Below are 144,179 nucleotides of genomic sequence, written 5' to 3' on the forward strand. Positions count from 1 at the left end.
CCCTGCTTCTCCTGCCCCCAGTGTGCTAATTTTAAAAAGGAGGAAGGCTATTGAACAACAACAGCAGGATAGAGAGACCCTTAGGCTATTTCAGTCAAAACAGTGAAGCTGTAAGGAATTCTCATTCTGTCTCAAGAAAGAAAATTACTGATAATCCTTGACTGCCAGATATTCAGGTCTTAAGACAGTCAGGAGAAGATATGGAAAAAGTATTCAGAGCAAGAAAGGCATCTGGCTTGGATAAGGAGTGAAAATTCCCCGATGAAGTAGGTTTTAGGGAGGAATTTGAAAGATGTGAGACCTTGGCAAGTAATGAGTTTTGAGGGGAGGAGAGTAGGATTTGGGACACAAAAGATAAGTGCAGAAAACACAAGTGCAAGAAAAAGAGTGGGAAAGAAAGGGAGGAATGATAGAAATACAAGGAGTGCAAGAAGGATTGAAAATAAAGAAGTAAAGCTGCAGGTCACCTTGAGATTTTGTAAGATCTCACTGTAATTCTGTAAGAGTTCATATGAAGAGCTTTAATGGATGAAGTTTTTCCTAAACTCCATCCACATGTCCCTGTCACCGTGTTTGCTGTCAGATTGTATTTGTACTGCCTGATCCTCCTGCTCTCCTTGTTATCATCCATTTCTCTTAGTGTTAAAGCTGTCTTCCATTTATCTTTCTACTGAAAACAGAGATTTAAGGAACTCCTTGTTAGGAAGGTCCCCTTAAAAATAAAGAGTCAAAGAAGAACCTCTGAAAAATTGGGAATAATAGTGTCTTGTGAACTTGGTGGGAGGCCTTAAGGACTCTTCTCAAGGCTGAATTATAACCTTTACTACACTGAGAGAAAAACAGTGCCGTGATGAATATACTTCTCTGGAAACAAAAGTTAAAGATCTGGAAGTACAACATAAACTGACTCAGACAAATAAAATGCTACATAGTCTTGTAGGAAGGACATAAATCACTTATTGCATGAAATATTGGACAGGCATAGAGATCCAATAAACAAAACTGAGTATTAGGTGGTTTGACTGTTAAAATTCAAACTTGTGAAATAGTCCTCAAAGGGCAATGACAAAGATGATTCATACACAGAATAATAAACTGGACATGCAAGAGGAAAAGACCACAGCTGCTTTTATACATTGCTAGCTGGCATTGCAGAAAGATCTGGAAGATGTGTTAACCAAAATACAAGATTATTCAAAATATAAGAATGTTGTCCTGGATGGCAGCAGAATGTAAGTAGCAAATACTTCCAAGAAAAAAAAAAAAAAAAAAAAAGAAAATTGCATAAGAGGCATTCAGAATCAAGAAAACCAGAAGAGACAGCAACAAGGAGAAGTTTTTGTTGTTGCTGTTGTTTAGTAGTTTAGCTTAGTAGTTTAGCTTAGACATATCATATTGCTTATAGTTCTATGTGGAGTGTAGGGTGATGTCTAAATAATAGCACTATTGCTTGACAGTTACAAATGTTCAATATACCCCTTGCCAAGATGGCTGAAGACACAAAGAGCAATTTGACAGCTTCTGGCAAACATTTCAAGTTTTTATATAAAACACTGCAACAGAGCACAACCCTCTCACCGTCAGTGCAGAAAAAAATCATAGCCATGAGTACTTCTTTCATGGAATATTAAGAAACTTTGATAATATAACATGATCTACACAGCTCATATCCAGCTATGGCAAACAGGATAATGTCTTTGTATCATTGTACCTTGCCAAATAAGTATAGGCTATCAAAGCTTTACTTATTAGTTCCTAGAAGGATGTTGGTGACTCTTGTAATACAGATTTTATTTTCTTTCTGAATAAAGATCCTTATGAGACATAGCAACCATGCTAAGGACCAAGTAGCACACCATGTAGTGACAGTAAGAACAAGACTGCAAAATTTGAGCAATATTAGTGGTTTATTGTCATTGAAAGAAAAGAATGTCTGATGAGAAAAGAAGTGAACCAAACAGGAATAAACAAAGCTGTCTGCAAGTAGCTCTAATCAATAACTAAGAAAGACTTCATATGAGTGTGGAGAAAGAAAAGTGTTATGTGAACGTTGTGTTTGGACTCTAAATATGTCCAGTGATACACATAGATACATGCTACAGAACACTGACTTTGGACAAGCAGCATATATTGCTGAAAACTGTGCTTATTAGAGATCTGTCTGTTACTGATCCTGCTTCTCTGACGTTGTGGTTTTAGGGATCTAAGAAAAAAATAAAAAAATAAAAAAATAAAAAAATAATAATAAAAAATTAAAAATTAAAAAAAAAAAAAAAATTCTACAAGATCAGGTTAAACAGCAGAACAACAAAGAAGCTTTTGGGTACATGCTCAGTTGGTAGGGCATGAGACTCTTAATCTCAGGGTCTTGGGTTCAAGTACTCATGTTGGTCCGCAAAGGACTGTTGTGGTTTAGTTTAACCCGACCGGCAGCGAAACACCACACAGCTGTTCGCTCACCCTCCCCCATCCATGGGGGAGAGAAACGGGAAAGTGAAGCCTATGAGCTGAAATATAGACATTTTATTAAGACAGGAAAATAATAACAATAATAATGATAATAGTACTACTAATAATTATGTGCACAAAACAAGTGATTCACAATGCAATTGCTCACCACCCGCTGACCGATACCCAGCCTAACCCCAAGCAGTCCGGTCCCCCCACACCTTGGCTAGCCACCCCTATATATTGTTTAGCATGACCCCTTATGGTCATGCTAAATGAATGAATACCCCTTTGGAATGGGGTAACCCCTTTGGCCAGTTTGGGTCATCTGTCCTGGGTCTGTTCCCTCCCAGCTCCTGCTGCACCCCCAGCCTGCCCGTTGGCAGGACAGAATGAGAAGCTGAAAAGTCCTTGGCTTAGTGTAAGCACTTAGTGTAAGCACTGCTCTGCAACAATTAAAACATCAGCATGTTATCAGGATTCTTCTCATCCTAAACCAGAACATAGCACCCTACCATGTACTAGGAAGAAAGGTAACTCTGTCCTAACTGAAACCAGGACAGGTACAAAACCTCCTCTATATGTCAACTACTGTTCTTGAATGATCACAAATCAGAGGAACAGTCCTAACAAAGGTAAGAAGGCAGAGAAGAAAAGCACTTCCAGTTCACACACCTAAATTTAATCTCATTGAAATTCACGTATAGTTTCTTTGCTAGTCTCCCCATAGGGCATCCAGCGTGCAATGGGAAAAGCAGTTAGGTTTCTCCTACTTCACCCTGCTTTTCTTGATATACATATTTCCCTGTGCAGCATGTCTATTTTCTCTGTTAACACCTCTCTAATGAAGTTGTTTACTACAAAGTTAACTTTCACAATGAATGCCATAACGAATAACTTTAATATGATTGAGGAATACAATTGTGGAATTATTTACATGGGCAATTGGTTGTGGTATTATACAAATATTCAAAACAACCAGTCCTCTCTATAGACCTATAGAAACTTCACAGTCTGATAAACATCTTGTTTTGTATCTTGTATTTTGCTGATGTTGATGGGGAGGTTGGGTTTCTTTATGTTTATCTCTCAGCAAACAATTATAAGGAAACAGCTGACGCTGTTAACACTAAGGAGAGGTTAATCTTCACAAGGAAACATCCTGGAAACCTAAATGTTATGATCTACAAAGTAAGGTGTCTTTAGGGTGTGTGTTTCATTCACAGTATGTTTCCGCATTTTGTCACTGTACCCCTGTTCAGAGAGGTCTTCATTATCCTTAACAAAAGGAAAAATGCCCATGAATTACTCCATTCCCTGATACAAGACTGATCATGTCAGACAGTATGTCGCTTTTGGAAGAATCACATACTTTTTTTTTTTTTTTTCTGTATGTGATTTACTAGCCATCACTAAACAAGGGAGATCTTTCAAAACCTTCAGCATATTATCTGTCACTTCTCTCTGCCTCCATGAACATAGAGACCAAATTGTTAACTTCCACTGGTTTATTCACTGCAAGAAACTGAACTACTTATGTATATGGATTTATATATGTCAGTTTTCTAACCTTATTTAATCAAATGATTAAAATTTTATGAGACATTTTTATTGCACATATTTAATACCTATTTTACTTTTTTTTTCCTTGTTTTTCATATAAATACTTTGCTTACACACACACACACAAAATATATGTATATTTAAGTACTAATCCTGTGTCACTGACACATTATATTGAAGTCATTGTATTATGGAGTGTATTCACTAGAATAGAACACAGCAGAATTTTATTTCATAATGGAATGTTTTAAAAATTAAAAACCTTGACCTACAGGACAGATAAGAAAAAAATTACAGGTGTCTTATGAATGTCTTCTAGGTGTGAGGACACCAAACGTACCTGTCCAAATCAATTTCATGGCAGCTTCACTGTTACCTTCTTTGTCTATTTCCCTAGCACACAATTATCTACCTGGTACAAAAGTGGGGTGAGTCAGTTTAACTTAGATTTTTGAGTGTTTTTATGTCACCACCACAGCTGGAGAAAAAAGGTTCACAGTTCATTAGCAGTTCTTTCATGACACACTGAGAGCTGTATGGGAGAAGCTATCTGTATACTAAAGTGATGAATTCCCCCTAACAGACTGAAACTTTCTATAACCACCAAATCTAATCAACTAATATTATTTTCAAAGGTTAAATTGGGCATTCTGCCCTTTCAATGCTGGCACTGACTTGTATACAACAGAGACCACCCTAAACATTCTATAACCTTTATACAAATTTCAGTGTCATCCACATAAGCAGCCTTTAAATTGAAGATTTCTGTGGTGTGATCTGTTGCTACCACTAATTTAGACAGCCCCGGATATCCATGTAACTCAGGTAAACATCTTCTGTTAGCATGGCTATGCTCTGAACAGAAGAACCAGTTATTCATTGTAGTCTGGTCCTTTAGTGCCTCAGAATTGCTTGTGTGACATTACTGTTTTGACTTCCCAAAACGTATTTTATCCGAAAGATGCATTTTAGCTCTTTAATTTTTAAACAAAACAAACGGACATCTTTAAAGCTAATCTTTCTCTTGAACGCTGCATAGAATAAATTATTTTGAAGGTGAGACTTTTAATAATGGCATTCAACCAGGGAAATGTATAACAAATGTGAGGACAGAAAGAAAAGCACACCAGTTGAGAGAATCCAGAAACAAGTTAAATATTTAAAACTAAAATTCTCATTGTATAAATAAGACATTACATGATTAAACAGAAAATATCTGTTTACTTTTTGGTCAATGTTCTCTCTGTGTGAAAACTTGCTGCTCTAAAGCACTGATGCACAAATCTGTGCGTGTATATGCCAGTATAAGTTTGCACATAGACTACAACCGCCTAGCAAAATCCATAATATCAAGGTCAAGTTTTGTTCATAATAATTAAAGGCACGAGGATTTCTTGGATGAGCAAGATGAAGAAGATTTTAAATTCCCAAAACTTTATTGGCTTAAGAAGTAAACATGGTAAAAATAAGCAGAAGTAAAGATATAAAGTAAATTAAGAATCCCTCCCAAGGAGAAACTTTATGGTAGCAGAAAAGTTATGAAAGTTAATAATGAGTTGATGTAGAAAAATACACTGAATCTTTTGCAGAGGCAGAAAGAAATGTCTCAAATGATGTAACAGGAAATAAAATCATCTATAATATTTTAGCATTTGAAAGACTGAAGTTTTCATTTCGTCATCTGAAATTGTCATTTAACTAAACATTTCATCCCATTTCTTTTCATTTCATTTCATTTCATTTCATTTCATGTTTTTTTTTTTTAAATTATATTTATTATTATTATTATTATTATTATTGTTATTGTTATTGTTATTGTTATTGTTATTGTTATTGTTATTACTATTATATTCATTGGTCATCTAATATGTCCAGCTCCTAAGCTTTTAACTCTTCCTTATATCTTTCCTTAAGGAATATATATACCAGGAGGCTAGAGATCCACATGGATATTAAAAATTTTTAATTCAGGAAAAAAAAAACGTATAGAAAAAACTCAGTATAATGGAGATTAAGAGAATTCTTAACTAGAATTAAAAAATCTAAAGGAAATGCAAGTACACATGGGAAAAAAGATATAGCGTCACACCCAAGCTTCTGTAATTTTACAGTGGTGTTCTGTACTAAGCAAAGGAGAAGAAGCCATTTGAGAACCTATGTATCCAGGTTAGAGAAATGAATTTATTGACATTTAAGTTATATCTCATCTTCTTGTATTTTCTCCTTTATTGTTGATAGTTAAGAAACAGCAGTATACAAGAGCAGAGTCATCTGCAGGTAACCTACTAATGAGTAGGAAGTCATTCAGCTTAATCTTTGCTGTAGATATTAGTGAGGATTTCAAGAAGGCATTAAACTGTGAAAAACTGTGATAAACTATGTTTATCTGTGAAATCTGGCTCTAATGCTGTGACATTTGTGACAGATGGGTCTTGTTTTATCTTCACAGTAAACATACTTTTCCTTTGCCATAGTACAAATGTAAATACTTTCTCCCTCAACATATCTATATATATGAAGAAAAACCTTCTGCAAAAAGAATACCTGCAGAAGGTTTTGGACAAAGAAAACATTCTAGCCTGAAGGAAGTGATGGCAGAACATTAATTTAACTTGCCTTAGTCAGTGAAATAGAAACACATAAATGTACAATTATATAGTTATTCTAGAACCATGAAGATTTTTATTTATTTATTTATTTATTTATTTATTAACCCAGGATTGAAATATTCTTTAATTATTTGTCGAGAAAAAAAAAAAATCATACTTTTTATACCACAATGCCACAGAAATTGTGTGTAGAGCTACAGTTAAATTAAATTAAAGCAGTAGACTTTTTTTTTTTTTAATTTATTTATTCTTCAGTGAAATTCTTCCACAAACACACTTGTGAACTTCCAAGAGACTGGCAAAATAACATGGAATTTTCCCTGCTCAAGCCTGAGATTTCTAACTCGAAGGTGCTCTGCTGCCTATGAACATTTCCAAGAGGTACCCTGAGATCTCAGAATCCAAGCCAGCCTAATAAGTACATTGAACTTAAATCTGCAACTAAAAAATAAAAAATCAATTGTGAACTAATAATCAATTATAAAATAGTAAGGAGTAACATTGCAGCTAAACATGGCACAGACTAGAGATCAGCTTCTCACATAGGCCCTATAATCAATGGGCTCTGGAGTCATTTTGGCTCACACACTGGTGTGAGGACTGCTTTGTTGCAAGTGGAACAGGATAAATGGAGAAAGAGCCATCTTCAGAGAAGGCTACTATACAAACATTTATTGAAGAGACAATGGTAAGAATCTGGTACCAGAGATTTGGAACTGGAGTTACATACAACAAAACCCATTCACTATCAGAACTCTAGAACAGAAAAAAGGGAGTACTGCCCTGACCATTCACAGTGTTAGTCATGCTCTACAATACATACACACTTACAGCTAGTGGGTTTTAAGCCTGAATCTTACTTTTTTACTAACAAGATAATTTAGGTGTTGGAACAACTGAGTGAATTGGCATTTGACACTTGTATCAATCATGTCTTAATCATGTCTGCACATGCCCTAGTAGACCCAAATGTCAGGGAAACTTACTGATAGAAAGATCTTACACAGGAACTTCAAATAAATTCAGGAAAGGCAGCAAGAAAGAGAATACTCATTCTGAAATCCTCTCTATAAGCAATGGAAGTGGAAGTTAAATGCTTGTCTTTGTTGGTGGATACACCTCCTTAGTTTGTATCTCTCAGCTAAAGTGTATCTGATACATGAAAGGTGTACTCTAAATCCTTGGCCATTCTGCAGATTGGTCTGAACTGAATCACTTTGGATGGCCATGTATTCATTTACAAACACTAGAAAAAGAAGCCAAACTTCAATGGCAGTTTAAGCAGCACAATCTCCTGCAGTCTTGCTGCAGTAAAAGCAAAGTTCACCACATGTGCAGAGACATCACCTGACATATAGAATTCTGCTATATATCTTTGGCACATCATAAAACACCACAGGGAAATAGACCCACATAAGTAATAAAATATTGCTAGGAATGAATACAGTGTAGAAAATTATCCTGGTAAAGGTCTTTTTTTGTATTTATATTTCCCTGGATTTTTTTTTCCTGCTTTTTTGCTTGCTGGATTCCCACACCATTTTAGTTTGTTTTTGATTCTTAGGAGGCAAAAAAATTCCACATTGAACAGTGGCAGCTGGAGGTAAGGTGATATTTGTCTTTTATAGAATCACAAAATTCTTCGGGTTGGAATGAAACCTTAAAGATCATCATGTCCACACACACACACCCCACCATGGGTAGGGACATTCAATATGTCAGGTTACTCAAAACCCCATCCAACCTGAACACTTTCAATGATGAGGCATGCACAACTTCTCCAGGTAACCTGTTCTAGTGCCTCGCTGCCTTCATAGTGAAGAATTTCTTCTTCTATCCATTCTAAACTTACACTATTGCAGTTCAGAACTATTGCTCCTTGCCATGTCACTACAAGCCCTAGTAAAAAGTCTTTCTCCATAATTCTTATAAGCCCTTTTTATGTATGGAAAAGACACAGTAAGGTCTCCCTGGATCTTTCTCTTCTCCAAGATGAACAACCCCAGCTCTCACAACCTTTCCTAACATGAGAGGTGTTCCAGAGGTGTTCTGTTCATTTTTTAGTGCAATGCTAGAGGTTGTCTATGGGAGAGTTATTTGTGACTGTATGTGTATTTGTTGTGGTTAAATGAAATACAGTGTAGGAATTAGATATGCCACTGCTCTGCATGACTGCATCTCTGCCATTCATTGCATTGGAAATAAGATCTCCACAGCTTCATACTCATGTTTTGTGTTAGAAGAGGAAAGAAGGGTATCAGAAAACAGAAAGATACTATTGTTCCTGTTCACCCATGATATAGGAAAAAGAAAAGGTTGGGGTGGGAGGAGGAGGGGGATTGAGATGTACCTTTAATTTCCCGCAGTGAAATTAAATTTCAATGCTTGAAGCTGTGCTTGACATATCTTCAGCTTGTGTGAGGCTGAACCATCTCTCTTCCATCTTATTCTTTTGTACTTTGTAAAATCCGAGACTCTTTTCATTAGTTTCTCTGAGTGTGAACAGTCTTTATTGTGGTATTTGGACTATTACAGATAGTTCATGAGATGGAATGCTGTTGAATTCCTTGTAATTGCTATCTTCCCTAAGGAGCTAACAGTTTGCAGTTTGACCAAATATCTTTGCTTAACAAAAACTTTTTCCAAAATATTCTGGATAAGACTTTTCTCTGAATATTACCATGTATCTATGCATTCTACCAGCGAAATGTAAAATCATTGTTCAGTTACTTTACATATAACATGTTAATAATCCATCTTCTGACACAAAAACTAAAGAGTTTGCAGATTGGCTTCTTTATGTACTCATAAATAATGTTTACAGCTGTTTTCTTGAATGAATGTTACATATTGTCATGTTTGAAATGAGGAAACAGATAGAATATTTTGGCTTGCAATATACATATACATCAGAGTATGCTCATGATCTTTCCTTCAGCAATGCCATTTATAAAAACAGAAACAAATAAACTTATTCTCGCGTGGTTAAACTAGCAGTTATTATATCTGAAATATACACAAATATTGGAAAGATATTTTTTTTTTCTACAGAATTTTCCCATGATCTGTTTCAGACAACCTATTAAATTATTTGTTTCCTTTTAAATAACCCCAGCACAACAAAACTTGTACTACTGGCACTAATCCAAAATTCAATAAATTTCTGGCATTCCCGTCAATTCCCAGTTGATCTGAACCTCTACCTCTTTCATTAACTTTTAGAGGATCAAATGGTAGTGATTTATCTTTTTCTAAAGCAGCTGTTCACAGATACAAGACAGTATGTTATGTTATGGTGACCTCTGCTGGAGAATAGATCAAGGTACATGCATTTTTTTATTATTTATTTATTAGGCAGTGAGAAAGTAAAAGAAACTTACAACATTTTTATTAGCATTTCTTCTTATGCATTTGAATACTAAATTAACTAATATCTGATGACACATATGAATGTGAAACTAATGGTTAAGTATTCACACACCTAGACATTCACTTTACTAAGATTCAAATATCCTAGTCGGATTTGCAGTAGCTCTGCAGTGGGAATCAAGCAAGCACATGAAAACGTTATACTACTCCAAAGAGTTTACAAATAGCCTAGATGGTGCAATCAGTAAGTCTGACCAGGAAAAATAGAAGAAAAGGAAGTAGATAGGCAGATGAAGCCAGTAGTAACAAAATTGCATATTTATTTATTTGTTTGTTTGCTTGTTTATTTTCCCATAGGTTAACATTAATTTCAGTTATGCGATTATTAAAGTGAGTACACAATGTTAAGCCATGATTCTGTAGTCACTGAATCTGTTTTATATATTCATGCTTAAATGCTAATTTAATATATGTAGCTATAGTGCATACTGATAAAGCAAACAGGGCAGAAGTCAAACTATGAGCAAAGTCCACTGTTAGTAAGAAGGAAAAGGAAAGAGCAAGATCTCAGGGTAGGATTGAAGGCTGAAAGAAAGACATGTAAGAATTCAAGGACACAAATTCAATAAACTCAGATACTGGCATGAAAAACATTATATATTTATCTTTCTTGAGTTAAAGCTGATAAACCTAATTCAATTAGGCTCAGACGTACCTTCTAGTTTAAAAAAAAAAAAAAAAAAAGGTAATCAAAGCATTAATGAATGCTGTTTAGTAAGCATTAGAGTCATGCAGAACACAGCATATAGTCTATAAAGGTAAATCTACCCAACCTGGGCTTGTATGAGTAAAAGAAGAAGTTGGTCCTTACTGCTTAATTAAATCTACTCTAAACCTGTGGTTTACTTTTATAATTATTATTATTTTGAATTTCTTAATATGTGAACTGTAAGACAGTGAGGTAAACTTACACCTTAAGCAAGGAAATATAATTCTAGTCTCTGACTCAATTCACTTCTGCTGTGAACTGTAATACAAAACAGCAGACAAGGAGCAAAAACAAGACTACCATAGCTTATTTCAATTGTTCATTAAAACAACTGGATTCTTCCTCCTGAGGATGAGCTGGGTACAAGTGCAGGGAAAGAAAACACTATCTGGATGTGGGGATAATAATAATAATAATAATAAATATAATGATTATATAATAATCATTAAGTTATTATATTTATAATATTATTGTTATTATTATTGTTGTTGTTTTTGTTGTTATTATTATTATATAAAGTCAGAGTTTCTTGGTCAAAAAACAGTCCTAAGAACTTCATTTGTTAAAATCATACACATTGCATTGAAAGGAAGGGAAAAAAAGAAATAACAGAAATATAAAAGCTATAAAAGAAATTATATAAACAAGACAGTAATCCCTCATATCTGATCCTCCTGTGTGAAAGTGGAGGAGATCTCACATGAGACCCAGACTGCCTGGTAGCACTCTTCTTTCACAATGTTGGTTAATCTCAGGGCACTTGCATTCCTACTTCAGCAGTGGTAACATCCCAGCATAGTTCCACTGATGTAATGTGTATAGGATTATACACAGATATTGCAAGGCTCATGTTTCAGAGAAAACATATGGGACAATGCAGGAAGAATGAAGAGGAAACATAAAGATGCCTTCCCTGTCCCAAGCACAGGGCTGAATTGTGGCATAAGGGAGCAGTAGCTGCAGGACTGGAAAAGGGGAGGGAAGCCAGGCACCCTGCCTCTGCTGGGGCTGGACCAGGGGTGTATGGCTGGACCAGGGTAATGGGACAACAGCTAGAGCTGTCTCTCAAGCTGCAGGTTTATAACAGCACCACCACAATGTTGCACAGTGAAGGAAAGCAAATTACTTCTCCTTTCTTATTAATGTTTGTCTGATCTTCCTCATGCCTGCTGTGGAAAGAAACCTTCCGCAAAGTTATCATTAAAAGCCTGGTCTAAAGCAAAACCAAACTGGACATAAAAGGTTAAAGGCACACTGACAGTGATGCACTTGTATTTCCACTGAATTGAACTGTCAGGAGATGGCCCATCAAAACCCATCAAAAGGTAAGATCCTTGTATTTTATAATTTGTCATCCTTCTTCTACAGATTATTGCACAGAAATGAGGAGACAAACTTCCTGTCTTGATGATTAATTTGATGAGGCCTCTGATTCTTGGCTTTTTATCTAATTTAAAGCAATATTTAGAAGGCAAAGATGGGATTGTCAGTGCCACTGCCATCGACTGATGGGGAGATGACTGGGATAGAGGGACTCTGTAATTCTACTTTAAATTATTAATTATTATTAAGTATTATCAATCTACCTTAAACACAGCTTATTCAGAAAACCCCCAGGAGAAAATCCAGGGTCAGGAAAGGAAATCAGGTATTAGCATTTAATGGTCTTTCTGTTCTTTGTTATAGTTGATGTCTCATTCTCTAAGTCGTCAGGGAACCCTCTAGACTGTTTATGGATAGACTGATTTATCCTCAGTGTTACCTGTTGATAACACTTTCATAATTTTATATAATCATAGAATCATAGAATATCCTGAGTTGGAAGGAACCCATAAGGATCATCAAGTCCAACTCCTGGCACCACACAGGTCTACCCTAAAGTTTAGACCATGTGACTAAGTGCACAGTCCAATCAGTTCTTAAATTCAGACAGGCTTGGTGCAGTGACTACTTCCCTGGGGAGCCTGTTCCAGTGTGTGACCACCCTCTCGGTGAAGAACCTCTTCCTGATATCTAGCCTAAACCACCCCTGCCTCAGCTTGACACCATTCCCGTGGATCCTATCACTGGTGATTAAAGAGAATAGGTTGGCGCCTGCCCCTCCATCCCCCCTCGCGAGGAAGCTGTACACTGTGATGAGGTCTCCCCTCAGCCTCCTCTTTTCCAGGCTGAACAGGCCCAGTGACCTCAGCCACTCCTTATATGTCTTCCCCTCTAATTTGGTTATAGCAGGAGTGTAAGCCTATTTAAGGTCTATCAACAACTTTAATATCTGTGTTCATCAGAAATAATGTGCATGTGTGCTGTTGTTATAAACTGGTGACAAGGATATGTCTTTAGTGTAGAATAAGAAATTGTAGAGGCTTTCTGTATTAGTTGTTTACAAGCAAAAGCAAAACTTACAAGGTATTTTGAAAATTATCCTGAAAGTTTTAAATATTATGTCTATAAATAAATGAATGTAGCACACAGACTTTCTAAAAATGTTATTTATGGAATGTATCTGAAGCTGTTCCTTTGTCTGTGGAGCATTTTTTTGAGCAATTTTATGCATTTATTTATTTATCTTAAAGAAATCAGAAAGAAATGTTTTTCACAAAAAGTAGCACAACACTGAGAAAACATTTGCTTCATCCCTCTAGAGCAAAGGAAGGGAGAAGGAAAGGAAAATGTTTTGAAATATAACATTTCAACTGCTTCTAACCCAACGTCTCGTTGGGTTAGAAAGTGGCTAGATAGCCAGCCCAAAGAGTCGTGGTGAATGGAGTCAAATTCAGTTGGAGGCAGGTCACTAGTGGCATCCCCCAGGGCTCAGTACTAGGGCCAGTCTTTAATATCTTTATCAATGATCTGGATGAGGGGATAGAGTGCACCCTCAGTAAGTTTGCAGATGACACCAAGTTAGGTGCGTGTGTTGATCTGCTCGAGGGTAGGAAGGCTCTGCAGGACGATCTGGATAGGCTGCACCAATGGGCTGAGGTCAACTGTATGAAGTTGAACAAGGCCAAGTGACAGGTCCTGCACCTGGGGCACAATAACCCCAAGCAGCAATACAGGCTAGGAGATGAGTGGTTGGAAAGCTGCCTGGCGGAGAAGGACCTGGGAGTATTGGTTGATAGTTGGCTGAATATGAGCCAGCAGTGTGCTCAGGTGGCCAAGAAGGCCAACGGCATCCTGGCTTGTATAAGAAGCAGTGTGGCCAGCAGGACTAGGGAAGTGATTGTCCCCCTGTATTCAGCTCTGGTGAGTCCGCACCTGGAGTACTGTGTTCAGTTTTGGACCCCTCGCTACAAGAAGGACATCGAGCTGCTTGAGTGGGTCCAGAGAAGGGCGACGAAGCTGGTGAGGGGTCTGGAGAACAAATTTTATGAGGAGTGGCTGAGGGAGCTGGGTTTGTTCAGCCTGGAGAAGAGGAGGCTCAGGGTCAACCTTATCGCTCTTTATAAGTACATTAAAGGAGGCTGTAGTGAGGTGGTGGTTGGTCTATTCTCCCATGTGCCTGGTGACAGGATGAGGGGGAATGGGCTAAAGTTGCGCCAGGGGAGTTTTAGGTTGGATCTTAGGAAGAACTTCTTTACTGAGAGGGTTGTTAGGCATTGGAATGGGCTGCCCAGGGAAGTGGTGGAGTCACCATCCCTGGAGGTCTTTAAAAGACGTTTAGATGTAGAGCTTAGTGATATGGTTTAGTGGGGACTGTTAGTGTTAGGTCAGAGCTTGGACTCGATGATCTTGAAATCTCTTCCAACCTAGAAATGCTGTGATTCTGTGATTTATCTTCATCTGAAAAGAATCTCACTTTAATTTTACAAAACTGTGCTTCGTATTCTCACAGTGTAGAGACTGAAATACTATTTTTTATAAAACAGATATTAGCTTGAGAGCATCCTGACTGGGGGGTTTTGGTGAAGCTGAAGCTGAAGATTTAGCTTTTGTGCTTTGAGAACCCCAGGAAGGATTTTTAGAAGTTGTTTCCTTAAAATTAATACTTTATTTTTTTTTTATTTTTTTTTTTCACATTCATTTTCCAAGTCTTGTAAATGTTTTATCTAGTGGAAAAACAGAAACTCACTCCTTATCAGAGGTGCAAAGTAATGATTTTGATATTCAGTTACATGTCTGACTCTCTTTTGATTAAATCATTGCATGAAAACGGCTTTGAGATTGTGGAGTCCATCACTTCTGATCAGCACAAGTACGTACAGTTTTGTAGTGAGAAAAATCAAAATATTATATTAACAGCCATAGTAAAGGGAATTTATATTGACTCTAAATTGTGTGGTCTAAGAAATCTGCAATTTAATTTTGTCCAATATAAATATTTTGTTTCCTGCTCCAGTGTTTTGTGATAATTGTTCATTATCACTATTGACTACAGACTACATATTGGATTATTTTTTTCTGATCTAATTCCAAGAAAGAGAGAATAATTTAAGAGAGAAAGTTCTTCCTGCAGCCTCAGAGATCTGGCAAGAACACAGAAAAAAAGTCAAAAGGTAATTGATAAACCTAATCTATTGTAAATCTCATTAGCTATTGTATAATAGAAAGGCACATATGATAAGAAAGGCCTTAAGGTTAAAAAAAAAAAAAAATCAACCATAGTGTTTTGAAAATTTTCTGTCTTGAGGACATTCCAAATTAAATAGACAATACTTTTGAAATGTAAATAACTGTGACAAGCACACAGTGTAGTATGTACAAAGACATAAAATATCTTCCAACTTCTTCCAACTGGGAAGGGAAAACAAAAACAAAAACAAAAAAAAAAAGCCTTAGACAACGTGTGCAATGCTCTTTTTTATTATTTTGTCAACACTTCTGCAAGACATGATTCGCAGCATTCTGTGACAACGCACTGCAGCTGAGATGTTGTGCCTCAAAGGAAAGAAAAAAATCCAATGTGGTGAGCTCCTTTTTCAGATCTTCATACAAAGCAGGACAAATGAATCAGAGAATGGAGCACAGGTCAGATGTTCAGATGTCCAGCTCCTTATATAAGAGCTGAGATCTTCTAACAATGTAAGTAGAAGCAAATATTAGCAAATATATAAATATTGAGAATGTTTATACCCAAATATAATACTTCTGAGCTCTTAACCTTAGCAAAATTTCTATTTGCAAGCTGCCAACAGGGTCTGTAATCTATGACACATCCTTCCCACTATGCTTAGGAAATAAGACAAACACTGTTATAAAAATGTTTTGGTTTTCTGTCTTTTGTTAATACAGATATGTGAATTTCCAGCATAACATTGTTATTTAGGGAAATGGTTACTTGTCGTGTACAATACGTGTACGGAAACTGTATTTGGCATCTGCATGTGATGGAGTGTGACCATGGGGAGAAAGCTTCTTGCTCATGGTACTGGAAGGATGAATATGAGGCCCCTGTGGAAGAAGCCTGCTGCTGAAATCACTCCTGCACTCTCTTAAGCCAATGGGCTGAGCCACAGCAAGACTGGCAGGGAGACATGATCCTTCTGTTTAGGTTTGGTGTGGCCTCACTTTGAATATTGTGTGCAGTTCTGGTCTCCACAAAATAAAAAAAGGTGTTAAGATACTTGAAAGCACCCAGGGGAAGGCAAAAAATCTGGAAAGCATGTCCTATGAGGAGAGGCTAAGAGTACTTGTGTTTTCCAGTTTGGAGAAGAGAAGGCTGAGAGGCGACCTCATTACTCCCTGCAATTTCCTGAGGAGGAGAAGTAGAGATTGAGGTGCTGGTCTCTTCTCCTTGGTAGCTGATGACATTATACACAGGAAAGACATAAACCTACACCCAGGGAGTTTCAGACTAGTTTATTAGTAAAAATTTCTTTATTGTGATTGTGGTCAAACACTGTTTTCTATTCTATTCTATTCTATTCTGTTCTGTTCTGTTCTGTTCTGTTCTGTTCTATTCTATTCTGCTATGCTACACTATACTATGCTGTGCTATGCTATGCTGTGCTATGCTACGCTATGCTATGCTAATGCTGATAGATGACAAGTTATGTGGCATGTACAGCACAAAGTTTATAGTGAATTCATAAGACCTAACTTTTTCACTAAGAGACAAACACAAAACAGATGTTACCTGCTTTTGAATTACCCTTTAGTCACAATGTGTTTAACACACAGCTTGTTTACAGAAGGCTAGAAAAACAAGAAAAGGATTATGCATAGATAAAAACTCCACCCAATTTTCCAGTGAGCATTTTGTGATTATTTTTATCAAGGTAGGGTAACAAAATGATTCCTTGTATTTAAAACTCTTTTAACTTTATATCTGTTCTAAATTTCCACAAATCTCCATTGCTTTTATTACTGTATGCATTACATATGCTACTTCCAGGTTCTGACTATCACTAATCTCGTGATGAAAAGGATATGTTATGAAAAGTCCTATCTCCCACTTTCTGTGAATTGTCTGAATTCATTCAACAGAAAAAAAAAAAAAAAAAAAAAAGGAAAAAGAAAAAAAGAAAAAAAAAAGAAGAAAAAAAAAAGACAAATAGAAGGGAGATATAGTCAATAATTATATAGTCAATAATTATATTTTACAGTAATTATAATTTGCAGTCAGTGAGAAATTACATCTTTGGCAGGGACTTCAAGATATTTTGAAAGCTGCTCTGTAATACAGTAGGAAAAATTTATTATACAGAAAATTATATGAAATGCTCAGCCAAAGTGCTGTGAAAACAGCATGTAAATTGTGCAGAGGAAGACATGGGGTGTGGGAATATGCACCAAGCCCTGACTTCACTGAAAGTAATTTGATAATAGAGCTCTGAGGTATCATTAGCACAATTTGCTGGTTGTTAGCACAATTTGCTAGTCTGACAACATAAAAGAAAGAAAATGTTATGTGTTCCAACTGAAAACAAAATATATTCTGTCTCTATGAGCAAGATCATTGTGCAGTATTTGAATCATAGTGTTATTCATGTTGTTAAGAGTATTTGTTACCTGTTCAGCACAGTACAAGACTCAGAGGACTAGAAATGTAAGAGGATGGATGTTGCATAAGGTGTTTTTAAAATAAAAATAATAATAAAAATAAAAATAAAATAATAATAATAATATGAAAATAATGTAGTTGAATTGAAAGACAATATATAGAAGGGATGCACCTTGAACACTTTGTTTAGTTTTTGGCACCTCACCACAAGTTCATTGAGGTGCTGGAATGTGTCCAAAGAAGGGCAATGAAGTTGGTGAGTGTCTTGAGAACAAGTCTTATGAAGGAGATGCAGTTGTATTGATTGGAGGAAAGAAGGCTCAGAGGGACCTTACTATACTTTACCTTGAAGGAGATTGTAGCAAGGTGGGGGTTGGGTTCTTCTCCTAAGAACCCTGGACTCATGTGCCAGGTGAGGTTTAGGTTAGATATTAGGATAAGTTTATTTACTGAAATGGTTGTGTTATATATGGAGTGGTAATTCATGTCCAGAAAAAGGTTGATATTAGTAAAGAAGGGGGAGATGTGGGAGTGTGGCCATAGGGGTCAGAAAGCCCCATGGTTGATGGTAACATCAGAATCTTAACGATGAGGCCATCAGGAATGTAAAAGAGTTTAGAGGGAACAAAGAAGGGTGATTCAGGAGATGCCATGCAGTCTCAGGTTTCTTGTTCTCCAGCCCTTAAGGCATGGAAGTTTCTGGGTGTTTGCTGTTGCTGTTATATGGAAAGTTGTTTGATCAATTAAAAGTTGTTTTGAAAAGAACTGCTGTGGGGAAAAGGGTATAAGAGGGGAGCCTGCCCTCAAGATGAACAAAGGCAACACAATGAAGTTATGTCATCAACAAGGAAGCAGAAAGAAGGAATGAAAAGGAACAGGCTAGCAGAACGTAGACCAGGACGGGAACAGGCACATTGATCACCTCATGAAGATGGGCTCGGCCAGACTCAGCAAACCGCTCAGAGAAGCTCATACAGAAAGTCGCTGGAAATAGGTGCACCAGAGCTGGGAAGAAGCTCAAGCTGAGAGAAGCGGACCCGTGCACACAGCTCCCCTCGCTGGTAAGCAGTTGCGCATTATGGGGAATCATACGTCCTTAGGAACAAAGACTGTACTGGTAACCTTACAGCTTATTCTCCTTATTAACAATCAGACAGTTTATGATCCTGAAACACGGAACCAAATTGATGTCAAGGTGTGGGACTCTGCAACTAAAAACGACAAGGTTGCAGTGGGATTGCTTGGCACCTGGCGAGCAGTCTCTGAGGCCTTAAAGAGCCATGTGGGACCACAGTCAGAAATGTGTAGTGAGGGAACTGCAGGCTCGTTTACTAATCCTTCTGCTACACCACCGCTACTGCCGTCTCAGGCCTTTGCTGTTACGCCCCCTGGTGACCTGGACGTGCCTTTTGACCTAGGTCTTACTGGCCTTGAAAAGGGGACGGATATGTTTTTCTTCGATCCAGGAAGAGTAAGATACATAAGGCCCAAAGGCCAAGTTGCTTGACAACTTAAAGCGAGACATATTGTTCCCACGACTAGCCCTGGAATTCTCTGGTGTTTGTAATCAAGAAAAGGAATGGAAAATGGAGACTGTTACAAGTCATGGAAGATATTGGAGCACTTCAACCAGGCCAACTATGCTCCCCCAGTCATGGACATTAATGGTAGTAGACTTACTTAAAGGATTGTTTGTTCTGATTGTACATGTGTATAGGCATACTCGGGTTTAGTATGTAAAAGCACTTTCATGGAAGACATTGATAGTAATAAAGTATTGTTTGTTACCTTTTCTGATTGTACGTATGTATAGGTGTACTTGGATTTAGTATGTAAAAGCAATGTTCTGTATATTTAGAAAGTTGATATTCATGTGTGCATGTAGGTAGAGCATAGATTCCCCATGCACCCAGCGCTGTTTACTTGTCTTTTATAAATATTACTAAATTCGGATTGAGTTAAGACTTCATTTATAACAACATTTGATGCTGATTACCAGACATGAGCAACATCTATCCGTGTTATTGTTATACATGTTAGAGCTATCACATGCTAATTGCTGCTTACACGGGTGCATTCCAAGAATACATTTATTGTTGAAAATCAGTACAGCATACAGGTCTAACAGAAAGTTCTCCAGAAAATTTCAACTGTTAGATTCTTGTCTGTGTTTCTTTCCCATTCATGATACAAAACAATTCTGTAGAATAAAATACCAAGCCAAATAATACTGATGAAGCCTTTAATGCCCACAGAAAATTTTAACTCCTAAAAGAACTAGGAATCCTTATTAAGGCCAGTGTATGTGGAATAAACCTCTCCTTATGTTTCATGGAACCAGACTTCATCATAATCAGTTTGCTGCTGTAATTTATTCCAACAACTTTGAAAAACTTAGTTCTATCTTTTCTCCTCTTGATGGATCACCAGGCCACAAAGTGTCTTTAAAATTAGTTTCTTCACACATTCTACAAAGCAGGATGCAATCCATGGTCTTGATTTAAGCCAGCATCTCCTTTTTTCTAAGCAATATCCAGTATTTTCTTATGAAATGTATGTTGCTGTTAACAAAGACTGTCTAAGCTAATCAGTGTCTCATTACAGACATTTCCCAGTTTGTAGGGAAATAATGTGTCTTAAACCCATGGATGAAGCAGAGTCCTAGAGCACTGGGGTGTAGTTTTACTTTGATGAAACTACTCACAATCTTATATGTTTCTAGGCTAAAAATACACTGTTTAAATGTTAGACATATCGGAAAAAAATATTTTAATATTCCACTTTAAAACTGCTTGAATTACTGTACCTTTTCAACCTATCTTATCAAACCTCATCTTCAAAAGATGAAACGATTTGCACTGCTCTTAGCTGCACTTTGTCTAATTTACATTACAATACTCACCGAACCACAGGTGCAGACAACTTAGGATCCAGTTTTAACCCATTTGTCCATTCATTTAGTAGCAATGTACTTCTGGTCTGTTTACTAAGAAAGACCTTCTCTTGTAGTTGCAATGCACTTATCTCTTGATTTGGCTAGCAGTACTTTGTATTGATATGCAGAGTAGTAGTTCTGGTACTGGCTAAAGGTCTGGCTGATCTATTATCTTATCTACAGCTGTTAGCAGATGCTTTTGGAAGCAGTACAAGAGTCCAGTCAAGTATAAAGTTAACTTTCCCTTGGTATATCCTCCTAGTATTTGGCAATTGATTTAAAGACTGCTTAAGCTGGAAATTGCATCTGGATGACTGTGTTTTATAGGGATACACAGTTTATACTGATTTAAAATAAACCTTTCTCAATAGGTCCTATAATCCGATTACTTGGACTTTTTTTTTATTTTTGTGACATCACAGACTTGCTGTATACTGAGGTAAGATTATTTTTTTTCTGCTGTTCAAAACGGACACGTATTATATAGAAGGCTACCAATGGAATTACATTTCTTTTTTATAAGACAGTCTGTTGGCTGCTTTGTTGTTATTCGTCTTGTGAGTCTTAAAATAAATATCAAGTCACAATTTCTGGACAATGAACATAAAAATAAAGATGTCTCATTGGAATTAGTAATAACAGCACATGGACTTGTATTTATTCTGTGTTTCCACTAGACCTATTGTACGAAGGATCTGTTCCATTCTGAACTCTATAGAGGTCAATTCAAAATGACACCAATAAAACCACAGAACAGATCATATAGCACTTGTTCTTGTGCAGTAATAGGTAACTCTGTTTAATAGCAAATCCTGGTGAGTGTTTAGGGAAAAATATTGCATAACATTATTACCTCTATTCCTCAAATTCATTTTTTGCATAAAAATATCTTCACCACTTTGATTATTATTTTTATTTATTTATTTGTAGTCCTTCTGAATATAGGAAAATTCATTATTGTTGTATTGACTAAAAGCAGTACTATAATAGCAGTTAAATTTTCTTCATAGTAACAAGCAAAGTACTGCTTTTCTTTTACCTTTAAAATACTTTCCCAAGGACTTTAGAAGTAATCATCCATGTTTTGAAGAAATCCCAGTTTTTCCATGCACAAAATGAACTCTTTGGGAAAGCTTATCACACCTTCAGAAGACAAGCTATACAGTTTTTAAATACAACTGACTCCAATATACTGTAAGAATTTATGTTTTCAGTGAACGCTTCTGAGGAAGATGAAAATCTGTTAGGCACACACTTTCAAGCTTTTAAGAAAATAAGCAACTAAATACAAAATAAGTTTCATTCTTCTAACAAATATCTCCCAGTAAATATCCTTAAGAATAGTAACCTAGCAATACAGATAACACATTTTTGCAATGTATTCAAACACAAGCAGAAAGATGTAGTGTTTTCTCATGGAAGCTTTTATGCATATGAAGATTTATAATTAACATAATGGAGTTCTGCACTTTAAGGAGTTTGTTTGGGGAAACACCACTCTTGCCTTCCTCAGCGTCCTTTACCATATCACAAAACACAAAGAAGAATTATGGACAGCCTCCTTATCTGAAGGGGGGCGGACCCCTGGGTATTCCTGGCTGGACCCCTGGAAAGTGTGGGTGTCCAAGTGGATAGCCTGGTGTTGCAACCCCCCGAGGTCCTGGTGGCCGTGTCACAGCAATGGGTGGGGGAAGGTTTCCTCCTCTGTTCTGCATGGGATGGTGGCCATTTGGGGCAGAGCCTGGATTCTGGAGTGTCTGAGAGGAACTTGCTTCCTGTGGCTGACCCATTTTCTTTCCTTCATTGCCACTCTGTCCTTGATTGTTATCTGAAATGTGTTAGGAGAACAGAGTTACAGAATGAAAATGCAGAACAGAAATTCTCTATGAGGGAAAGGCTGAAGCACCTTGTCCACTCCAGCATAAGATGGAAGGTCTGGGAGCTACCACACAAACAGTCTGAAATAAGGGACAATGTGACTTCATGATCTTTGCACCATATTTTCTCCCCAGTTCTTTCTGAAAGGCCACAACAAAGGGAAGCAGAAGTATTTCCCAAGCAGTTAAATTCACTGGCAAGAATATATCATCTATAAATGGTGATGAAGGTCAGCAGTTCAAAAGCAGGCATGTTTTGAGGCTGTAGACATGCCTTCCATGTGGTTCTTCTGCAGGTCGTCATCCCTAATCTGCATTTCTCTGCTAGGCTTAGTCTATATTGATTGCATGGCATGCGTGATGGGGAAAGACTAGCAATATTCAGAGGGGAGGAAACAGTCTGTAAAATCCTTATGGACCAACTGAAACCTGCCTGACCAAGTTAGGTGTTCTGATGAGGATCATTACCATACTGTCTTTTCACTACACCTTCTGCCATTGAACCTTGGCACAGAAGGCATATGCTGTTCTCAGCTGTCCAGGATGAAAGAAATATCAAGATGAAAGAAATATCAGCAGGATTTTTTTATTATTATTATTATTATTTTTAATGATTTATTGGATAAGTTGGATCTCTGACATTCAGAGAAGGTTGTGCCACATGTTTTACTAGTTTTATTACTTCGGTAAAAGGTGTTGCCTATTGTGAAGTGATGCTACAGCATTTCTGAAATTAGCCAAAGGAAGACAAATGGACTGGATATTAGGCTAATACTTGTCATTCAGTATTGTGAACATCTTTCAAGAAATTATGGCAAAGGAAGCAGATAAGGCAGTGAACAACACTGTGGTATGGAATACAAATATTTCTCATATTGAGAAATTCAAAACTGTCCTTACCTTGACTTGGAGTAGATTCATCTTGCTTGCTTCCTTTTTGCTTTGTCTGTGGTGGTTCTGTCTCAAATGGATTTTCCTCTTGTTCATTTGATTTTTGTGCCTTTTGCTTATTTCTTCTTTTATTTTCTTCTGCTTGCTAACAATGGTGAAATAGAGAAGGCATCTTTCAGTAACCTGAACGTCGTAGCTAATAATTAGTAAAGCCAAAAATCAACAATTCTTTATTCCTTACACTTTGTAGCTTCTTTTTAAGTTCCAAGTTAGCTTCCTTGTAGGATTTGGATGTAGCATTGAGATAATAAATACTCAGGCTAAATTTCAAGAAAAAGAATGCATCTTGTTAGATAATGATTTAAAGACTCTTCCTATAGCAATAACTACAGCTGTGCTAATATCAAATCTGTATTTTTCCTTGTTCAACATGCTTAAGCACTAGTAGTATTTTGACAGTGAGTAGACTGTTTCCTCAGAGTATGAAGAAGGTACTCATTTCAAGGTGTGTGTGGGGAGGAACAGAAATAAATTATTCTGTCTTTTATACTCTACATTCACTCTTATGGTAGGTAAGGAAGATGCTCAATTAAGGTATGCGTGCATTGCTATGACGGGTGTTTCATTTAATAGTTTATAAATGTTAATTAAGTTGTATGACACACTTTAAAAATTAGTAAACTATATTTATAAAATCTTTTGAAGTAATACAAAATTCACAGACAGAGACATAGGTCAAAACAGAGATGTTGAATGCTTTCTTTTTCTCCAGCTTCAGCACTGATGACGGGCTTTGGGACCCAGGGTGCCCTAAGCTGGAGATCATGATGGTGGGAATGATAAACTCCCAACCAACCCTGAATGTGTATGGGATTTGCTGCTCCACCAGGATCCATACAAGTCCATGGGTCCGGATGGGATTCATCCCAGGGTATTTAAAGAGCTGGCTGATGTCTTCACGGGACCTCTCTCAATTATTTTTCAACAGTCTTGGGAATCTAGAGAGGTCCCAGTAGACTGGAAGCTGGCAAATGTTGTACCAATTTTCAAGAAGGGAAGGAAAGAAGACCCCAGCAGTTACAGGGTTATCAGTCTCATGTCAGTGCCTGGTAAAATTATAAAGAAAATAATCCTTGAAGTTATCGAAGTGCACCTGCGGGACAATGCAATTGTTGTTCCCAGCCAATATGGGTTAATGAGGGGTAGGTCCTGCATTTCCTTTTATGATAAAATCACCCATCTAGTTGATCAAGGGAAACAGAAACCAGCTGATAGGATCTTTTTGGACATCAGCAAAGTTTTGACACAGTTTCCCATAGGATCCTACTGGACAAAATGTCCAGCATACATCTAGACAAAAACATCATCCAATGAGTGGCCAATTGGCTGATGGAAAGGGCTCAAAGGGTTTTGGTAAATGGGGCCATACCAGGCTGGCAGATGGTCACTAGTGGGGTCCCCAAAAGCTCCATTTTAGGGCCAGTCCTCTTCAATGTTTTCATAAATGATTTGAATGTAGGACTAGAATGTGTTTTGAGCAAATTTGCTGACGACACCAAACTTGGAGGAGTTGTGGACTCTGTTGAGGGTGGAAAGGTCTTGCAGAGAGATCTAGACAGACTGGCGAGCTGGGCAATCACCAACTGCATAAATTTTAATAAAAGCAAGTACTGGATCCTGCACCTGGGACAGGGCAACCTGGCTATACATACAGACTGGGCAATGCTCTCTGCAGGACTGAGCAGCCCTGCAGAGAGGGATCTGGTGGTTGTGGTTGACAGCAAGTTGAATGTGAGCCAGCAGTGTGCCCTGACAGCCAGGAGGGCCAACCGTATCACTAGTCAGTGGAGGGAAGTGATTGTCCCGCTCTACTCTGCACCAGTGCAGCCTCACCTCAAGTACTGTGTGCAGTTCTGGGCACCACAGTACAAAAAGGACATTAAACTGTTGGAGAGTGTCCGGAGGAGAGCAATGAAGATGGTGATGGGCCTAGAGGGGAAGACATATAAGGAGTGGCTGAAGTCATTTGGCCTGTTCAGCCTGGAAAAGAGGAGGCTGAGGGGAGACCTTATTGCAGTCTTCCTCATGACGGGGAGTGGAGGGGCAGGCGCCAACCTATTCTCTTTAATCACCAGTGATAGGATCCACGGGAATGGTGTCAAGCTGAGGCAGGGGTGGTTTAGGCTAGATATCAGGAAGAGGTTCTTCACCGAGAGGGTGGTCACACACTGGAACAGGCTCCCCAGGGAAGTAGTCACTGCACCAAGCCTGTCTGAATTTAAGAACTGATTGGACTGTGCACTTAGTCACATGGTCTAAACTTTAGGGTAGACCTGTGTGGTGCCAGGAGTTGGACTTGATGATCCTTATGGGTTCCTTCCAACTCAGGATATTCTATGATTCTATGATTCTATGAATAGGTAAAGCCAAATACTTGTAGGAAAATAGCCAAAATGATAAGTTTTATTTTTTGTTCTAAATTTGGTTACACTTTTCAATATATTGCATTATTTTTGTGATAACTCTATGAAATTAGTATTTTTTACTCTCATGATTTAATTAGAGAAATGCTCATATGAAACCCTTTATTAAAGTAATCAGTAAGTAATTAATATTCATTTGCTGTTCACTCTGCTTTGCCAGATTTTGCCTTGCATTTTCCTTTTTTTTTTTTTTTTGCTTTCTCATTTATATTTTGGTGTCTTTGTCTTGGATCCTTGCAGAATAGGAATCCTGCTCAGAAAAAAAAATAAGTAGAAGGTAACGACATATTTCAGAGGACATTCTTGTCTTTTTGTTTTTCTAGCCAACAGTTAAATGGAACAAATTGTTAAGTGAATCTTGGTAAAACTTAATCTCAGAATTTCATTTTGCTCACATAAAGTACTTTGCAATTTCCATTATATTCTGTAATCTTCTCTATATTTTTTGGCAATTCTACAATGCAGGGTTAAATCCCAGCTCATCTATATATAGAATTTGCTTTTAGTTCAGCATTATGCAAAAATTGTGATATATTTGAACAGTAGTTTAAAATGTCTTTATGAAGAAGGACTCAATATAGTTTTTGAGAAAGACTATTCAGGGGTCATTATTCTTTAACTGACTTATGAAAAATCCCTACTAGCCCTGTTCTATAAGAAGGAACAGGACTCGAGATGATTTAAGGCAGTTGAGACTGGAACATCTCCATGGTACATTTCTAGCACCCTTTCTCCCTCTAGTCCCGACAACATAAGGTACATCAAGGAAAGGCACAGGTACTCAAGATCAGACTCTCATTAACTAAAGTTAATGAGAAATAGCTCTGCTTCATGGCAGTCACTGTTCTAGTTTCCTATTGAACCTGCTAAGGATTTATGCTGTTCTGTCTACTGAACAAGCTGATCAAGGTCACAACAACATCAGATCCCATAGACTTTTCAATTTTAATAGTTTCGTCATTATGGTAGCAAGAACAAAAAATTGTAAAAAAAAAAAAAAAAGGAAATAAAAAAAAAAAAGCTGAAAACAGTTGAACAAAAGAGAGATCACCTTTTGTGCAGAGACACATTAATTATGTTCAACTAAAAGACCTAAATTCTTAAAGTCCCTCATCATGGGGGAATCAATACCATATTTAATTAGATATTCAGGCAATAAAGATTCAGAGGGAAAGAAACTTATCAGGCCTTTCAGTAAGGATTAACGTTTCAGTTAGTATTCTATACGTACACCATCAGTAATATAAAAGGTAGGATAAGTCCAGGGTTAGAGGCATAGCCAAATACCTTCCCAAACCAAGAAGGGAAGTCATGCTCCAGAGTTTCTGATATGACTTCAAACATTCTAGTTTTCCCACTGTTAAACAGAAAATGTGACAATATATAATATACAAATATTTTAGCAATGTCAATTCAGTATTATGAATATATAAGTTAATAACATCACACCAAACCAGGGAAAAGTAAAAAAATAAAATAAAATAAAATAAAATAAAATAAAATAAAATAAAATAAAATAAAATAAAATAAAATAAAATAAAATAAAATAAAATAAAATAAAATAAAATAAAATAAATGTTAACATTCATTATTTAAAACATAAAACTCTGAAACTAGCTTTAGTTAAAACAGGATTTATGTATTTTAAGTAGAAAAATAGACACCAACATTTTAATCTCAGCAGGCTGCAGAGGCATAATAAAGCACTGATATACTCCTTAAGAATTTCTAATTTAGAGAATTAGTAACAAATGTTTACATCACAGCTAATCAAAAGAAAAGGTGTTCTGTTCTACAATTCAGAAAATTAAAAAATAAAAATTAAAAAAAAAAAATCCTGGAAACTTTTTAAAATAATTAACCAGTTTTATAGTATTCCAACTGTAATGATTACCCATAATGAGAAATGTCGTATAATTAAACAGTCAGCATATCTTATAAATATAATACTTATAAAGGAAGATCCTTTTCATTACTAGATTATACACTAGATTTGATGTGATATTAACATGTATGGTGGATGTAAAATGTAAAATACCTGAAAGGACCACAGTCAAAAGATGGTGGGATGGAGACTATGGTGTACACAGCAGGCAGCGTGGAGAGAAAGAGAATGAAAAGCAACATGGCCATGTAGAAGTTGTTTGATCTGGAAGCTTTGAAGACCCTCTCCTGGGGGACATTGCAACACATCACTGCCCAGCACTGCAGGTACATTGAAGTGTGGAGGCGGAACACATTAATTGCTGGAAGACATGGAGCGTAAAAAGACCCCATCCTAGAAAAACAAATAAACAAATAAACACTTTGGAGTAGGACTTCTGCCTAGATACAATACCTATTTCCCCTATTTCCCATTCTAATGTGCTTTGCAACATCACTGTATGCACTGTTTCTCTTTTTTTTTTTTTTTTAATTTTTTTACTATTGTTGCCTCTTGCTTTTAGAAGAACTGGAGGCATATAGAAAGAATTCTCCATATGTACTTTTTGTTTCAAAGCTCCAAAATTCTCTTTCTCTGTGAATGAGATAATAACTTAACAAAACATTACTCCCTCTTACTTTGTACCATTAGTTCATGCAGTATCTGTCATGTGTTTCGTTAAAAAAAAAAAAAAAAAAAAAAGTAACCCAAAATCTAGGTGTTATAGAAATAATCTAGATTATTCTTTATTATTTTTCTAAGTATGTTAGTACCATTTTAGGAAGAATATTCTTGCTAAATTGACATTTATTTTACTTCTGTTACTATGGTTATTTACTGCCTTATTCCAATGAACTTACTGGTTCTGCTAAATGTCATTTTTTCCTTATTTTCTACAGTTGTGTGGTTATGACACAGATGCAGTTGGGACCATTTTATTTGTATCTGATCATGTTTCCTGTGCCATGCTGACTGAAGAGCAGTTATTTTTAACTGCCTGGCCAAATGGTACAGATAGTAGGAATCTACTTTTTCCTTTATCGTTGTTCAACTGATCATGGCTGAGTCGCCTTGCTTTTGGGTGACTCTGTTTTTCTCTTTATGAAATAGGAAAAAAAATAAATCTATGTGGTTGGAAACATCCCTGTAAGTATAGAGATGTCACGTCAGAGTATATTATATTAATATCTCTTCTTCCTCTTTCCACGTATCTTCAATTAAAAGAGATGGAAAAGGATTGGTGGTCTATGAAGGCAGAGAGCACCTAATGGCCACATTTCTTAACCACATGGAAATCAGTTGTAAAATTCAAGTTCAACAAGTTCAAACTCTAGGTAGTTTATGGATATTGCCAAAATTTGTACATATAACTTAAAAAACATGGTAGACAAATTCTTGCCAATAGCTTATCAATATGGAGACTTGCAAATGAATTGCATTTCAGTCACTTTGTGAGAACAAATAAAGAAAGAGCTTTTCTAACTGTACTCTCTCTCTCATCTCACAAAACAAATGCACACATACATACCTCTCATTCTTTCTAGTTCTGTGGCAGTGCCAACTCACCAGCTGCAACTAAAAATCTTTTCATTCTGTTTCAGATCTGCTAAATCTGATGTTTCTGATCCCATAATCTTAGCTCAGAACTAGTTTAGAAATTGCCTCATTGATTCCACTTTACCAGAATGTGATATATATTGCTTCACACTGTCATCAGACTAAACCAATGAGACAGGATCCTCATTTCACAGATGCTGATAAATCCTGCAGACCTGGGGAGAATGCTGACACACAAGGGAACACAAGAGACACACTTTGCCACACCTACCAGATCATGCCCTGGTTAAAGATCAGCCCCAGTACATTCCCACTTATATCAAACTCTGAATATGATGGCTGAAAGAAATAACATAAATTCTTTCATTAGACTTGCACCAAAGGTTTTAAGATGACTTATGCTACATTAAAATTGTCACTTCCAACAGCAGCAGAATAATGGTATTGTACTGTAAAGGCTCTTGTTACATATTATCAGTGAATCATGAAATAAACAAATAAGACTCAAGGCCAACAGATAGACTTTAATACTGGTTGCAGAATTTTACTGAGAACACTGAATTTGAGCAATGACTGAAATGCACATGTTATTTTGTAGGCATGTTTGTGTGTATATGCACCAGAATAAAAATTTCTGGTAAGAAACTGGCTCCAAAATTTTGGTTTACATTAAAAATTTATGATTCAAACATATTATCCATTGTGTTTTACATTGTCACAATGTTTTGCTTAATAAACTGTCTTGGAAGAAAGTTATACTACAACATAGCTGGTGACCTGCATGATTCACCATAGTGGATGGTCAAAAAGATCACGAATGATGATCCAAGTATTAATTACAGGGACAACTGACATGGGGAATAATGGGCTTCAGATACAAAAACAACTATTTCCTTGAGTCTGAATCAAAACAAAGATATTCTGTTAAAATTGACAAATTAAAGTCACAATTTCAAATTATAATATGTTGGGATATTTGGAGCTTCTACACTATTTCTGCCTAGTTTTATGTATATACATACATGTATATACAGATATATGCTTGTATGTCTACAACAAATTGCTATATTTGTGTTGTGTGTACTTATGAATTGTCTTCTACACAGGAAAGATTAAATAGACCTTCAACTAAGTATTAATTACTAATTATTAATAAAGTAAGATTAAATAGTATTCAACCTGAAAAACAGTTGAATAAGGGGAGCTCTTTAGAACCATTCTTACATAATGCCAAATAAAAGTTTCACTGCTTTATTAACAGTTAAGTGCAGCTGCAATGGTATCTATCAGATAAGCTGTCTTTGAAGAAAATGAAGGAAAGCTCAAGGTAATCTTTCAAATTAAAGACTATCAATAATATGGAAATTTTGGGTATGGCTCATTGAAAGATTCCTTGTTCATTATAAGCTCTAATGGTGTAAAGAGTTTGGAAAATTGGTACAAGTAGTTCTGTAAGATCAACTTCATTTCTTTTATTTATTTTTGTTTTGCATGGAAATCAGCACAAAGCTTCTAGGCTGTAGCACGGACTATGATTTCTTATATATCTTCACACCCTTTCTTTGAGCTTCTAGTAGCCCTTTTTCTGTACAATGACAATATGTCCACCATACACTACCAGCAAATGTGTCATTGGCACTTTGAGAATGGTAATATAACTGTATTATAAGGAATAAGTACTGTATTAACAGTAATATAAAATAAGGTGTTCCCTCACTGCTGACCAATCATTCCATGGCTTCTCTTAACTGTGGTTAAACCCTTGTGTGCAGGCTGTAAGGTTTAACAGTGGTTAAACCCTTGTGTACGGGCTGTAAGCTTCACACTCACTACTTAACACTTCTTTGTACATTCTTTACTTTGTGTAGAATCATAGAATCATACAAAAATTAAGATTGGAAAAGACCTCCAAGATCATCTGGTCCAACCAACACCCTACTACTACTGTCACTCACTAAATTATGTCTCTAAGCACCAGGTACAACCTTTCCCTGAACACCCCCAGGGATGGTGACGACCACTTCCCTGGGCAACCTGTTCCAATGCCTGACCACTCTTTCTGAGAAGAAATATCTCCTAATTATTTTAATTGTTGACTAGAGTAGTGCTCTTTGTTTAATTATTTGTTTTAATTGTTGAAAGTAGGGACATGACGTTTCCATTTTTCCACTCACCAGGGACATCACTTGAATGCCAGGACTTTTCAAGTCTGATGGAGAGAGGCTTGGCAACTACATCAGCCAGTTCCCTCAGGAGCCTGGGATTCATGTCATGAGGTCCCATAGACTTGTATCTGTTTAGATTCGCCAGGTGGTGTCGAACCTGCTCTTCACTTACAGTGAGTGGGACTTTGATCCCCCAGCCTCCATCTATAGGTTCAGAGAAATTAAGAACTTGGGAATCCCATCTACCAGTGCAGACAGAGGCATAGAATTTATTGAGTACCTCAGCCTTCTCCATGTCTGTCGCTACCAATTACTCAAAAAATTACTCATTCCTGATATAAGAAATTAGCCACCTACAATCGCTTACACACTCCTATTTTCACCCCTCAGTCTATTTTCGAAAATGTTGAAGGTGCATGGTGGCCTCCTCCTGTCACCCCAGTACAGCAGCCCAAAGGAAGCTGGGTCCTCTCTTGTGTTCTTCCTCGAGGTTCTGTGCAGAAGGGATACCACCTCTCACACAAGGGCTGGGGGATGGAAAAGAAGCATTCACGCAATCCCTGAGAATCGGCAACAGAGTTCTTCATTGCTGGGACACCTTGTAGATAAGCCTGCAGGATGTTCATGGTGTTTGGCAGCTCCAAGCTAGTGCTTGGGATGGAGCCTGAGAGACAAGTAGGGAGCTTACCAGGCACTCCTGTGACGCTGTTGGTGTGCTCTGATGGCACAGAGCAAAGACATGCCACAGGAGTCACAGGTCTGATCTGGTGGGGGTGGATCCACTTCCATCAGTCCCTGCACATCTGGTGGATCCAGTTCCGTGGGCTCCATGGTGTTAGGCAGAATGATAAGCCACTCCTTGCCCAGAACTGGCCAAATGGGATGCCTTTCATCCAGAATGTTTTGAGGCCAGGGTGCCAAACCAGGGGGTTGTCCAGTTCCAACCCTGGATCCCATGCCTCTGTCTGGTTGATTTCCATCCATGGATTCAATGCTGCTGTCTGTTTTAGGGCCATGGCTGGGTCCCACACTGTGTTCCAGATTATGGGCATGCCTCTGCCCCACACAGCTGTCTGCCTAATCCTCCTGCCTTCTCCCCATGCCACCACTGCACCAACGGGAAGGCCCAGGCCCCCTGTTGCTGTATGGCTGAGGGGATGGCTTACTTCCCGCATTGTTGCAGTGCCAGTGGTACCGCCTGTGTCTGTGGGCCGGGCGCCAGAGGTTTCCTGAGCACTGGTGTCTGTTGTGCCACAGATGTTACCCCTCTGCCCATGACACTTCTCCTTCTTGTTAGGTGCCTTCCTTCTCGGTGCTTCTTTGGATTGCATCACTATCCTATTACACTGAGGAGGGCTGCTGAATGCCTTCCTGCTTCTGTTTTTCTTGCTGCCACATAAACTGGCTGTCAGAGGGTCTAGAAATTCTGCGAATGGTGGGCCACCTGCAGGGGTCCTGTTTTATAGGGCCTGGAGCAAAGGCAGGACAGCGGTGGCTGCTGTGACCTCAGCAAGCCTCTGTGATAAGTTATATATGTGTGCCCAAAGGTAGCTGTGTTGGGAGTGGCCTGGAAGATGACCTCATGTGGAAGATGAAGGAGGGTTAGGGAGGCTGAGGGCCCCTTTTCTGGGGCTGGCTCCCCCCAGTCAAAATGTATGGATGGGTGGCTAGAAAGAAGGATGATATCTGCACAGCTCTTCAGTCCAGTCACCTAATTAAGGCTTTCTTGTATTGGCCTTGTTCTATTGATTAAATAACTGTATTATACTCCCTTAACTTCCCTAACAACTACAAAAGAAAAGAAAGAGAAAAAAAAAAAAAGTCTGAAGTGTTAATGGCAGAATGATTGCCTCACCAAGGAGATCAGCTCCGGGACAGACACATTCTGCTGTGAAGTGGGGGATCACAGCATGCAGGGGGGTTTCTGCGTTGAGATTGCTTGAAAGAGCTGCCAGGACCTTGGAAAGGTGTCCCTTGGAAAGATGTTGAAGAGATTGGGCACACAAGTAGTGTTCTCTGTCCTCCCAGTTGACAACTGGAACCCAGGAAGAAGGAGATGAATGGACTGGCTGAATGATTGGCTGTGAGGCTGGTGCCATGCCCAAGGTTTTGGGTTCTACAACCTTGAACACAATTTTGAGAGACCAGGAATGCTGATACTGAACAGGGGAGAGTTTATCGGGTGGGCCAAGAGTGTTCTGGGCAGTAAGCTGGCTGGGCTTCTCAGGAGGCCCATTAAACTAGATGCAGTGAGGGAAGGAGATGCAGCTCTGAGTAAAGAAAGAATACCTGAGAACACTATCACTCTAAGTAACAACAGAGAAATACTCATGAACTCTCCCAGTGCAATTGGGAAGGGTTCTAAGAATATGATATGACCAATAGCCCAGCTGAAGTGCCTTGACACCTATGAAAGCAGCATGGGAAACAAATAGAAAGAGTTGGAAACCATGGTGCAATTAGACAAATATGAGATGATTGCTAGCACAGAAACATGATGGAAAGGATCACATAACTGGAACATTGGAATAGAGGGTTACAAACTCTTCAGAAGAGATAGACAGGGAAGGAAGGGAGTGGGTGTTGTCCCCTACATTAGGGAAGGGATTGTTTGTGAAGAGATGCCTCTGGGAAACAGCCAAGGACAGGCTGAAAGCTTGTGGATGAGAGTTAAGGACCACACCAATAAAGGACAGCTTGTGGTTGGGTCTACTACAGGCCACCTAATCAAGGGGAGCCTGTGGATGAGGCATTCTTGCTTCAACTACAAGAAGCATTGCATTTGTACACTCTCATCCTGACGGGACCAGTAGTGTTCCCCAGGGTTCAGTGTTGAGGCCCATTCTCTTTAATATCCTTATTGATTATTTGCAGGAGGGAACTGAGTACAACCTCAGTAAGTTTGCAGACACCAAGTTGGGATGAAGTGTCAATCTGCTGAAAGGTAGGAAGACCCTGCAGATGGATCTGGACAGGTTGGGTGAATGGGAAGAGGCCAGTGGGATGAGGTTCAACAAGGCTAAGCACTGGGTCCTGCACTTTGGCCACAACAACCTATGCAGCACTACAGGTCTGGGGGACAGTGGCTGGAAAGCTGTGCAGAGGAAAAAGATCTGGGGGTGCTGATTGATGCTCACCTGAACATGAGCTGGCAGTGTACCCAGGTGGCCAAGAAAGCTAATGGCATCCTGCCTTGTATCAGGAATAGTGTAGCTTGCAGGATGAGGGAGGTGATCATCCCCCTGTACTCTGCTCTGGTGAGGCTGCTCCTCAAGTATTGCATTCAGGTTTGGGCTCCTCAGTACAGGACAGACATTGAGGCCCTGGAATGTGTCCAGGGAAGGGCTAAGGAGCTGGTTAAGGTCTGGAACACAAGTCCTGTGAGGAGCAGCTGAGGGAACTGGGGTTGTTTAGTCTGGAGAATAGGAGGCATAAGGGAGACCATATTGCTCTCTAGAACTACCTGAAAGAAAGGTGTGAGGAGCTGGGGGTCAGCCTCTTCTCACAGAAAACTAGTGGTGGGACTAGAGCGAATGGCCTCAATTTGTTCCAGGAGAGGTTAAGGTTGGAAATTAGGAGATATTTCTTCTCAAAAAGAGTAGTCAGGCATTGGAACAGGTTGCCCAGGGAAGTCGTGGAGTCACCATCCCTGGGGGTGCTTAAGGAAAGGTTGGACTTGGTGCTTAGGGACATGTTTTAGAGGGGCCATTGGTGGTAGGGTGATGGTTGGACCAGATGACCTTGGAGGTCTTTTCCAATCCTAATGATGTTAGGACTTCTTCCACCTGGAAGTCTGCTGGGAAAACTACACAGCAGGCTGTAAACAATCCAGGAGATTCCTAGAGTAGGTTGAGGATAACTTACTTGTCCAGGTATTAGACAAACCAGAGGAGAAGTGTTACCTGACCTGGTGCTCACCAACACCAAAGAGTTCATTAAAGAGGTCAAGATTGCAGGCAATCTGGGCTGCAGTGGCCACACACTGGTTGAGTTTGTGGTCTTGAGGAATACGGGCATGGCAAGGAGCAAAGTCAGGATGCTGAACTTCCAAGGAGTGAAATTCAAACTAACTAAAGACCTACAATATGAGATCCCCTGGAACAGTGTCCATATGGACAAAGGAGCTGAACAGAGCTGACGACTCGTTAAGGATGTTTTCCTTAGAGAGCAAGAGCTCTCTATCCCTTGTGTAAAAAAAAGCAGGCAGGGAGGGCAGACAACTGAGATAGCAGACCAAAGACCTGCTGGTCAAACTGAAATGCAAGAGGGAAATATGCAGTTATTGGAAGCAGGGACACATGGCCTGAAAGAGTATAAGGTTGCAATCCCATGTGAACCTAATGACGTTCAACAAGTCCAAGCGCAAGGTGCTGCACCTGGTCTGGGCAATCCCGGACAGGAGTACAGAGTGGTAGAAGAAGGTTTGTTCGGTCTTGGGACCAATGCTCTTCAACATCTTTATCAATGACATACATGATGGAATTGAGTGCACCCTCAGCAAGTTTGCAGATGACACCAAGATGAGCAGTTGATACAATAGAGGGAAGGGATGCCAACCGAAGGGACCAGGACAGGCTGGAGAAGCGGGCCCATGAGAACCAAATGAGGTTCAAGAAGTCCAAGTGCAAGGTAATCCCAGGCAATCCCAGGTATTTATTTAGACTGGGAGAATAAGAACTTGAGAGCAGCCCTGCAAAGAAGGACTTGGGGGTACTGATGGAAGAAAAGCTGGACATGAGCCACCAATGTGTGCTTGCAGCCTGGAAGACCAACTGTGTCCTGGGCTGCATCAAATAAGGGGTGGCCAGCAGGGAGAGGAAGGTGATTGTCCCCCTCTACTCTGCCCTTGTGAGGCCCCACCCGGAATACTGCATGCAGGCCTGGGGCACCCAGCACAAGAAGGATGTGAAGTTCTGGGAATGGCTCCAGAGGAGGGTCACTAAGATGATCAGAGGTCTGGAGCATCTCTCCTATGCTGAAAGGTTGAGGGAACTGGGATTGTTTAGCTTGGAGAAAAGAAGGCTCCAGGAAGACCTCAATGCAGCCTTCCAATACTTGAAGGTAGCGTATAAACAGGAGGGGGAACACTTGTTTACATATGTTGGTAGTGATAGGACAAGGGGGAATGATTTTAAACCAGGAGGTTTAGGTTAGATATTAGGAGGAAGATTTCCACTCAGAGGGTGGTGAGGCACAGGAACAGGTTGCCCAGAGAGACTGTGGATGCCCCATCCCTGGCAGTGTTCAAGACCAGGTTAGATGAGGCCATGGTCAACCTTATCTAGTGGGTGGCATCTCTGCCAATGACAGGGGGAGTTGGAACTAGATGATCTTTAAGGTCCCTTCCAACCCACGCCATTCTATGATTCTATGTGTTTCCAGTTGGCAACTGGCACTCACTATTCATGTCAAGCTGTCCTACAATGTGCAACATGGCTTCCAGCAGTGGAAGACTGCAGGAATTTAACAAACCATCTTAAATCCAGTAGCACCACCCAAGGTCACATCAAAAAGCACTAGGGCAGCTCTTGTGACAAGTCCCTGCATAAAGAGCAGATGATTCACAGTAAATGACAGAAAAGTCTTCAGGAAGACCAAATAGAAGCCAAATCATAGAATCCTAAAATCATAGAATATCCTTCTTGAATCACAGAATCACAGAATTGAAGGGGTTGGAAGGGACCTCAAAATATCATCGGGTCCAACCCCCCTGCCAAAGCAGGTTCCCTAGAGCAGGATGCCCAGGTAGGTGTCCAGACAGGCCTTAAATATCTCCAGAGAAGGAGACTCAACAACCTCCCTGGGCAGCCTGTTCCAGTGCTCCATCAACCTCACCGTGAAGAAGTTCTTTTGCATGTTGGTGTGAAACTTCCTGTGCTCCATCTTGTGGCCATTACTCCTTGTCCTGTCCCTGCAAACCACTGAAAAGAGGTTGGCCAAATCCCTCTGTCTCCCACACCTCAGGTATTTACACACATTGAAGAGATCCCCTCTCAGTCTTCTATTCTCCAGGCTGAACAGACCCAGGTCTCTCAGCCTTTCCTCATAAGGAAGATGCTCTAGGCATCTATCATCTTTGTGGCTCTCTGCTGGACTCTTTCCAGGAGATCCCTGTCTTTTTTGTACCAGGGAGCCCAGAACTGGTACTCCAGTTGAGGCCTGACCAGGACAGAGTAGAGGGGGAGGATCACCTTGAATCACACAGAATCACAGAATCACAGAATTTCTAGGTTGGAAGAGACCTCAAGGTCATCGAGTCCAACCTCCAACCTAACGCTAACAGCCCTCCACTAAACCATATCCCTAAGCTCTACATCTAAACGTCTTTTGAAGACTTCCAGGGATGGTGACTCCACCACTTCCCTGGGCAGCCTGTTCCAATGTCTAACAACCCTTTCAGTGAAGAAATTCTTCCTAACATCTAACCTAAAACTCCCCTGGCTCAACTTAAGCCCATTCCCCCTCGTCCTGTCACCAGGCACGTGGGAGAACAGGCCAACCCCCACCTCGCTACAGCCTCCCTTGAGGTACCTAAAAAGAGCGATAAGGTCACCCCTGAGCCTCCTCTTCTCCAGGCTGAACAAGCCCAGCTCCCTCAGCCGCTCCTCGTAGGACTTGTTCTCCAGGCCCCTCACCAGCTTTGTCGCCCTTCTCTGCACCCGCTCAAGCACCTCGATGTCCTTCTTGTAGCGAGGGGCCCAAAACTGAACACAGTACTCGAGGTGCGGCCTCACCAGAGCTGAGTACAGGGGGACGATCACCTCCCTCGCCCTGCTGGTCACGCTGTTCCTGATACAAGCCAGGATGCCGTTGGCCTTCTTGGCCACCTGAGCACACTGCTGGCTCATATTCAGCTGACTATCCACCATCACTCCCAGGTCCTTCTCTGCCTGGCAGCTCTCCAACCATTCCTCTCCCAGTCTGTAGCTCTGCTTGGGGTTATTGCGCCCCAGGTGCAGGACCCGGCACTTGGCCTTGTTGAACTTCATGCAGTTGACCTCAGCCCATCGGTGCAGCCTATCCAGATCCTCCTGCAGAGCTTTCCTACCCTCGAGCAGATCGACACACGCACCTAACTTGGTGTCATCTGCGAACTTACTGAGGGTGCACTCGATGCCCTCGTCCAGATCATCGATGAAGATATTAAAGAGGACTGGCCCCAGCACCGAGCCCTGGGGGACGCCACTAGTGACTGGCCTCCAACTGGACTTGGCTCCATTCACCACGACTCTTTGGGCCCGGCTATCCAGCCAGTTTCTAACCCAGCGAAGCGTGCGCCAGTCCAAGCCAAGAGCAGCCAGTTTCTTGAGGAGAATGCTGTGGGAGACGGTGTCAAAAGCCTTGCTGAAGTCAAGGTAGACCACATCCACAGCCTTTCCCTCATCCACCCAGCGCGTCACTCTGTCATAGAAGGAGATCAGGTTCGTCAGGCATGACCTGCCTTTCATAAAGCCATGCTGACTGGGCCTGATCGCCTGCTTCCCCTGCAATTGCTGCATGATGACTCTCAGGAGGATCTGCTCCATGAGCTTTCCTGGCACTGAGGTCAAACTGACAGGCCTGTAGTTTCCCGGGTCTGCCCTCCGGCCCTTCTTGTAGATGGGCGTCACGTTTGCTAGCCGCCAGTCGATTGGAACCTCCCCTGATAGCCAGGACTGTTGATAAATGATGGAAAGTGGCTTGGCCAGCTCCTCTGCCAGTTCCCTCAGTACCCTTGGGTGGATCCCATCCGGCCCCATCGACTTGTGCACATCTAAGTGCCGTAGCAGGTCACCAACCAGTTCTTCATGGATAATGAGGGCCACATCCTGCTCCCCATCGCCTTCCACCAGCTTCCACCTGCTGGCCACACTCCTTTTAATGCACATGAGGATCCCATTGGCCCTCTTGGCCACGAAGGCACACTGCTGGTGGACATGGTCAACCTGTCATCCACCAGGACCCCCAGATCCTTCTCCTCAGAGCTCCTCTCCAGCAGGTCATCCCCCAGCCTCTAATGATACATGTGGTTGTTCCTTCCCAGGTGTAGGACTCTACACTTGCTCTTATTAAACCTCATTTTGTTTCTTGGATGGTTGGTGTGGGAGTGTGGCCATGGGGGTGGACAAGCCCCGTGGTTGGTGATAACATCAGGCTCTTAACGATGAGGCCGTCAGGAATGTAAAGATTTCAGAGGGAACAAAGAAGGGTGATTCAGGAGATGCCTTGCCATCTTGGGTTGCTTGTTCTCCAGCATTTAATACATGGAAGTTGCTGGGTGTTTGCGGTTGCCAGGCAAAGTTGTTGACCAATGAACAGTTAGTGGAAGAGGACTGTTGTAGGGCAAATGGCATAAGAAGCGAGCTTCAATATGGGGATGCAACAAGGATAATGAATTTATGCCCCCAATATGAGAGATGAAGTTAGTCCCTCAGTGTAAGAGATGTCATCAATAAAGTAGTACCAGTTACTGATCCTAAAGGAACCCTGGTGTCCGTGTGGTCATTATGCCACAAGTTGGAAGGGACCCACAGGGATCATTGAGTCCAACTGGGTTCCCAAAGGACAACCCAGAAAATCAGACCATGTGTCTGACAGCATTTTCCAAATGTTTCTTGAACTCTGGCAGGTTTGGTGCTGTGACCACTGCCCTGGGGAGCCTGTTCCAGTACCTGGCCACCCTGTCTGTGAAAAACTTTTTCCTCTCAGTGAAAAACTTTTTCCTGATATCCAGCCTGAACAGCTGTAGCAGCTTCAAGACATTTCCTCGTGTTGTATCGTTGATCACCTGAGAGAAGAGATACTCCCCTCATGATGAAGCTGTAGACTGTGATGAGGCCTCCCCTCAGACTTCTCCAGGATGAATAAACCAAGTGACTTCAGCTACTCCTCATACGTCTTGCCCTCCAGACCCTTCACTATCTTTGTTGCCTTCCTTTGGACACTCTCTAACAGCTTGATATCTCCTGTACTGTGGTGCCCAGAACTGCACTTGACAACTACTTGAGGTGAGGCTGCACCAGTGCAGAGCAGAGCAGAACAATCACTTACCTCGACCGACTAGCAATGCTGTGCTTGATGCACCCCAGGATATGGCTGCCAAGATGCCAAGGCACACTGCTGGCTCATGTTCAACTTGCTGCCAAACAAAACCCCCAGTTCCCTTTCTACAGGGCTAATTTCCAGCCTCGCATCCCCCAGTCTGTATTTATAGAAGGGTTACCCCTTCCCAGGTGCAGAATCCAGAACTTGTTCTTGTTAAACTTCATATTGTTGGTGATTGCTAAGCTCTCTAATTTGTCCAGATCTCTCTCCGAGGCCTCACAACCCTTGACAGAGTCAGCAGCTCCACCCAGTTTGGTATCATCCACAAATTCACTGAAAAAACCTGCAAGTCCAACAACCAAATCGTTTATGAAAACACTGAAGAAGACTGGTCCTAAAATGGAGCCATGGAAAACCCTAGTAGTGACAGGTTGTGATCATCCTAGGTAATAAATCCATCCTGTAGTCCTCAGATTAGCTTTCAGACTTGCATTCACTCATACTCTTTCATCCTGAAAATCCTAATAGGGAAAAGTTCCAGGATATCTTTAAAAAGGATATCTTTTAAAGGATATCCACTTTAATATCTTTGGAAAACATGAAGTCTGAGCAATTTCCTGTAAGATACAGTACTGGACACAGCAATTCATGTGTTCCCCATATTCATTCTCAGTTATTAAAATAGCTGTGACAAGTATGAAAATGTGAGGAAGTTCCAGATGCCATTTAAGCATGTGAAAATACACTGTTCCACAAGCTGTGCAAGCTGTGCTGGTTCTCTGTGCATACTGTATTCAAATCCTTGCATTTGATATTGTTATTGCAAGGGTTGTATCTTGGTTCTTCACAAACTGGCTGGCTCATAATCTCTGTATCCAGTCCTACCCCAGTCCTTTTAGATATACACAGGAGAATTAACAGGGAGAAATTGAACCTTGCTATACAGGCTGAAGTTTCATAGGAGCCAGCCAACATAAATGACATTGCTACAACAAATATATACATACATACATACATACATATATATGTGTGTATATATATAACACCGTACTTTCTGTCTCTGGAAAATTATAATTTGTTGAAAGGTGGCTCATGGTAAACAAACAACAACAACAAAAATGTGCATACATTAAGCTAATATTTTGACGAAAGAAGGAAAAGGTATAGTGGCTGTTCAAGCAGATGTACCCTAGATAACTTTAAATGATTTAGCTCTCTCTGTACTGGTCAGTAAGTACACAAGAAGCTACAGAAGAAAGTTCACCTTTCCCTGTATCCTGACTACAATTTAAGAGATGAAAACTACATCAGTCCTTACACTGCAGGTATTTTAGCTGGCTAATTTAATCTAGCACAGATCCATATAAAAGAATGAATGTCTCAAATCCCAAGAGCAGAGCTGGCATACCTACTTGTGCTTATGTTAATGGAACTCATATATTTTATTTCACACTATTGTAAAATCATTAAGGTTTGAAAAGACCCTGAAGATCATTAAGTCCACCATCAACAAAACACTAGCAAGTCCACTAAGCCATTTCTATAAGCACTGTGTCCACATATGTGGTACTATAAAGACTTACCAAACACTTTACAAGACTAGGAAGAAAAATGAAAATGAATGAAATGAATGTACTTGATTTGTAATGTAGCATTAATATATCTTATAAGGTTTCTGGGGAAAAAAAGAAAAAAAAAAAGTCTTTTGTATTTTTCTTCACAAACACTGTCTATTTCACTATGTTAGAAGACCCTATGGGAAAGTTCATAGAAATCAATGAGAGAAATCTGCAGACCTGGGAGTGTCTTTAAAATTGAAATGTGTGAAAAATGTGTAGCTAGCTTGTTTACACAATCAAATTAATAAAAAAATGTTTTCAAAGGTTACTGAAGCCTGAAGAATAAGATAAATATTAAGACAAAAGCAAATTCTGAGACAAAGCAAAATGTTGTTTAGGAATTTTGAAGGTGATATGCCTAGGCAACTGTAAACTCTGTATGATTAAAAGAAAAATGCAATTTACTATAAAAACATGAAGTGATGATCTGTCAAAAACATTTAAAATAGCAAATAGTATACTTACAAATCCATACTCCAAGTCCCAGCACCAGCAGTAATTGAAAAACCTAACAAAGACAGCTCTCAAAAAATCGCCGATTAGAATTGTGATATAAGTTGTCATTGTGTCAGAGACTGTCAGCCGCACAAATTCCTGTTAAAGCAATATATATATATTTTTTTTTTGAGAGAGAGAAATAATATATTTAAGCAATTTATAGTTACAATAGTGATGAAGTACTATATTAGGATGTTCTTACACTGCTACAACTTGGTAAAAACTCTCAGCTCCTCCTGATTCACTGATTCTGAGAAATGCCAGGAGGAAAACTGCCCCTCATTTGTTAGAGATACCTGCTGCTTTTATTTATGTTCATAGTAGATGAGACTTTCAGGGTACGATTAGTCAGGGAAAGGTTTCCAGCTAAGACTGCCACTATAGCAGAACTCCACATTGATATCTCAACCCCTCTTTTGGCTTTCTTCCTAAATGAGCACCAGTTCCCACTGAATATGGAAAAAGAAAAAAATAATAATCCAAATATCCAAAAATCCTTGTTCCTCTACATTTGTTTCAGTAAGTCCCATCAATCCCACTAAACCCTGCTGTACCAGGCCTTACCCCATTTGCCCAAAAGACTTATTATTCTCTCTGATTTCAAATTATGGAGAAAATCAGCACAGTGGGGAAAAAATAAAAAACAAAACAGGGTCTGTTTTTTCCTGTCCATCACCTGGATAAGTGACCAGGACAGGTCACAGTATCCAGTCAGGAGTGGAGACAATCAGGTACTGAGACTGTCAAAATGATGGAACAATACCAAAAGTTGTGATTCAATGGTGGTTTTAATATTGTGGACAAAACAATAAGGTATGATCAGAGAAAAAAGAGATGTTGGGAAATTCTTTGGAAGTGTCTTATTATATGAATGTCAATAGCTATGAATATTCAATTGAATCAAATAAAATGTTAAACTACTGATGTTCTTTTGCATGATGTTACTTGGTTAAGGATAAAAATGGTTTCTGAGATGCACACTGCTAGCATGAGTTGATCATATAAATTTTTTGTTGTTGTTGTTTAGCTACTTATCTTTTCAATATACCGGTAATTGTGAAAAACTGATCTTTGCTTGATTAAAAATTTATTCAGAATTATTACTTTTATTAATTTTTGTGACCAATCCAACTTTTCGTAATTGTTAAACAGGCTTCGCAAGACAGATGAGGTGAGGAAAATGAATCAGGAGAATAGTGAGGAAAAAAGAAAAAAAAATAAATATGAATGCTTTGAATTCTGTCAGGTACCAGAAGGGGGACCTCCCTACTAAATAGGATTCAAATAAATTACAATAGCTGTTTCTAAGCTTTGTAGCTTGGGGGGAAAATAAATAAATAAATAAATAAATAAATAAATAAATAAATAAATAAATAAATAATCCTTCATTATCTTGTCCAACATCTGCATTTTCTCATGCTCTAACACCTTATTATCTCTAGTCAGCAGAAATTAAGAGGGGTTTAGTATGATATCTTGTAACACACTATGATCTATTTTCAAATATGAACTCAAATAAGTTACATTACCTGGCCTACCATTGTTTCCCAACATGGGCCTCTGGGGACATCTGCAGGGTCTACCTGTATTGGAGGAGCAGTTGAATTTTCTGGAATAGTACCATTGTATAGACTGGCCTCCCATATTGTCATGTTATACTTGACAATCTTCTCTTCTTCCAACTAAATAAATAGAGGATTAAAAATAAATAAATAAATAAAATAAAGTAGCATGAACTTAAATTACCAGTATTCAACCTTTTCTTTTCCACTCCAAGACTTTTCCATCTTTCCCTGACATGTCTATGACATGGTTGGAAATATACATCCTTACCCTGATACATATTAAAATTAATAAAAGGAGGTAAACAGCTTGCCTTGAGATTGATTTCATCCATTAGGGCAATGATGAAAGTGTAGAGATTGCCAAGAAAAAGAGCAAAGATGCGTCCCAGCTGCCATCTTAGAGCTATTCGAGGGTGGTAGTTTTCCAGAGAACTTATTACATCAAATAAAGTTGGACAGAACATTCCTAAAAGTGACATGACCATGTTCACCTAGGAGGAAAGAAAAAAAGAAAAAAAAAAAAAAAAAAAAGAAAGAAAGGAAAGAAAGAAAAAAAAGTTTACTGTGAAATGTTAGAGGCAAGATTGATTTTGATGACAAGTGTATTTCTATTGCTAATTGTTATTTGCTAATTGATTTAATGAAAAGCAAAATCCACCCTGGGAGTCACAAGGTGCTTTTGCAAAGATGCAAAGAAACAATGAGGTGAAAACTTATTTTTCTTCTCCTGTAAATAGATACTTTGAATTTTTTTTTCTTTTCATTTTTTCAATTCACTTTAACATCAGAAAAAAAGTCAAGTATTAGCTGTTTTAAGTACAACCTACATTTTAGAAAAAAAGTCATAGAACTTAGCAAGAAACTATTTCCAATACTGTTTCATCCTAAATCTCTTCCTTGTTTTCCCAATAGACACATACATATTCTATATAAAGCATTTCTCTAAAAATTCTGTGCTAAATTAAAATTATCTGACATCTCACCCAAAGTTAATTCTTAATGCATAAGCAAAGCAAATTCAAATCAATCCTGACGCTGTCTGCCTGTTTTTCTGAAGACTCTAACAATATTAACTCACATCACAGAAGGATGGAAAAGGAACAAGTTCACTGACAGCAAAATGACAAAATTAAGCTTTCATAAACAGTTTGAAATTCTATATAGGCAATATATGCTACTTTTTGTTATTATTGCTATATATTGCTATAAATTGAGTACACATTTTTATTCTAAGTGAGGCATTCTAAGAATTCAGCATGCATAAGTGATTGCTAAAATTTGTTGCAAGTATGCTTAAACCTTTTGGTGAAATAGTACAAAATCTAATCAACTGTGTCAGCCAAAAATGAAAGTAATTGAAAAAGTTTTAAAGTGCATTTTTTATTTCAGTTTCAAATAATATTTCCTTACAATTAGCTCATCTTTAAAGGACTAAAAGCCAAGCAACAGATAACATTGTCTCCAGTTAAGTCACAAAACAAAAAGATGCTTATTTAAGATGACTCATACTGAAACAATGAAGTAAAAAGGAATTGATTCAGTTATAAAATAATAACTATAATAATAACAATAACAATAATAATAATAATAATTGTCTTTCAGTTGTTCTGAATTTAGCAACTCTCAGTCATCCTGGAATCCATTTTGCTAGAACTATTGCAAATTTTAACACTTTCCTAACTTTCTGCTATCAAGGAATAGAAGATTGGTCTTGGTTCTCAGAAATAATATGACAGCAGAAAAGCACTATGCCAAAAAAAAAAAAAAAAAAAAAAAAAATCACTCTCTATTAAATAAGTACATTCCCACTCTAAAAATTCTCACCCAGTTCTTTTAATGGAAGACATGGCTCTTTAGAAGGAAGGGCATGTCCTTTAGGCAGGTTTAAATATAGTACTTGCTAACTACATCAAATGTTTCTTTGTTGCTTCACTATGGGAAAAGCAGAAAACAAGTAACTATTTTTCTTTATTATTAAATGTTTTCTATATTTTTCTTAAGTTCTTTTTCATCGTTTATCTGAAGTAAGAATATTCTTTCTCATTTGCTTTCTATCTGCATTTTGCCATGCCTTCACTATGCTCCCATCTCAAAGAGATTTCCAGTTCAGGATTAAAAACATATATATATATATGTATCATGCATGTAAGCATGATACAGTTACAGTTCATAATCGGTATGGTCTTATCTTCAGTGTCTGCTGAGTGAATCTCAAAAACCATTCCCTGACCTACCGTAATAGCATTTCTGAGTAAGAAAGGAATAGCAATGAAGATATATATACTGATCAGTGAAAACCCTGGTTCAAAACAAAGTTCGTCATCTCTCTAGAACATTAACTACTCTAGACACCAAGAGTATGACACTCTGAAAGCTAGAAAATTACTGCTTACACAAGCTTTTCAAGCTGCTATGAATTGGATAAGAAATTCTGTGGCTGCATTTACATCTAAACACCAGCTTCCTCTGTGTATGAAAGTGTGCCAGACATTAAATAGTGAATTCTGACTGCTTGCTTGTTAAAGGATAAGTTCATTAAAGGTAAGTAGTCTAGTGAATATAAATCATATCTTCTACCAACAATTGCAGTAGTCACAGATTTTTCTAGCATCTGCTGCAGAAAGCAGTAATAAACAACTATTTTTCTAGTTAATAGAGTTTAATTTTTAAAAAGACAATTATAAGTAAATTTTATATTTCATAATAATAAAAGCCACCTGACGATTTCTCCAATTTACACAGAGTATTGAAAACATGGCTTAATAAACACAGTGAAAGTCTGCTCCATAGCTACTACTAGAAACTTTAAAGTAAATATCAGGAAGCTTTTGGCAAAAGGTCTAAGGGGTTGTTTCATCTTGCAGAAAAAAAAAAATAATAATAATAAAATGTGTAGGCCCTAAGCCATATCTCCTCTTTGCCCAAATGTTGTTAATAATTGTGACGCAGAGAAGTCAGTCTGACTCCCCATAAATTCATTCTGCTTTTAAGTATTTTTATCTTTAAACAGTACATTTGAGAAAACAGAGTACCAATGTACTGGAGAGATGTTCACCATATAATGTAGTTCTACAAATTATCTTTTGTCAAATGAGAAAAGTCAATTCCTATTCAGTACTTTTCATCTTATTTCAGAGTACTGCACCAAGGAAATCAGTAGCATTATTCCTTATTTTATTCACAGTCATGGGGAAATTGTTATAAGAATCAAATAGTTACAGAATCATTGTTCATCCATGACCAACCACCTGGCCACAACCACATGTGAGAAGAGATGCAAAGGCTGATGAGGTACCTTAACAGTCCTACTCTGCCTCTTTGCACTAATTTCCTACTCTTTGTGATGGGCTAGATAGTTTCAACTGAACTGTGACCCTGAAGGACTAGATACTGCTGGGATGAAGTTCAGGTTTACAGAATCCAGTTTTGAATTGATTTGCAATATTATGGCAGAGGACAACAACCAGAGGGAAAAATAGGCCTTATCCACAAAGTCACCAGTGGCACTTTATTAGGTCATGAGCTTCAGGAACAGAATATATGAAAAACATTTATCCCAGATTGCTCCAACGACACCATGAATATGTGTAAACACTTTCTAACCCCCTAATGCATCTATTGTGAAAATAAATTCTTACAACAGTAGTTGAATATTTTCATGAAGAAAGTTGTTTGAGTTATATGTAAAAGCCGCACTTTTCCTTGCTTTAAATAGTACACAAAGTGTTTATAATCTTATTCTGATCAAAATCTCAGTTCATGACACAAATGTAAGAGCTTAATCTAGAAAATAAAAAATAACAAAAAAGAAAAATGTTTAAATGGCTGTTCAGAAAAAGCCAAATATGCGTATTTCATTAAATACTAATACCTAATCAAAGGCAATATTTTGTACCTCACAAATATGTTCATTGATTGTCAACAGGGAAAAAATTGTAGTTAAATAACAGCAACACTGCCTTATCCACTCTCATTTAGCAACACCTGCTCTAAGTCTCTCTGATATAGTGCCTTCTTAGCAGTGTTCTTTTGTACAGTAAACAAAAAATAAAATGTAAACATGCATATGCTTAAGTAATTTCCAGATTGCAACATAAGCTAATATAACAGCTTTCAGTAGTACTGTCCATGTTAGAACAAACCTGTTACCACACCTTTCAACTGAGAAAACTGAATTCCTTCTGAACAGCCTTCATCTGCTAGTCTGTTGTCACATTTAGAGCTTGTGTTGCTTTAAGCCAAGTAGTTGTTACAATAATTCTTTCCCAACCAGAGTAAAATAAAGTAATTTTTATCAAATAATTTAATCCAATCCTAGCTGACTTATTTCTCTGGACTCCAAAGGTGGATTGCTGGATTATGTATGGTACTTTCCATGACAGATTTTGGTGTTCAAAGTTAAGGACTGACTTTCCTCATTTTATCATCATCCATGCCATTAGCTTTGTGAGGCTGGCATCTTTTTGCCTTACTTTAATTCAGATATCAGCTTCACTCTCTAGGCGAGAGTGAATATGAGCTTTAAATAATGAACAGCTAGTTTTACAATATGCACAATAGTGTGTCTGTTAAATAAAAAACAGTCTGTTCAGGTTTTTATACAGCAATGCTGCATTCAAGTGCCTACTACATACTGTTACAGCAAACACAATCGCTTTCACTATATACCTCTATAAGTCATATAGACTGGATTTACTCTAGAAGAAAACAGATTAAACAGAGAAAAAAAAAAAAAAAAGGAAAAAAAAAAAAAAGATATTGTGTTCTTGGACTGGGCAGGTGAAGCTGGAAGGCTTAAGCTTCATACTGTTGCTGTACTGCAGAGTGGTATCTCTGAGGTCCCAAATAACTTTGGACATGGCTGCATACTAGTCACTTTCCTTGGACCACTCTCTACAGGAAAGTAACAAGAGAGTAGGCACCTTGAGTAGATCTTGTGAGTCCACAGAGTGGCTGGAAAAACAGTTTTAGGGGCTCAAAAGAGAAAAGGTGAAGGTCTTAAAGGAAAACTGAATATAAAAGGACAATTTATATATATATATATATATATATATATTCCTTTTAATGAAGCACAAAGCAGAAAGACAATAAGAGTTCTTTTGCTGCACATTTACCACCCACACTCAAAGTGCTTAAATTCTCAGGGTAAAAAGAAAAAAAAAAAAGTCAACATGCAGAGTAGAGAGACAAAGTTTGAAACCACATCTATTTTAGAAATGTGCTAGCACGAACTTCATTTCTTTCCCACCACCCGTAGTTCTCCAGACCTTCCAGGGCAAATTTCTGTGATCTTCTCACAACGAAAAAGATGAGGTAGCCACTCCCAGCAAGTGTGCATAGGGCTAAGAAGTTAGCAAGAACTCTCAGGAATCGAGTCAAGTGAATGTTTTCCTCTTTTCGGCTCTCCTGCTCCTCCACGATAGCTTCCTGCACTTGTTAGAAACAAAAGAATATTATCAGTACTTTAATGGTCAAGACTCTACATTGCTTAGTCAGTAGTTAGAATTCAGTTAAATCAGTTGTGATGATGCAAATGCACACCTGGACATCATGTTTTGAGATAAGATTACATTGTTTCATAAAATCTGTTTTGGACCTTGAAAAATTTCAGGGATTTGGCTCCCCAGAGTTCACTTTTTTTTCCATTGAGTGTATCACTCATTACACCTCTACTCATATGTCAAGAAGAAACCAGCACAGTCTGTCAGCTTGAAAGGTGGTGTGAGGCGCTGGGGGTGACCCAACAAGACACATGTGATTAACTGCCAGCAAATGAACTGTCACCATCAAAAAATGCACATTTGTAAAAAATTGCAAAAAAGATTTATTTTGAGTCATTGACTAAGGAAGAGTTAAAAGATTGTTTACATATAAGAGTGTCTGTCCCCCATCCCCCCAAAAAAATAAATAAATGAATATCATAAGCAGTGCACAGCTTTGAACTAAAAAATAAAATGCTTGCCCCACATTTATCCTTGGCCATGAGTTGCCATATATTAGAACTCTGGTGCAAATAAAATCTTCAGCTCCTGCTTTTTCCAGCAGAAAGAGTTGTTTCTCTGAACTATGTTCATGAAAAGGAAGTTAGGTTGCAGTTTTTTTACTTAAGTAAGGAAATCAGTTTTACAGAAGGGAAGCTGAAGTCCTGTATTGTAGTAATTATAATAATATTTTTAAAAATAAATCATGGCTTTATTTTTCTTACCACTTGTTTGTTACAAAAATGAAAGGAGACTGCAGCAGCTCTTGAGCAAAACTCCCATGATGTCTCCCAAACCAAGGCTTCATTCTTTCTCTCCTTGCTCATTTGCAAAGGTCACAGAAAAGATTCAGCAGTTTATTTCTCAAAAACGTCTCCAGCTGATTTATGTTCTTGTCTAGATACCATTTAGCAACTGACCTTAGCAGGTAGGCAGAGAAATCTCTCAGACTTTGAGTACGTCCAGTTAGTATTTTACTTTTTTTTTTTTTTAAGACCTTTTCTTTCCACTGACCTTGTGTGCAACTATTCTTATGTTTGTAGTTGTAAGGTGGTCATATGCTGGTTATATCACTACTGCAGAAATGAATGGTGTATGTGATTTTATAGGGTAGCTAATGGTTGGTCCTCCAGGTCCCATGCCATATAAAATCAGTGATTGCAAGAATAGCAACTTGTTCCTGGTAACACCTCGCCAGTGTATTCCCCCCAGATTATTACGCTGAAAAATATTTTTTCTTTTACCTACTCTACAGGCATGCCCATGTATAGCAACACTTTCTTTAACATTCAATACATAGAATACCTCCTGTCCACTGTTTTTGCAGAAGTGCATCTCACATCTTGCCCCAGATTTCTCACAGAATGACTGGTGAAATAATCATAGCCTACAGAGGTCTATTGTATTGCATTGCAAACTGGGCTACGTTTCATAATTGATTTCAAAATAAAAACTTTCTGTTATGCAAAGAAAGCAGTCTTTTTTATCTTTTCTTATTGAAAAACAAGTAGACACTGAGAAGTCTGACACAAATTCTTATGTGATAAAGAATTCTTTTTAGATGATGTTATCTTATGGTACCTCTCATGGTAGCAAGAGAACAAGAAAAAATCAGGTTGGCAAACTGTCAGCAACCTTTTAAAAAAAGTTTTTCAGACACAAGCATCAGAGAAACTGGAAGACATCAGAGACAAGGAAAAAGGAAAAGATTATTTTTACAGTAGAATCATTTTGCTAAAACTAGTACTGCAGTCACAGAAGACATAAATGATGCTATATTTTTATCTTCCACAATGAAAAGGAAAAAAATAGGATGGAAAGGCATAAAGACCCAGACCAGAAGGGTACAGAGCTGCCCACTAAAGTTTAAGCCTAATGGTTTAGTAATGTGTTAATTCCACCTGGTTCACACCAGTGTGAAAGACAAGTCAGATTACATGTCTTTAGAGAGCTTTGTTTTACCTTAAAGCTTGTAGTGATCGAAGCAAACTTATTATCTGCTGTCTCAGGATTGCCAATCAGGTAGTCCCAGCTTGTGAACATTTTCCAGCTGAAATTAAAACTAGTGTCATCTCCACCACCATCTTCATTTGCATTCCTTGCCATTCTGCAAAAGTCAAAAAGACACAGAAAGGTCCTATTAGAAGCAGTTTTGCTATGTGAGCATGCTGTTTGTTTGTTTTAATTCTTCCTAAAGTTCTAACATTATTCTGAAAAATATATATACATATTATCAATGCAATCAGTCATGCTGCAATCAGTCAAGTATAGAAAAATCTGCTTGAAACAAGGAAGGACAGAGATTTGAAGTTCTTAGCTATTTCTATTTATTAGCTTGCAACACATTTTTATGAGAAAGAAAGAATTTATTTCATTAACATCTCAGAGAACTTCCACTGGTTAAGAAACTCAATAGTGAACACAATATCAAGAAGATCACTTAAATAGAAAGATGCAGAAAAAATTGAACTGAAGTAGATTTGATTATAGACCTCATTAAGAGGAATAAAAGAATTCTAAAATAATCAACCAGAATAAAGTCTGTTTTTACCAAATAAATAAATCTTTCTATCTTGCCTCTCATCTTCTATGCACTTATAAATGAGATTTATAACAGTATCCACAAACATCAAATTCTTTCTTCAGTGATTTGGTTTCATCTTGACTACTAACTCTTCTTTTTCAAAGTATTGTCATTCATGTAATAAAAGTGGTCTTGCTTTTGCCTACTTCATCTCTTAATTCAACTCATTAAGCACAAGTATGGATTATTTATATTATATTGGTGGGGAACAAGCCATTTGACCTTGGATATAGTATTAATTTCTTGGACAAAAAATTGCACCCCTTAAAGCTGACTAATGCAATTGTATTATGTTATTAGTATCCATACATTCAATGTATCACATTTATAATGGTCCAGTGAAATGCATACTCTTATATACAGGAAGAGAAACATAAGTAAATAATACGGCAAATAGTTCTGAGCCAGCATAAACTAAAGCCATTGGGGGAAGGAGGGATTGGTTGGTTGGTTGGGGTAGTTTTTGTTGTTGTTTGGTTTGAGTTTTGATTGTTTCTTTTAGTTGTTCTTGCTTGGTTGGTTCATTGTTTTTTTTGGTTTGTTTTTTAAAGATTATATACAGAAGAGACAGACTTTATGTAATTTAATTTATTATGTAATGTAATTTATTTAATTCTCTTGGTGAGAATTTGCTCTGCTGCTGGCTTCTAGACTAAGATAATTCCTTCTCAAGAATTCTTAACAAAACAGTGAATGTGGTTGAGATATTATTTCCATGAGACCAAAAATGTTTCTGTTTAGTGGAAGAGCTGAAGAGTGGAGCCATAATTCTAGATATTTCTCCTAAATACTTACTACCTCTTTCACACATACACACTCTTTCCCAGATCTGTTAACAGGATAACAACAGTAGCACTTCCCATTATATTGCTTTCTGGAGAAACAGCAAAGAGGACTGCAAAAACTGTCCTGAAGATCAACTAGTTATAGATCAGCATTAGTGTCACTTGGCCAGATGGGTCACATGTACTAGATACGGTGTAGTTTTCCTCTTTGGTCTTCCTTTGTTTTATTCTGAGGGATTCTCTGATATATTCTCTGAGACTAAGACTTTTCTAATTTTCATAGGTACATTATCAAATAAATATTTTAAAAGACAGTTTCCAGCTATACCAATGACTTCTTTGTTGAATTAGTTTGCATTCTCAAAAAAAAAAAAAAAAAAAAAAAGTGTAATTGATGAAGTTTTTTTTTATTATTATTATGAAATTCTTTTGCCCTGTGCAGGAAATGATATAATATTAGAAGAACAGATCATGATTTAATCTAGTGCTCATGAAAGTGAAAAATTCTTACCTCAGCATGAAACATTAAAAACAAATTAACTGTGATCTTTCAAAAGTGTCCTTGAATCTTGACCTGCAAAGCTCCACTTTTCACCCTTACTAACTTTTAAAGATGCATTACAAGCTAACTGCATTTATTGCAGTAGGTGATCGTCTCGCTGGAATCAAGGGTATTAAATATTGTATCTACTAGCAGCTAATCTCCTCTGAAAATATTAAAATTATCACAGTTTATTCTAATAGTTTGGCTATAAAGTAATAATAAATGAGTATTCATTTTAATTCTGATCCTAGGACAAAATTCAAGTCTGACATTTGAAAGCCAAAAATGTCTCACTAATTGTACTGCATAGGCCCAATTTCACTTACCCATATGCTTCCTACTGATTTAGTGTTATGTTTTTAACATTATATTAAGCATAGTTTTCCTGGGGAAAACACTGCTGGAGATAATTTTTTGTGCAATAGGACATTAAACCTTTACTTTGATCAGTGGTATTAATTCTTTACCACTGTGCAAATGTGACCTAACCACCATAGTCTTGCTGAGAGTCATTTACTGCTGTGAATTACACAGAGAATTATTTGCCATATGTTTCTTTCTTGTCTTCTTCCTTCTTAAAAGAAAGTAACACACATAACATATCACTGAAGGAAGAACAGTTGAATTTCCTGAATGTTAGTTGACATTATGCTAGATGCAGAGCATAATGAAAAGAAGGGCTGACAGCTCTGTTTCTTACTTTATGCATTTATTTTACACTTTGAAGTTGCAGGAGGGAAAAATTGTTATTTCAGTAAGGATTTTTTCCACTTCCACAACAGACAACAAGGAATCTTATATGGCTTTAACATTCAAAAGAGGCATCAAGGGCAATAAGGAAGGGTTCCATAGGTACCTCACTGATAAAAGGAAGACTAGATGAATTATGGACCCTCTCCAGAAAGAAACAGGAGATCCAGTCACCCAGGATATGGAGAAGGCTGAGGTACTAAATAACTATTTTGCCAGTCTTCACTTACAAGAGCTCCAGTCATATGGCCTGGTTCCCAGAAGGCAAAGGCAGGGACTGGAAGAATGATGAACCACCCAGTTGTATTAGGATTGTGCAGCACGGTTTTGGTAGCAGGGGGCTGTAGGGGCAGCTGCTGTGAGAAGAATCCAGAAGCTGCCCCATATTACAAAAGAGCCAGTTTCAGCCAGCTCCAAAGGCTGAAACTGGCCACAGTTTCACACCAGTGGCCACAGCTGAGCCAATAAGCAATGTTGTTTGTGCCTCTGGGAGAGCAGATTGAAGAAAGGGAAAAACAGTGCTGCAAAATAGCAGCTGGAAGAGAGGAGTGAGGAACAGCCCTTCAGACCCCCCAGTCAGTGCAGCAAGAGGGCAGGAGGTGCTCCAGGCATGGAGCAGAAGTTCCCCTGCAGCCTGTGGAGAGTTCCCTGGTGGAGCAGGCTGTCTATCCCCCTGCATCCCATGAGTCCCATGGCAGAGCAGATCTCCATGCTGCAACCCGTGGAAGTGCCCTGGTGGAGCAGGTGGCTGTGGCCTGGAGGAGGCTGCAGCACATGGACAACCCTCACAGGAGCAGGCTCCAGGCCGGAGCTGCAGCCTGTGGAGAGGAGCCCACGCAAGAGTAGAGGGTCTGGGGGGAGCTGCTACCTGTGGGGGACCCATGCTGGAGCAGTTTGCTCCTGGGGGATGGATGGACACTGTCGTTCAGTTCCTGAAGAGCTGCTGTCTGTGGGCAGCCCCCTCAGGATGAGTTCAGGAAGGATGGCATCCCGTGGGAGGGATCCTACATGGAGCAGGGGCAGAGAGGGACCATTAAGGAGCGGCAGAGACATAGCATCAGGGACTGACGACAGTCCCCATTCCCCGTTCCCCAGTACTGCTCAGGATTAGGACATAGAAGAGGGTGGAGGTTTTTATTTTGTTTTTGGTTAATCGCCGCTCTAGCTTGTTGGTAATAGGTAACATATTTTACTAATCTCTCTGTGCTGGGTCTGTTTTGCCCATGATGGTAAATGGGCAAGGATCTTGCTGTCCTTATCTCAAACCTTGAGGCCTTTCCATCATATTTTCACCCCCTTTCCTTTGATGAGTGGGGGAGAGAGAGAGTGGTTGTGGTGGAGTTCAGATGGCTAGCTTGGTAAAAATACCACACCAGTGTTGGAAAAGATCGGGTTCGAGACCATCTATATAAGGAACCTGAACGTGCACAAGTCCATGGGATCTTATCCATGGGTCCTGGAGGTAACTGGCGGATATAATTGCTAAGTCACTGTCCAGCATATTTGAGAAGTTTTGGCAGTCTGGTTAGGTTCCCAATGACTGGGAGAGGGAAAACCCCCTTTTTAAAAAAGGAAATAAAGGATGACCCGTGGAACTACAAGCTAGTCAGTCTCACCTCTGTGTCTGGCAAGATCATGTAGCATATCCTGCTGGAAACCATGCTAAGGGACATGGAAAATAAGAAGGTGATTGGTAACAGCCAAGATGACTTCACAAAGGGAAGATCTGCCCAGAGAAGTTGTGGATGCCACATCCCTGGAAATATTGAAGGCCAGGTTGGATGGGGCTCTGAGCAACCTGGTCTGTTGGGAGGTGTCCCTGCCCATGGCAGGAGGTTTGGAATTCAATGATCTTTAAGGTCCCTTCCTACCCAAGCCATTTTATGATTCTGTGACAGAAATCAGCCTTTCTTTGCATTTTAGCTCCATTATTGTATTCCAAAGTGTGTTTTTGTTTAAAAAGGTAGACTTAGTGATCAACATTGATATTACCTGTCTTTCAAAATGTACTTCACTCCAAAGCCAAACAGAACTTACGTTCGAATGACAATCATAAAGCTGTAGCCAATAGTCCCAACTCCAACAAGGAAATAGGAAAGAGGCATCCTGAACTTGAGCCATCCAATTGTCCTCTGGTTATTGTAATAACCATAAAAGAGAACAGAATACTGTGCAAAGCCCTGAAAATTCAATAACAGTTGTAACATCACAAGTCTTGTAGCTATGCACTTAAATAGAATTCTATCAACAGCAGCATACCGAAACATTAATTTTAATGCATTCAAAACAGTTATAAGCATCACTATAGTAAATCTCACAGGATGGACAAACCCTCCTTTTGTAATTTTTAGAAAGACAGAATATTTCATGTCAATTTGCAAATATTCTATCTTTAAAACTTTACAAGGACGGTCTATTGCAAAAAAATAAAAATAAAAAATCACATACTTAGTTTTACAAATTACTTTCAGCAAAAATACAATTTTTTTTGCTTCATTTCCACATTTCTTATATATTCTTTCTTATATATTCTTATTCATATAAAATTCTTATACACATTCTTTGTCTAACATTGTTTGCTGTTCACTGGATGGTCATTCAGTATATGTTAGTCAATACATAGCTGCATTTTATTAAATAATTATTCAGTGTTCAGGGTTTGTTAACACTTTGACTCCAAGGTTATAAGGAATACAATGTAAATGTATCTTCTTTTCAGCAGTTCAAAGTTTATCTATTTTTCTAAAAGCTGTAATGAGAATCCCTTTCTCTTCTACAAGTCATATTCCTGATTTTTCAAGGTAATTTAATAATAAATGGTTAACAATAAAAAGAAAAGTAAAAAAAATAAAAATAAAAAATGCTGGTATCTAAAATGATCTAAATACCTGAAGTTTCCTGATAATCCTAGTTAGAGCAAGAAATCTCCTCCTAGAAGACTGTACATAGAAACTTTCAAATGACAACTCTCCATGGCCACACCTTCAGCTGACTGCATGAATTCAAGGCAAATACAGTTCAGTGAAAATGTAATTGGATCATGCATTATTTTGACACTGATACAGTAAACTGATATTTTTGTGAGTTAAAGAAGCTATTTACTTCCATTCTTCTGTTCAGGAGCTCATATGACTTAAAATAAATAATATCTCTCCTTTATATATTATCTTGCAATATGTACAGTTATTAGAGCTCTCGCTACATCTGTCACAGAGTTAATTGAAAAATTTTGTTTGCAATTCTAATGTGAAAATGAAATATTAATATATCATAAAAATATTATTCAAAATGTCTTGATTTAAGAATCGTATCTCTTTTTACATCATATCAGACTGGTTTTCAGAAATATATATTTTTATATATATATTTTATAAAAATATAAAATATAATTATATATATATATAAAATATATAATTATAATATATATATATATTTATATATATAGAAGAGTAATAATATTTTATTTTCTGATAAGGTAAATATTGTTATTGTTACTAGTAAAACTTTCACACTGTTGGGCCATATTGAAATTCAATAGTTGGTCTTTTGCATCTTTATGCTCATTACAGCATCGTATAATTCCATGTTAGCATAGCTTTCTTTCAGCTTTCTTTACAGCCTGACACAGTTCTAGAGAGTCTTTTGTATCCTTCAGAGTATAAAAATCTCTCATAAGTCATTGTTCTGCAAAGTCTGTGATAATTCCTCCATTGTGTGTAATGTGTAATTCGGTAAGGTTTTTTGTTTGTTTGTTTGTTTGGGTGCAGAGAAGGGCGACGAAGCTGGTGAGGGGCCTGGAGAACAAGTCCTACGAGGAGCGGCTGAGGGAGCTGGGCTTGTTCAGCCTGGAGAAAAGGAGGCTCAGGGGCGACCTTATCTCTCTCTATAGGTACCTCAAGGGAGGCTGTAGCGAGGTGGGGGTTGGTCTGTTCTCCCACGTGCCTGGTGACAGGACAAGGGGGAATGGGCTTAAGTTGCGCCAGGGGAGTTTTAGGTTAGATGTTAGGAAGAACTTCTTTACCGAAAGGGTTGTTAGACACTGGAACAGGCTGCCCAGGGAGGTGGTGGAGTCACCATCCCTGGAAGTCTTTAAAAGACGTTTAGATGTAGAGCTTAGGGATATGGTTTAGTGGGGACTGTTAGCGTTAGGTCAGAGGTTGGACTCGATGATCTTGAGGTCTCTTCCAACCTAGAAATTCTGTGATTCTGTGATTCTGTGATTGTTTGCTTTGGTTTTTGTTTTTGTTTTTTTTTTTCTTGACTTTGCCTACAGCATTTCACCATGAAACTTGAAATATTTTTAGCTGTGTAGGCATTCATGAGAGACATCTTTTGCAATTTCCTTACCCAAATGTAAAAGAAGGGTAAGATAAGAATATTGGTCCAATGTGTTATTATAATGAAGCTTGAGAGTCTGATTCCTTTAGGTCTGGATTATTTTCTGAACTGTAGATTATACAGTATTAAAACTGAATGCCAAGTTAAAAAAAACAAAAAAACAAAAAAAAAACAAAACAAACAAAAAAAACTGTCTCTATTTGTCAAAGTAATATATATATATTTATAAATATATATTTATATATATATATTTATAAATATATATTTAATTAACTAATCTTTTCTTCACCAAAGAATGGTGATTTTTTGATTTTTTTTTTTTTTTTGAGTATGAAGTAAAGTTTGTTGACATGGGTTCACTTCTTTATAACTTACTTTGTGACATACAAGAACTGGTATTGGATGAAAGGTACTATTTCCTACACTGCTTAATTAAACATGTCAAAATCTTCAGGGAATATTTTTTGATTTGACATACTTCAAGAAAATTCTTTTTTGCCCTGAATATTTCAGGGGATCCATCTTTTCCATGGTCGTGTTCCATGTTTATTTCTATTGCATTTGCTCCCGGTGTTAACTGCTGCTGTAATTCACTAGACTTTCTTCTTCAGATATGTCAGGTCTTGTTTCTCTCAGCTATTATAAACTTTCCCCTCCTTTCACCATCCGTCTTCATTCATCTTTTCTCAAATCCATTTCTTTTAAAAACTCTTTTCCCTTTTCTATTTGCTGTATGAACCTCCTTTAGTCACCATTCTCTTTACAATCTCCAAGTCACTATACAATTCATTTTTCTTCACTATCTCTCCGATGTTTAAATTTCTCAGTTTAAAATGTCATAATCACTTAATTTCCCACCTACATGTCTAGACATACTTTTCCTGTCTTTCAAATGTGTAACCCTGATGAACCAGACACAATGTCATTTTATGCAGCAGTCATTGCAAAATGTTGCAAAATGCAAGATGGCTTTTCATAAAGGTCAAGATCCCTTTTATCCATTTTTATCCAAGGAGAGACAACCACTTTTTGAGACAAAATAGAGCAGAAATCATCTGACCACTTTATGCATATTTACAGTCAAAAGACGGGCAATCATTGTACTTTCTACCTATTACATTACTTTTAAATGTAGTATTTTACAACAAATACATGTAAGCCTGAAAGATTTTGCTTGTAAATGAGAAAATTATTTTATCAAGTCTTTTCATACATTCTGTGGTGTTACAACCAGATTCTTCCTACACTGATGTCTGATGATTGAAAATAAACCCAAGAACCAGCCAACATATTAAGTCAGGTGAGGTTCTACATTAGGGTATTGAGCCACGAAACAAAAGACCCTACCTGAGACCTACACGTCACAAGATTAGATTTTGACTAGCTATAGTCAAAAATGTCAATATTAATGAGATGCATAAGCACTGTACCTTAAAATGGTATTTTTGTTGTTGTTGTTTCTTTGCTTGCTTGCTTGCTTGTTTTTTCTTCAAGGGAAGTCAGAGCCATTTTTACTCTCACAAGGGGAGGAATATGTAATCTGTCTGTGCCCTAATGGAAATACTTTTGCAAACTCAGCAGCCTGCACTGTTTTCTGTACCAACACAATGGGACAGGGCCTCAAAGGTTTCAAATCCACACAGACAGGCCACTTATAGACAAGTCATTCTGCTAAAAGGTGGAGACACTGAGCTGTAAACTGGAAGAACCTGCACCTGAGTTTTTTTTTTACCTGAGAAATGTGTCTGCTTCCAACATCATGCCAATCATTCCAACTTCATGTCTAACCAATCTGCCTTCTATGATGGAGTGACTACATCAGTCAGTATACAAGGCAAGACTGACCAATGCCATCTACCTGGACTTCTGCAAGGCCATTGACACAGTCCCATATGACATCTTGATCTCCAGACTGGAGAGAGGTGTATTTGAAGGATGTCAGTGGATAAGGAATTGGCTGGATGGCCACACACAGAGAGTGGTGGACAACGGCTCTATGTCCAAGTGGAGGCCAGTGACAAGTGGTGTCCCTCAGGGGTCTGTCCTGAGACTGGTACTATTTGATATCTTTATCAATGTCATAAAACAGAGAGATTGAGTGCTTCCAGATTACACCAAGCTGAGTGGTGCATTTGATGCAACAGGAGAAAGGGTTGCTATCCAAAGGGACCTGGACAAGCTTGAATAGTGGGCTCTTGTGAAACTAATGAGGTTCAAGTCCAAGTGCAGGGTGCTGCACCTGGGTCGGGGCAATCCTGGGCATGAGTACAGACTGGGAGAAGAACTCATGGACAGCAGCCCTGCAGAGAAGGACTTAGGAGTTGGGGTAGATGAAAAGCTCAACATGAGCCAGCAGTGAGCATTTGCAGCCTGGAAGACCAACAATATCCTGGGCTGCATCAAAATAGGATTGGGCAGCAGGTGGAGAGGTGATTGTGCCCCTCTGCTCTGCCCTTGTGAGGCCCCACTCGGAGTGCTGCATCCAGGTCTAGGGCCCTCAGCACACAAAGGATGTGGGTCTGTTAGAATGGGTCCAGAGGAAGGCCACAAAAGTGATTAAAGGGCTGGAGCACCTCTCCTGTGAAGAAATGCTGAGAGAGCTGTGGGTGTTCAGCCTAGAGAAGAGAAGGGTCTAGGGTGACCTTATTGCAGCTGTTCAATACTTAAAGGGAGTTTATGAAAAAGGTGGAGAGCAACCTTTTGCAGTGGGTAAACAATAACAGCACAAGGGAGGGATTGGTTCTAAAATAAAAGAATGGAGATTTAGGTTAGAGGTTAGGAGGAAATTCTTCACTGTGAGGGTGGTGAGGCACTGGAACAGGTTGTGCAGAGAGTTTGCAGATGCACCATCCCTCAAGCTGTTCAAGACCAGGTTGGATGAGGCCATGGGCAACCTGATCTAGTGGGTGGCATCCCTACACATGGCAAGAGGGTTGGAACTGGGTGATCTTTAAGGTCCCTCCAACTCAAGCTGTTCTATGAAGTATATTCATGCTTCTTGCTGCTAAAATAATTTAAGTGCTAGAATATAGTTATATGCATAAGTCCCTAAGTTTTGATGTTCCTTATAGAAAAGAAAGAATGCAGTAGATTGAGGTAGAAATCACTCTTAACTCAGTGGATGCTGCTTTCATTGATCTGAAGGAAAATCTTAATTAGATGGTTGCACTGTTTCACAGGTGAAAAGTACCTTTTGATAACGTTGACCATGACCCATAGAGAATTATAAAAACCTTCTAAACAATTTATTGCAATACTGAATTTATCATCACCTAGCCTTATACGAAGTTGGATCATCCTGTATATACATGTATAATGAGATCAACTGCAGAGAAATGCTGCATGCAAAATTAGGTTAGTTGTTTTCAGGAAGAAAAAGCTGTATGACATATTTAGAAATAGTCTGTCAGTATAGGAGGTATAGAACCTTAGGTTCAGCTGGGCATTACATCAACTGTAAAGAATTAAAACATCCTTATTAATCCAGCTAAAATATTTATATATTATATAAGTTATAAAAACTAAAAACAACATTCAATTTTAGAGGAAAAAAAACTACAGAGCACATTATTGGATTATGTTTTTTTTTTTTTTATCCATTCTGCATCCTCCAATGTGGAATCCTAATACCATAAATACAGAGGACTGAATTCATCCTTAAGTAATGTACAGACTGCACCCAGGGTTATGAATCCAACTTTGAAACTTTTTCCCATAAGTGAGATGTGCATGTAGACACTGAGTTTGGTACGTTTTACCTGAAATAAATATCTATACATAGAAATTACTTTTTTTTTTTTTTTTGGGGGGGGGGAAGAGCAAATTAATTCTACTTCTATTTTCTCCTGAAATATTCCATATTAAATCTCTGATTATTAAATAATGAAGCCAAAGTCCATAATGATGAAAAAGTCATGTGAATATGCAATATTGCAAAATTATGCACTTACACTAAAATCCCAGAGGGTAGCAAAGTTCATAGCACTGGCTTCTTCAGCTCTTGGGACAGTTTTTCTAGGTAGAGAGCCATATGGCTTCCCCATCAAAGCCTGGAACCAAGAAATAAGAGCAATTTACATTTTAAAGCAAAATACCAACAAAAGGAAGGGATAGTGATCTGTCACTTTTTAGGAAGTCTTATTTTGTGCTCCTTAGTTCCCTAGTGAGAGTGACCTACTTCTCCACTTCTTTTCATTGCTTCTGACATTTAAGATTGAAACTATGCCTAAAGTATTCACTAACAGTCTTTTCTAAATTTAAAGTGACATTTCACTAGCAACAAAGTGCTATCAAGTTGTGTCACCTACATTCAAAGGCAACAAAGAATTTCAAATTGATGAGTGGTCTGTGTCTTACAGACAAGACCAGAAGATTAATTTTTCTTGCATAATGAATTGTATTGGTTTGTTAACTGAAATGTGTGGGAAAATACTATGATTCAGTTTGGATTTTGAGTACAACTGCTCTGGCAAGATACTTGCCCAGCCACAGTATATGTCCTTTCAGCACCCTTTCTAAGCCTCTCCCTGTAACTAGTTTGTCATTTTCTCTCTTTTGGCCTCAGTGGAAGATGAATCGCATTACTGAAATGGTGTACTAGGAAACTGCTGGAAATTCCTAACTTATGGTTTCCCATCTGCTGACTAGAAGGTGTGAGAAATGTGAAAGAGTGAAATCAGGGGATGGCACAACACTTTTAATTCCAAATAAGCCTTCTTAAGAAGGTACTACAGTGCCTTAAAGGTGCTAGATAAATATTTTATTTATTTTTATTTTTATTTTACAGATAAAATTTTATTTTACAAAAGTGGTTTCTGCTTGAAGTACATATTCTGGGCACAGTTTTTAATTTGTGCCTCTCTTGTGACTTTGCAGCCTGTTCAGCCTTCTTAACATGTGAGTACAAAGGCTACTGAAAAGGGTCCAGGGTGCCTCAGCACCTTCGAATATATGTTTATCTTTGCAAAGCACATTTTAATACACGACTCGACTGCTTCTTTGCCTAAGCTCCTCTACTTACTTCTCTATTTAAAAAAATAAAATAAACAAAACAAAACAAAACAAAACAAAATAAAATAAAATAAAATAAAATAAAATAAATAATGTAAAATAAAAAATAAAAAGTAGTTTAACACCATCCCAGTCTCTGAAAAAACACTTTTGAGACACATCCTCACATACATGTAGTAGGTTTACGTGGCAAGGTTTTGGTAGCAGGGGGCCATAGGGATGGTTTCTGTGAGAAGAATCTAGAAGCTGCCCCATGTTTCGTAAGGGCCCCACTGCTGACCAGAGCCGAGCCAATAAGCAATGTTGTTTTGTGCCTCTGTGAGAGCATATTTAAGACAGGGAAAAAAACACTGCGCCACACAGCAGCTGGGAGAGTGAGAGGAGTGAGGCACAACCTTGCAGGTGCCAAGATCAGTGCAGAAGGAGGGGGAGAGGTGCTCCAGACACCGGAACAGAAGCCCCCTGTGGCCTGTGGTGAGGACCATGGTGAAGCAGGATGTCCCCCTACAGCCCATGGAGTACCACAGTGGAGCAGGGTTCCACGCTGCAGCCCGTGGAGGACACCACGGTGGAGCAGGTGACCTGGCAGGAGCTGCTGCCCGTAGGGGAGCCAGGTTGGACCAGTTTGCTCCTGAGGGATGGACCCCGTGGTACGGACCCATATCTGGAGCAGTTCTGGAAGAGCTGCTGCCTGAGGGAAGCCCACGCCGGATCAGTTCATCAAGGACTGTAACCCGTGGGTGGGACAGCACAGGGGACGAGAGTGACTGAGAAGGAGTGGCAGAGAAGAAGCACTGTAGACTGACCATAACCCCCATTCCCCCATGCTGCTCAGGGGGGAGGAGGTGGAAGAGCGTGGATGATGGGGGAAGGTGCTTTTGGTTTCTTTCCTTTGTTTCTCACTTCTCTAGCTTGTTAGTAATAAGCAATAAATCTTACTATCTCCCTATGCAGAGTCTGTTTTGCCTGTTACAATACTTACTGCGTGATCTTCTTGTCCTTATTTCAACCTTTGAGCTCTTTTCATAGTATTTTCTCCCCATTCCTCTTTGAGGAGGGGGAGTGATAGAGCGGCTGTGGTGGAGCTCGGCTGCCGACTCGAGCGGAACCATGACAATACATTTTTCTCATAGGTCTACTCCAAGACACTTCTCTAAAGACAACTTTCCATGAAGTACACCTTCATGGCCTTAGTACACCTTAATGTTTTTTAACATTAACATGGAGCATAAAGAGATTAGAAATTTATCTGAAGGTCCAGTCCTATGAAATGTCACAGCAAAGGCAGAAATTCTCAATGACAATTTAAAAAATGATAATTAAAAAAATTCCCACCTCAGGGACCATTACAAGTCCAAAGGTCAGTCCGAAGAGAATCATGTTTATTCCATACATCCAGCGTAAGAATATGAAGTAAGAGGCTACTGATGAACCAAAGTGACCTATGAAAACATAAGATGTGAAAAACTTTATATGATACTTTACCTTAAAATTAAGTTGTTCAAAGCATAGTTAAACTAAATATGGCAGAGTTTTTTGTCTTTTTTACTACTACAATTCTAATAACTTTTTTTTTCCAATTTACATACTAGTATTCATTGACCTGGTAGAGAAAACAGAAACAACAAAAAGAAAAAGCAAAAATATTACTTGGATGAAGTACTTGCGTTCATGTAAATACTATGGTATTTAATTGTATGAAATCCTCTAATGTCAGGAATCAAAGTAAGTCACACTTTTTTCTCTCTGCTCTCTCTCTCTCTCTTTTTTTTTTTTTTTTTTTGTTTAAATACATGTGTATTTTGAGTATTTTTGACATGTAAGCCAGTACCACCTCAGTGTTAATAGGAAGTACCACAGAATTAGCCAGTGGGAGTAGTCTTTCCAAGGACATAGAGTACTTGAAAGTGTTCTTTTAAGCTAGCTAGTGGAGATAGAGTTGTTCACCAGGGAAGAACAAAAAGATCTGCAAGTGCTTTATTCTTTCTTTCTCTTAATTTGCTATCTATGTATTTTCCTCAAACCCATGTGCAAAGGCTAACCCATCAAACCAGACCTTGGATCTTCCCCACTCCAGACCACTGACCCAAATGTACGTGAAGAGGAAGTAGCAGGAGAATCAGAGAGCACTAAGTGCCTGATTTTACCAATACCTCTGCAAATCAGGCCAATCAGAAATAACAGGTCAAACAAAACTCAAGCTGCTACAGCACCACTCTGCTAGATAGAGAACAGATGGCAATCTTGCTCATCTGAGCTAGAAAATACCAGATTTCATATGTAAAAGCAGACCTTTTCCCAGGTTTTCTCACACACAGTCTAGCTAAGGAGCCTGATGCACTGTTACAACAAACAATAAGCTGTGCAAAGGAGTTTACATTGGTATTCGCAGACTGTTTTGCAAAGCAGGCAACAATTCTTCCATTTTTTTAAATTAGGTTAACATGGTTGGTACTATTTGCAGCTAATCTATGCATGTTCTATTTATTAAAAAAAAAAAAAAAAAAAAAAAAAAAAAAAGTAAAAGATTTAACATGCTTAAACTGGCATAATCCCAGAGTGTAAACAGTAAACAGAGATCTATTGATAAGAGATATTTATTTGGGCTATGAAAAGGGAAGAAAAAACAACGATGACAAAAACACTCTGTTAAGGATTTCAGCATTTCAAAATCTACTTCACAGTTCAGAATGAAACTACAATTTTGAAATTTTGCAAGAAAAAGTAGCTAATCTTATCAGTGTTCTACCTGCTGAAAGGTCTGTGTGCAAACATGTTTTGGTCAGCTTGGTTTGTTATGAGCCATTTTTATCCAGTTACAGCCCACCTACAGCTTTTGGTGATGCTATGGACTAAAAAAATAATAAATAAATAAATAAATAAATAAATAAATAAATAAAATAATCTAATGACGCTGGATGTGTTCTTCCTGGTCAATATTAATATCCTTATTCTTCTTTTAGGAATGGTTTCTTTTCATTAATCTATTTACAGCTTTTCATCATTTATCTTGATGAAATCACAGTTATCCAACTGGAACATGTGTATTAAGGCAGTGCATTGAAATTGCACACCTCCATACAGGTATTGCAAGTCACGCTGCACAGACTGCTTATGGTCTTTATTGATTTTCTGGTAAAACAAGAAATCTCTAACAAATGAAAAAGTTAGCTGGGGGTAAGGATAATTTTGCTATGGATGCCTCTAACTAGATCTCTGAAGTAGGCAGGTCAAAACAAAGAGTAACAAGGATCATGGAAAACTACAAATAGTGTGAATCAGCCATGAACAAAAACAGTCTTAGTTTCACCAACATTTTAAATTTATTCTGAGGTACAACAAGTTCCAGGTACGTATGAAAGTGTAATACTTTATTTATACTATGCATTGGAATGAATCGTGTGAATTACAGCTGTGGAACAGAGAAGCTTCCCCTGCCCCAATATAGCAATGTGTTTCCCATTGAGTCTTGTTGCAAAGATACTACTGAATGTCTCTTCTGTAAGGAAAATATTAATTATTTAATTAATAGTGTCATTGTAATAAAAGTGCCTCTTTTTCAAATATAAGCATTTCATATGTTTAATTATCAACTTCTACCTCTCCTGCTTGTGGAAAAAAAAAAAAAAAAAAAAAAAAAAAAAGACCTTGATGTATATTATTTTGAAGCTGGGCTCCTGGGCTCCCTTTGCTAGAAAGGACTCTGAGCTTGAAGCAGAGAGCCTGTCTGAGGTAACACAACACTTCAAGCTGATACTCAGTCTTTCTAGATAGCTGGCAGCCTGAAAGAGTCAGACCCAATGGAAGAGTGCTGAGAGAACAAGGTCCCTATTCATTATACTGGTCAATATTACAAAACTAAGTGGAAGGTTAAAGATAAAAGTTTGCTTGCTAGGGCTTAAAAATAGTTAGTAATTCCTTTTTTTTCTTTATCCTTTTTACTTATTTCATTTACTATTATTAAATAATATTGTAGATTACAGTTATTACAGAAAGGAAAACTCGAGAATTTTAGTGTCTAAACATTAGCAATCCCACTGCTTCAGGTCCATAGGCACAGCAGAGCTTGCTTAGCATGAATGATTTTCTTCTTAGGTCTTTCTAGTGTACAAGCAATGTCCCAAAGAATTTTTCAGTTCAGTAGTACTCCTAGGCACAGGCATGGTGCAGCACTTGCACCAGTACAACCCATTCTTCATTTGACTTCTTTTACATAAAGCTATACTATTTCTACTGACTTCATGTGATTTTTAACAGTTCTATTGCTCTCATGAAGTGTTTTTATTATAATGTTTTTCCACCAGCTTTACAGCATCATTCGGTGATGGTAGGGCAGCATAGCTACCTATGCTTTTACATTTGCATGAAAGAAAGCATTTTTTTTTCTTTTAACATTGTTTTACTGGTACACTATTTCTTGCTACGTCAAAGCAATCTTACCCAGTAGTGCCTAACTGACCTTTCACCGTCATGTAGGACATACTTAATTTACATTTCATTTGCTACCTCTCTGCAACCATGCCTGCTTTTGACAATGAGGAAGAAATATGCCAGATACCCTTCCGTGTCCTGGTGGTAAAAAATTATCACATGCACACACACAAAATATTTTTCACATGCTGTACTGTGTAGCAATATGGAAAGCAGTTGTAGAGACCCAGTTCTGTAGCAGTGAAATGTGCCAGAGCGTTTTGTATCACTAGATTTCCAAGATTAGTCTAAACAGTCTACTTTACACACTGTGATATAATTTACAGTTTATTTCATTGTACTGTCTCCTCTGGAAATGAACTGTTGTGTAGACCGTGTTCAATTTCCTTCATGCAACTGTACTTTACCATGAGAGTACAACCTACGGGAACTAACGTGACCAAGAATTCACAAACATAATGCTGTCTAATAGCAGTATCTATTTTTTAAATATTGATCCTGGTGTCCAATCTCAATGTTCAATCACTTTCTTCAATCTCTCTTCAGTCTTTTGGGTGTACAGGAGGATTGAGTGGTTACATGTGTGGTGTTACCTGTGCCAACAAGATACTCTCAGATGTTCAATGTTCTGCAGGTCCCAAGGGAATTTTAAGCAACCAAAGTTCTATTATTGTTGAATTCTTCATAAATAGTATCAGACACATCCTGTTCATTGTCTGATACTACATGCTTAAGGCAGTACCATTACTGTCATTTTACAAAGCACTGAACTTAAAAGAGAAAGCCATTGGCTCAGTGACCTAGGAGTCAAAAGTCAATCAGGTCTATTATTAAGAACACATCCATTTACTAAGCTTGTTAGAGTATTACCAATACTGTAATACTGATATATATCCTATCTATGTATACATTAAGGTGACAATCAGGTCAAATTTGAAGCAGACTTTTTTCAGTCTGTTTTCTGTGTCTCAATGTATCTTAATATTCACTCTTTCCTTATGCTCTTTCCTTACACACTGACTGGCTTTCTTCAATTTCAGTTTCTCTCACTTATTTTTTAATATCTTTTTAATATGCTTTTCATCTGTGAGTTGGCAATTTCATCAGTGTCATCATTACCTTGGTCTCAGTACTGTGTATTTGTTAATATGATGTCCATGCTAAGAGCTACTGTTTGGGTTAACCAGAATCATACAAATTGTGATTTAAAATGTATTTTTATGCAGTATTTCAGAGCTTTCCTCGAAGCCTTTTTTCTAGACTACAGAATTTTGTACTCAACTGTAATCTAAGTCTACTTCTTAACTTACTAGTATTCAGATAGAAGATTGTTTCTACAAATAAAAACAATTTGCATTAGCAATGAGATGAACAAATCTAATAATAAATATAATAGAAAAAAAGTAAACTTCACAATCCTACCTCTTGAGATTATGAAAAGGTATTATCCTGCTATGCTTTTTTCCAGGTGAAAGCAAGACTGGAATAAACATCTACTTCACTTTTTGCATTCATATTTTACAAAGAAATAAAAGTGTCTGTTGAAAGTCATTACTAAAAGAACGGCTTGTTCCAGGACTACTTTTTTTTTGTGGAAACTAGCAGAAACATGATTCCCACACATCCTCAGGATGTCTATTGTGTGCCCATACCAATAAACTACCATGTTCATCCTGCTGCTGAATTTGATTTTAACTATGCACAAGCAGCAGTTTCTCCTAAACATCACCCTAAGTATACAGATAATCTGTTCAGCAATCCATAGACCATATGTTTAAGGACATTATATAAGTTCTCCTCAGGGGTTATTTTGTAGTCCAAAACTCCACAGAATTCACAATTCATCATTTTCCTTCTCTTCTGACTATTGCACTTTGACACAACCCACAGCTTCTCCAAAAGACAACTTCTTTAAAGTCAGGCACTATTGCATTCTCAGCTGCATTCATCAGTGGCAGAACCTCAGTAAGGTACCTATGAAGCCAAATTTCCTTCAAAGAGAGACATGCAGTTTAAATTCATCCATGGAACTGACAAATAAAACCTATGCCAAAAACTTACTCTGAAACATATCTATTGGACTAACTACATTCTTCTCCTTATATTTATGTCTAATATGTGGTGATGTCCAAGACCACTAATTTTTGCTCCATGTTGTATTATATGATTAAAAATGAGAAGTAACTTTGTAAAACCTCTAACATTAGGCTCAAGATGATGAAGAAAAAAATAAATAAATAAACACCACCAACAACAACAAAAGTCACAGAAATTATTATAATACAAATACAAGCAAAGTAAATGTAGACAACAGCTAATCCTAATATCTGTTTTCCAGGATTAAATTTAACACTGGTTCCCAATTGTTCACTGTTCATAGTTGCTTAAGTTGGCTAGCACTCTCTCAAGGAACTTTTCAACAAGCTATTATATAAAGCTTAATAAGTATTAATGAAAGAAGAAATACTCATTGCATTTATACCACACATTTATAGATATTTCTAAAGCACTGAAAAGTAATTTAAAATTTTGACACACATCAGAAATACAATAACAGATATTATTCTTTATTACCTTTCACAAGTACTTACTCTCAATCTCCTTAATTTTCATTTCCCAGGGTATGCAGGCTGTCTTAAAATTCTCAAAATCTCTTTGGAATTTCATCCATTTCTGAAAAGGGTTACATATTAAAAACATACCAAAACAAAAACAAAAACAAAAACATATAATCTGTGACCCCAGATGTGCATTTTCCACTTGAGCTAATGAAAACCCTTAATCATGCAGAGCATCCTTTGGCAGAGCCCACTGCAACAGGAACACTAGGTAAAAGAAGTATCTTCTTTTATTTCCTCTGAGTATGTTTCCTACTGGCTTTGCATGAAGTCCCTATGTCTTCCACAAGAAAAATGATTAAAGAATCCATTCTTTTCATGCCATTTTTTTTGTCTTTTTTTTTTTCTATTTTCCTTTTTTTTTTATTGTTTCTGTTTTAATTTGTTCTTTCCTTTGATATTCAAAATTCAGATTTGGAGCTCAAACTGTGTCATTTAATTGCAATTACTCTACTCAGTATTTTATCTAATGGATAACTATAACTTCTGTAATTGAGCTTCTGGTGCACATCTGAGTTTGAAAGCCTAATTATTTATTTGTGTGAATATTAATGCTAATAAGATTTGACTACACACCTGCCTGCAGAAAAGCCAGTCTACCTAAAGATGATGCTGGGCAGATTAAAATGTGTCTTGCCAAATGTGATTAACGTTATTCTGCATCATCATTTTAGTTTAGATCAGGAATGTGTTTTTTGTTTGTTTGTTTTGCTTTATTGTTGTTTGTTGTTGTTTGTTGTTTTTTTTTTCCCCAGTGAATCTCCAAAATCATCCCAATTTACAGCACATATCTTTGCACTTTAAAGCTGTGTCAGAGCATAAAATCAAGCTTTTTAAGCATAAAATTATCTGTAGTCTAGAAGTGGATATTTAGTCCATGGCACCACGTACGACTTAGGCCAAAGTAAATCCTGCCAGAACACATATAATGTGGACCAGCAACCACCATTCAGCCTTTCAGTCACAATTCTACAGAGCTGTATTGCTTTCTGTAATATATCCTTTCTAGGATATAGCTCTTGGCTTAGTGGAGATGCCCCAGTATTTTTTCTGTGGGACAAAAACAACACTTTCTGATCTTTCACAAGATCAAGAGAAAGACAGGTCTTAGGATCCAGTCAACAGACAAACATAATTTATGCCAAGAAAAAATAACTTTTACTAAATACATGACCAGATAAGTGCAGGTCTTGAAAGACAGTTCATTTTTGTCTTGATATATGTCTCAATCAAATTGTGAACTTGCATTTGAAATTATTACATGTAAGAACAGTGCAAACAGAAGTGTTAAATTTCAAATAAAGAAGATGGGTACATGTGGCAGTAATCTTCAAAAGTCTCCCCTTCTGCATTACAGAAAGCTAGTACATACTTACCTTGGTCATCATCACTTTGTATGCATAGAATTTTTTTCCTTTTCCTTTTCCAAGAGCACCTTCAAACTTTTCAACAAAAAGCTGGGCTTCCCTGGAAAATAAGTGCAAATGAGAGATATAAATGATGCTGCAGTAAACTTAAGATTGTCTCTACCACAATAATGTAGTTTTTCTAGTCTTCATAGAGTTTTGTGTGAACTTGTTCCCTTAGTAAAGCTTAGAAAGAAAAGCTCTGAGATTCTGTTGTCCATCTGCCTAAGAAAAAAATTATTTTCGTATTTTAGTTCAGAGATATATATATGCTAGAGCTTTGGTTCCCCTGTGCCTGTCTTTCCCAAGACTATGTTTAATTCAGCTGTTCAGAATTTCTGCATATATCATCTTTGACTATAAAGAAAAATTTCATAGAGGTCCCCAAAAACTGAAATTTTGCTTATAAAGATATAGAACACAAATTAATGACACAAATTTGGAAAGATTTTTAAAATTGTTTTAAAAGGTATGGTGTCCATGGATTAAAATAATAAACATGTAAGGCCAATAATGTACTAGTATTTCCTCCATTTCATCTCATCTTCATTTATAAGCATGACTTTCATGTATCTCTCTATTGACAAAATATGCCCTAAAAGTCACTTATCCTTCCCTAAAACACTGGCAAATGGAGTAAGAATTCTTATCTGTCAGTGTATTCTCGCTGTACAACTACTGTATCATCACACTGGACAACTGCAGAGCACTCTATATTATACTAAATACTACACTAAGCATTTGGGAAAAAAATATTGGGAAAATGTTAATTGGGATGTACATTCCTCTAGAGATGCTTCTTTAGACACTGAGTGAAAATAATTATCACGTTTATAATCTGCTGCTCACAGATTTTACGCATATGAGCAAGCAAAAAGATTGTGTCAAACTGCAAAATCTGACATTGGCTTTGCAGTACAGTGGTGTTGCTGTGATAAAAGAGAATTAAAGTAATATGTGAAGAATGCTATTAGCCACATCAAAATTCCTCTCAACTCAGGGCTAAAATTTCTGCATCTTATAAAATACTATGTTTTTTACTGCATAATACTGTAGATTTAGTAACTACAGATGCTTAGGGTAATTTTTTTATTTTCTTTTGAAGACCTGTAAAAACTAGACACCCATCACATTACTCTCTTTACCTCCCAGTGCCAAGGCTCCCAATAAATATTTGTTTTCCAGATGATTCAGATTGAATTACTGAATTCAACTTTCACTCTTTGATAGCTCTCTGAGCACTCTCACCTTCCCACTCACACCTAAATCTAAATGGTGAGGCATCAGGACAAGGACAGTGTCAGTTCTCCTGACAGCCACAAGATTACAGCATGACTTTTTTCACCAATTTTCTAGTTTTCTCCTTTAAGGATTCAGGCCACACACACACACACAAAAAAAAAAAAAAAAAAAAAAAAAAAAGTTGTGACATGGGTTCCAAGATAGTCCTTTTTTATTATTTTTATTTTTATATTCTTTCCCTGTGGCAAAAGGCATGCACAGACTCAGTTTAAAAATGAAAACTTCAGACATGCACATTTGTATGTACTATCTCCTCCTCACCACTTCCAATTGCTCCTCAGAAATATAGTCAGAGTCTTTTTAAGGCTCTTGAGATCTCTTACTTTGTGCTTCTGCATCACATTATACTTATTCTGTGATTCTGGGTCACATTCATATTCTGGTTCTCTGATTCTGATTTTTCAGTACTTAGCTAACATTGACAGTGATTGAGACCCTAGCATTTTCCAAGTCACTCAGGTTTTTCAGAGATATTCTGGCTTACATCTCATTCTTTCACTTTGACTTGCAAAATAATTCTACTTTTACATTCTAGCCATCTCAAATAAATGAGAGAAAATAGATTCTTCCATCTTCAAGAAAAGTGTCCAAGAGTCGCAATTAAATCCATGACGTCATGATTTAAAATCTTACTGCACTGTCTGGAGAGATATAAGGCAATCTTAACAGTAGGTGGCAGCGTCCTCATAAACTCCACAGTCACTGCTGGAGCCATACCATAACATCAACCAGTATCAATAAACTGGGCATGTAGCTAGCTAAGTCACCACATCATATTTTTGCTTAAAAGAAAAGCTTTATACCATCATTTCTATCACCATGTAATGCCAGCTAGTTCATGAAAAGTTACTGAAATCAAAGTCTGAAGAACTTTAGAAAACATACATGTATATTTTCAGTCACTAACTATATATAGTGAATAACTAACTATATAGTTAAGCTGCAGAACATTAAGATTTCAAAATGTAGGCTTTGGGGTTGTTGGGTTTTTGTTTGGTTGGTTTGTTTTGTTTCAAGTGAAGCAATAAATTTGAAAATTAAGGGGATAATATAAAAACAACCATTAAGTCACTTAAAATTCTCCATGGTGGATATGAACGCAGTTTGCCTCTGTGGCTGAACACGGTTCTCCACAAACTTGTTGTATGGTAAAATTATTCTAAGCCAGAACTAAAAGGAATTTTCCACAGTGAAAGTCATAAAAGAATTTATTCCAAATTCTCAATCTAAGCTTTGTGTTTGCTTGTTTGAAATGTCTTTTTACAAGTTTTTGTACATAAAAACAAACAAACAAAAAAAAAAAAAACAACAGTATTTCTTTTACTTTCCTGACTCAAAGTTAGATTTTAGTAGTATTTAAGCTTTTACTCAGTTTTCTGGCTTTCTACAACAAACCAAAATATTGCTTTTTGAAGGTGGTGATCCAGATTCCCATGGTTAATGCTGATAACTTTCCTGAATGCTTCCTTTGGTTTTGCCCCACCAGTGTCTGTGGTTTCCTCTCTCCCTCTCTTCCAACGCTACCCTGTTCTAGTGTGCACTGTTTACAGAACTATTATAAGCCTCTTCTATATGTGACTGATTTATAATCCATTTTTCTCATATTTTCACTCCATTGTCCTTTACAAGACTAAATTCATCATTACAAAACAGCCAAAACAGACAACTGTCTGATAGTAGTTCAAATTCCCACTAGGTATTTTGTACATGCAGTTAACTGACATACACACAGAAGACTGGAGCACAAAAATAGTTGTAACCATGCATGAAATAAGTTTGCAAAGCTTCTTTTTATTTCATGAATGAAATGTGAGGCAACTCCTTTCACGCTTTTGTATATTGTTTGGTCTGTACTTAAAAATGCATTGTATAAACCACAAAAGATTCAATTAACTCCGAATGGTGGATTTATAGAATTATTTTAATTTTCCATTTTGACTGTATTTACCTTCTAATCCAGTTACAAAACAGCATGGCTTTTGGTATTAGTATAACTCTTAGTGTATATTTCACAATGACTATAATAAGAAGATATTTCAAACATGCATAAAAAATGTGGATATTAATATTTCTTAGCTTCCCAACCTGGTGCGCCCCTCTGACTATTATCCTTTTTTGATAGTCCAGGTGGGCAGTGACAACATTGAAGAGAGAAGCCTGAAGGCTATCAAACGAGACTTTAGGGGGCTGGATCGGTTAGTGGATGGAGCGGGAGTGCAGGTGGTGTTTTCATCCATCCCTACGGTGGCAGGGAGGGGTACAGAGAGGACACGGAAAGCCCACCTGTTAAACACGTGGCTCTGGGACTGGTGCCAATGCAGAAATCTTGGGTTTTTCGATTATGGGGCACTTTACTCAGCACCTGGCCTGATGGCCGCAGACAGGTCCCTATCTTTTAGGGGAAAAAGGATCCTGGGCCAGGAGCTGGCAGGGCTCATTGAGAGGGCTTTAAACTAGGTAGGAAGGGGGATGGGGCTGAAGCTAGGATTGTTGGGGCTGTGCCAGGGGGAACAATGGCAAGGCCGGAGGATAAGGCAATGGCCCAGCTGAAGTGCATCTACACCAATGCACGCAGCATGGGTAACAAACAGGAGGAGCTGGAAGCCATCGTGCAGCAGGCAGGCTACAACTTGGTCGCCATCACGGAGACGTGGTGGGACCAGTCTCATGACTGGAGTGCTGCAATGCCTGGCTATAAGCTCTTCAGAAGGGACAGGCAGCACAGAAGGGGTGGTGGTGTGGCTCTCTATATTAGAGAGTCTTTCGAGCTTGTAGAACTCGAGGTTGGGAATGACAAGATCGAGTCCCTTTGGGTTAGGATCGACAGGGACAACAAGGCTAGTGTCCTGGTTGGGGTCTGCTATAGACCACCGAACCAGGATGAGGAGACGGATGAGGAGTTCTACAGGCAGCTGACAGAAGTTGCGAAATCGTCAGCTCTTGTACTCGTGGGGGACTTCAACTTCCCTGACATATCCTGGAAGCACAACACAGCCCTGAGAAAGCAGTCTAGGAGGTTTCTGGAGAGTGTGGAAGATAGCTTCCTGACGCAGCTGGTTAGTGAACCTACCAGGGGTGGTGCCCCGCTAGACCTTCTCTTCACAAACAGAGAAGGACTGGTGGAGGATGTGATTGTCGGGAGCTGTCTTTGACAGAGTGACCACGCAATGGTGGAGTTCACTATTCTTGGCGAGGCCAGGAAGGGGACCAGTGAAACCGCTGTATTGGACTTTTGGAGGGCTGACTTTGAGCTGCTCAGGACACTAGTTGGTGGAGTCCCTTGGGAGGCGGTTCTGAAGGGCAGAGGGGTCCAGGAAGGCTCTTCAAGAGGGAAATCTTAATGGTGCAGGAACGGTCTGTCCCCACGTGCCCAAAGACGAGCTGGCGGGGAAGAAGACCGGCCTGGCTCAACAGAGAATTGTGGCTTGATCTTAGGAGAAAAAAGAGGGTTTATAATGTTTGGAAAAGTGGGCAGGCCACTAGGGAGGACTTTAAGGATGTAGCGAGGCTGTGCAGGGACAAAATTAGGAAGGCCAAAGCTCATCTGGAGCTCAATCTGGCTACTGCCGTTAAAGATAACAAAAAACGTTTCTATAAATACATCAACACAAAAAGGAGGACTAAGGAGAATCTCCATCCTTTACTGGACGCGGGGGGAAACTTAGTTACAAGAGATGAGGAAAAGGCGGAGGTGCTTAATGCCTTCTTTGCCTCAGTCTTTAGTGGCAATACCGGTTGTTCTCTGGATACTCAGTACCCTGAGCCGGTGGAAGGGGATGGGGAGCAGGATGTGGCCCTCACTATCCATGAAGAACTGGTTGGTGACCTGCTACGGCACTTGGATGTGCACAAGTCGATGGGGCCGGATGGGATCCACCCAAGGGTACTGAAAGAACTGGCAGAGGAGGTGGCCAAGCCACTGTCCATCATTTATCAGCAGTCCTGGCGATCGGGGGAGGTCCCAGTTGACTGGCAGCTAGCAAATGTGACGCCCATCTACAAGAAGGGCCGGAGGGCAGACCCGGGAAACTACAGGCCTGTCAGTTTGACCTCAGTACCAGGGAAGCTCATGGAGCAGATCCTCCTGAGAGTCATCATGCAGCACTTGCAGGGCAAGCAGGCGATCAGGCCCAGTCAGCATGGGTTTATGAAAGGCAGATCCTGCTTGACGAACCTGATCTCCTTCTATGACAAAGTGATGCGCTGGGTGGACGAGGCAAAGGCTGTGGATGTGGTCTACCTTGACTTCAGCAAGGCTTTTGACACCGTCTCCCACAGCATTCTCCTCGAGAAACTGGCTGCTCTTGGCTTGGACTGGCGCACGCTTCGTTGGGTTAGAAACTGGCTGGATAGCCGGGTCCAAAGAGTCGTGGTAAATGGAGCCAAGTCCAGTTGGAGGCCAGTCACTAGTGGCGTCCCCCAGAGCTCGGTGCTGGGGCCGGTCCTCTTTAATATCTTCATCGATGATCTGGACGAGGGCATCGAGTGCACCCTCAGTAAGTTCGCAGATGACACCAAGCTATGCACGTGTGTCGATCTGCTCGAGGGTAGGAAAGCTCTGCAGGAGGATCTGAATAGGCTGCACCGATGGGCTGAGGTCAACTGCATGAAGTTCAACAAGGCCAAGTGCTGGGTCCTGCACCTGGGGCGCAATAACCCCAAGCAGAGCTACAGGCTGGGAGAGGAATGGTTGGAGAGCTGCCAGGCAGAGAAGGACCTGGGAGTGATGGTGGATAGTCGGCTGAATATGAGCCAGCAGTGTGCTCAGGTGGCCAAGAAGGCCAGTGGCATCCTGGCTTGTATCAGTGTGACCAGCAGGGCTAGGGAGGTGATCGTCCCCCTGTACTCAGCTCTGGTGAGGCCGCACCTCGAGTACTGTGTTCAGTTTTGGGCCCCTTGCTACAAGAAGGACATCGAGGTGCTTGAGCGGGTCCAGAGAAGGGCGACGAAGCTGGTGAGGGGCCTGGAGACAAGTCCTACGAGGAGCGGCTGAGGGAGCTGGGCTTGTTCAGCCTGGAGAAGAGGAGGCTCAGGGGCAACCTTATCTCTCTCTATAGGTACCTCAAGGGAGGCTGTAGCGAGGTGGGGGTTGGTCTGTTCTCCCACGTGCCTGGTGACAGGACGAGGGGGAATGGGCTTAAGTTGCGCCAGGGGAGTTTTAGGTTAGATGTTAGGAAGAACTTCTTTACCGAAAGGGTTGTTAGACACTGGAACAGGCTGCCCAGGGAGGTGGTGGAGTCACCATCCCTGGAAGTCTTTAAAAGACGTTTAGATGTAGAGCTTAGGGATATGGTTTAGTGGGGATTGTTAGCGTTAGGTCAGAGGTTGGACTCGATGATCTTGAGGTCTCTTCCAACCTAGAAATTTTGTGATTCTGTGATTCTGTGATTCTTATTCATGTGAAATAATAGCCAAATTGTTAATAAATAAATAAATAAATAACCAATAGTTAATAGAGTAGCACATGTAAATAAGGTGGAACATGCTATATTGCATTATTATGCAGTTAAAATAAATGAAATTCTTTTTTTTTTTTTTTTTTAAGAGAAAATGAAAGTCCTCTTGCAATTGAAATAAGTGAAATCAGGTTATCTTTGATTATCTTCAAACATGTCTTACCTTTTTGTGTACGTGGTAGATTTTTCTTTACCAATAATATTTTAAAGAACATTTTTGTACTGCTTATTTAGAGAGATCAGGTCTTAATAAGGGAATGTCATCACTTGCAGACATATAGAGGAGTTATGTGCCTCATAGCAAATTATCTGTTAGCTGCATCCATGAATATCTGAATGACTAATATAAAGAACATATGTAATTGGCAATTAAAAGCAAATCTCAATAACAATATGATTCTATGTAAAGTTCCAATCAGAATTTTAAAGAAATATCTGAAAAAGCAAATTCAGTGCAGAGGCAGAGCTTGAAAGATGGCCTGTCGCTGAAGGAGACAGAGAAGGTGTATGCTGTTATGTACAAGGAAAAGGAAACAATACAAAAAAAAAAAAAAAAAAAAAAAAAAAAACAGAACTATATTATTTTGCTGGAGATATCAAACAAAAAACGTTTTCCTTCTTCCCTCATCAATTCTTCCCTCAACAGCTCTGCAGTCTGTTGGTCCCACTGGGCTACTCCTAAATTCTATGATTTGCAGGCTAAGAAAAACCCCAGTGTCTACTTAAAGCTTCAGCATTCAGTCAGGGACTGTCCTTTCCAGTCAGTGTCTGTGACACGTGCTCATCTCTGTTAAATATAATTCAATATTTTATTTAATTCAGCTTTCTGCCCTGACGTCCAGTCCACCTCAGGAAAAAAAAAAAAAAAAAAAAAAAAAAAGAATATTTGTACATCCCAACAGAGTTTTTCCACATTTTGCCCTTTTCTCCATTTCTTTTGTTCTAAAAATAAAATATGAAGACAGGTAGAATGGTCAAGAAATATAAATTAATCTTAAACCAGTACAACTATTTTAGAAACCTCAGCAATGACCAAAAACCACACGCAAATATGCACACAACCACTTGGAAGCAGTGCAACTTCACCAACATGAGGACGTGTCAAAAGCAACACAGGGTGACAAAACTGAGCTTTGTAATCGCTGGTATCATGTGTTATAGGTAAATTATCTATATCACAAGACAGGCCAAAGTGTGCCCCGTTAGCTAACTGTGAATTTAAAGAGGCTTCAGAGAAGCCTTATTAATTGAATTACAGACAAAAGGAACTAGTAAATGTTGCATGGGGCCCAGCATTATTGTCCCAGAGAAGCCTGAGTTAATTATTAATACTAGGTGTGGAGTTACAGCTCACAAAGTGCTAGGTGTACAGTACTTTGGGCACTTCAGTGTTGCACAGAAGGGATGAATTACAGCTCTCAGAGGTTGCTGTTAATGAACAGGATTCAAGTGGATTGCTCACATTTTTCAGTAACAGTTCAGGAAGGTTTCAGTGACCAAGATCAAAAAACTCATTAAAAACAAATGTCATATCAATATTGATCACCCAGGACTTTTCCAAATCTTAGAAATATTGGCTAAAAGCTGACTGCAAAACAGCTGTTGCCAGGCATAGCTCACTTGAGAGCAGTTCAGCAATAATGATGGGCAAATTACAGTGTTATTCAATACCCAGCCAACCTTCAGGACAGCCAGGCTGGCCTCCAGGACTGCTAGTAAAAATCCTGAAATGCCCATGTCAACAAACTTGAAACACAAATTCATTGGAGTTTAGACATCCCATCCAAAGATGAGAAATTTCCGTCATCTTACATATTCACTTTATGTATATGGATACCTTTGGATTTTGTATACATATTTTATGTACGTTATATTTTAATACGTATATATACATATATGTGTTTTCTTTCTACTTATCTGTCTCATTGGATTCTTTGATAAAATCTTGGGAAAAAAAAAAAAAAAAAAAAAAGAGCAAGAAAGAAAGAGAGAAAACAGAAAAAAAAAATGTAAAAGAGAGAGAAGAAGAAAGATTTGTCCTTGGTATATGAAGAGATTGCTGTGCTCCTTGGATTATTTATAAAAACTAGTAAGTTTTCATTGTTGTCTTTACAGCCTGTATTTAATTGGAATTCCTTTGAAAGGCCAAAACCTGAGAATTGTCTGCTGTTTTGTTGTTGTTGTTTTGCTTTGTTTCCTATCATCATCTTGTTTGTTTCGATAGTTTGTTAATTGTCTTGTGATACAGTCTTAAACTGAGACCACAGTTGGCATGTTTCTGGGTTCTTTGTACAATTGCCTGGTAATATGAACTTCAACAAAATTCTCTAGCAGAGGTAAACTACCTAGCTATTAATAGTCTTTCTATTATGGAGCACAAACCCTTATCTATCCAATAATTAGGTTAGTATTCCAGATCCAAACACAGTAGCACAGCTTTTGAACCTTCCCTTTAGCTTCATATCTATTCAAAAAACAATCAAGAATGCATAGACAGTGATGCAGTCCCCCGAATCAAACATTTAGCTGTAAATTGTGATAACTTTCCTCAGAGTTTATCCAACTTGCAACAATCCCATGAGATTTTTCTTTTGTGTCTTTTTCTAATTCAAAAATCTTTTCAATATTTTAACCCTCTCTCTCTTAATTTCAGTGTTGTAAATAATGACTGATGGTCATTACTATCAGATGGCTCTTAAGTTAATTTCATGCTGTCCTAAGTAGCACGTGTCAAAGGGAAAAGTGCATGATTATCTTCTCCTATAGAAAAGGCAAAATAAGGGTGCTAACAAACAATTCAAATCAGCAAAAGGAAAATGAGAAATGCCAGAAAGCTCTTTTGAACAAGGATATTTTTCTCTGAAATGAGATAAAAGTCTAGGCTCCAGCCATTCACAGGCTCTCAACAGCAGGGACTGCAATGCTCTCTGTTCACAGCCATGTCCACTTGTTAGGGGAGAGAAGCAATGGTGTTTGTCACATAGCATCTTTTCATTCCTTTCAGTGGTTTCTTTCTACCTCTTTTCATGTCTTCAGACCAATACAGACCTGACCATGTCTGAAGCTGAGATGAGAGTCTGAAGGTGATAGTATAGCTCCAAAATGCAGAGGAACACTCTGCATCACACTTCTACAGAAAATAACCAGGGGGGCTAATAAAATGCATCTTTCTAGACATGGGGATCCAAATTAAAAATTAGAGCTGGTCTAATTTTGTAGTGCATCTCAATTAAGAATTCCATTTCAGCAGACAGGGTTTCAGTCACGTTTTGACGGAAGTCATTTTCTACAAAGTGACCAGTTCTGTGACTAAGTTTTAAAATTAATTGCTCATCCATGGATTTTCAGAAAAAAAAAAAAAATGAAGGAAAAGATTAATCTTTCACAAAATTGTCACTAGACCTAAGTAGAAAATGTGTGTCCCATCCTATACATTCTAATTTCAAAGCTTACTTCTTTAAAATATGCATATATTATAATTAGTTTGCATTTGGAAAAGAAACTGGATTTGAATCAACCCACAGAATACATTATCCATTGAAAATTCCTAAAGAAAATTTTAGAAATGTTTTAAAAACATTTTATTTTTGTCACTTTTTAGAAGCAGGCAAATTGATGAAAATTAAATCTTTCCCCAAAAAAATGTTGTTCTAACGAATTAGTTTTTCTTTCAAAAAATGTAAAGAACAAAAAGTCATATACAACCTTAATATTTGCTTTTCAAAATACTGCAAAAAAGTATTTTTCATATTTTGTCATGAAAATGTAAAAAGTTTTTGAGCATTCACAGGGAAATGTTTTTTTGTTTGTTTGTTTTCATTTGGAGTACCTTGGAGTACCTTGGTGCATAGTTTTCCTTTTGCAATGGTATCCTCCCCAAGCTCATCTTACTTTCTAGAAAAAAGCAATCATAGATGTTCCACACAGACATATTTCATATGCTGTCTCCTTCCATTATGTCCATGTTTCCTTGCCAAACAAAAAACTGTCTGGAGGAGAACTCATCTTTTTCCTGTTACTTGTGCCTAACCATATATTTTGCTGTTGCTTGGTTAGTACCACAGTGGATGAGCTACTTAAAACACAGGAGCATAGCAGCTTTGGCAATAATAATAATAATAATAACCCAATTTCTTGTGATTGGTGGAAATTTAACTGATAATTTAACTGAAATGTATTTTTTTTCATAATGAAAATGTATTGATAGATTTGCTAGGAAAAAAATCTAGATTTATATGTAGCTTGACTAATGGAAATTCAAGCTCACATTCCAATCATGTTTTCTTTGTTTTCTTTTTGCTAAGTTTAAAAAAAAAAAAAAAATCTGTTCTCCCAAGAAAGTTAGGATAGAAAGAAAAAATCTCTCTCTTCGCTCACGTAATGTTGGGGTATTTATGAAATTGGATCATTTTTCCTTAATAAGACATTAAACACAGCAGTGGAAGAAGCTACCAACATAAATTTGACAACTGTAGAAAACAAAAGATTTTACAGGAGGTCTTAATGGAAACTTAAAAAAAAAAAAAAAAAAAAAAAAAGGCAAACAAAAAAGACTTGAGTTTTTCATATCTGACAGAGACAAGAAAGCACTGGTCTGCAATGCCATTAACCTCTACTTTATCTGAAAGCACAGCCTGGAAAGGAGATACCAGAGATAATTTGAGGTAAATTTGTCTGTAGGTGTTGAAACAAAGTGAAAGTTTAGAAAAAATATTGCACAGTAAAAAGCAGGGTTGCAGATATTCATTACAAAAGTCAAACCATACTTCAGGACTGCCAACTTCTTTTTCATCTTCCATGGCTTGTTTCGCAATGTTGCAATTAGCTTCTTTTTTTCTTCTACCTCTTCTTTCAGCTTGGCCAATTCTTCCTCTGTAATTGGCTCCTCCTCAGAGTCAGAATCAGAGCTTCAGATAAAAGTGAGAATAAAAACCATCACCAAAACTCAGGAGAGAAAAAAGTTTTCAGTGAAGTGCATACATGGTGTTAATTTTTGTAAACTCTGACACCTAGAAAATGCCTTCCCTGCTGCAGTGAAGGTTTTGCCTACACTTTATCAAAGGCAAAACTTGTACATGAAGTGCAGAGCCAAAGCTGAACCAGCACTACATCCAGAACAATGAAACTACAGATGAAGAATGACTTTTCCTTTGGTGTAAGTGTCCTGCAGGAGTAACAAGCCTCCTCAGAGTCCAACCCAAACTTGCAATACCTAATAGAATATTTTTATATATTTATGAAGTTTTAAAACAAATACAATAAAAGCAAATTTTTTTGGCAACATATCAAAATAAAAATTTCTTATTATTCATCCACCTTTAGGTTTTATGAAATACACAACATTGTAGCAAAAGCTACAATGGAGCAGTTTAAGATCTCCAAACATACAGGAGTAAGACAATATAGGAAAGAAACTCTCAGAGTAATCAGATGACCAATATTAAACACTTAAATACTGAGAATATTATAAAATTTAAAAGTTGAATTCACTAGGCATAAAATTTCAGGCTTCATGTGATAAAAAAAACAGTGCCACATAAAGCATCAATCTAGAGAAAGCAAAATTGGTCCTGAAACATTTTTGAGCCAAACATATTTATTGTTATTATGATATTGTTAGGGCAGGTGAAGAACTATTTCAAGGATTAGGTCAAATGGAAAAGAGTCAATAAAAAGATTGGTACATATGATTCTGATGCATTATAAAGAAAATAAAAAATCATGTCAACGGATGAAAAACCAAAAGATTTAAAAAAAACTGTTTTATTGGGAGCTTCAAATCCTCATTTGTTACATTCAGCTGCTTTGCATTATAGAAAGCTGACAGCAATATACCCAATAGTGGGGATTTCCTTTGACAGAAAAATAAATAAATAAATAAATAAATAAAAATAATTGTGCTGTGCACAATTGAAATAGGCATATTTACAAGGCTGCAATGATAGTGGTAAGAAATGAGTGGCAGGTCGTTTCTTAGTAATCTTACTGAGAAGAAGAAGCTGTGCAGAACACAAGAGGTAAAGTAAGGATAAAAATGATTCTTGTGCCATTGCCCACTAACAGTTTATTTATCTTTGCAAGTGCAATTTATATTTCATCTTTCTTTTTCCTTTGGCACCAGAAAAAAATAACCAAATTTCCAAATTTCTAAACATCTTTAACACATAAAATTGTTTTGTTTCATTTTTTTTCCATAACTACTTACACGACACAGTCAAACATTGTGCTGTTGCAGCAGCTTTTTCCTTTAGCTCAACTAGTTGAACACTCAGAGAGTCAAGCCAGAATACCAGAATTTTGCCTTCTACAAGAAAAAAAACTTAGACGTTCTTGAAAAGTGCGATTCTCAAATTTGAAGACCAGAAATTGTCTTTCTGGCTTTCACGCTAACACAGATCATAAAACATCATTCAGTAATTTCACAGCAAGCACTGTGTTCCTTGATTTCAATTCAATGTACAAAATGCATCTTTTCTTAAGTCAGTAGAACTCTTGAAATCAATGGCACTTCCTTAAATCACATACGTAATGAACTTGTTTATACTATTTATTTGTGTTCTGGTTTTAGTTTTATCTACTTTGTACTGATTTAATTATATTTTTGTTTGTGTATGTGTGTGTGTGTGTTGGTTTTTTTAATGTCATTTTACAGAGGTGAAAATTAAGAAGAAAATATTTTCTTGGAGTTTGAATGTTGTCAGGGGAAAGACTGAAAATATCAGTGGTGTCCAGTGATAAGACAAAAAAAACAACAAACATAAACACAGGAAGTTCCATCTGAGGAAAAACTTCTTTATTGTGAGGGTGACAGAGCACCAGAACAGGCTGCTCAGAGAGGCTGTGGTGTTTCCTTCTCTGGAGATATTCAAAACCTGCCTGGATGCCATCCTGCCCAATGTGCTCTGGGTGATCCTAATTGGTGGGGGTTTGGACCAGATGATACCTGGAGGTTCCTTCCCTCTTCAGTCATTCTGTGATGCTGTGACAAGTAGGACTTTAGGACACTAGAGAGGTGAATGAATAAATTTGACTACATTTTTCCTGTACTTTTTGTGTGAAAATTCTATTGGTCATTGATAATCTCCATAACATCTCCTGTCATTTAGTGCTCTTCAGCTCTTTTCTTACCAGCAAAAAGGTGCATGTACTGCTTTTATCTTCCACGTAGCTCTAGACTTTTGCAAAAGCTCTATACCCTTTAATAATTCTTCTAAAATCAATTGATTTACTTACATCAGAGCCAAACATTAAAAAGAGAAATGCATATACGAGACAGAACATAAGAGGCTCTAGCTCAAGTGATGATTGCTATCAAGTACATTTACTATACTTTACTATATAATATATAATTTTGACTTATCAGTCAAAATTAAGCCATTAAAGAACAAAATAGCTTCTGAACAGAGCCATTGAACCTAGGAATACTGCAGGAACCTAAGAATATCACAGATATTCACAGTAAGACTATATGGAGCAATTTATCATAAATGTTTTGGAGGTTATGATTATAAACAGTAAAGAGAGGTTCTTTTCACTACTTTACAGGTATCAATCATATTTAAGAGCAGAAAGTATTAAAGTAACCCAAATACCGCTCTTTTGCATGGGATTACCCTGTGAAACTCACTAGCAGAAGACAGCAGAGATCAAAATCCCAAGCAGGTTTAAATGATGATGATGATGATGTTAATAATAATAACAACAACAACAACTGTATGAACACATAATTCATCTAGAAATTCTTTATGCAGAATGATCAGTTATAAAGAGGTTTTCCTGGTTTAGATGAAAAGCGGGAGGTAAGAAGAAGGTAGCAACAGTAGAATCTGCTGACTTTCAGTGTTACCTAGGCAAAAAGTAAATATGCAATGTTTGTGGACAACAAAATTCATAATAACATCAGCAAAAACAACCTCATTCCCCCGTGGAATAATATCACATTTAATATATCATCTATATTTATTTTTTTTTACTTTTTTTTTTTTCCCCCATTACCAAAGTACATTAATAAGATATACTTTGAAACAATACATAGTCTTTTCTATGGTAGGCTCTAAAAGACTTGCTAGACAGGCTTAATTTCTGTGTTCAAGCCATTATTTTCTGTTCTGAAGGTTTGCAAATCCTTTATGTGACTCATAGTTAAACTGATCACTACCATATTTTCCTTCGATTTGTTTTTTCCTTTTCATCTTTTGAAAACTATTTTAAGTGTTCTGGTATTTATTCCTATGTAACCTTGTCAGCTAGTCCCCTAAATGTCTAAAAATATAATGTTTTCAAATTATCTTCCAAAGCATCATCAGTTTTTCCTCAAGTGTTGTGATTTCTACATCAAGAGCAATGTCCTGAGCTGGGTAACGATTTCAAAATATTTAGCCTATGCATTTTAATAGTTGGAACTTTGTAAGACAATGAAAAGCATTATGCCCTCATTCAATTTTTCATACTTTTAATGGTCTCTTTAAATTAGTGCTCAGTAAATATTTACAATAGATTATTGGCAATAAGCAAAGGAATGTGGATTGGCAGATTCAGATCTGTTGCTTATATGAGTAGAGGAAAACGCACTGGAATATAATTGGCTTAACAGTGAATAGTCATCACTAAGGAAGATTTTAGTCATTCTCACGGGGAAAGGAAATGAGGTAGATGTATACTGAAATGGAATCATGAAGAAATTAAATACCTCAGCATGTCTTACTGTATTTTGTTCTTCTTTTGACTCCTCTTGTGCTCTCCAGGGATTCATTTGGGAACATGGTGTAAGAAATATTGAATGAGAGAAGGGGAATTTCTGTCCCTCTCCACTGAGATAAGCATATCTAGCTCCATTTTCTTCATTGTACACTATTCCCAGGGGCTATTTACTCTCAATAATATGAAAAAAAAAAAAAAAAAAAACACCACAGGATGCAAGAAAACACCAGGATGACAGATATAAAATAGAAAGAATTTTCAGGAGTAATCTGTGCCAGTGCAAAGACTCCAGGTTGCATTAAATGCTTTGGAAAAGTTACTGATAATATTTCAATGGGAGTAACCATGAGACTTGGAACTTTAGAAAGTCCCATCTCAGTTCTTGGCTCTGAGCTTTGTTTTGGCATCAGTCTCCTAGAAAAGCTGACTTGAACATGGCTGAGAAACAAGAAATTAATTTTCTGAACAGTGTCAAGACAGGAGTTCTGCACTAGAAATAAAGCTAGACTCTGGAGTTTGGAAGGGTTATCAGCTTTGAGTTTAGGAGCTTTATGTTTTGTCTTTTGTTTTGTTGTTGTAGCTTTTGCTTGTTTTTTTTTTTTGTTTTAGGAAAAAGCAGTAGAGATCTCGCTCCTTTTCAACTCGTTGTCATTTATTCCCCTCCTCTGTCACTCCAGAGAACAGCTCAAGAGGTTGGGACATTTTACAACAGTTAGGGGACCCTTGCTCAAGTTCCTGTTCTGACCAAACAGATTTGTCTCTAATCCTCAGGCTACCAGAAGGGTCTGGTTGGTCATTTCCCCAAGTTCCACCCTGTACCTGTGACAGCCTCCTCACCATGTTCCACTATAGTGGACTTGAGTCTCCAGTTCCGATTGTGTTCTAATGAATAAGGGAATCATACTAACACTTGATATTTCACGGCTATAAATGAAATCAGGATTTACATAAGATAATTGATTTATATTAAAATATAATAATTCACTGAATTACCCAGATCCTGATTTCTTTTTGTCTTTTTTCTTCTTGTTGGCCTTCTCTTTTTTTCCTTTCTTATCAGCCTTTTTGTCCTGTTTCTTCTCATTTTTGCCTTTCCCACTTTTATCACCTTTACCATCTTCTTCTTCTTCACCATCTTCCTTGGATTTCTGATTTGCCTTGTTCTTCTTCACTTTTGCAGGATCCCCATCAGAATCACTGCCCTCATTTCCACCTGCCCGTCCCCGTCCTCTCCGGTTTCTGTGCCTGCGATGCCCAGGTCTCCTTGGTTCATCTTCATCATCTCCATCCTCCTCACCACCACGTCTGGCTCTCCCTCTAGCATGTCCCCTTCTGGTTCTCGGTGTTGCTCTCTTCACCTCTTTAACTATGACAGAAACAAAAGCATGAGAGAAGGCAGTATGTTAGAGGGAGATGTCCCGTCTTGCTTGTTTCATATAGATAATCAAATATACCTGTGTGTGTCCTCAAAGTTATCCACACCCACTAACCTGTTCCTTTGACATTTTCTTCATTCTCAGCTGCACTGCCTTCCTCATTGTCAACATCACTGCCATCTGTGGAATGGAAACAAAGGCCAGTGCATGTGAAATGTAGATTAGTCACTAGAAATTCAGGAGCTTTAGCCAATTGTTAGCATTTGACACATTGTGCACCCTTACAACATTTGACAAATCCAGCTGTTTGGAATGTGGAGAATAGCTTTCAAGAAATAAGATAAAGACAGAAAACAACAGTTATTCTTTCTTTCAGCACTCCTAGGTGCTGAAGCACCTAGAAGAGTGATATTAGACTTACCTAGTAGATTAGGTAAGTCTGAAAGTGATGACATAAAAAAACTTTCTCTCACAGAGGAAATATATAGGACAGCAGGACCCTAAAACAGAAACAGCAAGCAGCACCCTGAAATTGGAAGAAGAAAAGAGGAGTATTAATATGATTCTCAGGCAATTCTCATATTTTCTTGAAGATGTGAAAGGTAAGCACTGGCTGAGAATAAAGAAGATTAAAAGAGTCATTTTCTGATTTGACTGACTGGAGGGCATGAAGCTTCATAGTTAGAACATCGCTGAAGAGAGCACAATCCCAGAGGAAAAGGAAACCTACTCCCAGATCTTCAGTTCTAGTAAACAAATCTCTAAGCATCTGACAAAAGTTCTCAAAAGCACCACAGCTCTCTTTTATGCTCTACCACAGTACTCCTTTGCCCCTCAAGAGTTGATGAAAACTTTGGAGATTCTAGAGGGAGATCCTGTTCAGAGAAGCCAGTATTTCTACATAGAGATATTTTTAAATTGGAGTGGATCTCTTCCTTGTGTGCTCTCCATAAGTGCAATAAGAGGTGTTGCTTCTGCTTCCCATCAATAACCAGGAAATAATCCAGTTCATTTACCTTGTACACACTGAGATGAGGATTATGTACATATGGAAAAGAAAAACAATCCCTTCTTTCATGTGCATTATATCCATCATCATACTGTATATTCATGACATGTTCTTCTGAAATACTTACATAAAGCATTCTCTGGAAATATTGATATGAACGTATTACATACCATGTCACCACTGAAACTGTTAGTATTGTTTGTCAGCAATATTTCTTCAGAAGCAGTCTAACTAATACCTGAGAGCTAATAGGCTCTCTTTCAGGTATCCTTGTTGCAGTTTGTAGATGTTGGACATCACTTGAGACATGCCAATGTAATATTGAAAGATACATGGTAGTAAGGGATTAATGACTCAGAAATATTACCTTGAATGGCAGCTGTCATTAGGCTCATACATAGCATGTATTTTCAGACATATGTTGTCTAACTTCCTCTTTGTACAGACAAGACAGGTGACATGTCATAATCTTTATGCTGTATTTTTCAGTCAAGAGGAAACTACAATTATCTTTGTTGTACTCATCCATAATTCTTCTGAGCTTTTCTTTCCACTCATTCCACTCATTCCCCTGTTACTTTCATGGATTTTATTAACCCACAAGAGATTCACTGAAAATTTATATACACACAGATTTATCAAGGGACTATTGTAGCTGTCAGGCACAACTTAGTCCTACCCAGTACCAAAGAACAGTAAAATACATAAGGCTGCAAACAAGAAGGAATCTTGTGTCTTGTTTCACTGCATACAATAATGTACAACGTACTTTTATCCAAAATTTGACAGACATTTTAAAAATAGGACATATGTAGGGATTTATGTTCCCTCTACAAAACATTTAATTGAAATTGCAATTTCTATCAATTCCACAGCATCTGCACACTTTTTTTTTTTTTTTTTTAACTATACAAAAACGTTATCACAATATCATCAGTGGAATGTGAAAATAAGTGCTCCTTTGTTCTCTCTGGACATATGCCTTCTGTTGCTGACAGTAACTAGATCTTCATTTGACAAAGATCATTATGTTGCTATTGAAAGCCTGCAAAGATGATGACAGGCAACTCTGAAGAGATACTTTGCATGTAACAATAGGGCATGGACTTTTATTTGCAATTAATGCTTTTGCTGATTCCCTCTAGCCAAACAGAAAATCCCAGGGAAGTACTTAATGATACAAGATTGGCCTCACTGGAAATTCTGATGAGTATATACAATAAGAAAACAGTTGGAGGTTTATCATATATACCGAAACGTGCATTAGCAGTGAAAGTGCATCATGCTGGAATTAACATCATATTGACATAGTCGTGAAAGTAACGATGGACTATGAAACAGGATTAAAGAAAGCAGAATGTAGCTGTTGGGGTTTAGTTAATTTTTATAGCATAAGGGTAACAAATGTGTTAATCTGAATCCAATATTTCAGGCAAAATGATATGTTAAACTAATAGATTTCAGGCTGCTTGAAGAAAGTACTAGGAATGTTGTTAGAGGAGAGTGTATGTGAATAGTGATTCCTGTGTGTTTCTTTCTTTTTTTTCACAGAATTGTTCAGGCACACAAGTGATAACAAGTTTTTTTAAGCAATTAAGGAAAAAAACAAACAAACAAACAAACAACAAAAGAATAGAATGGAATCATGCAGCTAGAAGAAGGGTACTACATGCATACCAAAGAGATACAAGTCCATCTTCAAAAAATGATTTCTTTAAAAAATCAAAATTATAACTCCAAAGTGAACTTCAGACCATTCCTGCCTCCGCAGTCTCATGCTCACCTAAAGATATAAAACATGCCCATTTTGTTTCTGATATTGCACTTTTAAAATAAAATAAAACAAATCAAAACTTCACCACCACCACCACCCAAAAAACACCACTTTGTTCTATTACTTTTACGTTTTATTTTTAAGTAGACAATTACTGTGAGTTTGCTTGAGGCTCACTGTCATGCACTTTGCTGACATTCATTCAAAAAGCACCTCAGCCTTCCCTGTACTGCATCCATCAAAATTCAGTCAGACCTGCACAATAAGGAATGTTGGGGATTTTTCTTTCTGCTGCATCCACAGACAGAGATCTCTCCCAGGTCTTGGGATGTGATGCAGAAAGCATTGCACTATAGTTTATTTTTAAAAGATAGAAGCCACACAACACACCAGATCCTCTAATTTCATTGAATACACTGCACTCTTTGTCATGATCCATGTTACTAGAAACTCTAAAGCTCAAGGTAGAACTAGAAATCATTCATTGTGTCAGCTGTAATAGCTGTTGGTGTTAGGAGAAGCAAAGTCACTGAGGAAGGGTATGAAGGACCTTTAACATCTGTATTATCTGAGGTCTGTCCTGAATAACACATATATGTGCATTCGTACATTCATACATTTGTGCATTCATACCCAGCTATGTACCCACACTATAGCTATTCCTGTAATTCAGACAACATGTATCAATAATCAACTTTTTATGTTTGGGGATTTTGCTCACATCATGCAAAGAACAATCTTGTTAATTGGGTAGATATTTGAGTAATGAGAGATAAATAATTATAAATTTATTCAACAGTATTATTATTAGAAAGCTATGTCAGATCATTAAGAGTGTAATGTTTCTCAAAGAGGAAAGCAAGAGGCTAGGCAGCTCATAACTCAGCACTTTAGTTGCTTGTGGCAAACTGTGTCTTACTGAATAACCAGAGAAGTACTTCAACTACACACAAATTACATTTCATGGTGACAATAAATCCAAATGCAGTTTAGCAATAAATTTAAGTGTTCTTCCACAAAACACAGCACAGAGAAACAGTAGAGAGGCATTCTGAAGGTAGTGCATTGCCATTCTGTATGAAAATTGAAGAGCATTTTTGATTCTCTTGCTTATTAAAGTAGAAATGTATAGTCTTTGATGTAGGCAAAAAATAATCACTATGTAGGATTCTTTTAGGTCTATAACTTTTCTTCTTTTTTAACCAGATCTTCATGTGATCCTACTTATCAAAAACTCAGGAAAGCCTTGGTTGAAAGCAAGTCTCAATACAGTGCTCTCTAGAATTACACAATGTTCCAGAAGAGACCTCATTTCTTCACATTATTAGCACTCACAGGGCTCATTTCAGGTAATGAGGCTTTGAGTCAAATAATGTGAATTTATGTGACCTCAGCACAAACTATTTATCAGCTGTTACTTCTTCCAGAATACTGCATCTGGCCCTAATTATACAGATATTATTAGGTATATCTGAAACTATAGTCTCTAACTCCTTATGTTCTAGGAAAGCCAATTATTTCCTGTTTTGTTTACTTATTTTTCCCTGGTAGTTTAAGGGAAACTTTATTACCTTTCTAGACTAAAGGCAACAAAGGTGTAAAAGGTGTAATTTGAATAAGCTGTCATCTCACTTAAAGTCTTATTTATGTTTAGACACGTATATGCCGGCTAGGCTAAAGAAAGGTAGACTGGGCTCAAGCCAGAGACAAAATGACAAATGTCAGCATACAGCTCAGGAGGAGCTCAAAATATCGACATGTTGGCTGGTGAGGAAATTGAGCACAGAACAAAACTTATAAAACTATAGAAGTCTTTGCTATGAAGTGGTCATGTAGCAGAGTAGGGGTTGGATTTAATTTGTTTTGTTTTGTTTTATGCCAATAAAGTTACCTTATTTTATCAGTGTGGGGGTGATAATGATGCTTGGAACTAACCCAAAAAATATGTCCCTTTGTAATATCGTTGCCCACACTGCTACTACTAAAAACCAATTGCTAGTAAGAGCATGCCTTGGAAAAAAATAAATAATAATAATAATTAAAAAAAATTATTTGTATATGATTCAAAAATGTTCAAATATGATTCAAAATTGACTTTTTGTCTATTCTAAGTTACAAATTTAATTTGTATTAATTAATTATTAATACAATGAATTTGATCATATTTGATCATATGCAGTGATCTGCAAGGAATTAAGAATGGATTTATTTTTTTCCAGTGCCAGAAAGGTGTTAGCCTAGACAGCTAATAAACCAGGTGCCCAAAATACAGAAACAACCATATAAGGTCATATGAGATAACAAATACACGTGAAGTCTCAGTCAAAAAGAACAGCAAGAGATATATATTATCTATTTCTAGGTATTTGCACGTATTCTCGTAATATTATTTCTAATCACATAAATACAACTATGTCTCAGAACATTCTGTGAGGAAAAATATCACTAAAAATAACTATCAAACACACCAGAAATAACATACCACGAATTCAACAAAAGTCTACAGCAGAAGAGTGAAATAGTACAGAGTTAATTATCTAGGATTTGAGACTTTAACAATTGAAAGCTCATACTCTTTGTGTATTTCTAAGCAGTGGAGAAAACAGCTTACCCAGTGCTGGGCATAGGAGGAGGGGACTGGAGCAGTGGGGTCAGAGTGGATGTTGCCTGAAATATAAAGCCTGACATACTTGCTGTCCCCATGAATGACTTTCCCACCACTGAGATGTAGGGCACCTATGACTTACTACAGTACACTTTTGCCACAAATCCAGTTCCCCTTCTGGAACACAAAAATGTGGTAAAACTTGACACTGAATACATGTTTCACCCTATTATTCCATCTTTCATGTGGTCACACAAACTTTTTATATGTCCCCAGGAAAAGGTTTACATACAAACAAGATCTATGCTTGAATAAGAGCCCAGTCCCACACTTGAAATACCAGGTAAATGTAACTTGCACAGACAGAAGGAGAAAAGGAAGGTTAACAGATCTCCACCATGATTTGTAAAAAAAAAAAAAAAAAAGTTATTAATGGAAATACAGATGTTCAACAATGATGAACTAGTTATCTGCAAAGACTTTGGCCTAAGTCCCTCTGCTTTTCCAGAACTGACAAGGAGAATCTTTTTCCTAACATCTTTGTGCTCTTGTGCTATTAAAAAAAAAAAAAAAAAAAAAAAAAAAAAAAAAAAAACCTTCTGATTTTTTTTTTCTTATACTGCAACATCTCCTCAAAAAACAAGATCCAGAGCTGATGGAATAGAAGAGCATGGGGAAAGCTGAGATTTAAAAAAAATATGACAACTCTGATACCAAGAACTTAAGGCTGCTGACACGTAATTACATTTCCAGAGTAACCTGGAGAGTTTGGGAGAAATAGAAAAGTTTAAAAGTGATCTAAGGAAAGAAAGCATAGGAGTATTCCAAATCCTCACGCATGTAATTTCTTTCCATCATTGACCCTGTTCCAGATATAGAAGCATAAAATTTTGTCTTCTATGAAAAAACAGAGTAGGTGTCCCAAGTCCCAAATCCAAAAATCTGATTATTTCTTTCTTGTCTAATAAATATATTTTTTCCTGTACTTTTGTTTTCAGACCTGCACTATGAATATGATGCAGAATTAACATTGTAGTTTTATTTACAGACTTATGGCCTCCTTTGCACAACTTTTACATACAAACCTGATGGCTCAAAATTGCTTTCTCCTCAGCTTTAGTGAAAATAAATGTGATATATATATATATATATATATATATATATATATATATATATATAAGCCAAGTAGATTATTTATATCTTTCCAAAATGTCTTAAATTTATGCCTTTTTAATGATGTTCTGCTTGACTCTAACAACTAGGCTAAAGATTGCTCCTCTCCCCAGTCCCTATCCTAAATAAAAATTTTCCATGTTTCATAATGAGATACATTTTTATGTTATCTAGATTCAGAATACTATTCTGAGAAATTATCATTAGGTAAACAAAGTACCAAAAGCAAACAAATAGAAACAGAGTGGGACTGAATAGGTTTTGTTTGGCCAGTTTCCAGTTGTTTTTTTCATTAAATTATTTTTCATTAAATATCAGAACCATCAAAGTGACCAGTCTTCCCACTACAAGATGTGAAATTATTTATTGAGCTGCTTAGAGATTCAAACTGATCTGTCAAAACCCAAAGCCTTCTATTTATATTCTTAATTCTTGGAAGCAAAAAAAGATACTAGCTATGCACTGCATATAGCTAAATACTAAAATTTAAACTGAAGGTTACAGGATGACTTCAGAAATGCAGTAGAGAGAATTTCACCTTGAATAAGCTAAACGTCAGATACACGGCTCATACAAAGTGTCCTACATGGGCAAAGGCTAAAACCCATCACTGAAAATAACTTTCCTGGCCTTCAGTGTTTCAGAATTCATCTCCTCTCTCAGCTTTCTAGTAATTTCATTAAAGAAGAAAAAATAATTTCATAGCCATAATAATGGAAAGAACACCTTCATGGCTGCCCTTGAATGTGTCCTAGATTATTATTATCATTGAAATATAAATTGAAAAACAAAAATAATAAATAAGAATTTCATTTCTGGGATTAGTAGAACTACTGATATTTGAGACCATACTTTTTTGTGGTTTTCCAAGTTAGTGTTGCATTTTTTAGTTCCTATGAACAGAAATAATAGTTGCAACTTAAATATATATTTATATAACCTGTTAAGCATTAACTATAAATTTATGAAGTAAAATCATTCATATTCAGTTACACTCACACAAGCAAATAAAGTACTTATTCTTCCGCACCTAAACTGGCAATGATGTAAATACTAAACTAGCCAGAATATTTGTACTATAATGTCATGAAGCCACCAATGTGTCCCTTAAGAATTAGTGGCCTGCTGTAGCCTGCAGACCACTGCAGCAAAAGAGGTTCAAGATGTTGCTAGAGGGGGCAATATGCTTTTCCTCTGTGCTACTAAAGAGAATTTGCCCAAAATCGTAGCCTAGTCAATATTTGAAAATTACTACATGGAACAAATGTAGGAGAAATATTATTTAATTTCAATTCACATCCATAAATTGATCATTGGTTTTCCACTGGTAAGAAAAAATGACACATCTGCTAAATATTCTGCTAAAACAACAGACTAAGCCATGGCAGATCCAGCAGGCACTGGGGATAACAGTGAGGATTCCGTCTGATTACAGTCTCCTTTTCCAGTTTCCTTCCAGGGTGTATTTACACACCCCAAGGTATGAGTGTTGTTTCTCACAAAAGGCAGAGGAGAAAGATGATTCCACAAGGAACTCCTCAGAATTTCAGCCCCTTCATGAAAGCATAGATAATATTTTACAGACCATTGCCTATTCCACTGTCTCTGTGGATTCACACTCCGTTTACTAAACAGACACCTAAACATGTAGTGCTTGGCCTACCCAAGCTCTGACAAGCTTTCAAACCCATTGATAACTGTAATAAAGCAACAGGGAGAAGCTGCATTTGCATTTTCTCTTCAACACACAGTTAGCTTGATGGTGGGCAATTTTTCATTTTCATTGCAGTTTTTACTGCAAAAATTAGGATCAGAATATTAAATGTCCAATGCATTCTAGAAAGCTTGAGATGACAGTAAATCATACCAATCTGACCTTTTCAGGTTTGAAATGTGATTTATTTAGCTTATTCTCATTCACTCATAGTGGTATTAACATGGGAGGAACAAAAGTTTATATATAAATATAAAAAAAAAAGATACAGCCTATGTTCAAGCTACAAATGTAGCATTCTTGGTTGATCTTAGCCCAGATGCATTTTTTACTATCTTGTGGGGAAATAGCTCTTCTAAGATAGTCTAAGTATCTACAACTGACATTTTTATGCGGATTTTATTGTTATTATAGGCTCTTTTCTTTTGATCTCTTTTAAACAACCACTCTGAAGATTTGCGCCCTAAGTCATTTTCTTTATGGGAAGCCTAGGAGAGTTAATTCACGTTCATGATCTTAGTGAAATAGACCATACAACTTCTACCATTCCAGATTTCGTAGAAAACATGCTATGAAACAAGAAGAAAGGCTTCACTAGAGCAGAAGATATAAAAATAAAAGATCTGTGGCCTTAAACTGTATTTCTGCAACTCTTCTGCAGTCCAATCTTTGAAAAAATACTCCTCAAAACTGTCAGCAATGATGAAGCAAAAGATACTGTACCAAAATTGTAAAAAGTTTAGTGTCTGAGCTCTGTACTAATTGTAGTCAGAAGACTCAGTCCAATATATGAGACTAGAAGGCAGATGATTACAGAAAACTTAGGACCTTGATAACATAAGAAATCATTCATTAGAAATGTTAATAAAAACATGTATGTTCTATGATCATGCCCATTTTCTTCTTATTCAGATAAAATTCTACATATGCTACATTAAATTGTGTGTTTCCCTCATGCTAAAATGAGATCCAATAGCATGTACTTATTAAAAAATAAATTTATCAGTATCAATATTTGTAGGAAAAGAAGAGGGAAGGAGGTAGGGAGGGATGAAGATGTTCAAACAAGAGGAAAGAAAATGTTATCATCACTAAAATGCACTAAGGATTATATTCTGCTAGAATGTTAAGCAATCCCTTATGATATTTTCAACAGAAGCGATTACTATTACTCTAACTATTATTTTACATTATAAGTATGGATTAAAAAACACAGAAACACTTTTTCATAGTAACAGCCTTGGTACTTAGCAAGGCTTAACAAGAATTAATACATTCAGAAACCATTTCAGAATAATATACCCGAAAATTTCCTTCTGTGATGAAGATTATTAATTTCATGTTTGTCACAAATAAAAAATATCAATATTTTGGTAATAGCAATATTGTTCATATCATACATACAGTTCATATAATACTGTTGTTTTGCATTTTGCCAGAACAAGAAATGTCATTATTTATAATCCTAGAAATCATTTACTAGCATCCAGAACAGAGAAGTATCAGTGCAGAAATATTGTTAATGGTTCATGAAGCATTTATGCTACTATGAAGAATATGATAGAATTTAATACTAAATACTGAAAGCAATAAGCAATGGAAAAGTTGTGCACCTTACAGAGGCCACATAATATCTTAATTTTCTTCAGGATCCTCATAAAGTACAACAGGTAACGGGGCTGTGGTTGCATGCTTTTGATTTATGAACTAGTAGAGAACCACACAGATATCCTATAGCTAGCAAACTTACAGCAAAGTTGCTTTCAACAACCAACTAAAATACATTTCTGAACAAAAGATAAATTAAAATAAAGGAAAATTTATATCAAATGGAATGACAAGAAGACAAAATTTGCACATTGTTGAGCTACATGCAGAAAAATAAAAGTTTAAGATGTATAATCATAGTTGTAATTACCATTTCCTTCAATGTTTGTTGGGTTTTCATGTTTAGACATTGTGACTTATTTCTCAGGTCTGCTCCAGCTGCTACCTAAATAGGAGATTGTCTGAAGGTTGAGTGGTTCACGATAAATTCAACATCATCCTCCTGTCTGTCACTGAACGGATGGCACTGGTGAAGTTTCACCGACTGAAATATAAGAAGATACTAATTTCCTAAGTAATTAATCTTTCATGAATGTTTAGTTTACTACTTAGGGTTTGCAAGCTAGGGTCAAAAGAATGGAAGTTGTTCACCTTCTTTACAATTGTTAGCGAAAAAAATAAAAATTTCCCACAATGTACTTATCTATGACTAATACTAATGTTTAAACGTTTAAGTGCCCTACTGTACAAGGATGTTGCATGGTGTCCTCATAAGGACACTTAGGTGAATACAGGTCTACATTTCTACTGTGTTGTATGTAGAGGATTTTTATTTTTTTCTCATGAAAGACAGCTATTGTCTTAGAGTTACATTTAAATGGCATTTAAATAGCTTTAACAAACGAAAGCACCATAACACTGATTTAACATACCTTAGCAAAAGAAGCCTGACACTGATATATCTGCTGGTTTATATTTGCTTCACTGGAGGTGGCAGTTCCCTTAAAATTCCTTACTTCTGTATTTATGCAAATATTGTGTGTTATGTCTGTAGTAACAGCTCTACCCTAATTCACTTTGCATTTACAACATTGGACAAGGTTAACTGTGAAACAGAGCATACATTTTAAGACAGAGCATACATTTTAAGACAGAAGTCAGGATTGGAAGTAAAATATTAGAAAAAACATGCTATAAGAAAAAGCTCAAGTTAAAAATTAATTAATATAAAATGCAATTATTGCTGTGTATTTAACTACTAGAATCCCTCAGCGTGACCCAGCCTGAAAAAAAAAAAAAAAAAAAAAAGAAAAAAAAAAAAGTGGTAAGGATTTGAACAATACACTTCTTGAAATGCTCTGGAATGTGTTCTGGATCCTCTTATCCATACTGTTATGTTTTTCTTTGTTTTTCTTTGGAGCTGTCACTCAAATGCCTGAAGAAAGTTTATTTTTTATGTATATCCAGTGATTCTGGGTGCCTTACTTTCATTTCCAAATTTTCTTATTGGGATTTTTTTTTTTTTTTTTTTGATATTTCGAAAATATTTGGGAGTGTTTTTTTGGTCTGACTTGAAATTCACTTTACAGACAAAAATATAGCCAGGTGTCCAGTCCTGTTTCTGTTACAATATTGACATTCTATGCTTCAAATATGCCCAAAAAGATTATATACACATATACAACAGGCATTTATTTTCATGCAAGTTGGGAGATACTCTTTTATCTACAAAACATGTTTTATGAACTATTTTATGCTTCCTTTACTGAAAACTCATATTACTTATTAAACAAAAACCCAGTTTCTATGCTTTTATATACCTGGGAATGGCTTATAATTCAAAATAAATTAATAAATACAGGGAAAAATTCAAATCATCTCTGTAAATACAAAGTTAGACCATGCTCAATAAGTTATGATTTTAAGAACTCAGATAATGAATAATTACATTCTAAAAATCCATTTCACTACTTCTTTAATAAAAAGAACATCTCAGGAGGAATAATTAATATAACATTCAAGTTTATGATTCTGCAAGGACTTGTAAAAAGAAGCAGTGAAAGAACTCTAACATGTTTGGCAGTTGTAGTCAAATTGGGAGCTTCTTAATGAAGCTGCCTGTCTTCTTCAGAAATTCAAGTTAATAATAGCTCACTTTAGTTTATTAACTACACTGGGAAATCCTTGATATATGAAGAAAGACATATGTTGAGTGTTAATTTATTAATCATTGCCAATAAAAAATGTTATATTAATACCAAAAAATGTGATGGTAGTATTCAAAAAGAACTAAAAGGATTGCAGATATAAATGTAGCCTGAATGTGGTCTGTGGGCCACATCTATACTCAGTATGATATAGATGAATTGCACACACCTTATTTTTTTTTTCTCAAGGTCCACATTATACCACAATGCAACTTCTTAGTGTAGACAAGCCAAATCCAGTCCTATCTGTGGTTTACTTTTGCAAATGCAGGAGTCTGTGTTTCCAAGAGTTCACAGAATCACAGAATCACAGAGTGGCTGAGGTTGGAAGGGACCTCTGGAGATCATCTGCCCAGCAGGGTCATCCAGAGCACATCACGCAGGATGACATCCAGGTGAGTTTTGAATATCTTCAGAGAAAGAGACTCCACAACCTCTGTGGGCAACCTGTTCCAGTGCTCTGTTACCCTCACAGTAAGGAAGTACCCTCTCATATTCAGGTGGAACTTCCTGCATGTCCGTTTGTGTCCATTGACTCTCGTCTTCTTTCTGGGCACAACTGAAAAGAGACTGGTTCCAAACTGGTTCCACTGCTTCCTGCCCTCTCTGGTGTAACTTTAAAATGGGGGCTGCCCATTATTTAGTGTTAGTGACTAAGTCACTGTTTTATTAAGATAGCTTAGTGCAGAGCTCTTATCTATAGATAAGATATATCACAGTTCCACAAACAATTGTGACAGCACAGAATGAGGAGACAAATTGTGACATGATGTGGGAAAGGTCAGCAGCAGAAATAGGATGCAAGCATTTGAAAGCAGCCTTGCCACTGGAGATAAGATAGCATGCAGCTACATCCTATGTTTTTGCTTACCCTCGGAGACCAAGTGTTAAGCAGGTATTGAGGACAAACTGTAGCAATTTAATCTGGTACCATTCTGCTGCTACTCTAGCACATAAATGAATAGCATAAATGAATGACTGAACACATAGCACAAATAAATGACTGCATAGACAGCATGTTCAGTTTTACAGCACACCAATATTGCAAAAAATGCTTTTAATATAGTCTGTCTTTATATAATAGCTATACAATCTGAATACTGAGTGGTTTTAATATGTAATAGATGACAAAAATACACCTGGTATAGACAGGTTCGGAGAACTTAGCCTGTTCCTAAATGAATTTGTTCAGCATAACAAATTTGTTCTGTTAACAAATATGCCTTTTTTTTTTTTAATATAATTCCAATCTGTATCTCCATGTCAGGGACACTTACTACAGATTCAAAATGTTGAAGCATGCATGGTACACAAAGGTTGAAGATCAAACTAATTATCCCTTTACCACATCTGAAACTGATGGAACAACCTGCAGCAAAGTAAGTGAAAAATATTGGTCCACATATTCATATCACTAAGTTGATAGACCATTTGATAGCTGTCTGCCCATCAATCTATCTAAAAAGATCTATCAATATATCCAAAAGAAAAAAAGATGACATTAAAGAACAGTGATATCATTATGTTTGGTACAAATATTAGTGCCTCAGTTAATTTGCAAGGTTCAATTTTGCTTACAATTAACATTTAAGATACAGTGCCACAACCCATTAATAATCAAATAATCACTGTAGTTTCTTTCCTGACAATGCTGCACATCAGCTGCACTCAGCTTCTAACAAGATTAAATGTTCTATTTGTTGATTTTCCATGGTTCAAGGTGCATTTTCCATTGGTTTCCAAATATACTCTAAAACTTAAGGCAATAAATGATCTTTTAGCAGAGCTTTTTTGCCAAGGTGACTCTTTTCAGCATGGACTTTTTTACTTTCAGGTACACAAAATTCATATCCTGCTCTACTGAATCACATGGTAAAATCAGGTAGTTCTGGATGAGGGTGTGAAAGCAAGCAGAAATCATGGAACTGTAGCTGTGCTGCTGAAGAGGCCTTTTTCTATGTAATGCAATACTTATGTCAGCCCTTCCCTAACCTGCTGCATCCAAATGAGTCAGATGAGCCTGAACTGCATTAATAGTAAGTCTGTACCTAACATCCTCATTATCTCACATCCTTTCACAGCTCAGTGAATGGTTACGCTGATCATGTCTGGGAGCAGCAGGAGGTCGCACCAGGAGGGATCAGGGCAGGATGAGGGCAGCCCCAGGAGGGTCAAAACTGCCCCAAGGGGCATGAACCTTCATCAGGGCAAGATCAGGGCAGTGACAGAGACATCAAGGAGTCCCTGGCTGGGCAGCCACCTTCAGGTGACAAATATCATAAATTAATTTTGTGTAAAAAAATAAAAGTTGACTTGCATCACTTTTGCTTATTGACTTCCAAAGTAACATGATCAGCTCCTGAACAGTGATTAGACACTACCTTGTAACAGAAAGGCAAATAACCTTGTGCTGATGTCACACTGGTAAGCATAGTTCAAAAAAAAATAAAAATAAAAAATAAATAAATTCTTGCCTGGGTAGAAGTCTATGGGCAGCAAATGAAAAGGCAAATCTAACAGCTAAGTCAAGAACCTTCACGAAATTCCAAATGAGCTTTTCAAGTATTGTTTCTGGTGCTACCTGAGGCTTTTCTGGCATTTCTGAAATAATGTCTTTTAAGATTCACTTAAAACCTGGAATTTAAGTGAAAAGTAATGCAAGGTGTATTTTTATTTCTACTTATCTGCTTTATGCTCTACTGGTAAATATGATTATCTGGTTCAGAGGAAAAGCATTAGAAGTCTCATGAAGAATCCATGTTTAAAGATTTTCATGTCTATCATTGTACATCACAAGGAATTTGGGTAGCATATACGGTTTAAAGGAACTTATCTGAACTGTTCTTGATCACTGAATCTGTGATGTTCCATCACATATATTCTGGTTTTTAGATTAGGTCTGAAAATTTGAAGCCACAGGCATTTGGAAGTTTATATGAAAGTGTGTGTATATATATTTATTTTAATTATAATGCTCTTTTCTACTTGGAATCATAATCTCAGCATTATCCTACCTAAAATGAATGGCTGGCTACATGAATACAGCTGTTTTCTTTAATAGCAACATCTGATATCATGTACTGTCTGCTATTCTGACTGCTCACAGCACTTGCTATGCTGATGAATGGACACAGTGCTCAGATAATTGTACTTGCTGCCTAGCTATGGCTTCACTCCAGATTTACACCTCAGTGCAACCTTATTGCATGTTTTGTCTGAGATGAGAATTAAAAAAAAAAAAAGCAAAACAAAACAAAAAAACATTGTTTCTTACATGATTGTTGCATGCCTTGAAGTACTTATTACTATAGTAAGTGCAGCTGGAGAGATTAAAAGGCATGACCAGAAGTCTTAGCCTGCACTGTTTTAGACAGAATGCACTTGTGAGCACTAAAATTCTCAGAATTTATAATTTCACAGCCTTCAATGTCCCATGTAAAACACATACCAAGTCCTCCTAAATGCTATATCCACTTTAATGTACTCAATCTGCAATAAACACCCTACACTATATAACACTCCATCAAAGAAAGTAACATTCAGTTTTGTCTGCTTTCCACACAAAGTTTCATTACGTTTTTCAGGCTGCTTGTTTGCAAAGGATTTAGCAGGCACAGGTGGCAGAGCTCAAAGTTCTCCTCACCATTGTGCATGCCAGAAGAATAGGAAAGGTTGTAATCACCTTCAGTCATTCCCCTCTGTGGACTTTGACCATTGCATATTCTTGGAGCATTAGGATCAGAGCAAAACAAGCCCTCCATATTCCCCAACTCAGATTTGTACTCCAGTCTGGTTCCTCCGCTGACTTGGTAAGTGGTAAGCACTATAAAACTAACAATAACCCATCTTTTTCTGTAGGGAAAAGCATAGACTGAAAGCTACCAGAAACTTATTTCTTCATGATCAGGAGATAGAATTTAAAACCTTGAATATGAAGCTTCAGCAAAATACTAAAACCCTGAGGTACAAAAGCAAATTCTGTGGAATGACTGAGGGCATGTTACATTCAGCAAAAGGAATAGGTCTATTAATACCTCTCTGCTTCACAGTGCCTGTAAAATCAAGTGGATATAATAAAAACAAAGGGCAGTAATCTAGAACAGTGCTACTAGTAGTCAACTCAGTGACAAATTCCTCATCTGCTAAGTTAAAGATTATTCATAAAACTGCCCATGTACTTGATCAGTGCCTGCTCCTAGGAGCTAAAAGAATCCCAAGAGGATAAGGTTAAACAACTGAAGAATACCAACAAATTTTTTGAAGTATTGGCTGGAAAGCTATGCAGAGGAAAAGGATCTGGGGATGCTGATTGATGCTCACCTGAACATGAGCTGGCAGTGTGCCCAGGTGGCCAAGAATGCCAACGGCATCCTGGCTTGTATCAGGAATAGTGTAGCCAGCAGGACCAGGGAGGTGGTCATCCCTCTGCTCTGCTGAGGCTGCACCTTGAGTACTGTGTGCAGTTTTGGGCCCCTCGGTACAAGAAGGACATTGAAACCCCTGAGTGTGTCAAGGGAAGGGCTAAGGAGCTGGCAAAGGGCCTGGAACACAAGTCTTATGAGATGCAGATGAGGAAACTGGGGTTGTTTAGTCTGGGGAAGAAGCGGTTCAGGGGAGACCTTATTGCTCTCTACAACTACCTGAAAGGAAGCTGTGGGGAGCTAATGGTTGGACTCTTCTCACAGGTAACTAGTAATAGGACTAAACGGAATGGCCTCAAGTTGTACCAGGGGAGGTCTAAGTTGGAAATTTGGAAACATTTCTTCTCAAAAAGAATCACAGAATTTCTAGGTTGGAAGAGACCTCAAGGTCATCGAGTCCAACCTCCAACCTAACGCTAACAGTCCCCACTAAACCATATCCCTAAGCTCTACATCTAAACGTCTTTTGAAGACTTCCAGGGATGGTGACTCCACCACTTCTCTGGGCAGCCTGTTCCAGTGCCTCACAACCCTTTCAGTGAAGAAGTTCTTCCTAACATCTAACCTAAAACTCCCCTGGTGCAACTTAAGCCCATTCCCCCTCGTCCTGTCACCAGGCACGTGGGAGAACAGGCCAACCCCCACCTTGCTACAGCCTCCCTTGAGGTACCTAAAAAGAGCGATAAGGTCACCCCTGAGCCTCCTCTTCTCCAGGCTGAACAAGCCCAGCTCCCTCAGCCGCTCCTCGTAGGACTTGTTCTCCAGGCCCCTCACCAGCTTCGTCACCCTTCTCTGGACCCGCTCAAGCACCTCGATGTCCTTCTTGTAGCGAGGGGCCCAAAACTGAACACAGTACTCGAGGTGCGGCCTCACCAGAGCTGAGTACAGGGGGACGATCACCTCCCTAGCCCTGCTGGTCACGCTGTTCCTGATACAAGCCAGGATGCCATTGGCCTTCTTGGCCACCTGAGCACACTGCTGGCTCATATTCAGCCGACTATCCACCATCACTCCCAGGTCCTTCTCTGCCTGGCAGCTCTCCAACCATTCCTCTCCCAGCCTGTAGCTCTGCTTGGGGTTATTGCGCCCCAGGTGCAGGACCCGGCACTTGGCCTTGTTAAACTTCATGCAGTTGACCTCAGCCCATCGGTACAGCCTATCCAGATCCTCCTGCAGAGCTTTCCTACCCTCGAGCAGATCGACACACGCACCTAACTTGGTGTCATCTGCAAACTTACTGAGGGTGCACTCAATGCCCTCGTCCAGATCATCGATGAAGATATTAAAGAGGACCGGCCCCAGCACCGAGCCCTGGGGGACGCCACTAGTGACTGGCCTCCAACTGGACTTGGCTCCATTCACCACGACTCTTTGGGCCCGGCTATCCAGCCAGTTTCTAACCCAACGAAGCGTGCGCCAGTCCAAGCCAAGAGCAGCCAGTTTCTCGAGGAGAATGCTGTGGGAGACGGTGTCAAAAGCGTTGCTGAAGTCAAGGTAGACCACATCCACAGCCTTTCCCTCATCCACCCAGCGCGTCACTCTGTCATAGAAGGAGATCAGGTTCGTCAGGCATGACCTGCCTTTCACAAAGCCATGCTGACTGGGCCTGATCGCTTGCTTCTCCTGCAAGTGCTGCATGATGACTCTCAAGAGGATCTGCTCCATGAGCTTTCCTGGCACTGAGGTCAAACTGACAGGCCTGTAGTTTCCCGGGTCTGCCCTCCGGCCCTTCTTGTAGATGGGCGTCACGTTTGCTAGCCGCCAGTCTAGCAAATGTGAGTTTGCTAGCAAAAAGAGTAGTCAGGCATTGGAACAGGTTGCTCAGGGAGGTGGTGGCATCACCGTTCCTGGGGGTGTTTATGGAAATGTGGGACCTAGAACTTAGGGACATGGGTTAGTGGGTGATATAGTTGGATTATATGATCTTGGAGGTCTTTTCTAACCTTGATGATTGGGAAAAGTACTAGAACAAATCTTTTTCTTGCAGTAGACACTATAAAAATATATGTATAACTACATAAAAAGGCAATTTGGGCATCAAGAAAAATGTTTTCATGAGGGAAAAAAAAAAGAAAAAAAAAAAAAAAAAGCAGAAACTCACTATTTAGAATCTTTTCAACTACTGATATAGCAGATTTCTCAAAAGACCCATTTGACTGAGGTTTGTTATGAGAACTCTACAGTAAAGAAAACCTACTTTAACTTCCATATACTTTCAGCCTTAGGTTATTGAACTAAAATGGTGGAAGCCAAGTAGTGTCAATGATAGTATCAGTCTTTGATATGTGAATATCCCTTCATTGGCAAAAACTTTGATACTATTAGTTCATTCTCTGCTCATCACCTGAGCAGCTGCTTAACAGAAATAACTTTTATTATTTGGCAGCCCTGGACAAACTCATACAATATGTTAATTTTTTGCAAGTCAACTGCAGGTTGGGTCTCCTACATTATTCCTGGTCTCTTCAGAATATCCAACAATTCATTTGATAAGGGAAACACAGAAGAAGTTAAGATAAAATTTTAAAAAGCCTGTCTCCAAATTAATATGAGCTGGACAAAATGCAGATCATCAGCTACTGAATAAATTACAGAAAACTCTAAAGCTATGACTTGTCAGTGAGCTTTTCATTGCATAGGCTTAAACCATTGCTGAAAAACAAAGGCAATCTTGGAAGAGCTTTTTCAGAGTACCCTCAACCTTGTCCATAAACACAGCAGCTTTCTGTCATCATTTATTGAGATAAGATCCTTGGAAAAAAACAGACTCACACTTCTGACTCTAGCATTGCCATGATATGATGCCATAATCAAAGGTTTAATACCAGTGGTGGTACTGGTACTCTAAATCCTGTGTCTGCTTTAGAGCCATCTGCAAAATGAGGCAAGGCGATTGAACACAAGGCATGAAGAGGGTTTTCATTTATTTTTCTTCTAATGTTTCCTAATTCTTCCTAAGGCTTTGGAGGCTTCACTGTCCACTTTCTGTGCCTGATATACTGTGTCACACATTCCTAACCAAGACCATTGATTCAAATTCAGGGAGAGAATATTAGTTTTGTTATCATATACATATTTTTCTATTTGGTGCAAAATTCACATATAAATTTGAGCTCTCCATGCATATCTGTCAAAGTACATAAATTGACTTAATACTTCTAACTTCTGAAAAATTATGGAAGACTATTATTTTTTTATTTATGTTATATTTTGACCATCCCAATAATGAAAGTGTCACAAAAGTGTCTTCATATATCTAGCATATCACTCAATCTGTAAAAATGCGCAAAGTTAGAAAAATAAGCAGTGCTGATGCATGTTGTCATATCACTAGCTTCTAGGTCTTTCACTCTACACAAGGATGGAGCCTTTGTTAAACTATATGAATTATCATTTGTTGTTAGAAACTCCAGGCAACGAAAACACTTCTTGTGAAGCTGCAGTTTTAGCTGCTATCAGCAGATGGCAATACATGTGATTTAATCATATGTTAATGCAAGATCTCCATTTACAACAAAATCTGCGAAGTATCACGGCCTCATTAATTTCAAAAGCAGAGGGCCAACCAACAGACATTTTCCTTAGAAACAGCAAAAAAACAGAGTGGCTGACTCACCAGAGAGTCATTCTGCCATTGAGAGGGACCTCAGCAGGTTGGAGAAATGGTCTGACAAGAACCTCATGAAGTTCTACAAGGAAAAGTGCAAAGTCCTGCACATCGGGATGAAAAACCCCAGACACCAGTACATGCTGAGGGTCAGCCAGCTAGAAATCAGGCTTGCAGAAAAGGACCTGGGGGTCCTGGTGGACACCAAGTTGAACTATGAGACAGCAATGTGCCCCTGTCCCTAAAAAAGATAATGGTATCCTGGGCTGTATTAGGCAAAGTATTAACAGCAGGTGGAGGGATGTCGTCCTTCCCCTCTACTCGGTGACAAGACCACACGTGGAGTGGTGTGTCCAATTCTGGGCTCCTGGTGTAGGAGGGACATGGATATACTGGCAAGCACTGGAGGGATGCTGCAGCCTCTATGCTGAATCCCCAGGGCAAGATGCAGAAGTCAGTTAGTCAAATTCAACAGGAAAATCAGAGAGGTCATGTAGGTGTTAACACAGGAACGTGTTTTAGAAAAATAACCAGAAGAGGATAACTGTCATTTGAATGCACAGACCCTTGCCTGTCTTCTGACAGAATTCCAGCTTTCTAAGACTTCTTCATTAAAATGTTCTAACAACAGCAATGCATTCAAAACTACATCTGACCATGCTTTTGTGTTTGTTTGATTATTTTTTTTCCCTTGGGTTGAGCTACACCAAAATGGTTCGATGTCCAACAGTGATGCAGGAAGGTGGGGAGGCAGCACTGGAACAATCCCAGACTGCACTGAAACCTGCTGATGAGCCCTGTCAACTTTAGTGAAGAAACTGACACTAAAATACTCATGAAATCCAAATATTTCCTAAGTTTTGTGCTTCATGTAGTAGCTAAATCCAAAAATTGGGGGATCACTTTTTTCTGTCAAGCACCAAGTCTCTTCCATAGGCTACTTTAAAAAACATTTCAAACCTTGGCCTGTTTGTTTGCTTGTTGCTTTCCTTTTTTCTTTTTTCCTTTATCTTTTTTCTTTTTCCTTTTTTCCTTTTTCTTTTTCCTTTTTTCCCTTTTTTCTTTTTCCTTTTTTCCTTTTTCTTTTTCTTTTTTCTTTTTTCTTTTTTCTTTTTTCCTTTTTCTTTTTTCCTGTCAGTGAGGTTTTGTTGGAGATTTAATTTTCCTTTTAGTTTTCATCTTGTTCTAATTATGAAGAACATGTTCCATTGTCTTCATGTAAACACAATATATGCATTTAAGTTGGAGAAACTGAGCAGTGGTGTAGAGAAAAAGTTTTTTTTTTCTGAAGCCTTCTGATAAGGTTCTGACAGTAAAACATGATTAAATCATCCTCTCTTCTAACACAGAGTAGCACAGAATTTAGATTAGTCATTGTTTGGAGCACATTCTAAATCTTTCAGAGATGCAAGATATTAGATCTAGGAAACTTAATTGTATTTTCACCACTGTAAATCATACAGACCCTAAAGAACATACTCTCAAAAACTGTGCAAATGAGATCAGACTTTTGTCATACAAAGGAAAGACACGAAGTTCATTATCCCATCTGAGCCTAACTAACATTTGTATGATGTTCAGATTCAGAATTTTCATTTATGTCTTCCTTGGGCATATGAACATATATTTATGAGCCATATTTTGATTTCTGTAGTATCATTCATATGCTAAGCAGTCTTCAATTTCATTACTATAAATGAAAACATAAGTAACATGGATGATACTCTCACAGATCTTTTAATACTGACACATACCAGTACCCATCAAATGTAGCTGTTTTAAGTCAGTTTGGCAAACAACCTTTTCCTTAGCTATGTCAGCAACAACCATGGTCAGTTTTAGGCACTTCAAACTCACTTAGTGATTATTATGTGAGAGTATTCTAGTAAGTCACAAATGATTTTTCCACTGAGGAATTTCAGCATACCTGTACTTCTAACAGAACATGATCAATTTTTTAAAAAGTTTTTCTGAACTTTTCAAAAGACACAGGTTTCATTTGCCCCTTTTGTAGAATGGAACCAGAGACCAAGCAGAGATAACAGTGAAGCTGACATTACACCCTGACATAAGCTGACATTACCTCGCTAACATTACAACCACTCTTCAAACTCAGCAGCAGTACTACAGGACATAAGTCAAAATAATGCATTTTTTTTTGAACTACACAAACTCCTCAAATCAGCAAAGAAACCTTAAGTGTTACAAAAGCACATGAATTAATAAGGTCTTCAGTTCTTCAAGCTAGGCCAGAAAAAATATAGTTCTACTACTATATCAACATCCTGATCAGGACAGGACAGGACTGCAAATAAAACTCAATAGCATGATATATTTTAGAAATCAGAAGATATATACATTTGTTTCAATTTTGACACAGACAATTAAAACAAAACAACAAAAAAAAAACTCTTCTTTCTCCATCCGTACTTTTTATTGGTAGTCAACAATAATATTGCTAAATTAGCAACTTAAATTTCACACTATTCAGTGCTCTTAAAATCATTGATTATCTATCATGCAAATATAGCATCTGCTTTGAAAGGATAGACCTCAGACTGTCGTGGTTTAACCCGGCCGGCAGCTAAACACCATGCAGCCGTTCGCTCACCCTCTCCCTCCCTCTCTGGGACGGGGGAGAGAAATGGAAAGTGAAGCCCGTGAGTTGAGATAAAGACAGTTTAATAAGACACGAAAATAATAATAATAATAATAATAATAATAATAATAATAATAATAATAATAATAATAATAATAATAATACAATGGTGATAATAGTACTACTACTAACAATATGTACAAACAAGTGATGCACAATGCAATTGCTCACCACCCGCTGACCAATGCCCAGCCTAACCCCGAGCAGTCCGGCCCCCTCCCCCCAGCTAGCCACCCCTATATATTGTTTAGCGTGACGTCAGATGGTATGGAATACCCCTTTGGCTAGTTTAGGTCACCTGTCCTGGGTCTGTCCCCTCCCAGCTCTTACTACACCCCCAGCCTGCCTGTTGGCAGGACAGAGCAAAAGGCTGAGATGTCCTTGGCTTGGTATAAGCACTGCTCTGCAACAATTAAAACATCGGGGTGTTATCAGCACTCTTCTCATCCTAAGCCAAAACACAGCATTCCACCAGCTACTAGGAAGAAAATTAATTCTGTTCTAACTGAAACCAGGACATCTATCCACCCCTTATTCCATACCATTTATGTCATGCTCAGGTTACACTCTTTTCCATACATTCTAATTAGTCACCTACAGTAGTCATAGTAGTGATAACATACAGTATTATATAGTAATTAACATGGTACAATTCAGTTCATGGGCTATTCTCACCCAGTATTAAATCTCCTTGAGGTACACACCGGACCTCTCCGTTCTTTTGCATCACCCACCAAGTGTATCCAGGTCCCTGAGCGAAAACAATTCCACGAATAGGTTTGCCTTTTCCTGAGGCAGGAGTAGCCCAGACTGTTTTACCCAGCATATTTCTTACATGCACTACAGGAACTTTATCCCCATCTACAGTACGTAACAGGTTTGATTGGGCAGGTCCAGCTCGGTTGGCAGATCCCCTAGTATTGACTAACCAGGTGGCCTTTGCCAAATGCGTATCCCAATTTTTGAATGTCCCAGCGCCCATTGCTTTCAATGTAGTCTTTAACAGTCCATTGTATCGTTCAGCTTTCCCGGAGGCTGGTGCATGATAGGGGATGTGATACACCCACTCAATACCATGCTCTTTGGCCCAAGTGCCTATAAGGTTGTTTCGGAAATGAGTTTCATTGTCTGACTCTATTCTTTCTGGGGTACCATGTCGCCACAGGACTTGCTTTTCAAGGCCCAGGATAGTGTTCCGGGCGGTGGCATGAGGCACAGGATATGTTTCCAGCCATCCGGTGGTTGCTTCCACCATTGTAAGTACGTGGCGCTTGCCATTGCGAGTTTGAGGGAGTGTGATGTAATCAATCTGCCAGGCCTCTCCATATTTATATTTCAGCCATCGTCCTCCATACCAAAGAGGCTTTGACCGTTTGGCTTGCTTGATTGCAGCACATGTTTCACAGTAATGAATAACCTGTGCTATAGCATCCATGGTCAGGTCCACCCCTCGATCACGAGCCCAGCTTTATGTTGCATCTCTACCTTGATGGCCTGAGGTGTCATGGGCCCATCGGGCTATAAATAATTCACCTTTATGCTGCCAATCCAGGTCCACCTGAGCTACTTCAATCTTAGCAGCCTGATCCACCTGCTGGTTGTTTTGATGTTCTTCAGTAGCCCGATTCTTGGGCACATGAGCATCTACGTGGCATACCTTTACAGCCAGGTTCTCTACCCGAGCAGCAATATCTTGCCACAATGCAGCAGCCCAGATGGGTTTGCCCCTACGCTGCCAGTTGTTTTGTTTCCATTGCTGTAACCATCCCCACAGGGCATTTGCTACCATCCATGAATCGGTGTAGAGATAGAGAACTGGCCATTTTTCTCATTCAGCAATGTCTAAAGCCAGCTGAATGGTGTTCACTTCTGCAAACTGACTCAATTCACCTTCTCCCTCAGCAGCTTCTGCAACTCGTCATGTAGGACTCCATACAGCAGCCTTCCATCTCCGATGCTTCCCCACAATACGACAGGACCCATCAGTGAACAGGGCATATTTCTTTTCATTCTCTGGTAACTGGTTGTACAGTGGGGCTTCTTCAGCACGACCCACCTCCTCCTCTGATGATATCCCAAAGTATTTGCCTTCTGGCCAGTCCATAATCACTTCCAATATTCCTGGGCGACTGGGGTTTCCTATTCGAGCCCGCTGAGTAATCAGCGCAACCCACTTGCTCCATGTAGCATCAGTTGCATGATGTGTAGAAGAGACCATTCCTTTGAATATCCAGCCTAGTACCGGCAATCGGGGTGCTAGGAGGAGCTGCGCTTCAGTACCGACCACCTCCGAAGCAGATCGAACTCCTTCATATGCTGCCAATATCTCCTTTTCAGTTGGAGTATAGCGGGCCTCAGATCCTCTGTATCCCTGACTCCAAAACCCCAGGGGCCGACCTCGAGTTTCCCCAGGTTCTTTCTGCCAGAGGCTCCAGGTGGGGCTGTTCTCCCCGGCTGCAGTGTAGAGCACATTCTTTACATCTGGTCCTGTTCAAATTGGCCCAAGGGCTGCTGCATGGACTATTTCCTGCTTGATTTGTTCAAAGGCTTGTCATTGTTCAGGGCCCCATTCAAACTCATTCTTCTTACGGGTTACTTGGTAGAGCGGGTTTACAATCAGACTGTAATTTGGGATGTACATTCTCCAAAACCCCACAACACCTAGGAAAGTCTGTGTTTCTTTTTTGTTAGTTGGTGGAGACATAGCTGTTATTTTGTTGATCACATCCATTGGGATTTGACGACGTCCATCTTGCCATTTTATGCCTAAAAACTGGATCTCTCGTGCAGGTCCTTTGACTTTATTTTGTTTTATGGCAAAACCGGCTTTCAGAAGGATTTGGACTATTTTCTTCCCTTTCTCGAAAACTTCCTCTGCTGTGTCACCCCACACAATAATGTCATCGATGTACTCCAGGTGTTCAGGAGCTTCCCCCTGCTCCAGCGCAGACTGGATCAGTCCATGGCAAATGGTAGGGCTGTGTTTCCACCCCTGGGGCAGTCGATTCCAAGTATATTGGACTCCCCTCCAAGTGAAAGAAAATTGTGGCCTGCACTCTGCTGCTAGAGGGATGGAGAAAAATGCATTAGCGATATCAATTGTGGCGTACCACTTGGCTGCCTTCGATTCAAGTTCGTACTGAAGTTCCAGCATGTCTGGCACTGCAGCACTCAGTGGTGGCATGACTTCATTCAGGCCACGATAGTCCACTGTTAGTCTCCACTCGCCATTAGACTTTCGCACTGGCCATATTGAAAGGTGAATGAGTCTTGCTGATCACTCCTTGGCTCTCCAATTGATGAATTAGCTTATGGATGGGAATCAGGGAGTCTCAGTTAGTGCAATATTGCTGCCGGTGCGCAGTTGTGGTAGCGATTGGCACTTGCTGTTCTTCGACCCTCAGCAACCCCACAACAGAGGGGTCCTCTGAGAGACCAGGCAAGGTAGATAATTGTTTAATGCCCTCTGTCTCTAAGGCAGCTATACCAAAAGCCCACCGGAACCCTTTTGGATCCTTGAAATACCCTCTTCTAAGATAGTCTATGCCAAGGATACATGGAGCATCTGGGCCAGTCACAATGTGGTGCTTTTCCTACTCATTCCCAGTCAGACTCACTTCAGCCTCCAATACAGTCAACTGCTGAGATCCCCCTGTCACTCCACAAATATATATGGGCTCTGGTGCTTTATAGCTCGATGGCATTATACTACATTGTGCACCGGTGTCTACTAAAGCCTTATATTTCTGTGCGTCTGACGTGCCAGGCCATCGAATCCACACAGTCCAATAAACTTGCTTGTCCCTTTCCTCCCCCTGGCTGGAGGCAGGGCCCCCCTAATCCTGGTCAGAATCTTCTTCGTTTCTGTGTTTGAAGGACTGTCTGCTGGAAGTTGGAGCAGAAAACTTTTCAGAGAATCCCTTTTTCCTGATTGTTTTCTTTTGCAACTCATGTACCCGTGCCTCTAGGGTCACGGTAGATTTTCCATCCCATTTTCTCATGTCCTCTCCATGGTCTCGTATGTAAAACCACAGGGTGGCACGGGGTGAGTACCCACCATATCGTCTTCCTTGTGTGGATGAACGCCTACCCCTGATAGCTGAGACACTGCTTTGTACAGGTACGGAGGAGAATAATCTCTCTTCAAGTTGGTGAAACTTTTCAGAAAGTTTCTCCCAAGTGTTCTCTTTCGGTCGTTGGACACTGGTTGGTTCAGGTGGGGAGGAAGATAGATTCTCTTTAAGTTAGTGGAAAGTTTCTCCACAGCTGAGATGCAGGCCTGTAAGGAAGAGGGGAGACTTTCTTCGTACTGCCGGAGTTGTTTAGCCACTTCATCCACTGTGGGTTCCTCATCCTCTTTCCAGGCCATTATTGCCAATGAGCTGGCTTATGATGATGGTGCACTCCGTACAAACTTCCGCCACATGGGTCATGTACACCTGACTTCATCTGGATCTTTGGATGTTTGTCTGAGGTCTGGATCCTCATAAATCACTTCCCGTATGGCTAATTCCCTCAGGTACTGGATTCCCTTCTCCATAGTGGTCCACTTGCCTGGTAGACATAAAAGTTCTTCCTTGAAGGGATACCTTTCCCTCACAGCTGAGAGGAGACACCTCCAGAGGCTGTTAGATTGTGCTCCATCTGCAATTGTTTTGTCAATGCCTGAGTCCCTAGCAAGGGATCCCAGCCGCCTGGCTTCCCTGCCATCTAATTCCACACAATTGGCTCCAGAGTCCCAGCACCGGAGCAGCCAGGTGACAAGCTGCTCACCTATACAACGACCAAAATCTTTTCGCACATCTCGTAGCTCGTGCTCGTATAGGCTTCGGGTAGTTCCTGTTGATTTTTCGGCATCCTCATCTTCCTCCTCCTGAATCCTTGATGGCCCAGCGTCGTCGTCGTCTCCGTCGTCTCTATACCTAGATTTGGCAGAAGACTCTCTGCATTCTAAATGACCTGAATCTCTATACCATTTTTTCACCTTCTCTACAGGGGCAGCTTGCACTGCTACAGCTCGTTTCTCTGACCTTGTTACAGGGTCTGCCACAGAGGTTGGAATACCCTCTGCAGGGTCAACTTGCACTGCTACAGCTCTTTTCTCTGACCCAGCCACAGGAGCTGGAGCAGCTGCGGGAACCGGAGCTGGAGCAGTTGCAAGAGCTGGAACTGGAGCGGCTGCAGGAGCTGGGACTGGAGCAGCTGCAGAAGCTGGGACTGGAGCAGCTGCAGGAGCTGGGACTGGAGCGGCTGCAGGAGCTGGAACTGGAGTGGTGGCAGGAGCTGGAACTGGAGCAGCTGCAGAGTCCACCGTAGGGGTCACAGTGGCCGTTGGATCTGTCACAGGGCTTGGAGTGGCCGCAGGGTCTGTCACTAAGTTGATAGCAGTATCAGTGGCGGCTCGATAGGCATGAGCCAGGCCCCAGCATGTTACAATGATTTGTGTTACTTTGGAACTGCCAGAATCATGACACCTTTTTTTCAAGCATTCTGCCAGTTTTTGAGGATTTTGCAGTTGTTCAGGGGTGAATTTCCAAAACACTGGGGGTGCCAACTGCTCTAGATGCCTGCCCATATCCTCCCATACTCCCTGCCACCCACAACTGTACTGCCTCCGGGCAGACCTCCGGATGAGCTTCCTAAGTAGTTGTTTAACTTTAAGCAGAATCTGAAGTGCATTCAGGAGGCAGAACAACAAGACTATGCTGGTCTGAGTATCCCAAGGATATTCAATATCTTGGAGAGCTATTGTAACAAGCTCTTCAGTTCTTCAAGTTAGGCCAGAAAAAATGTTCTTCAAGCTAGGCCAGAAAAAATATAGTTCTACTTCTACTATATTAACATCCTGATCAGGACAGGACAGGACTGCAAATAAAACTCAATAGCATGATATATTTTAGAAATCAGAAGATATATACATTTGTTTCAATTTTGACACAGACAATTAAAACAAAACAAACAAACAAACAAAAACTCTTCTTTCTCCATCCGTACTTTTTATTGGTAGTCAACAATAATATTGCTAAATTAGCAACTTAAGTTTCACACTATTCAGTGCTCTTAAAATCATTGATTATCTATCATGCAAATATAGCATCTGCTTTGAAAGGATAGACCTCAGACAAATATATTCTTGAAGCTTCAAGTGATAAAATATGTATGCAAACATTTTATATATTGGAACTCCGACTTAAGATTTCAGAACGGTTGCTTCTTATACACATTAATGAGATGATGATGACTTTTTTTTTTTTTTTTCTGTATTAATTTAGAGTACTTCAGATTCTGAGTTCCCAAAAGTTCTGGATGTCTCTGAGTTATCACTTCTACTATTTTTCCCTCCCCTTAATACAATTCATTGCTTCTTACTCTTTCTCATATCCATACTTAGCACAGTGAGATAAAAATATAGTTTTTTTGTAATTTGTAAGCAAATTTCCAGCAGACATTTGGGCTCTGCTCTTCACCTTCAGTCAGAAAGAGAAGTTCAAAGACAAACTGAATTAAAAAAAAATGCGGAAAAGTGAGATAAAACAATTCATAGGAAAAGATAGAAAAATGGAAGTAAGCTCTGTTTCAGTCTTTGAGAAATCCTGGTAGGTTTTTTGTCTAAAGAGCCCCCTTGAATGTATTTGAGAGTACTCTGGCCTGCTGCGTGGAGAAGGGACTGCTACTACTTAGGAGACTCGGGTCTAACATGTTGGGTGAATTTAGATAGAACACTTCAACTCTCTGTACTCTTGTTACCTCATCTGCTATATGCGAATATTACTACCTTGAGACCCATAAATGGAAAAAAACTACATCAAGCTGTATTGTATCTTCATCTTCTATTACTATTTCACAGTGTTTTTTAGGAATTCATCAAAGCATACAGTATGATAATATTTTTTTCTGAGATTTTGTGAGTGTGAAATTAAAACTTCAGAAGATGTAGGCTCTTGTGGCCTACAAAGAGCCACCAACAAAAACAGCCAGCAAACTGCAGTAGAGGCTGTGCAAATGAGATCCAAAGTGGAGACTTTGGATCAGGTGAACATCAAAGTGCATGCTTGCCCTTATACACATGAACAGTCTCACCCATCAAAACACTTAACCATTAGATGTTTGACTAATCTTGTTCCTTCTCACCAAATGCCATAAACGTGAGGTGTTTCATTTTCAGCAAGTTCAGTGTCAAACCCTTCGTGAAGAACAGACCATGTCAAGGCAAGTGACCACATGCCCCAAAGAGTCCACAGATCAGACAGTAAAGGTTTAAGGGAATCTTCCCACAGATGGCAGGGCACCATTTCATTATTCTGGTTTTGGACATGTTCCTCCATTGAAAACTAGTTTCATGTCTATAAAAGTAATGTACTACAGAATTGAGAAATTCTCAGCTCTTTTGTGGATTTTCTTTTCCTTAATGTTCTACTTGATTAAAATTAATGATGAACCTATTATAAACATCTCTTACCTTCTTTTCAGCTTACTCTCTTCTAAAAGAGTGTTTTCTGTTCTTCCACTTTGGTTCTTGTTTCTTTTTCTTGCCCTGATAATCTAATTCCAAAATATATGAGTTATATATTTTCAATGAAAAATTCAGATTACTTTTTAATAAGATGAAATATGAATAGATTTCATTACTGAAAGACCTGGAGAAGTTTCACAGGACAGCTTATTAAATCATAGAGCGCAAGAGGAGAATCTTGCAAATTTGTAGTTCTGTGTTTTAGTTATAAAACCTAGAACATTTGCTCAGACAGAACAATGGACTTAGACAATTAACCAAGAAAAGAGTACCAGTATATCAGATGATTTTCACAGCGAGGGTTTTAAACTGATCTAAATTAATACTCCTCTGAAAAGTTACTTTTATACTAACATGCTGCTTTTTCATTGGAAGTAAGCTGTAAATTCAAAATTAAATTGTAATTCAAATTAAATATGTAATGCAGAAGAGAGAAAGATTCTATAAAATCCAATTTTTGTAGATGAAACTTCATATGACATAGGTATATTTCTCCTCCAGTTTTCACTACCTACATTAATGAACTAACATGATCTGTTATCTTCCTAGCTTCTTTCAGAATTAGAGAACTGAGATGGTTCCCCATAAGTAGAAGCTTAATCAGCATGCTCTGACTTGGTCAAATTTCCCATTACAATTGGGGAATGTTTTTCTTAGTTTCTATTAGTTTGTTTTACAGTAACCACTAAAAAGTAACTCATTCATGTACTCATATCAATTACAAGGCTATGCAACTGGATTCTGTGTCTCTCAGGGTAATTAAATTACTACTATCAGTAAGTAAATCAAACAAGTGCAAGGTACAGAGAAAGTGCAATATTGCCAGTGGTGGACTTCTGTTACGCCTTTGTTATGGTTCCCCACAACGCTCTTTCCTCTACATTGGAGAGATATAGATTTGATGGATGGCTTATTCAATGGATAAATAAATAATTGGTTGGATATATCCAAAGACATATATATACAAAGAATTTCAATCAATGGCTCAATGTCCAAATGGAAACCTATAATGAGTGGTGACTTTCAGGGTCTGTACTGGGACCAGTACTGTTTCATATTTTATTACTGAAATAGACAATGGGATTGAGTGCTCCCTTGCAGGCTTGTGGACAGCACCAAACTGAGTAATGAAGTTGCTACAACGGAAGGAAGGGAGGGCCTTAAGAGGGAAGAAAGGCCTTAAGAGGTGGAAGCATGTGAACCTTTTGAAGTTCAGTAAGGCCAACAAGGTGCTGCAGCTGGGTCAGAGCAATCCCTAATATCAGTACAGTTTGGGTGATGAATTGAAGAGCATGATTTGGGGATATTCACGGATGACAAATTGGACATAAGTTGGCAATATGTGTTTGCAGCCCAGAAAGCCAATTATATCCTGGTCTGCATCAAGGGAGGTGATTCTCTCCCTGCTCTACTCCATTTTCATGAGGCCCCACCTGGAGTCTGGCCCCCCAGGATGTGGACCTGTTAGAGCAGGTCCAGAGGAGGGTCATGAGAATGATCAGAGGGCTGGAGCACCTCTCCTCTGAAGACAGACTGAGAGAGATTGGGCTGTTTAGTCTGGAGAAGAGAAGGTTCTGGGGAAATCTTACTGAAGTTTTTCATTATTTTATAAAAGGTGGCTTTTACAAAGATAAAGAAAAGCTTTTTACCAGGACCTGTAGTTACAGAACAATTAGTAATGGTTATAAACTGAAACAGGAGAGATTTATATTTGATAAAAGAAAGAAATATTTTACAATGAGAGTGATGAGACACTGGAAAACATTGTGCAAAGCTGTGGATTCCCTGTCTGAAAGTGTTAAGGCCAGGTTGGATGGGATTTTGGGCAACCTGTTCTAGTAGAATATGTTCCTGTCCGTGGCAGAGGGGTTGAAACCAGGTCATATTTAAGGTCCCTTCAAGCATACCATGCTATTATTCTATGATAACATACCAATTATCACAATTCTCAGTTACTTTTATAGAAATCATACTCAAAAAAAAAAAAAAAAAGTTCGACATTGTGTTCTGCCTTCAGTTTCTTATGATTTAGACAGCAAACAAATTCAACATGTGAGTTATATATATATTATATGTACAATAATAATATATAATAAATATAATAATATATATGTTTTATATATATATATATACACACATCATGGCTCTCCCATTATTTATCCTGTTTTATTGTGAGCCAACATAAAGTGTGTTGACAACAAAATGTGCTCCAGGTTAATTACAAACTTGTGACATTATGCCAGTTACAGTAATTAACCGCACTGATCAGTGTTTGTTGTAAAAATTCACGTGTGCTACTGTTTATACAACAGGCCATGACTTAAGAATGGAAGTCATCCTTCCTGGTTTTAACCTTGTTGATCTGTCTTATGAAAGTTATTCTACTCTTGAAGACCATGCCAAGTCTACCTTGGTTACTCATTGCCTCATGAGATAAGAAAACATTGCTCTGGACTACTAACGCTCTCCCAAAAAATCACAGAATCGCAGAATGGACAGGGTTGGAAGGAGCTTCTGAAGATCACCTAGTCCACCCTCCTTGCCAAGCAGGATCACCTAGAGCAAAGGATGGCAGCCAGGTGGGTTTTGAGTATCTCCAGAGAAGGAGACTCCACAACCTCTGTGGGCAACCTGTTCCAGTACTCTGTCACCCTCACAGTAAAATGCCCCCTCATATTCAGCTGGAACCTCCTATGCTTCAGTTTGTGCCCATTGTCTCTCGTCCTGTCATTGGGCACAACTGAAAAGAGACTGGCTCCATTCTCTCTACACCCTCCCCTCAGATATTTATACACATTGATGAGGTCTCCCCTCAGTCTTCTCTTTTCCAGGCTAAACAGGCCCAGCTCTCTCAGCCTGTCCTAGTATGACAGGTGCTCCAGTCTCCTCATTATCTTCGTAGCCTTTCTGTGAACTCCCTCCAGTAGCTCCACGTCCCTCTTTTGCTGGGGAGCCCAGCAAAAGATAAGCCGTCACAAAGGCTGCTTATGTAATTGGGCAGTTACACACACCAAAGTTAGTGGGACTTAGTTAGAAGCAGTTACCAATGACATCTTCCTTTGAGCACACAAACACTGAGCCACTAATTCAATGGGCAGTCATGAAAGCATTGGTACTATCAATTAATATCAGCCTCCATACCTGGTGAGTCACAGGTACTAAACTGTGTGTGGGAAAGCTTGTAAAGGCAGAAACTGCCTCTAGAAATCATTCCACCTACATTTTGTATGGCATTTTCCTTCTTACTCCATCCAATTCCTAAAAAAAGTATATATACTACTGATCACTTACAACTTATGTTAAAGGCCTATACAAAATTTCTGAGTTTAAGTTTTCACCCATGATAAAGGCCAGTCCCAATTCATGATAGACCCACCAGCAATGTCATTATTCATTGCCTAAATATACACACTTTAGAAAGCTTGCTCCACATTCCCTCTGCAGTTATTTGTTTCCTTTGTGATAGTCTCCATTTGCTCAAAGAGTCACAATTCAGAGACAATCAGTTTAAAGCTACACAACAATGGGCAGGGCCATGCTCGTCCTAGAACTGCAGATACACCACTACAGCTGGTGAGATGGTCTTTTGTTTTGCAGATATTTAAACACATTACTAGTTTGTGAGAAGTTAGTGAAAGAGCAATATTTTATTAAAAAGCTATAAAAAAAGTAATAAATAGATATGCAAGTGGGAAAATTGAGATCCTCTGCCACTTCTGTCATCTTCAAAAATATTCCTAAGGTATTTTTTCGAAGGAGTATTCTATGTCTTGTTATTTCAAAATAGGTTATGTACTTTTGCATCTGTATAAATAAAAAGAGCATTTCTGGACCAGAGCAGAGGTCTACCTAGCCTAATATCCTGCCTGGTAGTGGGGCCATCAGCATAAACTGAGGAAGACCAGCATCTTTGACTCTTCCTTCTAGAACCCCTCTTGAAGCTTCTAACTCTCCTCTGTTCCCAGAACTCCTGATTCTGTCATGGTTTCTGTGTATTAACTGTTCCTCTGGGGTTTTCCATGAATTTATTATTTCCATGAATTAATCCTTCAGCCCATGTATTACCTTGGTACCCTTCCACACCCTGACCATTCCCTGCTTAATGGAGCTCAGCTCCTTTGTGTTGAATCCAGCCCTATTTTGGCTCCCCCTAACTCTCATATTGGAAGAAATGACAAAGAACCCTTCCTGGCTCATTACATTCATAATTTTATAGATCCTCCAGGACATCTACACTGGCCAAAGCTCTCAGGCTTGGCCTGCCTCTACCTAGTGCCACCGTGTACACATCACACAATGCCAGGATCATGTGAGGAACATATTTACCTGCCTACAGAATGTTTTCATGGAGTTGCTGTAGAGCTCAGTGGCAACACAGATGTTGTAGAGTGCTCTTCCACCCTTTCCACAAGGATCAGCTTTTTGACAGTCTTTTATTTTCTAAGCAATTCATTTAATTTGCGTGTAGATTTGGTAAGAGCTAGATAATAGCCATCAGCATAGATGTGAAAAAAATTCAAATGCTTTATTTTCAGAAAGTTCAATTTCAACTAATTTTATGTGCTGGGCAGTGAATGAACAAAATGATTTTTTATCAGTAGCATAAATATTTTGAATTCAGACCTTTGATGAGCCAGATATCAGAGACATAATGCCATGGTTTGAGGAGAAAGAAGCTCCTGATAACTTTTTCTGAGGCAGTAACAGACAGATCTGGTGGGGGCACACTAGCAGAAGACACCACAAGTTAAAATCATAGATGCCCGTGGAACATGGGAGACTTGGACCCTTGAGATCTCTGTGCAGAAGTAAAAGTGATTCATAGTGTAAAAGCCACAACACTGGGAATTAGAAGGCTGTATTTAACTATTTGTTTATTTATTTATTCGTTCACATTGCATTTTTTCTTTTACTGATTACTAAAAAGGGAAGAAAAAACATCATCTACTGATCCTAATGAACAATATTATTTTGTATAAAGGGAGAGGGGGAGTTTGGATGTTTACGTGCCAAAAAGGTGACTAAAGCAATCTGTTTCACACTGTGACATTCATCTGTGCTGGCAGTGTGGCTTTTTAAAGCTCCTTTTCAAAGCCCTGAGCCAGAGCAAGCATGTTGGAAACACTGCCTGCTTCCTAGGGTGCTCTTGCTTCTGCCTCCTCTCCCCACACCCTGTGGTCCTTCAGGCTGTGGCTTGAAAGGACACACACATCAGCTCTGGATTGGGTGGACAGCTTGTGAAGTCTTGCTTACTCAAAGGAGTGAGGCTCTAATCTGCACACATCCAAATCCAGCAAGATTTTGTTGTGCTCACCTGGACAGTGTTTTTTTTTTTGTTGTTGTTGTTGTGTGTTTGTCTGTTTTATGTTAAGATATGTGAGGATAGAGACAGGAGATACTGGAGTTACTCTGTGCACTCAGGAAACATCAGTGATCATTTGCTGCAGGAAGCCTCTAAGGAAAGATGAATTCTCCAGTCTAAGGCCATATTCCAGGACACGTACTCATTTTCTGTTTGCAGACTATGAAACCTTTCAAGATGCAATCTAGCAATCAAAATGCAGAAATCTGAGGTTTTATATAGGGCCCCTCTACCCTTCAAGTACATTCACCCAACCATGATAAATGAAGCTGGAAGCAGCAGAGACCATGTTAAAATGGTCTCAAACACTACCATACAAACCAGAGAGGTTTCTCTTCCTAATGGAAGCTACAGGTACTGATCGGGGTAATTAGAAAGCACCAATTCACTGTAAGCTGAATACAGTCAAAACCACACGACTGAATGCTTTTTTTTCTTTTTTCCTTTTTCTTTTTTCTTTTTTTTTGTTTTTTCTTTTCCTTTTTTTTTTTCTTCTTGTGGGATCAAGCACATTTTGTAGATGGGGCAGATTTTGTGTTTGGGTGTGAGCCTCCATCACTCACAGGGACAGTTTTTGGAAACAACAAAGCATTACCCAGCTGTCCTGAGCTGCCACAGTCCAGCAGGACAAAGTAGACCTAGAAAGTTTAACAACACAGAAAGCCTTGTTGTTCTTAATGGTCACAGACACCTGTCTTTCCCCTAATCCACTTCCCTGGGGCTGCCAGGACTTGCTTCAGAGCATTGAAAGGAGGATGGTGGCAGCTGGCCCTGCTGCCCCCTCCTCAGGTCCATGCAAGACAGCATGTGGCAGATGCCAGACAGCTGCAAGGGAGTCCTGAACTCAACAAGTCAGCTGTGACTTTCTGTGACTTTCAAATCCATTATCTAGTGTCACCTGCTTGTAGCACAATCAGGGGGGAGAGTGAAGGGAAGTAATTTGAGATGGAGCAGTAGGCACAGAGAAAGCTCAGGAGACGAGGAGAAAAAGGTTGTCCTGTTCTGTAGATGTTCAAAGCATCTCTTCCTGAGCACAACTCCATCTTTACCACAGCCTTCGTGCACCGTAGATTGAAATCTACTCCTTTCCCTGCTGTGTAGAAAGGAGGTAGGTCACCCTGAGGACTTGGATTTGAAACTTTGCAATGCTTCCAAATGCACTTGCTGATGCCTATTTTAAGAAAGCACTTGTTGCAACTGCCTAAGTAGGTATATGCTTGTGTACAAAAACAAGTTTATTGCTTGTTTTTTGTGCATGGGTGTAGCTCTGTGTGAATCAAGGCTTCAGAACTCTTTCTTCTGAGAGTCTGGCCTGAGCATCACTGCAGTGAACAGGGCACTGCACACAAATAGTCTTTGAGTCGTGACAGAGACTAGCCCTGCTCTCAAATACACAGATGCATGTTCCTGTTTGATCAAGGTTGTTTCCTGCTGCAACTTCTCAAAACAAGTGTTCAGCAGTTCTGCATTAGTTTTTACAACCAAATCATTACGGAAGAAGGAGTAGCCTAATGCTCAGATCTGCCTTAGGACTTCAAAACAGTTTGAGGCATGACTCATTCATGTTATTACAGTGTTTTTTTCACTGGTGCAGCTGGAAGAAAAGATTGAAAATAGAAAAAGAAACACAAGCTGCCTTTGTATGACTTGTTAAATCCAGTGACAATAGGAGCTTCTGCTGAATCACCTGAGCACTGCCGTGGCAGCCACACCTTGCACCGTCTCCCCAGCCAGCTCAAAGGAGTCCTCTCCCACCAGCTGCTTCCCGTCACTTCTCTGGTTTACTCAATAAATTAATCAGACCCTTACAACACTGTGTCTGCAAACCTGAGAGTCATTTGTTCTGAGCAGAAAGCCAAAACCCGTAAATGACTTTAGCAGAGAGAGCACTGTCATTCCCTTTGCCAGTATTTTGTTCTCATTCCCAGAAGATATTCTGAGTAAGGCTGCCTGGGCTGGTGAACACAGCAGCCAGGTAGACAAGGAGATGTCAGGTTTCCTCCTGACCTATTTTCAAGGGAGGAAAATGTCTCTCCTTGGAGCTGATATCAGATGATGCTCCTAATTAGCCTGCACATTAAGTAAGCAAGGCAGGGCGTTGGGACTTGTTCTGGAACTCAAAGTGTCTCCTTTCCAGTCTGCCATGCCTTTTCAATCATTTTACCTTAGCATCAAATCTGAAGACCTCCTATTCATGAATGACTACAAAAGCAATATGCTAGTATTCCCCTCTAGAGCAGCTATATATTACTTTAAAGAGCAGGCCTGATCCTCCTTTTCACTAAACCTTTTTTACATCTCTGTCATTCTGCTGATTTTAGTCAAGACTACAACACGATTCTTAGTTTCAGCAAGAAAAATCTTTGCTAGAGCACATACTCTTGTGTGCTGTTATAACAGCTGAGCTCAGTGTTTATCCTGAGGAATTATGTGTCAACCGGTGTTTGAAGCACGTATCCTACCAGACCTCCCTACCTCTCCACACCATGTCACACAGGCAGCAGACACGTTGAGAACACTAACAAAAGGCAGCACTGACTAACAGGGCAAGGCAAAGACACACAGCAGGCCATGAACTGGTCCCCTGCTCCTTATCAGGCAGCAAAGTTGAGTGATGAATGCAGATCTCCCTCCAAAGTAGTTACTGATCAGTAGCTGAAATAAAGGAAAAGGTTAAGAACTTTTAAGGTCTTTTTTAAAGACTAAGTAGGTACACTATTACATGAACATGAAGAAGGCTCTGTTGAACACTGCTGAAAAATGGCTTGGGGTTATTTAGATGAGCTGAAAAACAAGTCTGGCTGAATTCAGCAAAGCTAAGTCATTTTGCAGAAGCTGAAGATGCCATGCGTACTCTTCAATGTCTCCCATTCCAGGAGCTGAAGATGCCCTTGTCACCCATTATGCAGATGCCATATATGAAGATTCCCATTTAATGTCACCAATTCCACTAAGCCTGGTATGACTGGACAGGACAACACAGGTGAGCAGGATTCTCCTCAGTCACTGGGATTCACCAGTGTGAATGGTACAAGAGTGCTGGACAAGTCTGCACTATGTAAAGCCTATTTTCAGTTCCCTCCTTTCTGAGCATTGATACTGAATATGACTGATACCTCTGTGTTTATGTGATATATGTTTTGGGTTTTGTGCCCTATTTCGTAGGGCCTTTTTAGATTAATAATTTTGATTTGGAGGAATGATGCTATTTAAAACCTTTTTTTTTTTTTTTTTTTTCTTTTAATGTCTGAAGAACCCTTATGCTTTTGGCTCTCTTCAGTAGATATTCAGCTATCTAATTTAGGCTTTACTCTTTCTTTAAGTAATGCGCCTAATGTTAGGAAACAAAACCTCGAAGTGCCTGAAGAGAGCCTTCTTGTAACATTCTTAGAACATGCTGTGGTATGGTACAAGATACCTCTTTGACCAGGCTGGGCCAGCTCTCCTGGTTCTGTCCTTCTTTGGGAAGAAGATTCTTAGGCAGAAGACTGAATGCTGAGATTTTGAATTGTATTCTTACACTAAAGAAATCCCTACATATATGCAAGATTTAATAAACAAACAAACAAATAAGAGACATGTATTGCATTGTTTAGATATTGTCCTGATGGGAAAGGTAACTGAAAAATATAGCAATTGGTGTATGGTGTTCAGGCACAGGAGTGAGGAACTTACAGATATGTGCCATTGCACGCTGCAGCTCTGAATCTACTTTGCCCTTCAAACAGTTCCAGTTGTCCCTTATCAGCAGTGTGGAAAGAGTTGACACGGCAGTGGTTGGCATTCCTGAGCCTGGAGAAAGCGTCATTAAGAGTCTTACCTCACAATGTCTTCCAACTTCCCTTTCAATAAATGCAAGAATATATGGAAATGATCAAACCATACTGCTTCACAGGTTCAAATTCATAAAGAGCTTCCACTAGTAAAGAGGATACTGCTTTCCTTTTACTCACTCACATCATTTTTGTGAGAAAAGTATTCCTCCTACTAGTCCAAAACCATTTAAATTTTTGTGTCATGTTCTTAAATAAAATATTCTACCTATATAAAAACTGCTCCACTGACTGACTCAGATATCACAGAACAACTTTGTATCTATCATTTCTAGCTCTTGCCAAGTCTAAGTTATGCAGGTGAAACTGGCATGAAATAGTAAGCCAGTTTTAAGACTGGTTACAGGTGGAGGTCATGGGAGCGTCCAGTGTGAAAATATTCATGAAAAAAAGTCACCATCTACCAACATGGTATAACACTCAGATGGCTGTTTGAAGCAACTTCCTTTTGCTGTCCTTCCTCAGAACAGTTTCTTATTACAATTGTTGGAATTACTTAGCAATATCATTTATTACAATAATTGGGTACAGATTTGTATTTCTCTCTCCACATACAGCAAAGTGAGCAAAAATTTTTCTCCAGGAGTTGTAGGTTGTGCTTGATGTACAATGATCTCATAATCTTATCTGAATAAATCCAGTCTAAATGCAACACTGCATGACATCATATGCCTGTTAAAATAAATAAATAAATTAACTTATTACTCGTGAAACAGAAAAATTCTTGGCAGGGTTTCAAAGCTACTTCAGAAGTTCTTAGAACAAACCATTGAGTCATGGAATGGCAAAAAAAGAGACAATAACAGTACTACTCAGCTATGTTAATCATTCTTTTAGTATGTTATGTGGCATGCTGAAATGGCAAAGAGGAGCAGGTAAAATGAATTATTTGGGGTAGATCAGTTCCCATTTTGTAGTTTACTATGCTGCAGTGGGTGCATCTTTTTTAGGCTTTGTTTTTCCTCAGAAAAAGGGAAAAGTAACAGAGACACATTACAGGGTGTTAAGGTTTACCTGGTATTAACAGTCTTCATGAATAGCTACATTTTCTCTGTATTTCTTGAAGATCTTCCATCCAATGATCACAAAGCATAGTAAATTAATTATATTGATATATATACAATTCCAATGATTGAAGTGCATCATGCTAGTCCAGCACATTATTTGCCCATGATGGTGGTAGTAGGGAGTAAGACCATTTTTCTTGGCTTAAATCACCTTCAGGAGGATACAAATCACAAGTAAACCTGTGAGAGTGGGAACACTGTGGGATTCCCATACAGTCTAGGTCTCTTTGCTTTTGCTGTTTTTCTTCTCTCATAGACCCAGAAGTGCTAAGGCTCCTGTGAAGGACACCTCCCTTTCAAAGACAACACAGAGGCAGTAGACACATGGGGATAGTGTTTGGAGAAGGTCCTGTTCACTCCTACTCTCACTGGAATATGTCTGCTGCAATCTTGTGGAGTGTGTATTGTCTACTACCTTAACCAGGAAGACAAGCAAAAAAGCAGGAAAGGAAATTACATGACCATGTATGTCAAAACATTGACAACTGCTATTTACAGTAGTATGTTGAACCTCCAGCCAGTGTCTGACATCCATTGGATTATTTTCTACCATACTTCATCAGAGAAACAGAAACTATCCCAATCATTGTATGAAATGAGTTGGTAATCCACACAAAGCCCCTTGCTAAAATATTAAGGCAAAATTAATCCACAGGGAAATTTAACCTGATGAATTTAAAATCATATGTTCTGAAGCATCCATGTACCATCTCTTGAGTTAATACAGCTCATGGAGCTGATCTGGCTGTGAAGTATTTTTTATGTCTTTCTCCAAGTTTTCCTGTGTCCCAGAAGGGCTCTCTAATCCAAATCACTGTATGGCCTCACAAACAGTTTGTGTCTTTAGACCAGTGGATTTAACTATATAGAACTAAACCCTAAATAAGGGCTCATTAGAGCTGGAAACTCTTTCATGTGTGACAGTGAGGGGTAGAGTTAGGGTTATATTAGGATAAGAACACATAGAGTAGGAATCTCTAACAATGCTGCTGCTAAAAGAAATGCTCGTCGAGTTGCAGTTTAAAATTCCTTACCAATATACCCTTCATTAAATAATACTTCCTCCTTCACTCCTAATGACTATTTATGACAGATTTTGGTATTCAAATACAGTCATAATCAACTGGCTAAAGGACTACATTATTTTTTTCCATTTTTTACCTGGGGTTCATAACAAGTGGTATAAAATCAGTACAAAACTTGAAATGTATATGATTACATACAACAGGACAACTGCAGTAATAATCAGTTTTGATCTGCAAATCTTACCCTGCAAATCAATCAGCATGTCTTCTGAAAATGTGTACCTTTTTTTTTTCAAGTGGTATCCTCAAGAATTTCAGGGAAAAGATTGTCTGAAAAGCCTTTGCATTAAAAAAAAAAGGAAAAAATGTGTCAAGTTATTAGCACTTTAAGATACTTCAAAATAATACACATAGGACCGTGAGGGAAAACATAATCTCCAGATGGTGTGTTATTTATTTACTCTGCAGGAAAGAGAACTGTTAAAGAAAAATGGTGAGGATCACAGTAGGAAAGTAATAAAGCAATGGGTAGCACCTTAGAGAGGAAAAAAGCCACACAAACTTGTTACAAATTGAGGGTTTGACCTCAATTACTGTCCAGCTACCATTTGGAAACTGAAACTAACTCCACACTGCAGAGAAAGCGGGCACTTCTTATAGCTAGTGACCCAGAAAATGTAACAATGTACATAAATTATTTTTCTATTGTCTGGCATCCAGTGAAATCATCTGCAGAAGTTAGAATCCCATTGTGCCTTACATCTGTTTTTCCCAAGACACCACTAAATGAAGTTCTTCCTTGAAAAATCTCCCCAGTGTTGATCATCTTCTGAGACATACTTCTGAGAGAAGTTTGCTGTGGAACATAGGAAATGTAACAACATCTCCTCCTCCATGAAGGAATAATGCAAGCTGACTCCTGTCTTTGCATGGCTCTGGATTGCAACAGGTATGACTACAGGGATTTTCATTTTTTAACATTTCAAGACGTATTTTAAATGACAAATAACAAAAAAAGTGCAGCAAGTAATAATAATAATAACAATAATAATAAACTAAGCAGAACAAAACACATACTATTGATAACAAAAGGCTAGGGCAGTGATGGCAGTTACCAACATCACCCTTCCTATTTTAGATGAATCATTCATATCCTCCTTGTGTTTATGCATACTTTCGATACCACTTCCTTCTGATTATAGCCTGTGTATGAGGGCTGTTGGGCAATGCATCTGCTTATTAACACTGACAAGAGAACCAATGTTAATAGGAAGGGCCCCAAGGCAGAACTCAGAATGTCTGGTTTGTATGCATATGATAATTATCATTTCTGCTATTTTTTACCTTATTTGGACTCTCAGCAATCCCAGCCTTGACCTGCTTGACTTTGGTTCAGCCCTATAGTTTGATGGTGTTCTGCTAAGTGGCTGCTCAGTAAAAATATTTGTTTGTCTCCACATGAACTTAAGCTCTTTTGCTATTTTTTTTTTTTTGTTATTCTAATATTTCAAGGGCACAGATTATTAGCCTGCATTTAATTTGTGCACACATTGTGTTAACGAGGAAGTCCGTCATGAGCTACTTGAGAGTTTCACCTCAGGTTTCATTCACAGCTTGGCTGACTATGGCAAATGCAATTAAGTATTACTAAGCTGTCATGAAGACCGTAGGAAATGCACATCATTAGGCTCATGTATGGAAGTCACTTGTTTGGCTACCTGACTCACAGATTTAGGGAAAGAGAAAAAAACAAATAATATAAATATTCTGGGGTTTGACAGATTTCTCAGCTAGCAAACATGTTCTGTTTGAGGATTTCTTGTTACCATCCTCTGCCAGACTTAACCAGTGTTGGAAGAACAATTATCCAAGCACTCCCTCATCCATTTCAGAATTGGCTTAACCAGTCAGATATTTTGAGTTGATCTGTCTAACTTTTCCTGATGTGGATAACTCATGGATTGCTCATGCAATCCATTCTAGCAAAACAAGCTGTTTTGGTAACCTTTGCTAGGAAGATGATAGCAAAAAGCAGGTAATGACAATCTCCTCATCTGGCAGACAAATACACATAAGTGTTTGTTTTAGTTGATGCAGAGCTCAGTATTCAAGATGCACTTGGACAATGCTCTCATTATTATGTTTTAACTTCTGGTTAGCCCTGAAATGGTCTTCAGTTGGACTACATGATCTTTGTAGGTGTCTTCCAACTGAACTATTTTATTCAGAGCTTCTGCAGGATGATGAACCCCGTGAGTTGTTGGCCAAAATACTCTAGCTGATTACAAATGTCATGAGAAAGCACAGATGAAAAAAAAAAAAAAAAAAAAAAAAAAACAGCCCAAAACAGCCTGACCGCTCTAATCCAGCCTGACCCCTCTGACCCCTCCAGAGAAACCCTCACTATTAAGTAAACTGGTTAGAACATTGAACACTATTATAAAATGCAGTAATGTCAAAATATAAGGAGGTAAGATTAGCAGTTATTGTCTTCATTATTCATTGTTATATGGGAGATAAAAGAGTTGCAGTCCTGAAAAAACAAATCTGTCCCCAGAGGATGATATATTTGTAAGGTAATCCAGTCATTTGATAGCCAAGCCTTGAAAAAAAGGTTCATGAATTACCAAGAAATTATAATTTATAAACATTTTAGTGACACAAAACTGACATGCTCCTCTGCAAAAGCTTATTTAGGCAAGCATAGCATAAACGACAAAATTCCAGACCTGAGGAGACTGAAGTCACCTTGATTCTTGAAAACATTACTGCTCTTTACACAACTTAAAGAATGCATAATCTGCTAGCCACAGTCAATAAACAGCTACCTTAGCAATCCTTTCTTGTTCAGAAAGAAATACGGTTGGTTGTTAGGTTATAGAGTTTAGTGATATCATGGGATGCATGAGCATACCACCAAATACTCAGGTGTAAGACTTCTATTAGGATAAAAGCAGTTAGCAGTAGTGGTTTTTTTTTTTCTTCCTCTCACTTCCTCTCTCTCTCTCTCTCTCTCTCTCTCCCTCCCAACAGCTACACAATTATTTGTCCCAAAAGAATTATTGCACTTCGCACATATTTGAGAGAATATCTTCATGTCTCTAGCAGAATCTATGATTCAAGAAAAAAAAAAAAAAAAAAAAAGTAAAATCAGAAGGTGAATCACGAATGCAAACAGTTAATTGAGGCACCCTTTTCTGCAGTGTTTTTTAAATACTGGGCATTGTATTTCTTGCAGACACATAGGAAGTTGAAGTCTCTTATGAAAACAAGGGCTAATGACTCCTCCTAATTGCTTATAGAATATTTCATCTACCTCTTCATCCTGGCTGGGTGGTCGACAACAAACTCACACCATAATATTGGCCTTATTGGCCTTTCCCCTTACTCCTACCCAGAGATATTCAACCCTTTCATCACCAGCTCCATACTGTCAACGCATTCCCTAACTTACAGGGTTAACCCACCCCTTTACTTCCCTGCATATCTCTCCTGAACTGCCTGTAAATATCTATCCCAGCACTCCAGGCATGTGAGTCATCCCACTCTGTCTCACTGAGGCTGATGATATCAAAGCCCTGAGAAATCTTCCATTTCCTCTTATTTCCCATGCTGTGTGCATTTATGTAGAGACTCTTAAGTTGGGAACCCAATGACACAATTTTATTGGATGAAGTGGCTTGAATTCCTTGGTGCTACACTTCAGATACTCTTTCACTGGCCTCTGATCCCTTTCCTCGCTCTGGACATATATTGCTGATACTGGCATTGAACTGAGAAGGGTCAGGTGGATTGAGGCTCCTGTCCCCCAACAGCTGTAACTTAAAACTGTTTTCATGAGCTTGGCAATCCTGCAGCTGAAAATGCTCTTCCCCTCTTCTGACAGATGAACCCCTTCAGTCCCCAGTAGTATAAGTTTCTCAAAGACAGCCCCATGGTCCAGAAAAGACAAATCCCTGGCTATAGCACCAGTTCCATAACCATACATTGATCTGCTTTATTCAACTGGTCCTTTCAAATCACTTTCCTTTGACCAGAAGGATTTCTCTTCTTTGACAGAAGAGAAGATGGCCTGTGCTTTACAGACTCTTGCAGCTGCTCCAAGGGTTCTACAGTCCTTCACAGACTGCTTTGACTGCTCTTGACATTGTTTTTGGTATCCACATAAAATAACAGCAGTGGATAGTAGTCTCTGCACTGTAGAAATCTCAGTAGTCTGGTGGTAATATCCCTGATATAAACCCCTAGCAATCAGCACATTCTCTTTACAGTAAGCCAGGTCAGGAAATGGGCACCTCCATTCCCTACAGAAGAGACTCCCCTGCTAATATCACCTGCCACTCTTTTTTGGATAAACTGGTCATTATTTGGGGAACAGACCAAGCTGAGCTGCCTCAGTCAACACCAGTGTCTCCCCTGCCTGACCTGGCAGTCCCTAGAGCAGTGAAGTTGTTCTGCAAGGGAAAGAAAAGGATGCAGTTCAAGAAATACATGAAATTGCATTCAAAATAACACTTCTTCCTTTTAAAATATTATCCATTTTCATCTTCTTCCTATACTTCTCAATCGTCTTTCTTCAGCCACACGTGTCTGACTAGTTGGTCCTTACTTGGTCGCAATGGTGTTCCCATTTTCTCCCAGGCCCAGTCTTATGTGTACTTTATTCATTGTAATAATACTAGTAATCCAGGCCCATGTGAGAGGTAGAGCAGCAGGGGCAATTTTGGTGTTGTTTTATGTGTATTAGTGTTCTCACTGTTGCTACTGCTGGAGACCTGGACAGTACTACAGAAAAAAATGGAAGTGTAGGATCTGCGTGTGCAAAAAAGTGTAGGATCTGCATGTTAGATTTTATTTGCACTTCTGTCTTTGTAATGTGTCTTCCCTTCTTTGCCTGATTTCTGTTTCCTTCCTGACATTACAGGATAATTTTATTATTTTCAAGATTTGTAAATGTGTCTGTCTCCATTCATTGTCCTTTTCATATGACACCACTCCACTAAGCAATCATCTGTGACTTCTTGACTTTCAGTTTTTCACATAGTCTCCATCAGTATTGATGGAATTCAATTTGCCAGCCTATGCATGAATTCTTACATAGGTCATTAACATTTATCTATTTAATTCTACCTTCAACACCCCCAAAATACACAGTGGGTACTTTGTTTTAGTTTGTTTGTTACTTTCTTGTGGTAAATCTTGGTTGTTTCAATAGCAATTAGTTTCTACTGTTCTACTTACCTCTTCTCTGTCACTTTGTCTTCTGCTTAGATTATGAACTTATGTCCTACAGACTGTTATGGTGTCTTTGGAAAATACCTAGCACATGTCATTGTCACTGCAGTAAGAAAAATAATAATAATAAAAAAAAAATCTTAATTCATTTCCCATGCAATATCACATCATGTTATTTCTTGAAATTTGTACAACCGTGTGGTCACCTGAATCTTACCAGTCAACCCTCTAAAACATTTCAGGGAACACACATAAAGGACAAATCAAATGTTAACAAGTAAATCCAAAAAACAAAAAAAAAAAAAAAAAAAGTGATTGAGTGTCTGAGTAAATCTTGTCACATGTGAGCTTCTCAAAACTAAACCACAAATCATAGAAACATAGAATGGCCCAGGTTGGAAGGGATCTCAGAGATCATCTAGTTCCAACCCCCCTGCCATGGGCAGGGATGCCACGCACTAGATCAGGTTGCCCAGGGCCTCATCCAACCTGGTCTTGAATACCTCCAAGGATGGGACATCCACAACCTCTCTGGGCAAACTGTGCCAGTGCCTCACCACCCTCTGAGTCAAGAATTTCCTCCTATATTCTGATCTAAGTCTCCCCTCTTTTAGTTGAAAATGATTGCTACTCATCCTGTCAATATCTGATTGATCAAAGCTGCCCTCCATCTTTTTTTATAAGCTTTATAACCTTTCGAGTACTGGAAAAGTTGCAAGGAGGTCACCCTGGAGACTTCTCTTCTATAGGCTGAACATCCCCAGCTCTCTCAGCCTATCTTCACAGGAGAGGTGCTCCAGCCCTCTGATCACTTTCCTGGCCCTCATCTGGGCCCACTCTAACAGCCCCACATCCTTTTTGTGCTGAGGGCCCCAGACCTGGACACAGCACTCCAAGTGGGGCCTCACAAGGGCAGAGCAGAGGGGGACAATCACCTCCCTCCACCTGCTGTGCACCCCTCTATTGATGTAGCCCAGGGTGCAGTTGGCCTGCTGGGCTGCAAGCATGCATTGCTGGCTCATGCTTTTTGTCCACCAAAATCCCCAAGTCCTCCTCTACAGGGCTGCTCTCAGTGAGTTCTTATCCCAGTCTGTGCTTCTGTCCAGGACTGCCCCAGCCCAAGTGCAGCACCTTGCATTTGGACTTGTTGAACCCCATTATGTTCACATGGGCCCTCTTCTCCAGCCTGTCCAGATCTCTCTGGATGGCATCCCTTCCTTCTATTGTATCAACCACACCACTCAGTTTGTGTCATCTGCAAATTTGCTGAAGATGCACTCGGTCCCACTGTCTGTGTCACTGATGAAGATATTAAACAGTACCAGTCCAAAGACAGACCACTGAGGTACATGAAGGTATCTGACTTTCCCACTCTTTGAAATTAGCTGTTTGGCTATTTATCATGTCTGTGTAGCTGACATAGTTCTGTAATTTGCTTTTTTTTTCTTTTTTTTTTTTGGGGGGGGGCTGAGGGGGGAGAAGGGGCCTTCTACCAGTTTTGAATTCCCTTCAGGCTTGTCAAAACTTATGTAGCTTAACCAAGAGAGACAAAATATTTTGAAAATAGGAACAGTCAAATAAAAAATCTGGAATTTTATTTTTATTTTTTTTTTTGTTTTTTACCTAAAAACATACTGACAGCAACCTTGCAGGAGCATGAGGTAGAACCTGGGGAAAGTTTGAGTTCATTGGACTGGATCGTAGCTTTAGAGACCTTTGGTTCAAATCCCAGTGCCTGTACATGTAGTTTGACTGTAGCTTGACTGTAGTTTGTCTGAAGTTTGCCTGTAGTTTGAACCTTTGGTTCAAATCCTAGTGCCCTCTCCAGAGCGTACCATATTGACACTCTTTAAAACCAGTTCAAGCTACTTTAGAAACCCAGCAAGTCCTTCTCAGCAGCAGAGCAACATCCACGAAATCTGCTCTTAGCAAGAAAAAGAGTCCACTTCACTGTTCCAGTGATGCCGTTCATGCCAGTTCTCCAGACCACTGGAATAAAAAACCCACGTGTTCAGCAGGAGATCAAACTGTACTGGCACCAAACAATTCAACCACTACTTTGTAATAATTGTCAAGTGGTTACTATGAGGTTTCTCATTGCAAAGCACTGTTTCCCATTTTCCTAACATCCCCGTAGAATTAACCTAATACAGTTACACAGCAAACACCCCGATAACCAAGTAAGTATTCAGAAATTATGAGTCCACAGTAGCTCCACTGTGTGCCACCAGCCCCAGTATGATTCTCCTTCCACGTGCCACTAGTTCATCTCACACATTATATATTTTGTCTATAACCATATTTTATGTTGTTTTGGAACTGTGTGCAGGGAGAAAACTTTATCTTGTCATGCGTAACTGTGTGCTAATTCAAAGAAGAATGTGCTGGAAAAAGATGCAGACTTATCTGATGTGCTTAGGTCTTATCCTTGTCACAAATACAAGAAGTCACCATAACCAATTAAGCTTTTAAAAAAAAGTATATATATATAAATGATATATAAATAAATAAGCCTTTTTATTTTTATTTATTTATTTATTTGTGCTTTAAAATAGACAAGGCAACAATTCTCTTAACAATTTGTTCCATATCTGTGAACTATCCAGGCTCTCAGCAGCACTTAGTAGTTATATTTTAGCACACCATGTGGCAGAAAATGTAATTCCTTTGATGTTAAACTTTGAAGTTTCCTGTAGGAAGTCTTAAAAAATCAGATGAGATTTTAAACACCAGTTGAAACACACAAACTGGCAGCATAATTCTTTCCCCTAACAAGTGAAATGGTAGGAAAAACACTACCTCCAAATTAATCTCAAATAGAAGAGCATCAAAAGCAGTAGTCAGGTTTGAAAATATCTGGGAGTCAGTTTTCAAATATAAATTGTCACCTAATTGGTACCAAGTAAAGTATTTGATTTGCTAATTTTTATTTACTTATGTATTTATTTATTTATTTAGAGGTGATATAAGACTGCTAAGAGAATCTGGCATAGCTACAAGCTAGGTTAAATGTGGCAGGTACATTTTAGTGGTTCCTTTTTTGCGAACAGTATTTGGCTTTCAATATATTTTGGGGGGGAAGGAACTGAAGCTTCACTTGCAGTTACCAGTGTACTTTGTTTATCAGTTCTATGATGCACTGCGAAGCAACAATGAAATGTTGAAATGAAAATGTTTAGCAAATAAGTGTAGATATAATGTAAAGAAATGGAAGACCATTAACCTGCTTATATCTGGGAAAAAGAATTGATAGAATAACTGCTGCAGTGATAAATACTAATGGTGTAGTTGCTTTCTGATTTTTTTGGATCTTGGGAGGAACAAAGGGTGTTTTTCATTAATTACATAAATTACTGTAGTCTTCACAAAGTTTAGAAATTATGAAACTGTAAAGCTACTCTGAAAAGAATTTGTGTACCTGAAATTTCTGTAGTCTTAGGACCTTCCTAGATTACTTCCCACATAATCGTCATCAGCCTGCATACTGTGAGAGTCTCAAAACTATGAGTCCTCTATTTGCCTCTATAGGAAAGGTAATCCTTTCCTTCCCACTGGGGCTCTCAACTCAGCCATTTTCTCTTCTGTACTCGTCAGACCTCCATGTATTACTTCATCTCCATACACTGTGAGATTAGGGAAAAGCAAGGCAAAAATCCAGGTAGTAGACTGTGCCCACCTGCTCTTTCAGATAGTTAAATGGCACATCACTATTTCACTGCAATTTTTCCACAGGTTTCTGGCCTGATGATGTTGTCAGCACAATATATTGTGATCATGATATTGTGGACCACCATGCAATCACACCAATAACTATGTCTCTATAAAAGGTGTGGCAAAGTCTCAAAGTCTTTTGGGGCGGCAGGGCACAGAAAGAATAGATATACTGATGCACATGTTGAAGAATTTCATGTGAGCCAATATAAAAGAGCAGAAGAAATACCCCAGTGACCTTTTCAGTCCCTGATCCTGAACATCAGTTTTGATGATGCTCTGTTACACCTGTCACTCCATAACCTTATCCTTTCTACTGGGAGAAGATGGGATACAAACAGATGACCGTCTTCCAGCATTCATGGCTTCCTGGGTGTGTCTTTTCAGGGTAGCTTTCCTGTGCTTTCTGCTTCCAAGTTTACTGAACAGGATTCATTGATATTTCAACTAGGGCTAGATTTGATTAAATAACATTATTCACCAGCCCTTTAAAGCTTGACTCTCACCATAGTGAAGCTGCTACAGCAATATATCCCTTGATACATGCTGGCCTAGACAAGTCTAAATGAAACAGTGGAAAGTGTTTGTGACTGTTCTAGCTGCCTTTTTGCATTCACTGGCGGAAACGTGTTCTTTCATTCAGACCTTACCGCCACCACTCTTTAATCTCATTCACTGTTTATGTAGCTGAGCTCTTATCTTGATGCCCATCACCAAAGCATCTGATGTCTCACAAGGATTAAATTAACAATAATAAATCCCTCATCTTTCCCATCAGGTAGGAGTTGGAACTTGATCAGGAAAAATTCAAACCATTGTTACTCCTGCATTCCCCTCAGGCAACAAACAATACTCGTTGACTGAAACATTAATAAACAAGAATATGATGAAACAAATCATCAAAGCGAAAAAAATGGGTGTGAAGCATTAAACATTTATAGAAATGTATTAGTCACAATTTGGAAATCTATCAAGAATTTGAGGGGCAGGGGGACAGAAATCTAGAGGCCAAGAGGTAGGCAGACCTAGCTGTGAATAACTTCCCTGAAGACAGCTGACTAATATGTACTGGGTGAGTTGAAACTTCTCTGTTTGTTTGAACCCTGTGAACCCTGCACAGGTCTCTACTGGTCAAATGTTTTGGAGCTGGAGGCAGATGCAAGTGACAAAGGTTAGTCCTGAGCTACCACCATCAAAACAAACAATTTGCTCTCCTGAAGCTTTCCACTGAGACTGGTACAGGGATGGCTGAGCAAAGTGACCTATTGTACTGGGTCTGAGTGAGAGAGCGGTTGTGGGGTTTAGCTGCCCAGCACGGTAAAACCACCACACCTATCTCTTAAAGTCCTGGAAGCATGTAGGTGGTTGGAGGCAATCATCCTCTGATCATTGCTCCCAGCCCTCTCCCCCTCCCTGTCCTGCATTTCCTGATTAGGGTCTTGTTTATGCACCTCACATTTGGTAGGGCCCAGAAAAATACAAGAAGAGGTGGATGGGAGAGGCTGTTCTGGGTTTTCCTATTTATTTACTTAGTTGATGAAAATCTACAGCCACTGAAGGGGAAAGAAACAGCTTGAAAGGGGAACTGGAAGGGTACTGATCTTCCTTAGTAAATCTCCTCCCACCTTCATTTATCTTCTCTGTCCATGTTGTTTTATTGCCTCATCACTGTTGTTTTCACTGCTGCAAATGAGTACTTGGGCAAAGATGGCAGAAAAACTAGTGCTGTGCTTAATGAAGCAGCCGTGTGTACATGTAAAGAATCTCACTCTAAAACTTATTAGGAGGAATGCTTTAAAGAGTTTTAAAATTATTATACCTGTATTTTTGCCAGTAGACTTCTTGATGGTGGGGATTCAAACATCTCATCACTGAGATTCATTTTTCTGCAGATGCTCTCTTTTAACATGTCTTCATTATGAATTGTAAGGAGACAAACTCTGGAAGTGGGCACTGGCAGAGAATTATTTCACAGCATTAATAAACATCTCACATATTAGTACTAAAGGTGAACCGTAATGAATAAGTCAAATTATTTAAAACTCTTGTAATGCTATAAGCCCACCTTGTCTTCTCCTGCTGCAGCAGAGGTCACCTAGAATCAATCTACTGCCCTGCTTCACAATTGAACTAAGGAGCTAATTTAAGTTAAAAGCTGAATGAATTTTGTTCCAGCTACACAAGACAGATCTACATTTCTTAAAAACAAAACATCTCAAGGTACCCATGGTTCCTCTGTTACAGTGAATTCATGTTTATTCATGAAGGAAAAATCACGACCCAAAAGACATCATTTTAAGAGAAGGAGGATGAAGGCTGTTTTTAATTGTCAGCTGAATTAAAATAGTTTTTGTGTTCAGTGCACAAGGTCAATGCAAAAACACTTTTTCAAACAAACCCTCCTACTGCTTTGATAATCCTTTTTTTTTCCCCCTTTACTCTTATCTATACCAATGTAAGGAAATAAATGCTCCCCAGTGACTATTTTTTGTGGAAAGGGAAAGAGGAAAAATCATAAATTTGTTATTTCTACATCTGATTCAAATTTCATGCTGAAAATTTCTTAGATAAAATAGGTAAATTCAATTAAAATGGCATTTTTTTCCCCAATAGAAATATCAGTGCCTGATTTTTCCACAAGAAATCTCAAAATGACACTTTTCTGTTTGAACCACTGTTTTGTTTTGAAATCTCATACAAATAGCAACTCACAGAAGTTTCAGCACAGCAAATGCAATGAAACCAACTATGAAAAAAGACACTGTTTTGGACAGTGAATCGGTTCTTCAACAATATCAATTATAAATTAATATTCATCACAAGACTGGAACTTGTTATTGTTATTTCAAGGGATGATATCAGTATTAGAAAAATAACAGGTTAATTTGCATAATGCAGGCTAATTCGATGGGCTGCTCTGGGAGGAATATGATAAGGCATAAACAAGTTTTGACTAACAATTAACTAGGTTAACGTGACATAATGTGTGTGTGCGTTAGATGGGGATATTACCCTTTATGAATGTGTCATATCTGCAATACTGATTACTCATCTCTGCTTGCAGACAGTCTGAAAGTACTTGATGTTAAGTGTATGTATTGATTTAGTCAGCACACCCTAATGGATTAAGTGGAAAATAGTGTTGAACAGGAAACTGGTGACTCAAATATTGCAGCTCAGTTAATGAAGTCTGGTTTGGGGGTTTTGGGATGTGTTTTTTGTTGTTGTTATTTGTTTATTTGTTTGTTTCAATCATTTTCTGTTCCCCTGTGTTATGGTAACTTCACTTTCTGAAGAAACTGGATCATGAGCTGGAAAACTGTATGCATAATGTGGTTAGTAGTAGCTCAGCATCTAACACCACAGGAATCCTGAGTTTCTCCCCACTGCTTTTTGTGTGAAATTCACTGGGGAAAAAAAAAAAAAAAAAAAGAAAAAAAAAGAAAAAGAAAAAGGCCCTGACAGCCCAAAACAGTACCTCCATTGGCATTTTCTGTTGATTTTCCCACAAAGAACCCACAAAGGTCAAGCAATGTCATGTGGCTGCCCTCACGCCTGCTCTTTGGGTAGTTGTATCTATCATTCTCTTCTTCAGTTGCTGAGCAAGTGCATAAGCACTTGCAACCCCCTTCCTTAGCCATTAAACATAAGCACTTGCAATCCCCTTCCTTAGCCATATACTGCATTTGGAAGAGTGGAAGCCAGAACTAAACCTCTTGCCTAGCACCATTATCAGTCTTGAGCCACAACTGAATACAATCTTTACACTAACAATTTTAAAATCAGTTTCCACCTCCACCAGCAGTATATGCCACTGCAGTGGGTTAGTAGAATGTTTTCTATTTTCTGTGGCAGGGAAACTAGCCATATTTCTGAAATATTGCTTCAAAACAACTGAAACATTTTTGTATAGAGTAATTCTGCACAAAATCAAGGGCATGATCCTGAGAAGGGGTGGGTATCACTCTGCTGCTTTTTTCTTTCTGACAACTGTATATGAGTGAAAAGGAGACAGATTCATTTAAATGCTCGTAGCTATGGGTGAATTAGTGGTCTTAAAATTTTAAGTCTCAAAATTATACCTGCAGACCAGGAGTTTGAGCCATTATCCAGTGACACCATTCCCAGGGCTTCCATTTCTGGAGATTTTGTTGTTGTTGTTGTTGTTGTTTTGTTTTTTAACAAAGCTCATCTTTTCAGGCACTTTCCAAACTGCTATAGACTTAAACAATTTATCTCCTTCTCCTTTTCCTGTCTGTCCACAGAAATGAGGGTTAATTGAAGCCTTATAATAAAGGCATTTTTAAATTAGATTTCAGTATTTTCTTGCTTTTGATTTCTCTGTTTAATCCTACTTTACCTGGTATTTCTCTTATGCATTGGGCATGGATTAGGACTTATTTGCTTATACTACTGTTTAGATTATCACTTTTACCAAATCTTTTTTAAATAGGAAAACTGCCACTATAACAAGTTGAAGATGGAAAATTGTTTCTACTGGAAGGTGAGCCCTGTTGATGGCCCAGAAGAGCATTTTAAAGGGACATGACATTGGTTTTATATTCGGCAGAAAAAGCTTTGGATTTCAGTAGACTTTCAAAATATTTAGGACCCTAAGGATTACTTACACTGTCTGAATATGACCTCAGAAATCCCAGTCTTTTATTGTGGATGAATTCCAAAAGAAGTGCTTCAACCTT

General features: G+C 38.5%; 1 protein-coding gene across 1 annotated transcript; it reads right to left on the minus strand.

Moving 5' to 3' along the window:
* Positions 1–22,195: 22,195 nt before the first annotated feature.
* On the minus strand, positions 22,196–90,411 carry TMC1 (transmembrane channel like 1; the record flags this gene model as incomplete). Its single annotated transcript, XM_084305566.1, has 20 exons — positions 22,196–22,461; positions 23,411–23,546; positions 23,643–23,721; positions 27,116–27,241; positions 27,923–28,162; positions 29,637–29,704; positions 42,639–42,767; positions 44,201–44,353; positions 44,548–44,727; positions 49,469–49,663; positions 51,679–51,823; positions 56,417–56,559; positions 62,668–62,766; positions 65,063–65,169; positions 70,750–70,831; positions 72,153–72,243; positions 83,707–83,847; positions 88,634–89,006; positions 89,131–89,196; positions 90,393–90,411. 20 exons carry the CDS (start codon positions 90,409–90,411, stop codon positions 22,196–22,198), a joined length of 2,838 nt encoding a protein of 945 aa, XP_084161692.1.
* Between the last annotated feature and the right edge of the window lie 53,768 nt (positions 90,412–144,179).

This window comes from Netta rufina (genome assembly GCF_964035555.1).
Source record: "Netta rufina genome assembly, chromosome: Z".
Taxonomy (NCBI): Eukaryota; Metazoa; Chordata; class Aves; order Anseriformes; family Anatidae; genus Netta; species Netta rufina.